The 144,179-nt window shown below is 38.5% G+C and overlaps 3 protein-coding genes and 1 pseudogene across 3 annotated transcripts; 2 read left to right on the top strand and 2 right to left on the bottom strand.

The window, feature by feature from the left end:
* The first annotated feature begins 19,218 nt into the window (after nt 1–19,218).
* LOC119799892 (olfactory receptor 4N5) lies at nt 19,219–20,145 on the top strand. Its single transcript, XM_038309724.1, has one exon. It carries the CDS (start codon nt 19,219–19,221, stop codon nt 20,143–20,145), a length of 927 nt encoding a protein of 308 aa, XP_038165652.1.
* A 28,659-nt stretch (nt 20,146–48,804) lies between these two features.
* LOC119799893 lies at nt 48,805–70,094 on the bottom strand (annotated as a pseudogene).
* Nucleotides 70,095–86,966: 16,872 nt separating this feature from the next.
* Nucleotides 86,967–87,893, top strand: LOC119800379 (olfactory receptor 1509). Its single transcript, XM_038310546.1, has one exon. The coding sequence runs from the start codon at nt 86,967–86,969 to the stop codon at nt 87,891–87,893; it is 927 nt and encodes a 308-aa protein (XP_038166474.1).
* A 3,737-nt stretch (nt 87,894–91,630) lies between these two features.
* LOC119800440 (olfactory receptor 4E1) lies at nt 91,631–92,578 on the bottom strand. Its single transcript, XM_038310622.1, has one exon. It carries the CDS (start codon nt 92,576–92,578, stop codon nt 91,631–91,633), a length of 948 nt encoding a protein of 315 aa, XP_038166550.1.
* Between the last annotated feature and the right edge of the window lie 51,601 nt (nt 92,579–144,179).

Here is a 144,179-nt window from a genome sequence, read left to right on the forward strand (position 1 = left end):
CAGCTCAAGGCCCCTAAATAATTCAACAAATTTTAGAAAAAACCTTTACCCAACCTAAGGAAGGATATTCCTATGAAGGTACAGAAGCATACAGAACACCAAATAGACTAGATAAAAAAAAATCCCCACACCATATAATCAAAACACAAAGCATACAGAATAAAGGAAGAATATTAACAGCTGCAAGGGAAAATGGTTAAGTAACATATAAAATGAAATCTAATCATAATTACACCTGACTTCTCAGTGGAAGTATGAAAGCCAGAATGTCTTATATAGATGTGCTGCAAATACTAAGAGACCATAGATGCAAGCCCAGATTACTGTACTTAAGCAAAGCTTCATTTACCATCAATGGAAAAACAAGATATTCGAGGACAAAAACAGATTTAACTACTTAGCCACAAACCCCAGCCTTACAGAAAATACTAGAAGGAAAAAACAACCCAAGGAAGCCAGCAACACCCATAATAACCACAGGCATCTGACAAACCTCCACCAACACAACTCAAAGAAGGAAGCACACAAGCTCTACCACCAAAAAATAACCCAGAGTTAACGACCATGCTGTTCATTAATATCACTTAATATCAATAGACTCAATTCACCTATAAAAAGGCACAGGTTAAGAGAATGAATATGAAAACAGGATCCAACATTCTGCTGTTTACAGGAAACACACCTCAATCTCAAAGACAGACATTACCTAAGAGTAAAGGGTTGGGAAAAGGTTTTCCAATCAAATGGACCTAAGAAACAAGTGGGTGTGGTTATACTAATAACTAACAAAAATGATTTCAAACTAAAATCAATCAGAAGAGATGGAGATGGACACTTTATACTCATAAGAGGAAAAATTCATAAGGAGAAAGTCCCAATCCTGAATATCTACACCCCTAATTTAAAAGCACCCACATATGTAAAGGAAACGTTACTAGAACTCAAAACATACATAATATTCCACACTCCAATAATAGGAGATTTCAACTCTCCTCTCTCACCAATGGACAGGTCAACCAGACAGGAACTTAACAGAGAAATAAGAGAACTATCAGATGTAATGAACCAAATGGATCTAACAGACATCTATAGAACATTACAGCCAAACAAAAAGAATATGCCTTCTTCTCAGCATCTCATGGAATGTTCTCAAAATTGATCACATAATTGGTAACAAAGCAAACTCCACAAATACAAAAATTTGTAGTAACCACCTGTGTACTATCAGATAACCATGGAATAGACTTAGAATTCAACAACAATTCTAACCCCAGAAAGCCTACAAACTCTTGGAAACTGAAGAGTCAACTACTGAACTACCCCTAGTTCAAGGAATAAAGAAAGAAAGAAATTAAAGTCTGTCTTGAATTCAACGAAAATAAAGACACAACATGCCCAAACCTATGGGACACTATGAAAGCAGTGCTATGAGGAAAGTTCATAGCACTAAATGAAAATAAAGAAAACATAAACAAATATGAAATAAAGAAAATATGTCATTAGGGAGGGAGGAGTGAGCTGTGTCTCGCTGCCCGGCTCCTGGCCGCCAAGCTAGCATAGCCCTGAAAATAACCACACCAAAATCTGCATTAATTAAATCACTGTATGGCCCATTATTCTAGCCTCTTAATGACTAACTCTCACATCTTGATTAACCCATTTCTAACAATCTGTATGTCACCACAAGGTCGTGGCTTACCAGCATGATTCCTACCAGTGTCAGTCTTGGGAAGGGAAACAAAATTTCCTGATTCATGGAAATGCCTGCTGGATGCTATGGGCCTGTAGGCTGAAGATGGATGCCCCGACAGTAGAAAAGAACATTGCGTGACTTTACAGGCAGCGAGATTGCTCTGTCATTTCTAGAGTTTAAAAGTTACTTATTTCTTGTTTACTTAGGTAATATTATATCCTCGGGTCTTAGATGGAGTTGAAGAATGGATAGTAATAGTTTTCTTTAGTAATTATAAAAATGGATAGTCCTGCTCCTGCATTAAGGTGAATCACCCACAGGGGTTAGTGTCTGCCGGCCAGGCAGGCCGGAATGTCCCCTCAAGGGAGGACAGGGCACCTTCAGCCTTTGCTTCAGAGTATTCTGTGTTTCACTCGACCCTGACCTCCCCCCATGGCCGCCCTTTTGTCTGCGGGGTCCTCGAACTACCAGGCATCCCTGTTTCTGTGCTGAGGAGTTCCATTCAGACAGGGTCCTTGGACTACTAGCCATACCTGTTTCTGTTCTGAGGAGTTCCTTCCAGAAGGGGCTGAGGACTTCCATCCAGACGGGAATAGTTCCTGCACCTGCACTGAAGAGATCCACCCAGAGAGTCAGTCACAGAAAAGATTGGACCAAAACACCAAGACTCTCCTGGCTGCATTTGAAGGAAGAGATGGACAGGTGCCAATGCAAGAATTCCTCCAACAACCTGAAAGGAAACATGACATCACCAGAATCCAGGGATCAGGAAACAAGAAGAATTGAACATCATACTTCAGAAGAAATAGAAGAAATCAACTTTAAACAGAACTTTATGAAAATAATCGAGGAGCTTAAACAGGAGATGAAAAACTGCCATAAAGAAATGGCAATGACAAAGAAAAAGGTAGAGGAAATGAATAAATCTCTCAAAGATAACAAAGAAAAACAAGAAAAAGCAATCAAACAGGTAAGGGAAACAGTTCAAGACTTGAAAAATGAAATGGAGGTAATGAAGAAAGTACAAATCAAGAGAAGGCTGGATATGGAAATCTGGGTAAATGAACAGGAACTACAGAGACAAGTATAACAAACACAATACAAGAGATAGGGAAAGAATCTCAGACACAGAAGATACTATAGAGGAAATAAACTCACTGATTAAAGAGCAGAACAAATCCAATAAATTCTTAACACAAACATACAGAAAATCTGGGACACCATGAAAGACCAACCTAAGAATAATAGGGGTAGAAGAAGGTGAATATTTACAGCTCAAAGGCCCAGAAAATATGTCAGCAAAATTATAGAAGAAAACTTTCCCAACCTAAAGAAGGATATTCCTATGAAGGTACAAGAAACATACAGAACACCAAATAGACTGGATGAAAAAAAGCATCCCCTCGCCATATAATAATCAAAACACAAAACATACAGAATAAAGAACAAATATTAAGATATGCAAGGGAAAAAGATAGAGTAACATATAAAGGGAAACCTATTATAATTACACCAGACTTCTCAATAGAAACCATGAAAGCCAGAAGGTCTTGGATAGATTTGCTGCAGACACTAAGAGACCATGGATGCAAGTCCAGACTACTATACCCAGCAAATCTTGAATTCACCATTGATGGAGAAAACAAGATATTACAGGGGAAAAAAACAGATTTAAGCAATACTTAGCCACAAACCCAGCCTTACAGAAAATACTAGAAGGAAAATCCCAAACCAAGGAAGCCAACAACACCCATAATAACACAAGCATCTGAAAAACCTCCACCAGCACAAATCAAAGAAAGGAAACGCACAAACACTACCACCAGAAAAAATAACTGGAGTTAACAAACACTGGTCATTAATATCACTTAATATCAATGGACTCAATTCACCTATAAAAAGGCACAGGTTAAGAGAATGGATATGAAATCAGGATCCAACAATTTGCTGCTTACAAGAAACAAACCTCAACCTCAAAGACAAACACTACCTCAGAGTAAATGATTGGGGAAAGGTATTCCAATCAAATGGACCAAAGAAACAAGTGGGTCTGGCTATACTAATATCTAGCAAAATTGACTTCTAACTAAAATCAGTCAGAGGAAATGGAGGACACTTTATTGTAATAACAGGAACAATTCATCAGGATAAACTCTCAATCCTGAATATCTATGCCCTAATATAACAGCACCCACATATATAAAAGAAACATCACTAGAATGCAAAGCATACATCAAACTCCACACTCTAATAGTGGGTGATTTCAATGCTCCTCTCCCACCAATGGACAGGTCAACCAGACAGAAGCTTAACAGAGAAATAGGAGAACTAACAGATGTAATGAACCAAATGGACCTAACAGACATCAATAGAACATTACAGCCAAACAGAAAAGAATATGCCTTCTTCTCAGCATCTCATGGAATCTTCTCAATAATTGATCACATAATTGGTAACAAAGCAAACATCCATAGATACAAATAAATTATAGTAACTACCTGTATACTATCAGATAATCATGGAATAAAGTTAAAATTCCACAACAATTCTAATCCCAGAAAGCCTATAAACTCATGGAAACTTAACAGTCAACTACTTAACCACCCCTGGGTCAAGTAAGAAATAAAGAAAGAAATTAAGGTCTATCTTGAATTCAACAAAAATAAAGACACAACATGCCCAAACCTATGGGACACTATGAAAGCAGTGCTAAGAGGAAAGTTCATAGCACTAAGTGCCCACATAAAGAAAATGGAGAAACCACACATTAGAGACTTCACAGCACAGCAGAAAGCTCTAGAACAAAGTTGCAGATTCACACAGGAGGAGTAGAAGACTGGAAATAATCAAACTGAGGGCTGAAATCAACAAAACAGAAACACAGAAAACAACCCAAAGAATCATTGACACAAAAAGCTGGTTCCTGGAGAAAAATCAACAAGATTGATAAACCCCTATCGAAACTAATCAAAAGGCAAAGAGAGAACACACAAATTAACAAGATCAGAAATGAAAAGGGGGACATAACCACATACACAGAGGAAATTCAGAGAATCATTAGATCTTACTACAAAAGCCTGTATGCCACAAAATTGGAAAATCTGAAAGAAATGGACACTTTTTTTTAGATAAATACTATATTCCAAAATTAAGTCAAGACCGGGTGAGCAGTTTAAATAGACCTGTAAGTTGCGAGGAAATAGAAGCTGTCATCAAGAACATCTATACCAAAAAATGCCCTTGACCTGATGGAGGATTCTCATTGGCTAATAAACAAAATGCCTTTGCTCTTTGATAGGGCAGGATTTAGATAGGTGGAGTAGACAGAACAGGAAGAAGGAAGTGAGGTTGATGGCTCAGTCAAATTGCCCTGCCTCTCCTCTCTGAGACAGTCGCCATGAAGCCAGCCACCAGGTCAGACATGCTGAATATTTCCTGGTAAGACACTATTCATGATGTTACATAGATTATTAGATATGGGTTAAAGCAAGAGATGTGAGAATTAGCTAATAAGAGGCTGGAACTAATGGGCCAGGCAGTGTTTAAAAGAATACAATTTGTGTGATGTTATTTCAATGCGGGCATAAGCTAGCCAGGCGGCCAGGATCTGGGTGGCAGGAATGCAGCCCATTGCTCCACACTACAGAATGGCACCCAACATGGATAACTGAATCCACAGAAAGCCTGAAAAGGCTTGGGAAAGAATAAAGCATGTTTTCTCGGTAGCAGCAATTTCTCAGGTTTGGCTCTGCTTGCTAGAGACTAGCAAGCACTCTCATCTAAGAGAGGCTTCCTGACTCAGCTTTAGACCCTGCAGCTCTTTTAAGAGGTCCTGCCACAAAACACTTAAATGGTGTTGATGAAAAGCCGACTGCATGCTTTTCGATTTTCAGCTGTAGCAGGAAAAAATTGCACTGTTTTAAAATGCCAGCTTTCTGGACAGTCCTGCCAGGGCAAACTCTGACTCTATCAAGCAGGCAGTCCTGACGATGGAGCTTTTGATTGTTGTTTAACACTGTTGCAGCTTGCTTGCTGGCAGGGACATTGAACCGCCACAGAGTTGTGGTGAATAACATGGCTACAGCCCGTACCTCAGCCACAAGGCTGGAATCGCAGACAGCTAAGTAATGGGCTGGATCTAGCTGTCAAAGCCATGGCTTTAATCCTACTTATATTGCTTGGTAAATTAAAGACTCGTGTGGTCAGAAAAAGAGAGATATACAATAAAGAAAGATTCAAAGTAGAAGAAAATGTCTAAAAGGTTTACTATGTGTTAAAAATATATGCAGGCTAAAGGTTAAAGTTCTTAAAAGTAAAAAAGATAAAAAGGAAGTAGCTAGGGTGTGGTGGTACACACCTTTAATCCCAATGCCTGGGAGGCAGAGACAGACAGATCTCTGTGAGTTCAAAGTGTTGTAGCACACACCTTTAATCCCAGGCTGAGACAATAGGTCTCTGTGAGTTAAAGGACAGCCTTGTATAAAGAGTTATTCCAGGATAAAGATATACAGAGAACCTGTCTCAAAAAATAAAAGTAAAAAAAATGAAATAGAGGTTAAAATAAAGTCGTATAAGATGGAAAATACACAGAGAATCTTGACACTGTATACTATTATGCTCTCTTTGAATTGTTTGAATGCTGAGTAAGAAGCAACAGCTGCTAAAAGATATTTGTTTATAAATGCTGCTGAACTAATGCAAGATAGATATTTTGAAAATACCTTGACTTCAGAATTTGGATCTAAGGATATGATACTTTGGAAAAGAGATTCTTCTTTTGTTTTTACAGAAAATGAGACCCTGTGGATTGTTTCTATCCCAATATGGTATGATAGACCACTCCCTCCTGAAAGGTTGCTGTGAACACCCTCAAAAAATTACTTCACTCAACTGCCGACTGAGATGAACCTAGCACACAGGTTACACCATGAAAGATCTGATTAACAGAGCCCTCATTCAGCAGGAAGCAGTTTGGAGAGAAATAACTACGTCCATATTCCCAAATATTGTTTATAAAGGTTCTTTTACATTTAAAGGGGGATATGATATAGATATGAATAATTTGCATTGATATGGATTTTGCTTTAGTGATTTAAATTTAAGGTCAATTTTGCTATATGTATATGTATTTCTGATACTGATTAAGGTATTGTGATTGTATAGTTCATTTAAAATGTAATGTATAATTAGGAAATATAGATTGTTAATAGATAATCATTGATAATAGTTAAGCTTGTAGTCATGTTAGTTATATTTTCTAGATATATAGAGATACATTTCAGTTAGACAGGCATTCCTAATAACTTTCAAAGACTACAGAATATGGCATTTAATGTTTTAATAACTTAGGGCTTTTCATGACAATGAGACACGTCTTCTCCTGGCAGCACCAGCTACTTCAAGAGGAAGAAGGACATCGAAGAGGCTCCTTATGGAGTTTGATAGCCATTTGGGCAAGAAACTGCTCTTGCCTGGACTATTGCATAAACTAGACATAGAGAACCCTCAGAGAGAGGACTGCTGAACTTGCCTAAAAGTGAGATGATCTTTCGAGGTTCCTGATTCATGAAAGAGTCTGCGAGATGTTCTGCAGGACACAGCAGATAATGACTGAACTGTCTTTGAAATTTCCTGCTTCATGGAAAAGTCTGCTGGATACTATGGGCCTGAAGGCTGAAGATGGATGCCCCAACATTACAAGAGAACTTTGGGTGACTGTCCAGGCAGCAAGATGTCTCTGCGATTTCTAGAGTTTTGTAAATTGCTTACTTCTCATTTACTTAGGTAATATTATATCCTTCTGGAATCTTTGAAGAAGTTGAAGAATAGACAGATAATTATATATAGATAGTTGTTTTCCTTAGTTATGATAAAAGATGAAGTAGATATAAATATGGTAACTAATTCTTGCTTGATAACTGTTTTGTTATATGTAATTTTACTATGTTAAAATTAAAGCCTTCTTTTTTGATTAAACAGAAAAAGGGGAAATGATGGAGGATTCTCATTGGCTAATAAACAAACTGCCTTGGCTCTTTGATAGGGTAGGATTTAGATAGGTGGAGTAGACAGAACAGGAAGAAGGAAGTGAGATAGATGGCTCAGTCAAAGTGCCCCGCCTCTCCTCTCTGGGACAGTCGCCATGAAGCCAGCCACCAGGTCAGAGATGCTGAAACTTTCCCAGTAGGACACCACTCGTGATGTTACTTAGATTATTAGATATGGGTTAAAGCAAGAGATGTGAGAATTAGCTAATAAGAGGCTGGAACTAATGGGCCAGGCAGTGTTTAAATGAATACTATTTGTGGTTGTTATTTCGCGTGTAAAACTAGCTATGTGGGATCTTGGCAGGACAAAAAGCAGGTCTGCCCGCTGCTGCTCACTACGTGGACCAGATGGTTTCAATGCAGAAATGTACCAGAACTTCCAAGAAAAGTTAATACCTATACTCCTTAATGTGTTTCACAAAATAGAAACAGAAGAGTCATTGCCTAACTTCTTTAATGAAGCTACAGTCACCCTAATACCAAAACCACTTAAAGACTTAACCAAGAAAGACAATTACAGACCAATCTCACTCATGAATATCAATGCAAAAATTCTTAATAAAATACTGGCAAACCGAATCCAAGAATACATCCAAAAATTTATGCATTATGATCAAGTAGGCTTCATCCCAGAGAGGCAGGGCTGGTTCAACATACAAAAATCTATTAATGTAATCTACCATATAAATAAACTGAAGGAAAAAACATGATCATCTCATTAGATGCTGAAAAAACATTTGACAAAATTCAACACCCTTTTATGATAAAGGTCTTGGAGAGATTAGGGATACAAGGTTCATTCCTAAATATAATAAAAGCAATAAACAGCAAGCTGACAGCTAACATTAAATTAAACTGAGAGAAACTCAAAGCAATCCCACTTAAATCAGGAACAAGACAAGGCTGTCCACTGTCTCTATACCTCTTCAATATAGTGCTTGAAGTTCTAGCAATCGCAATAAGACAACATAAGGAGATCAAGGGGATTTGAATTGAAAAGGAAGAAGCAAACTTTTGTTATGTGCAGATGATATGATAGTGTATATCAGTGACCACAAAAACTCTACCAAAGAACTCCTACAGCTGATAAACACCTTTAGTAATGTGGCAGTATACAAGTTCTACTCCAAAATATCAGTAGCTAGCCTATAAACAAAGAAAAAACAACCATAGAGGGAAATCAGAGAAACATCACCTTTCATGATAGCCACAAATAGCATGAAGTATCTTTGGGTAACTATAACCAAGGAAGTGAAAGATTTATTTGACAAGAACTTTAAGTCTTTGAAGAAAGAAATTGAAGAGGACACCAGAAAATGGAAGGATCTCACATGCTTTTGGATTGGGAGTATCAACATAATAAAAATGGCAATTCTACCAAAAGCAATCTGTAGATTCAATGCAATCCCATCAAAATCCCAACAAAATTCTTCACAGACCTTGAGAGAACAATAATCAACTTGATATGAAAAAACAAAAAAACCGGGGATAGCCATAACAAACTTATACGATAAAAGTACTTCCAGATGCATTACCATCCCTGACTTCAAGCTCTATTACAGAACCACAGTAATGAAAACTGCTTGGTAATGGCACAAAACAGAGATGTTAACCAATGGAATCGAATTGAAGACCCAGATATTAATCCACAAACCTATGAACACCTGATTTTTGACAAAGGAGCTAAAAGTATACAATGGAAGAAAGAAAGCATCTTCAACAAATGGTGCTGGCGTAACTGGATGTCAACCTGTAGAAGAATGAAAGTAGATCCATATCTATCACCATGCACAAACTCAAGTCCAAAGGGATTAAAGACCTCAATATTAATCTGACCACACTGAACCTGATAGAAGAGAAAGGGGGAAGTAGTCTACAACACATAGGCACAGGAGACAACGTCCTATGTATAACCCCATTAGCACATACGGTAAGAGCAGCATTGAATAAATGGGAAATCCTGAAACAGAGATGCTTCTGTAATTCAAAGGACATTCTCATTAAGACAAAAAGGCAACCTACTGAATGGGAGAAAATCTTCACCAACCCCGCTTCAAACAAAGGTCTGATCTCCAAAGTGTATAAAGAACTCAAGAAACTAGACAGTAAAATTCTGAATAGCCCAATTAAAAATGGGGTACTGTATTGAATGGAGAATTCTCAACAGAAGACATTCAAATGGCCAAAAGATACTTAAGGTCTTGTTCAACTTCCTTAGAGATCAGGGAATTGCAAATCAAAAGAAATTTGAGACATCATCTTAGACCTGTCAGAATGGCTAAAATTAAAAACACCAATGATAATCTATGGTGGAGAGGATATGGAGTAAGGAGAACACTTATCCATTGATGGTGGAAATGCAAACTTGTGCAACCACTTTGGAAATCATTATGGTAGTTCCTCAGGAAATGGGGAGTCAACCTAACTCAGGATCCAGCTATTCCACTCTTGGGAATATACACAAGAGATGACCAATCATACTACAAAAGCATTTGTTCAACTATGTTCATAGTGGCACTATTTGTAATAGCCAGAACCTGGAAACAACCTAGGTGCCCATCTATGGAAGAATGGATAAAGAAGGTGTGGCACAAATACACATTAGAGTTCTACTCAGTAGTAAAAAAAAATCAATGACATCTTGATATTGCATAGAAATGGATGAAAATAGAAAACACTATCCTCATTGAGATAACCCAGGCCCAAAAATATGAATTCAGTATATACTCATTCATTAGTGAATTCTAGACCTAAACAAAGGACATCGAGCCTATAGTTCATGATCCTAGAATAGCTGAATAATAAGATGAACCCAAAGAAATCATACATTTATCCTCCTGAAAATTGGAATTAGACAAGATTGTTGGGCAAAAGTTGGGAGTACAGGGGTAGATGTGGGGTAGGAGGAAGGGTAGATGGGGAGAGAGAGAGGAGAAGGGGAGGATTGTGGAAGTGGGATGGTTGAGATGGAGGAAGGGTGGATATGGGAGCAGGAAAGAAGATATCTTAACTAAGGAAGCCATTTTAGAATTGGCAAGAGATGTGGCTCTATAGGGGTTCCCAGGTGTCCAATGAAATGTCCCCAGCTAGGTCCTTGGGCAGCAGAGGAGAGGGTGCCTGAACTAGCCTTCTGCCATAGCCACACTGATGAATATCTTGCATATAACCATAGAACCTTCATCCGGCAATGGATTGAGGTAGAGACAGAGACCCACATTAGAGCACTGGACTGAGCTCCCAAGGTCCAGATGAAGAGCAGAAGGAGAAAAAACATGAGCAAAGAAGTCAGGACCATGGGGGGGTGTCCAACTACTGAGATGGTGTGACTTATCTAATGGGAGCTCACCAAGGGCAGCTGGACTGGGACTGAACGAGCATGTGATCAAAACAGACTCTGAATGTGGCTAACAATGGGGGCTGACTGAGAAGCCAATGATAATGACACTGGGTTTTGATTCTACTGCATGTACTGGCTTTTTGGAAGCCTGGTATGCTTGGATGCACACCTTCCTAGATCTGGATGGAAGGGGAGATTGGATTTCCCACAGGGCAGGGCACCCTGATTTTTCTTAGGACTGGAGATAGAGGGGCATGAGGAGGAATGGGAAGGAAATGGGAGGAGGTGGAAATTTTTAATAAACTATTAAATAAAAATATTTAAATCTATTAATAAAGTTGTTGTTTTATCACAATTACTATATTATTAATTTGGCATTGTGTTTTATGTTTTCAGTGGTTTGTGCTTTAATAACTACAGCTTTGTTTTATTTCTTTCCACAGTCTCTATGCCATGTTCATTATTCCTTTTAGCCTGAAAGAATGCTTTAGTATTTTCTTGAGTTTTGAATGGTTGGATATAAATTTTTAAGCTGCTTATATTATGGCAAGATTTTCTTTCTTTTGCAATTATGGCAGATAATTACACTGGTTAGTTGGGGTTAGAAATTCTGTTTTCAGATGTATAATGCATTGCTCTGGGATCTTCTGTATTGCAGTGCAGCTTCTTTTGGGATATCAACTGTTGTTCTGATAGGTTACCCCTTATATGTGACTTGTGCTTTTTCAATCGCAGCTTTTGATACATTTTCTTTGTTATGTATAGATAGAGTTTTAACTGTAATACACACAAGGATTCTCTTTTCTGATCTTATTTTGGTGTTTTGTGTGACTATGGTATTTCTATGAGTGGGGCTTTTCTTATTTTTGAGATGGTTTCTTCTATGATCTTGAAAATCTGGCCTTTGTTATTGATTGTGTATTCTTCTCCCCTTTTTATGCCTGTAATTCAAAACTTTAATTTTTTCAACATATTCCACTTTTCTGTGTGTTCTTTTTTTTGTTTAATTTTCATGTCGCTTGCTTATTTGTTCTAGATCCCCTATTTTATATTGAGTTCTACTATTGTATCTTCAACTTTACTCATTCCATTTATAAGATTTTCTTTTGAGGTTTCTACTTGAACCACTGGGATTTTCCATTCTATCTTCGTTTCAAATCGAGTCCTATTCAAGGTCTATATTTCCTGAATGGATTCTCTTCTCAGATCTTGGCTTCTCTTCAGTATTTCTATAAGCCATGTTTCCTTGGGCATCACTCAGACATTAATTCCTCAGATTTTTCTTCTTAATTCCATTAAGATATTTGTGTTTCATTTAAACTCCTTGAATTCCTTGATGAAATTTATGATTAGCACAGGTAATTGCTGTAATCATCATGGAAGCTGTGAACACAGGATGGGGTCAAAATATGAAAACTATTTGGTCCACAGATACAGAGTTTCACAACCCATAGCAGAAATTGTAGACCCAGATTTGTAACAGTGTCTAATCCAAGGTAAAGCTCATATGGATGAAGGGCATCCCATAAACTGTGATGTTAAAGGCTGTGAAACAAACAGGTAACTCAAGCTGTCTGGACAAATGCAGTTGGACTTTCTTTGGCCCACTAGCTTCCAAATAATGACTCAAAGACTTTTTATTACTCATGAATCTTTGGCCTTAGCTTAGACTTGCTCACAAACAGCTCTCATAACTTAAATTGACTCATTTATATGCTAATCTATGTTCTCCACATTGCTCATTACCTGTCCTCCATACGATACATCTGACTTCTCAATATCCTGCTGGTGAATTTGTCAACTCTCAGATTATTCCCAGAATTCCCTTCTCTTCCCAGAAGTCCCACCTATTTTCTCCTGCCTAATTATTGGTTAATCTCTTTTCCACTCTGAAGCATCGCTTTTTGTATTAATTCTTTATCTTTTTCATATTGAATAAATATTTGTTTAGGTTAGTTATACATGGAAAAATGTTTTAGATATTTTCAGTCATTTTCTTCTTCTTTTTTTGAATTCTCTGTTCAGATCCAGCCCACTTTTGAAGAGTCATTTCTTTCTTGACTCTCTGTTCTTCGAGATCTTTATGTGCTCTGGATATAAATCCTCTGGCAGATATGTAGCCAGCAAAGATTCTCTCTTCTTGTGTGGGTTGTGGGATTACTCTGCACTCTATTGCAGCTATATTGACATATATTAGTTTCATGCAATTCAACTTGCAAATTTTGGTAATTTCAGTGTTTCTGGTTTCATATTATGGTCTTTTATTTATTTTGAATTAGTTTTGATAAATGTAATACATGTATATCGAATTTCATTTTCCCACATGTTGGAAACCAAGTTTTACTGTATCATTTGTTGAAGAATCTGTCTTTTCTTCAGTATACACATTTGGAATCTGTCTTTAATATCAGATTGCTGTCATTATGCTTCCTCATGTTTGGAGTTTAATTTTTTTCTATTAGTCTTCTTTGAACTCTTTAAATTACTTGATGAAGTTTATGTGAATTTAAAAAAATCTTTTTTCTGGGATTCATCTGGGTAGTTTTTGTAGAAATTTTCTATTGGTTTGCTAAATTCAGGGAGAAATATAATTTACATTTCATATTGTTTGTATTTTTGTAATGAAAACTGAGCATGTAGACTTTTTGTTAGTTTTATGTCTGATAGAGGTACATCTTGCTGGGATAGACACCATAGGAACAACAGACTGGGCTGGGCTTGAAGGTTGTACATGGCATGGGTGTAGTAAAGTCATGCAGACTTAGTGGACTTGGGTAGAAGAAAGGATGTATGTCTTGATCCAAGCCTGAATATTAGGGGTTATATAGATATGGCTGACCAGACAAAAACAGATGTGAAAACCATGCTAGATCTTGGGCTTCAGATGGGTAGACAGATGAAGTTAGACTGAATCTGGAAGATGAATGTAAGGCACAAGGGATGGAAATATTTGTGTATGGAGATCTGGGATCATGGGATGTGTATTCTGGCCAAAGCCTGGAGGTTGAGAGTAGTATGCATATGACTGAACAGAATAGGTTTGGACACTAGATGTTTTACCTGAGTGATATCTGAGAATTAGGGTAGGGCATGGAGTGTGAAAGCAGGTAGATCAGTCTTTGGGCAATTTAGTGTTGATGCTAGAATGATGTTTTATGAGTAGTCCTGGTTCAGTTTGGGTTAGGCAAGATTTTGAAGCTCAGAAAGATGACTTGTGTAGCAAATAGGATTCTCACAGTCAATCTTTAGGAGTCTGGGAAATGTGATCAGAGCCTTTTCTCAGGCACTGGGCTCTGGTGGAGACCTGGTCTTCTGGTAAGCCTAGGGTTGGAGCTGCTGCAATAGCTCAGAGATTAAGACCACTGCCTGTTCTTCCAGAGAACCCGAGTTTAATTCTCAGCAACCACATGGTGTCTTACAACCATTTATAATAAAAAATTTGGCGCCCTCTTGTGGCATGCAGTCACACATGCGGGTAAGAGACTGTTTAATAAATAAATAAATGATAAATAAATAATAAATAATAAATAAATAAATAAATAAATAAATAAATGAAGTTTCAAATTATACATGACACAGGATTTCTCTCTCTCTTCACACAATATAGGTATATTCTAGTATACATATTATTGACTAAATATTAATTGATTAACTTCATCAAAAACATGAAGAGATTGTTATTACATATGTAGATATTTTGGTTGTTTTCCCTTGTGAACTTAAGTGCCAGACCATTGTAGTTTTCTGTGATAATTGGAAAATTTAAAATCTTATCAAGAACAGTGAGGTTTTAGATGCCATCTTCTTTTATTATCTTATATTTAAAATGTACCTGAGGCTGTTGTACTTGTTTGAGTTGTTGTTCTATTAATTCCCTTTTGTATTAAATAGGTGCTAATAAAATCCCCAGGCACATTTTGTTTTGCATCATAAATGTAGAGAGAAAATTTCACAATTTAAATATTTACCAACATGAGAAAACATATTTAAAGAAAACTTTTACATGGTCAGTTGACTTTTTCCAATGGATGGAAAAGAATAGCTACTTGATTGAAAATATTGGACTCCTAATAAGGTGAAAGTTTTTTTGTAATTCTTTATATTTAAAATAATTGTATGGGAATAAGAAATAGATATTATTATATTTTTCTGAAACTACTTTTGCTTTGAAATTCATAACAGCAGACAAAAAACTGCTGAAACATAATAAGAATGAGCAGTAAATTCTACTGTTTACTACTTCTTATCCTCTCAATAAATAATACTGCCACTTCTGATGTCTAGAATTAAAGAGACTAATATTTTATTATAAAAAAGAAAATAACAATATCTTTTGTATCCCCAAACTTAACTTTAATTTGACTATACTACAAATGACTGATCTTCCCTAATACTGAGCCGAAATAAACTGAATAAAGTAATTGGCATCAAATTGTATCAGAAAACATAGGTAAAGAGTCTTACAACGAACTTCCCTGATTTCATAGGTTTGCAAACACCCTTTTCCCTGCTTATGTGAATTGTTCTTTGTTTTATACATGATCCTAACATAGAGCAATATAAGGATCAAATGTGAAGAGCTGAAATTAAGAAAGAGTGATTTAGTTGAATAATCACATATTTGTATAAATCTGCTTGAGATCCTGAAGTCAACACCAGGGCCATATCAGAACCCCACTAATATACCTATTCATCATATACTATAATTTAACTAATCATGGAATTTTTTCTTGGGTCACTTTAGACACTAACTGCTAATCATTCTATTTTATTTTAATGCTCTTTAATTTTTTGAGAAAAGCAGATAGATTCATTCTTCTCCATAGATGCAATTGCATACATTAAAAAAATCAGGTCTTGCCAGGTGTTGGTTGTACACATCTTTAATTCTAGCACTTGTGAGGCAGAGACAGTATCTCTTACTTCAAGGTCATCCTAGTCTATAAAGTGAGTTCCAGGACAGCCAGCATTACACAGAGAAAACCTGTCTCAAAAAATCATGTTTTTTTCTAAAATTCACAGTGTCTGAATTACACATAAAACATGTTATTTAGCAAGTATAATAACTAAAGCTGTATTTTTTGAACAAATACCAACATTTGTTCCAAATGAGTGAGAAAGAGGAAAAATATGGAAGAGAATGGAGAGTAATTTGTGAGTAATTTGGATGAAAATATTTCAAAGTGGCAAAATTTTGGAAGAAAAGGCTCAGTATTGATAAATGAGAGAAATAGCTAATAATAAAAAACTATCCAAATAGACACCTTAGAATTATGTACTGTGCCTACTGTTCTTTGTAATGGGTAAAGTGATACAGACATAACTTAAAGAAGAATTTGTAGAGGCAGGCAGATCTCTGAGTTCGAGGTCAGCCTGGTCTACAAGACCCCAGGACAGGCTCTAGAAACTACAGGGAAACCCTGTCTCAAAAAGCCAAAAAAGAAGAAGAAAAGAAGAAGAAGAAGAAGAAGAAGAAGAAGAAGAAGAAGAAGAAGAAGAAGAAGAAGAAGAAGAAAGAAGAAAGAAGAAATTTGTGTGTGTATTTTTAATTATGTATTTTTGAGAGTGTAATTTAATTACATAATTTTTCCCTTCATTTTCCTTCTTCCAAACCCTCTTTACTCTTTTTTTCAACTTTATAGCCTCTTTTATCACTAATTTTTTGATCATAATTAGCCAGTAAATGTAGAGAACAAAGCAAAAATGCTAATTAAAAATATGGAAAAGTGAGAGTATTAGAAAGAAATGATAGGCAGAAAAACTGAAGAAATACATTGCAAGGAAAATAAATAATAAATCCAAAAACACATGTAAAAGAGTTTAAGAAGTAAAGGCAGATTGTCAGGAATCAAATAGAGAAAGAAGGAATGTCAGAAAAAGTCATAAAGATGATCGAGAGTGAGATAGAATGCTACAATCTAAATTTTGTTTCAAAATCCTTAGCTTCAGAAACATGTATACTGCTTCCTAACAGTGCCTATGGAATGAACTCTGAATATCGGGGAAGATTTTGTTGCTTTTGCACATGTATTTTCAGTGCCAATTGTTTTGGCTTTTGTCAGTTGAAACAAGCAAATTTAGAAACTGCAAAGAATTAAGGATTCTGTCTTAGCCTACAATAACAATCCCTCATCATTTCAACTGACTGGACTAAAACACTTGTTCCTTTGCAGTACAGTTTTTTCCAGACTTCTCCTATTTAAACTTAGTTTGTATAGAAAAGTGTCCACTTGTTACACCTCTATTCTCAATTACTGGGGTCAGCCCAATTTGAGAGTTACTGAAACAAACACAGACATGGAAGGAGAGAACAGAGGAGCTTGGTTAAAGATGTTAAACTACATAGGATTTCATATGATAAGCAGAAGGGATCAAGGTGGACCCAGAGAAAAACAAAGAAGGAGGGAGATCCCCCCCCTTAGGTAATTTAAGTCTTCACATTCTGAATCCAGGGAGGAGTTAGGTATCGGTGTTGTGATGTCACAGTGTAGAAGTAGGAAAGATGACCTTGAACTTATTTTTCTGAGAGAATTTTACAGGCAGAGTGTGGTGTAAAAATGATGGTCAACAGGTGTATAAATAAATGAAAGACAAAAAGCTCTTTGATGAATTCAAAGAGAATCAAAGATTTTTCCTCTTTCAGTTTGTTTACACTTACTATGTAAGTAATTGTACACTTCTCAGTATGTGTTGGTGTGTCCAAATATGTGCCTGTGCATCTTACAAACTTGTTCCATAGCATCTGGATGCTATTTGTTCATGTTATTAATCACCTATAAGTTTATATATAATGTAGTAATATAAAATGTTGTCAACATTTCTCATGAATTCTCTTTAGGAATTTATCAGTCTGACTTTTCCCTTTTCTCTCTTCTCTTGCTAATATGGAAAGATTATTGATAATTTATGCAAATCAAACAAAAATCTATTTTCTTTGAAATTACACCTCAAAATTAAATAGCAACATGTCAACATAATCAGCATTTGATAAGAATTCACACTTTTATTTTGTTTTGTTTTTTTGTTTTTCGAGACAGAGTTTCTCTGTAGCTTTGGAGCCTGTCCTGGAACTAGCTCTTGTAGACCAGGCTGGTCTCGAACTAACAGAGATCTGCCTGCCTCTGCCTCCCGAGTGCTGGGATTAAAGGCGTGCGCCACCGCCGCCCGGCTGAATTCACACTTTTAGTGTACTATTTGTTGATCATAGTATATTTAATAATTGTACACATTTCTGGAGAATTTTCATCATATTAAAGATCACATGTATATATTATAAACCTCTTTTTCAGCTGTCACCCTAATCAATGCCTAATCAGTTTACTGCCTCTATAGATGTTTCATTTTAGAGGGTTTACTTGAGTTCATTTTGTGACAATCTTCCTTCAAACACAGACTATTTTAGGTGACTTATATTTTAATACTTATCAACAATTCATTGCTTTTTATTCCAAAATTGCTTACATTTGTAATTGTAGTGTAGTGTGCAGAGGACTGCATCCCACTGCCCAGCTAGCTTAACCCCTGAAATAACCACATGGAAATTGTATTAATTAAATCACTGGCCCATTATAACTAGCCTCTTCTTGGCTAACTCTCACATCTTGATTTAACCCATGTTTAATAATCTGTATGTCACCACAAGGTAGGTAGATTTTAAACAAGATCCTGAAAACATGGTTGGAAGTTAAAATGAGAAACAAAACAAGCATGTAACTGGAACCAGCAATTACATAATTCAGAAATGAAATAAGAACCGAAAAGGAAGCACATCATAGAAACTGAAGTAGAGAAGCAATTTTAAATACAGTTTTCTCTGTGATGATACAAAGGAGGGTCAAAATTCAAGCATATTCTAGCAAAAGATTGAGTCACCACCAACAGAATAAATAAGATAACAAAAAGAATGATCAAAATAGCTGTGAAATGCAGACTATATTCATGTTTGCACAAATTATGTACATGAATAGAATGAAATTAAAATGAACCTATAGAAGAACCAAGTCTTAGTGGGGATTAGAACAAACTGGCTAATGGGGTTGCTTTTACCCATGGTGCACTGGTTTCAAGTAGATTTAAGCAGTGAAACTGAAGGAAAGGCACGTGTAACACATGATATGTTTTATCCTATAGATTAGGAAGTGATGGAGACCAAGAACAGCTCAGTAGTAACAGAATTCATCCTCCTGGGACTGACTCAGTCTCAAGACACTCAACTCCTTGTCTTTGCACTCATTTCAGTTTTCTACCTTATAATTCTTCCTGGAAATTTCCTTATCATTTTCACCATTAGATCGGACCCTGGACTCACAGCTCCACTTTACTTCTTTCTGGGTAACTTGGCCTTTTTGGATGCCTCCTACTCTTTCATTGTAGCTCCCAGGATGCTTGTGGATTTCTTCTGTGAGAAAAAAGTCATTTCTTACAAAAGCTGCATCACTCAGCTCTTTTTCTTGCACTTCCTTGGAGCAGGAGAAATGTTCCTTCTTGTTGTGATGGCTTTTGATCGTTACATCGCCATATGCCGTCCTCTGTACTACTCCACTCTCATGAACCCTAGAGTCTGTAATGCATTATTGTTGGCTTTGTGGCTTGGGGGTTTTGCTCATTCCATTGTACAAGTGGCTCTTATCCTGAACTTGCCCTTTTGTGGCCCAAACCAGCTGGATAACTTTTTCTGTGATGTTCCACAGGTCATTAAGCTAGCCTGCACTGATACCTTTGCAGTGGAGCTCCTGATGGTCTCCAACAGTGGTCTGCTTACCCTCTTGTGCTTCTTGGGACTTTTGGCCTCCTATGCTGTCATCCTCTACCATGTCAAAGGACAATCTTCTGAAGGAAAGAGGAAAGCTGTCTCTACATGTACTACCCACATTATAATTGTGTTTCTCATGTTTGGACCTGCCATTTTTATCTACACCCGCCCCTTCCAGGCTCTCAAAGCTGACAAAGTTGTTTCTCTCTTCCACACAGTCATCTTTCCTTTGATGAATCCTGTGATCTATACTCTTCGCAACCAGGAAGTGAAAACATCTATGAGGAAGTTGTTAAATCAGTATGTTGTTTGGTGACTAGATAAACGAAAGAGGAAACAAAAAAGTCAGAAATATTGTTTAAATAGTTTAAACCATGTATTTATGCATGCATCAAATCAGTTCTTTAGCAAATACTGTTATGTACTTCTAGTTTTGTGATACTATTCTAAGCACATGGATAACACAGGTACAGTTCTAGGTCTCCAGTGAAGTATTTAGGGAAAACAAACCAAATCATAAAACAAGGTAAGCATCATGGAAAGCACAGGAACTCAGATTTGAAAATTTAGGCACATTTGCAACACAGAAATGGATTAGAATAGTTACATCTAAGTTAAGAGAAGTAGCAGATGCACAAGAATAAAGTATTTTAGATTTTAAAATATTTTAGATGACTTTAATTACCAAAATCTTAAAATAATACAATTGAAATATGTAAAGATTATTTAATTTTTGTTTGATTTTCAACAAATACTGCATAAAAGTCTATATATGAGTGATAAAATATAATTAAATGGAATGTTGCCTGCTATGTGATTTTTCCTTAGTTTTACTAGTTAGATAGAAGTGGAGTAATTATAATTTACCAGAATATATCATAAAACAGCTTATGTATCTTAAACCTTCACTTTTATTTCGACTAGACTGATCTTGTAGTAATAAGTTTTTTTCTATTGCTTGATTAATTTCATTGGTATTTTTCTAACAATTGTATTGAATATCAATACAATTTTGAGCAGTAGAGATATCTTAGCAATAATGATTCTTCCAGTTTATGAACTAAGGGTATTATTCCCTTTATCTAACATGTGAATTCCATATTAAAACTCAGATTACTGGGCTTGCTAGTATGTGCCTTTACTTGTGGAGAAATATTGCCAGCTAGTTGATCATCATTTTTTATTTGTGTCATAAATCTCATTGCAACGTTTTGTCAATTTGCAGATATTTAATTCTAGTATAAGGAACAGTTATTCAAAAAGAATAGTAATTCCTGAGAGAAAGCATAAATTTACATCATCATGTATAGTTTCTTTATAAATATAGTTCAGAGTTTAAAAATATCATGTAGAGGTTCTTTAAAGATGTGTGTATATATACACACATACACACACACACACACACACACACACACACACACATGTAACATGTTTGCACCCTACAAATGATACTATATTGTCAATTGAACAGACTCAGTTGGAGCCCAGGTGGTAGAGTGCTTTCCTGATATACACAATACCCTGTAATTAATCTCTATTATCACAAAAGCTACAATAAAACAAAATAAAAATTTAAATATATAAGACTAAGAGTGAGAAATGTTAGCATCTTTGCATTTTAGAAATAAATATTAAACATATTTGCTATATATTTAAACCCTCAATTCCTTATGTTTTTTCAAGAAAGTCAAAAACTACGATACAGTTGCCAATGAGATGAAACAAAAAACAAGTGCATTTTCAAGGTGCATTATTAGAATATTCCTGTAATTTAGGGGCATGTGAGAGAGAAACTGAACCAGGAGAATTCCACAGAATTTGTAGCCAGTGGGGCTACATAGCAAGACCCAGTCTTAAAACATGAATTACCAAATAACCATCTTAAATAATTATTCTATGTTCAAAGTTTACTTATTTAACTACATTGGTGAACCACAAAGCCACAGCGTCATGGTCTAAGCTGTCTGCTTAAAAGTGTCTTGCAATAGATTTTATTTATTTTATTATGTCTATTGTGTGTACATATGGAGGTCAGAGAGCAGCTCTCAGGAGTTGTTCTCTCTTCTACCAAGTGGGTCCTGGGGATCCATCTCAAGTGGTACAATTTGGTGACAAATGCCTTTACCCATTGAGCCACCCCAAGGCTGTCTCAACATTGTTGAATATTTGTCAAGTTATGCATAAAATTTGAAATTACAGATTTTGGATTCATTGATTCCAAATATTTATTACTTTTTTCATGACTACTTCCCCTTTCCATCAATTTTTACATACTTTTCATTTAGCATAATGCGTTTGGCATTAACAGTTTCACCCATATACATCCTGGCACTTTATTCATACCCATTACCTTACCACATGCCCTATCTTTCTTTATTATTGAAAATTTCATATCAAGTCATGTATTTTGGTCACTGTTACCTCACACTCAACTCCTCACAGATCCTCCCTAACTTTCTACTTACCCAACTCCATGCCGTTTCTTTCTCTTTCCTTAGAAAACAAACAAGTAAACAAAATACTCCAAATAAACCAGAATTTTTATTTATTTTTTTTTCAGGGGGAAAATGTTTTATTTTTTCCCTCAATATTATTAAAAATTTCCATCTCCTCCCCTCCTCCTCCCCCTTCCTCCCCTCCCTTCCACCCATACCCCCACTCCCTCCCTCTCCAGGCCAGAGAGCCATCAGGGTTCCCTTCCCTATGTTAAGTCTAAGGTCCTCCCAACTCCCTCCAGGATTTTTTAAAAGGGAAAAAGATTTCAATAATCAAATATTTATTATATATCACTTCCCACTTCACTGCAAAAGATATATTTTCTTTCTCTGTATTAAAAAATGATTGTCTATGAATTTTTATAGCCCTTGCTAAGAGTAAGTATGATATATTTTTTATATTGATTTTACTTGGATAAACATTTATTACAACTCTTCAGATATATTAGCCAAAATAAGTAAATTTGAATTTCATTAAACCTCTCATCTCTGACATGTTAATTTAATGATGCAATCACTTTCTTAAGAGCTTCACAGGCAATGTGATTTCTTGGAAATTCACATGAGTTCATGGATTTGTGACCTATACAAACCCTTTCTTTGAATCCAAGAAAAATTAACAAGCTCTTTTAATAATCTCCAGTGGGCAAGTGTATTATATTTTTCTCATTCCATTTGTCAGATGTATATAACAGGTCTACTGGTTTTTATGAGTTAATTTTTCATACACTGTTCATTTTGGTTGCTCTTTCCTTTCTGGCCCTTTATTTACATCCTTCACCCTCTTCTTTTCTATGCCTTTCACCTCCAGATTATCACTATATACTTTCAATTTATATACGTTCTGCTATTTTGGTCTCATTATGAATTACTGTGATATTCCACTTCTAATGAACTGGTTTCCACTGGTAATTGAAATTAAGCACACAAAACAAAATTTTGAGACTACAACCCACACATAATGAAGAACGGGTGATGTTTATTTTTCTGTGCCAAGTTGTGTCCCTCAGTGTATTCTCCAGAGTTATTCACTCAGTGTATTCCAGAGTCACTCAGTGTATTCCAGAGTCATTATTGTTTTCCACAGTCACTCTGTGTATTCCAGATTCACTCAGTGTATTCCACAGTCACTCACTGTATTCCAGAGTCACTCAGTGTATTCCACAGTCACTCACTGTATTCCAGAGTCACTCACTGTATTCCACAGTCACTCACTGTATTCCAGAGTCACTCACTGTATTCCAGAGTCACTCAGTGTATTCCAGAGTCACTCGGTGTATTCCAGAGTCACTCAGTGTTTTCCAGAGTCACTCAGTGTACTCCACAGTCACTCAGTGTTTTCTAGGGTCACTCAGTGTATTACAGAGTCACTCAGTGTATTCCACAGCACTCAGTGTATTCCGCAGTCACTCAGTGTATTCCACAGTCACTCAGTGTATTCGAGAGTCACTCAGTGTATTCCATAGTCACTCAGTGTATTCAAGAGTCACTCAGTGTATTCCAGATTCACTCAGTGTATTCCAGAGTCACCCAGTGTATTCCAGAGTCACTCAGTGTTTCCCAGAATCACTCAGTATATTCCAGAGTCACTCAGTGTATTCCAGATTCACTCAGTGTATTCCACAGTCCCTCAGTGTATTCCACAGTCACTCAGTGTATTCCAGAGTCACTCACTGTATTCCCAGAGTGTAACATGAGGGGTCAGGCCTGCTTGTTTGGGTTTCTGTCCTGCCCAGTACCCCACAGCCGGCAAGCCCCAAAGAAATAACACAGAGATCTCTTTAAGTTACAAATCTGATTGGCCCATTAGCTCTAACCTCTCATTGGCTAACTCTCCCATCTTAATTAAACCATTTTTTGATCTATGCTAGCCATGTGGCTCAGTATGTTTTTTGAGTGGGGCAGATCACATCCTGCTGCTTCAGTCATCTGGGCAGGAGTGGAAGGAATCAACTTCCTCCTTCCCAGAGTTCTCCTGTTCTCATTACATCATTTCTACTTCTAGTCTGGTTTTCCCACCTTTACCTCCTATCTAGCTAATCAGCATTTTATTTAAAACATGATTGACAGATTACAGACAATTCTCCTGCACCAACTCAGTGTATTCCAGAGTCACTGAGTGTATTCCAGAGTCACTCAGTGAATTCCAGAGTCACTCAGTGTATTCTGGAGTCACTCAGTGAATTCCACAGTCACTCAGTGTATTCCACAGTCACTCAGTGTATTCCAGAGTCACTCAGTGTATTCCACAGTCACTCAGTGTATTCCAGATTCACTCAGTGTATTCCACAGTCACTCAGTGTATTCCAGAGTCACTCAGTATATTCCAGAGTCACTCAGTGTATTCCACAGTCACTAAGTGTATTCCACAGTCACTTAGTGAATTCCAGATTCACTCAGTGTATTTCAGATTCACTCAGTATATTCCAGATTCACTCAGTGTATTCCAGAGTCACCCAGTATATTTCAGAGTCACTCAGTGTATTCCACAGTCACTCAGTGAATTCCAGATTCACTCAGTGTATTCCACAGTCACTCAGTGTATTCCCAGAGTTACTCAGTGTATTCGCAGTGTTATGTCACTCAGTGTATTTTCTAGTTTTATCCATTTTCCCTGCAAATTTCATAGTTTCATTTTCTTTATATATTAGTAATATCCCATTGTATATGTGAACTACATTTACATTTATTAATCCATGTATATATAGATTTATTCTCTTTCATAGTTATAATAAATAAAACTTCTTTGAATGTAAATGTGCAAATATCTCCATAGCAGGATTTATTATTTCCAGGAGTAATGCAATTTTGTCACATGATATTTCTTTTTCTGTGCTTGGAGAACCATCCACAATTATTTTCAAAGAGGCTGTTTTTTTCAGCAGCAGTGAATATAAATTCCCCATACCTAATGCATGTCAGCACTTACTGTCATTCATTTCTCATGAAATGGCTACTCTGATCAGGCTGAGACAAACTCTTAAAGTACTGTTTCTCTTAAATGTCTAAGGATGTTTAACTTTCTTGTGTTTACTACCTATTTTTATTTTTGAGAACTTTAAATTCAGTTTACTGTCAAAGTTTAGTTGGGTTATTTGTTTTCTTAATGTTTAGTTTTCAGTTCTTTGTATATTCTAGATGCTATTTCTCTGTTGAATGTATATGCATATGGCAAAGCTTTCCTCATTTCCTGTGGGTTGCCTGTTAACTATATTGACATCTTCCATGGTAGAACATTCTTGTGTAATGAGATCATACTTTTTGATTGCTGGTCTTTACTGTGCTGCTGTAGTCCAATCAAAAAGCCCTTGACTGTGCTTGTAAGTTCAAACATACTGTATTTTTGTCTCTAGTAGTTTCTGTTTAACAGCTTTCATATTGAGGTACTTGATCTATCTGGAGTTAAATTCCGTGCATAGTGAGGGATAAGAATCTGTTCATTTTTCTGCATGTATTTAGCCAGATTTCCAGCACCATTTGTTAAAGAGGTGGACTCTTCTCCAGTGTACATTTCTGGGCAATATATCAAAAGTAGGTAGTTGTAGTTGTGTGTACTTATATCTGCAGTCTCCTTTTCATTGACCAACTGTGTGTTTTTTTTCCTAGATAGTGCCATGTTTTTTATTACTGTGTGTCTGTAGTACAATCTGAAATTATTTATACAAAAGGAACAAAGAGAGGTTGCGATAAGCAGGACAAGGTCAAAGACTCTCAAAACAGCCAGGCGGTGGTGGCACATGCCTTTAATCCCAGCACTGGGTAGGCAGAGGTAGGCAGATCTCCATGAGTTTGAGGCCAGCCTGGTCTACAAGAGCTAGTTCCAGGATAGGCTCTATAGCAACACAGAGAAACCCTGTCTCGAAAAATCTTTTAAAAAGTCATTTATTCAGGAATATATAATGTTAATTGTGGGAAACCTTAGTTACAAGAGGTTAACTTTATAAATAAAATGGATTTTTATTAATTTGAAAAGTCATTTTGAGATCATTTGTTCATAATGGGTAGAAGCATGCAAAAAGTCTCCAGTGAAGTTGGATAACCAAAGAAGAATATGAATCAATGTTACAAAATTGAAATTATAGAAAATTTTGAACACTTCATATCCAATAGACATTTATTAAGTTATACCATGACCTGATATAAGAATAAGTATTGTTGAATGTTGAAATGCATTCAAGTCATATAAGATTTTTACATAGATGTGTAATCAAGCCTAATTTATCTATCTATCATCTATTTATTTATTTATTTTTATTACTTAAAAAATACCAATCCAAGATCCCATTTCCTCCCCTCCTCTCCCTCCCCTTCCACTCCCTTCATGTACCCTCTTCCCCATCCCTTCCAATCTTAAGAGAGGGCAAGGCACCCTACCCTGTGGAAAGTCCAAGGCCTTCTCCACTACACCTGGGTTGATCAAGGCATACATCCAAAGAGAATAGGATCCCAAAGAGCCAATACATGCAGTAGAGACAAATCCCAGTGCCCTTGTCATTGGCCATACAGTCTGCCCCAACTGTCAACCACATTCAGAGGGAATAGTTTGATCTCACAAACATTTATTCCCAGTTCAGTTGGAGGTGGTAAGCTCCCATTAGCTTAGGCACAATGTCTCAGTGGATGAACCCTTCATGGTTTTGACCTCCTTGCTCATAATCTCACTCCTTTCACTCTTCAACAGTTCCTTGGGAGCTAAATCCAGTGTCCAATGTGGGTCTCTGCCTTTGTTTCCATCTGTTCTTGGACAAAGCTTTTATGGTGATATTTATGATAATCATCAATTTTACTACAGGGCAAGGCCAGTTAAGGCATTTGCTTCTCTATTGCTTAGGGTCTTAGCTGGGGTCATCCTTGTAGATTCCTGGGAATTTTTCTAGAGCCAGGTTTCTGGCTAACCCTAAAAAGGCTCCCTCAATCAATATATCTCTTTCCTTGCTCTCATAACTCTCCTTCCCCCATCCTATTTATTCAAACTTTCCCCAACCCTCCCCATCTCCCTTCCTCTTTCCTTTTTCCCCTTCCCTCTACCTCTAGATCCCATGCTCCCAATTTTTGTCAGGTGATCTTGTCTGCTTCAAATTTCCAGGTGGACCTATATAGGTTTTTCTTTTATTTCACCTTATTAGTTAGCTTCTCTAGGATCCTGAATTATATACTTAATGTCCTTTATTTATGGCTAGAATCTACTTATGAGTGAGTACATACCATACTCATTATTTTGGGTGTGGGTTACCTCACTCAGAATAGTGTTTTCTAGTTCCATCCATTTGTAGACAAAATTCAAGATCTCATTATTTTTTTTCCACTGAGTAGTACTCTAATATGTAGATTGCCACACTTTCTTTATTCATTCTTCAGTTTATGGGCATCTAGGTTGTTTCTCTAGAAGCCAAGACACACTCGCTTACATATTCAGAGTCTCATAAAAGTATTAAACTGAAAGCTATACTATATACACACACACAAACAGAGGACTTGGCACAGACCTATGTAGGCCCTGTAATTTCCTTCTTCCATGTCTAAGAGTTCAAATTCATATGAGCTTTTCTCAGTTGTGTTAGAGGTCTTTGTCCTCTTTGTGGTCTATGAACAGAGCAGAATATCATTAGAAGTTATTTTATTAGTACTTCTAAAAAAAAGTCAGCGGTATTTTGTTTTACACCAGGTCCCTGCATTCTTTGGTCTCTGGATATTGGTCATCTGAAAAGTGTCTTGTTCCATCTTATACAGTAGGCCTTAAGTCAAATCCGAAATTTGTTGATTACTTCTACAAGGCTTATGCCCCAGTGTCCTTGCATATTTTTCAAACAACAACAACAAAAAGATTGTAGATCATGGTTTTGTGGCTAGTTTGCCATTTGCCTTTATCGTTTGGAAGTCTTCAGAGTACCTTTGCATTTCATAGACACTAGGACATGGGGGCAAATGTTCTCTATAGGTACCAGCTCTACTACATCATGCCTAATAAGTTGAGTGGGTATTATCTTCAGCAATGACGTCTTGAAGTCAGTTTGTGGAGAACAACCTGTTGTTTTGGCAATAGTTTGTGTTTGAGGAAATTTTTATGAGAGCCTGTCTTTATTTTTCATGTCAGAAACAAAAAACCCAGATATACAACTCCATAAAGAGGTCAAATGATAAGTGTACAATTAAATAGCAGTCGATAATAAAGGTAGGATAATACTGATTCAATCATATCATAAAGAAACTAAGTAAAGAGCAATTCACAAAGACACAGACAGCAACTCTAAGAATGGGACCAAGAGGCAAAGATACTGCCAGTATCAATTGGAGAGAGAGATGGGTAGGTGCCATTGCAAGAATACATTCAACAACCTAAAAAACAACATGGTAACACCAGAAACCAGTGGCCGTACAAGAGGAAAATTGGATCATCCTTACCCAGAAGAAGCAGAAGAAGATGATTTTAGATATAACTTTATGAGGATGATGGAGACCTTTAAAAAGGAAATGGAAATTTCCCTTAAAGAAATGGAAGGAATGTCAAAAAATTGTAATAAATCAATAAATCTCTCAAAGAAAACAAAGAAAAAACAATCAAACAGATGAAGCAAACAGTTCAAGATTGAAGACTACAATAGAGGCAATAAAGAAAAAACAAACCAAGAAAATTATGAGAGTGAAAAATCTGGGTAAACATATGGGAACTAGAGAGACAAGCATAGCCAACAGAATACACAAAATTGAAGAGAGAAACTTTGGCGTTGAAGATACTATAGAGGAAATAGGTTTGTTGGTCGAAAGACACATTACATCCAAAAAAGTTCTTAAGACAAAACATACAGGAAATCTGGGGCACCATGTAAAGACCAAACCTTAAAATTATAGGTATAGGAGAAGAGAACAAATCCAGCTCAAGTGCATAGAAAATATATTCCAGAGAATTATCAAAGAAAATTGTCCCAGCCTAAGGAAGGATATTCTTATGAAAGTACAAAAAGTTTATAGAACACCAAAATAGACTGGACTAAAAAAACATCTCCTTATCATGTAATAATCAAAATGCAAAACACACAGAAAAAAGAATATTAAGAGCTGCAAAGGAAAAAGACCAAGTAACAAATAAAGGCAGACCTATCAGAATTACACCATATTTTTCAATGGAAACCATGAAAGCCAGAAGGTCCTGGATAGATGTGTTGCAGACACATAAGAAACCACAGACTGCTATAGCCAGAAAAGCTTTCTTTCACCATCAATGGAGAAAACAAGATATTCCATGACAAAACCAGATTTAAACAATACATATGCACATACCGAGCCATGAAGAAAGTACTAAAAGGAAAACTCCAACAGAAGGACACTAACTACACCCACCAAAACACAGGCAACTTATAACTTCACACCAGCAAACCCCAAAGAAGGGAAACACACAAACACTACCACTGAAAAAATAACAGGAATTAACAATCACTGATCATTAATATCTCTTAAAATCAATCTTAAACCCAATTCACCTATAAAAAGACACAGGCTAAGAGAATGAATAAGAAATCAGGATTCACCCTTCTGCTGTATACAAGAAACACACCTCAACCCTAAAGACAAGACATTACCTCAGAGTAAAGGGTTGGGAAAAGGTTTTCTAATCAAATGGACTTAAGAAACATGTGTGTGTGTGGCTATCCTAATATCTAACAATATAGACTTCAAACTAAAACCAATCAGAAGATGTCAGCAGAGACTGCTCATTAATTTCCCAGCCAACCAGACCCAAAATGATCACTCAAAAACTAACTATATTAATTACAACACTGCTTGGCCTATTAGCTCATGCATATTTCTAGCTAACTCTTACATCTTAAATCAACCCAATTCTATTAATCTGTGTAGCACCATGAGGTCACAGACTACTGGCAAGATTCCAGCATCTGTCTTCTTTGGTAACTACATGGCAGCTCTCTGACTCCTCCTTCTTTTTCCCAACATTCAGTTTAGTTTTTCTGCCTAGCTCCATTCTGCCCCGTCATAGGCCCAAGCAGCTTCTTTATTCATTAACCAATAAAAGCAACATATATACAGAAGGACTTCCCCCAACAAGAAGAGATGGAAAAGGATACTTTATGTTCATCACAGGAACAATCTATCAAGATGAAGTTTCCATCCTGAACATCTATGCTGCAAATACATGAGCATCCATACATGTAAAGGAAACATTGCTAAAGCTTAAATCACACATCAAACACAGTAATAGTAGAAGACTTCAACAATCCAGTATCCCTGATGGACCTGTCAACCAGACAGAAACTTAACAGAGAAATAAGAGAATTAACACATATCTTGACTCAAATGGACTTAGCAGACATCTACAGAACATTCTATCAAAACACAAAAAATTGTACCTTCTTCTCAGCACCTTATGGAACCTTCTCTAAAATTGACCACATAGTAAGAAAGAAAATCTCAACAGATACAAAAATTGGAGTAACCCCCTGTATCTTATCAGATCACCATGCTTTAAACTTAGAATTTAACAACACTAATTGCAGAAAATCTACAATCTCATGAAACATATATAAATTCCCCTGGGAAGGGGAAATAAACAAAATCTCCTTACAAAACTGGAAATATAGGGGTGGGGAGAGAAGAGTAGAAAGGGAAGAGGAGGGGAGAAAGGGAGTGGGAGGAGAGCTTAAGGAACAGGATAGTCAAGATGGGGAAAAGACAGAAACAGAGATAGAGAACAAGGAGTTATCTTGATTGAAGGAGCTATTATGGGGCTAGCAAGAAAGCTGGCATGAGAGAAATTTCCAGGAATCCACAAGGATGGCCCCAGCTAAGACCTTAAGCAATGGTGGAGAGGATTCCCAAACTGGCCTTGCCTGGTAGTCAGATTGATGACTATCTTAAATGTTACCATAGAACCTTCATCCAGCAACTGATGGAAACAGAGGCAGAGACCCACAGCAGAGCACTGGGCTGAGCTCCCAAAGTCCAGTTGAAGAGTGGGAGGAATGAGAATATGAGTAAAGAGGTCAAGACAGTGCTTGGGACACCTACTGAAACTGCTTATCTGAGCTAATGGGAGCTCACCTACTCCAGTCAGACAGGAAAGGAGCCAGCATAGGACCACACTAGACCCTCTGGATGTGGGTGACAGCTGTATGGCAGGAAGACTGCAGGGCCACTGGCAGTGGCACCAAGATTTATCCCTAATGTTTGTACTAGCTTTTTGAAATCTTTTCTGTTTGAATGGATACCTTGCTCAGCCTATATATAGTAGGGAGGACCTTGGTCCTTTCTCAAAGCAGTGTGCTTTACCATCTCTTAGGAGTGGATGTGGGTGGGGTACAGAGGCAGGAGGAAGGAATTGAATGGAGGTGAAGGAGTGGGAACTGAAAATAGTATATAAAATGAAAAAATAGCTTTATTTTAAAAAATACATAAGAAAGAAACTAGATAGGCTGAAATAAATAAATTAGGCCAGAAAAATAGAATATATAAGATTTTATTTTGATTGTAATAAACTGTGGAATTAGAAACTAACAATAAGTAAAAAGAGCATGTTAGTAACCAACTGAAAGGGGAAATTTGTAGAAAAATGCTAGGCAAGTGGGCTATGAAATAGTCACATATTCTGTTTTTACTATTATAACCTTTACATATATATATACATATATGTATAATGAAATCTGAGCAAGTTACTGCATGTGAAATTAACATAAGAGATAGTTAAACCTAAGCTATTAAATAATATTTCTAAACTAGTATTAACTACCTTATTTGAAAATAAAATCTCTCTCAAGAAATCTATTAATCAATAGAAACAAAAGTGTTAGTTGAGAAAAGTTTAATGCCTTTGTGGATGGCCATGTCATCAGTTAGGAAGTCCTGTCACATTAGGATTTTTCTGGTGATATTTTTTTACTGTAATAGGATATGATCTATTTTTCACTCACAACTAAAATACCAAAAAAAATCAACTGATATGTACATCATAATCAAGTAAAAATCAAGACTACAGAATATGTATCCTAAGTACTAATCATCAGATAAAAACATTTTTTAAAACCAGTAATTTTTTAATGCTTTTTTTGTTTTTTTCTTCATTCAGGAGAAAATTTGACAAGTTACCATTACAATGACTTCTCTACTATGATAAACTATAGAATTCTGACACAAAAGAGATCCATCTGTTTTTTTCTATTTTCTTTTTTTATTTATTTATACATAAAAATTTCCACATCCTCCTCTCCTCCCATTTCCTTCCCACTCCCTCCACTACTTCCCCCCTGTATCTAGTACTAAGAGGATTCAGGGTACCCTGCCCTGTGGGAAGGCCAAGGACCTCCTCCCTCCATCCAGGTATAGGAAGGTGTGCATCCAAACAGACTAGGCTCCCAAAAAGCCACTACACGCAGTAGAATAAAACCCCAGTGCCATTATCATTGGCTTCTCAGTCCACCCTCATTGTCAGCCACATTCAGTGAGTCCGGTTTGATCACATGCTCATTCAGTCCCTGTCCAACTGCCCTTGGTGAGCTTTCATCAGATCAGACCCACTGTCTCAGCCAGTAGACCAACCCCTCATGCTCCAGACTTCCTTGCTCATGTTCTCCCTTCTTCTGCTCTTCATCTGGACTTGGGTGCTCAGTCCAATGCTCCAATATGGGTCTCTACCTCTATCTCCATCCACCACCAGATGAAGCTTCTATGGTGATATGCAAGATGTTCGTCAGTATGGCTATGGGAGAAGGAGAGTTCAGGCACACTCTCCTCTGCTGCCAAGGACCTAGCTGGGGATGTCTCCTTAGAAACCTGGGAAACCCTCTAGAGCCAAGATTCTTGCCAACCCTAAAATGGCTCCATTAATTTAGATATCTTCTTCCTTGCTGCCATATCGACCCTTCCTCCATCTCAACTTTCCCATTCCCCCAAGCATTCCCAACACTCCCCTTTTTCATTCTCTCTCCCCATCTTCCCTCCCCCTACCCCACCCCACCCCCGTGCTCCCAAATTTTGCCTGGTGCTCTTGTCTACTTCAATTATCCAGGAGGATAAATATATATTATTCTTTGGGTTTGCCTTCTTATTTAGCTACTCTAGGATCACAAATTATAGGCTCAATATCCTTTGTTTATGGCTAGAATCCACTTATGAGTGAGTACATACCATATTCATTTTTTTGGGTCTGGATTATCTCACTCAGTAAAGTGTTTTCATTCTTCTACAGGTTGATATCCAGTTATGCCAGCACTATTCGTTAAAGATGCTTCCTTACTTCCATTGTATACTTTTAGCTCCTTTGTCAAAAATCAGTAGTTCATAGGTTTGTGGGTTAATATCTGGGTCTTCGATTCAATATAGTGCTTGAAGTTCTAGCAATAGCAATAAGAAGGCATAAGTAGATCAAGGGGATTCAAATTGAAAAGAAAGAAGTCAAACTTTCATTATTTGCAGATGATATGATAGTGTACATAAGTCACTCCAAAAACTTTACCAGAGAACTCCTACAGCTGATAAACACATTTAGTAATGTGGCAGGATATAAGATCCACTCCAAAAAATCAGTTGCACTCCTATACACAAAGCATAAGAAAGCAGAGAGGGAAATCAGAGAAGCATCACCTTTCACGATAGCCACAAATAGCATAAAACAGCTTGGGATAACTCTAACCAAAGAAGTGAAAGATCTATTTGACAAGAACTTTAAGGCTTGGAAGAAAGAAATTGAAGAGGATACCAGAAAATGGAAGGATTTTCCTTGCTCTTGCTTTGGGAGGATCAATATAGTAAAAATGTCAATTCTACCAAAAGCAATCTATAGATTCAATGCAATCCCTATCAAAATCCCAACAAAATTCTTCACAGACCTTGAGAGAACAATAACCAACTTTATATGGAGAAACAAAAAACCCAGGATAGCGAAAACAATCCTATACAATAAAGGAACTTCTGGAGGCATTACCATACCTGACTTCAAACTCTATTACAGAGCTACAGCAATGAAAACAGCTTGATATTGGCATAAAAAAGAGATGTTGACCAATGGAATCAAATAGAAGACCCAGATTTTAACCCACAAACCTATGAACACCTGATTTTGGACAAAGGAGCTAAAAGTATACAATGGAAAAAGAAAGCAAAGCATCTTTAACAAATGGTGCGGGCATAACTGGATTTCAACATGTAGAAGAATGAAAATAGATCCATATCTATCACCATGCACAAAATTCAAGTCCAAACGGATTAAAGACCTCAGTATCAATCTGAACACACTGAGCCTGATAGAAGAGAAAGTGGGAAGTACTCTGCAACATATGGGCACAGGAGACCACTTCCTACATATAACCCCTGTAGCACAGACATTAAGGGCAGCATTGAATAAATGGGACCTCCTGAAAATGAGAAGCTTTTGTAAAGCAAAGGTTACTGTCACTAAGACAAAAAGGCAACCTACTGACTGGGAGAAGATCTTCACCAACCCCACAACAGGCAAAGGTCTGATTTCCAAAATATATAAAGAACTCAAGAAACTAGACTTTAAAACACAATTAAAAAAATGGGGCACTGAGCTGACCAAAGTATTCTCAACAGAGGAAGTTCAAATGGCCAAAAGACACTTAAGATCATGTTCAACCTCCTTAGCTATCAGGGAAATGCAAATCAAAACAACTTTGCAATACCATCTTACACCTGTCAGAATGGCTAGAATCAAAAACACCAATGATCGCCTTTGCTGGAGATGATGTGGAGTAAGGGAAACACTCATCCATTGCTGGTGGGAATGCAAACTTGTGCAATCACTTTGGAAATCAGTGAGGCAGTATCTCAGAAAATTTGGGATCAACCTACTCCAGGATCTAGCAATACCACTCTTCAGAATATACCCAAGAGATGCTCTATCATAATACAAAAACATTTGTTCAACTATGTTCATAGCAGCATTATTTGTAATAGCCAGAACCTGGAAATAATCTGGATGCCCCTCAATGGAAGAATGGTTAAAGAAAGTGTGGAATATATATACATTAGAGTACTACTCTGTGGAAAAAAAAACAATGGCATCTTAAATTTTGTATGCAAATGGATGGAAATAGAAAACACCATCCTGAGTGAGGTAACCCAGATCCAAAAAGATGAATATATGTACTCACTCATAAGTGGATTCTAGCCATAAATAAAGGACATTGAGCCTATAATTTTTGATCCTAGAAAAGATAAATAAGGTGAACCAAAAGAAAAACATAGTTATCCTCCTGGATATTGGAAGTAGACAAGATTGCCACACACAAATTGGAAACTTGTGGGTGGGTTGGAATGGGTGTAAAAGGAGATGGGAAGAAAAAAGTGAGAAGGGGATGATGGGAGAGCTTGGGGGAATGGGACAGTTGGGATGGAGAAAGAGTGGATATGGGAGCAGGGAAGTATATATCTTAATTAAGGGAGCCATTTTAGGGTTAGCAAGAGACTTGACTCTAGAGGGGTTTCCAGGTGTCCAGGGAGATGTCCCCAGCTAGTTCCTTTGGCAGCTGAGGAGAGGGAGCCTGAAATGTCCCTATCCTATAGCCATACTGATGAATATCTTACATATCACCATAGAACCTTCATCTGGTGATGGATGGATCTAGAGACAGAGACCCACATTGGAGCACTGGACTGAGCTCCCAAGGTCCAAATGAGGAGCAGAAGGAGGGAGAACATGAGCAAGGAGGTCAGGACCATGACGGGTGTACCCACCCACTGAGACGGTGGGGCTGATCTAATGGGAACTCACCAAGGCCAGCTGGACTGGGGCTGATGGTACATATGATCTAACCAGACTCCGTAAACATGGCGGACAAGGAGGGCTGACTGAGAAGCCAAGGACAATGTCACTGGGTTTTGATCCTACAGCATGTAGTGGCTTTGTGAGAGCCTAGTCTGTTTGGATGCTCACCGTCCTAGACCTGGATGGAGGGAGGGGAGGACCTTGCAACAATCCTTTCACTCTAACAATGCTTTGAAGTGTTTGAAGATTGTGCTTTTTTTTGAGAGAAACAAATGTGGGTTTCACAACAAAACTTGTAAGGAGCTAAATATATTTTCAAAAGAAACTGCTTATCTTTCAAAGTACAGCATTTGGAAAGAAATGCAATATTCCTTTCACTTCTAACAATGCTTTGAAGTGTTTGAAGAATGTGACTCTCTGTTGAGAGAAAAGAATGTGCGTTTCACAAGAAAACTTCTAAGAAGTTAAATACAGTATCAAAAGAAAGTGCTTCTTATTAAAAGTACAGAATTTAGAAAGAAATGCAACTCTCCTCTCACTTCTAACAATGCTTGGAAGTATTTGAAGGAAGTGCTTCACTTTTGAGAGAAACACATATGTGTTTCACAAGAAAGCTTCTAAGAAGCTAAATACACTTTCAAAAGAAAGGGCTTATCTTTCCAACTGCAGCATTTAGAAAGAAATGCAACACTCCTTTCACTTTCCACAGTGGTTTGAAGTGTTTGAGCAAAGTGCTTCTCTTTTCAGAGAAATGCACATGACCTATGTGACTTCTTGCTTATATATTTTTTTAAGATTTTCTAGATCTAGATATCAAATCATGAATACTTTGGGCTGGGATTGTTTAGGCACCTTATTCATAATGGCCAACAGTTTGCTAAGCACAAGCTGTAATCGACGAGATGAATCACTGTGTTCAAATTCTAGTGTCAGTTCATGCTGAAGCTGTGATACTCAAGTGGAAAAGACTAAGAGGAATCTAGAATGGCTAAAGCCATGTGATTGATACAAGAAGGCAATAGAGAGCTAGATAAAAAAGAAATAACTTTTGAATCCCCAGGGGGACCTGTGTGTATCTTGCTAAGAACTTTGATGAAGCACAAATTGTGGGCCTCAATAGCACCATTCCTGACTCAGAAGATTCTGTTTGTTTTTGTTTGGTTGGTTTTTCAAGACAGGGTTTCTCTGTAGCTTCGGAGCCTGCCCTGGAACTAGCTCTAGTAGACCAGACTGGCCTCGAACTCACAGAGATCCCCCTGCCTCTGCCTCCTGAGTGCTGGGATTAAAGGCATGTGCCACCACCGCCCTATGACTCAGAAGATTCTGATAGAGGCCGGAAGAAAATGGCTGTGTGTTCATCAAGTTCACAGGTGATACTGATGCTCCTGATCAGAGGCTTCACTTTCAAATTCACTTTTATTGAACAAAACAATATGCTAAAAAATGGGATTTCCTCCTAAAGCACTCTCATTCATTCAGATTCCCTGGATATTTGAATGCCTGATGGATGATTCAGGAAAACCATACAGTTAACTCTACCTAAAGCACACAGTCAGAGCTCCTCAAGGCTTTTATGACTTAGATCTTTCACATTTGGGAAAGGAATTCCTACTGTTATGACAGCACGGGCTTTATCATCTGTGAAATCCAGACCCTTGCTCACTTTGCCATGACAAACCACTATGAGAAGGGCTCTATGTTAAGCAATAGGAATTAAATATTTCAAAAAACATACTCAAAATTCTAAGAAATTGCTTATTTTTGTCATAAGTACTTTCAGTAAATTTAAAGTAACCTTGAATTGATTTATGAGACGCAGTTTTTAAAACTCATTATCTTAAAGTAAATAAGGAAACAAAATTAGATAAAAATGGTAGCAAATCAATTTATAAACCATGTGTTTTTAAAGATACTTAAAGCCAGTTGTGGTGGTGCCTATCTTTAATCTCAGCACTCGGGACACAGAGGCAGGCAGATCTCTGTGAACATGTGGCCCGCCAGATCTACAAAACACAAAGCAAGTTCCAGGACAACCAGGGTTGTTACACTGAGAAACCACGTCTAGAAAAAACAAAATAAAATAAAAGTAAAAAGTTACTTATGCTCAGAAGCAGGAGCAAATTAACGGAATAAGCATTAAATAGAGGAACTGAAATCCAATCATTACTTTTACCAGCATGAATGTAGGTCCCTCTTCATAGCAATCCTCCTGTAGCAGCCTCTGGAATGCTGTGTCTGGAGTTTTGGCATGTTTCTGGTTTGTTCTGAGACAGTACTCAGTACATAAGCCATACTGGTCTTGAACTCTCATTCCCCTATCCCTTTCTTCCCCAAGAACTGAGATTCTCATTCTCTCATACTTGGTTATAATCTTGTCTTTAAGAATGTATTGACATTTGTTGTTCTTGCAGAGAACTCAGGCTGTTTCTAACCTGCACATGGTACCTAAAGCTGCCTAGAACCACTGTTCCAGAGGACTTGGTGCCTTCTTCTGACCTCCTTGGGCAATGTACACATGTGATATACACACATATATTCAGGCCCATATGAATAAGATTATAAAATATATCTTTAAAAATGTATTAACGATATGTTACTGTACCTTCGTTGTTGCACTGCTCCTAAATTACTGTTATGAGCACTCATCAAACTCTCAAATGTGGAAACAGAGTGCTCAGTTACTTTGTGTTGTTTGAGACAGGATCTGAATGCAGGCCAGCTTGCATGTACCACCTTCCTTCCCCGACTTCTTCTGAGTGCTGAGATGACAAACACCACACTACTCCTGGTGTTTTATGAACCTAAGTTTAATTCTCGAGGCAGAGCTAGGTGAATCTCTGTGAGCTTAAGGCCAGCCTGGTCTACATAGTGAGACCCTGTTTCAAACAACACGAACAAAACAAAGCTAAAATAAACAACAAAAATCCCTTTAAGCTTATGTTATTTGGTAAGCTATAAACACCAACTACATTACCTGTGTAAAACCTACAGACCTTACTTGGTCATTGAAGAAGATATTTATGCCTACCCTGCCTCCTTTCCTGCACAAAATATTTCAGGTAGTAGAAGGTAAAAAGTGGTTTAATATATGAATATATATGTTCTTTTTAATTAACCTACTTTTTATTTACCTAAGATTATAAAACATAATTTTTCCAAGTACAATTCACTTAAAAAGACAATATAAAATGACATTTTAACAGCACCAAATTCTACTTGCTTTACAGTTTAAAAAGCCTTTTCACTGACCATAAAATTATTTCCTATTACCTTTTTCTCCTTTGAATTTGATGGCATCATAGTACACCTGCAGCAATTCATCAAAATCAGTTTTTTTCTCCTTTTTGGGTTCTGCAAAGACTGTCTTCACTGACTCCAAACTATGCCATAAGCCAGTGGAAACCCAACATTCTCTTAACTTCTCTAATAGCTAAAAGGAGATGGAGAAAATTTATTCTGGAGTCTAGCCAAACAAAGACTTTTATTTGTAAATTACAAATACTAGAATAAAAAATCAAATTTTAACCTGTATCATAATGAACACATATTCTAATAATGTATTGTTAGATTAAAAATAAGAGACAGTAAAAAGTCCTACCTTAAAACAATCTTAAAAACATGGATAAGAGAAGAATACAATAATATGTATGCATCAAAGCAAGATGAACACTTGCAAATACATCAAAAGCTTGAATATATGTCATTTTAATAATCTAAACATAGAGTTAGGCATTATTTTCAATATGGTAGAAAATTAAATACAGCAAATGAAAACAAGCAAAAATGAATACAGAACTAATAAATGAAAAGGACAACAGTCAGTTGTAGAGGCAATACTTCAAAGTGAATTGTTTTAACTATGTTTGAATGTCATGAGCTCTACTGTACTGTGGAATAGTTATCACAATGTAACTAGGTACCAAGAAACCAATTGAAACTCTCAATCAAACAAAACCTCATTTATTTTCTTAAGATAATTTATTGTTCTTAGAAACAAAATTTAAAAGAACATAAACAAAATTTTCTATTACTGCTGTTTACTCAATGGTTAGGGTTGATCAATAACATTATATTATGTTAAGAATCATAGGACTGTCATTACTGAAAGTATTTTTTGTTTGAAATGCCTCATGAATTGGTTGCTAGAATTGATTTTTAATATGCACTGTTTTTTTTGAAGTAAAAGTCTTGTGTTAGGAGTTAGTACAAAAACCTTGAAAAATTCAGAATAACAGTATATAGGGAGGGGCCAAAATGGGTCTTTAATTGGAGGGATTTTCTATCCTTCCTTTTTCCAGAATTCTCCTAGTCTGATTGTCAAGCCTATACTTCCCTCCTGGCTACTGGCCAATCAGCATTTTATTGAACCAATATTAGTGACAAATCTTTACAGTGCACAAGAGCATTATCCTACAGCAAAAAGTATTACCATCTTCCTTATCAGTTCTTTGGACTTAAGGTTATAAACAGAATTAAACTGAAAGACTGGGAAAAGATACTCCTAATAAGTGGTAAGTATTCACACAATCCACACTGAACTAAACGGGCAAGTCAAAAACTATCACAGAGACAAAAGAAAGACATTCTGTAAGGATAACAGTCCAGTTTGCCAACAACATGCAGCTAGTACACATTTATACAAGACTACTTAAGAACACCCAAGTATTTCAAGTGAAAATTGGCAGAACACACAACAACATTGTAATAGTAGGAGATTGAAATACCCAAGCTTCAACAAATCAATAAGATATTCAGACAGAAGATCAATAAAGAAATAGAAAATCTTAACAACCCCACAATCTGGAAATCTTAAGAGGCATACGTAGAACATCCTACAGAACAGTAGCAGAATGCTAATTCTTCTGAAATGTATATATCCATTATGTGTTAGATCACAAAAAAATCTTCATCAATTTGACAAGAATCAGAAAGATGGCTCTGCAGATAAAGGCACTTGCCCCTGGGCCTGATGACTTGGATTCCATCCCTAGGATCCACATGGCAGAGGGAAAGAACTGGTTGCTCAAAGTTATCCTTGGACCTTCACTCAGTCACAAACGAGCACACACACACATACACACACACAAACACAAACATGCACACACGCACATACACACAAAATTAACAAGACTGAAAAAGAATCACATCTTTTCCAATCACAACAGAATGAGACTAGAATTCAATAGAAAACTAAGGACTTTAGAAAGATGTAGAAATTAAACAATATACTTCTGATCAGTGACCATGAGTTAAAAGAAGAAATTAAAAAGTAAGTTATGAATTATATTGAAGTCAACAAAAATGAAATACAACATACCAAAAGTAAGGAGCACAACAAAAATGTGTTAAGGAAGAAGTGTGTAGGTGAAGCAACTGCTTACATTAAAGAGAAAAACAGTTCTGAAATCTCAGGACTGGGTGGTTGAGGTAGGAGGATAGCAAGTTTGATGTTTGCCTAGGCTACAAGTGAGACTATCTCAGCAATTTGAATAGTGCTCTACTCAGTCCCTCACTTACCTAGCATGCCCAAAGCTCTATGTTTGATACACTGCACTACAGAGCAAAGTTAGTAAAAGAAAACAAAGGTTAGAACAAAAATAAAAGAGAGGAAAATGCTGAGTAACTGAACAAAATGAGAGTTGGTTTATAAAAAAGATCACCAATACTGATGAACTGACTAGGGGAAAAAGATACATAAGAAATATTTTAAAAACGTATAAGCAAATAAGAATCCAAAAGGATGAATTACAAAACTAAACATGCTAAGTAAAAGAGTAAATAATAGTTCATGTAAAGCTGAAAACAAAGTCCTATTTAAGAAAAAACTACTGGGGCATCCAGAAGCCACCCATGTACCCACCCTGGGCAGCAGGTACCACTAACATGAGGTAGGAAAGACAAAGAACAGGGTGGGGAGAACCTGGGTCTTCTAAAAAGAGCAGCCAGTGCTCCTAACTGCTGAGCCATCTCTCTAGCCCCAAAACCTATCTTCTTATTATCACTGAGAATTTAAGCCACTAGCAAATCTGCCAGAATTAGCTCCCAATGATACCTAGACTTTAAACATTTCTCATCAGCTCTGCTGCTACCATGTTCCTAAGTCACCAATCACCTGCCACCCTGCTTCACTCGATTTTGTTAAAATGTTGCCTTATTCTTCCTACGTTTTCTGAAGTCCCCATTTTTGCCTACAAAGCATCCAGTACAGTCTGTTAAAAACTAAGGCTAGGGATGGGCATGTGGCTCAGTTGGCAGGATGCTTGTCGCACATGCACAAAGCCATGGATTCTATCTCCAGCAAAACATAAAACAAAACCAGTGGTGTACACGTGTAATACTAAGGAGGGAGAGACACAGAAAGATCTGAAGCTCATCCTTAGCTACACAACAGTTCATAGCCAGCCTGGGATATACAAGACTTCAAACAACACCGAAGCTTAAGTCAATGCCTCCAAAGTCTTCCTATTGCACTTAGAATCTAATCCAAAACGTTATTGCACTGTGGTCTTCCCTGGCACCTTCTCTGCCCTCCAGTCCTCTATTCATCTCACACACTGCTACAGGCACACCAGCCTTTCCTACTACAAGGTTTTCCACCTGAATATCCCCGCAGCTATCAAAACTGTTCACTTCCTTCCATCCCTCCTTGACTTTTATTCAACATCACTTTCTCAAACAAACTTTCCTAAATCATCCTGTCAGAATTATAAGCCATCTCTTATATCCCCAGAATTCTTTATTTCCCTTTCTCAAACTGTATCAGACCCCTTGAGCTGCTATAACAAAATGCCACAGACTAAGTGACTGAACAACAGAAATGGATTTTTCACAGTCCTAGAGAAGGAAAAGGAAGGGTTCTCTTTCTGTCATGTAGATGGCCTCCGTTACTCTATGTCCTCACATGGCCTTTTGCCTGTGCCTATGCAGAAGAGAGCAACAGGCTCTCTAGTGCCTTTTGGTCCAAAGACACCAATGCTATGAGACCAGGTCCCATCCTCAAGGTCTTTGTATAACCTTACGTACATCCTTAGAGGTTTGTTCCATCTTCAAATGTAACCAGACTGGGGGTTAGAGCTGCCACATAGGCTTGATAGCACACACACATCAAGTAATAACATTATCTAACATATCCGTATCTTTTTATACCCAGTTTAACTTCAACTTCTCATCCCTGGAAATGTAAGGAAGGCAATTAACTTTTTTTTAATGTTTAGTTCTCTGGTGATTGTCTAATACTAGAATATATGACATGTAGAAAATGCTCAATAAATACAATAATTATGTTACATGAACTTAATAATCAACAAAGTTCAAACCAATGTCCAATCAAGGAAGATAAAGAAAGGTAATAACAAAAACAAAACAAACAAAAATCCCATAACTACAAAACCTGGGGCTGAAGTCTTCTACAAAAGATTATTCAGTGATAGTAAGATGACAAGAGATGGAGGGGAGAAGTGATACATTAGAGGACATGAACGCAGGCTGGGGGATTGCTGGTGAGGTCCATTAGGCTTCCCCTCCCTCCTCTTTACTCCATCCCCCTTTTCCCAGCTTCTTCTCACCCAGCCCTTAGCTCTCCTTCTTCTTTTCAATTTTGCTAAACAAATACTTAGGTCTACAGCTTTCCTGGTCTTACTGCAGGTGACCCTCAAGGGGCATGCCATGAGGTGAATTTTCTACCAAGTGCTTCTACCATGAGGCCTTGCCACAGGCCTAAGAGCAATCTGGAAGAGTGGCCACAGACTAAAACCTCTGAAAGCATGAGCTGTTCCCTCTGTAAAATACTTCCTCTCAGGTATTTTATCACAATGATAGAAAGCTAACACAAGCACCAATAATTATCATGAATACAATGAATCCAACTATATAGTATAAAGTCATAGAGAATGAATACATAAACTATATAACCTAGGGCTCAGTATGATGGTGCATGCCTTTAATCCAACATTCAGAAGGAAGAGACAGGCAGCTCTCTGTGGGTTCAAAGTCCTGGGTTTTTTTTAAAGAAGCTAAAAGAAAAAAACCCTAACTATATGCTCCATAGAAGAGAATTACCTTCCCTTAAAGGACATATAAAGATAACGAAGGCATGCAAAAATATCCCCTCCTTCCAAGGCTCAGGGATCATTGCAGAAGATGGGGCAGAAAGAATGCAAGCACCAGATACAGTGGATGAATACAGGGAAACAGTATCCTCTAGACACACAGGGCAGCTATACATATGAACTGAAGTTGTTTGTCTTTGCTGAGAACATAAACCTATATATAGAAAACTCTAATACCACTAATAAAACAAAAACCCTAAAAAGTAAGTTAAAAAATTAAAGTTGTAGGATATAAAATCAACATGCAGAAATCTGCAGTATGGGCTGAAAGGGATGTAGAAGCAGAGTTTGCCTGCCTAACATGTGCAAAGTCCTGGGTTCTATTCTACACAATGAAAAGAAAAACATCTGTGTGGTTTCCATATGCTAACAATGATCTATAAAACCGAAAGGAAGAAAACAATAAAGAAACTTTTTACTGACCAGACAACTTATAGATTTAAAAGGAAAAAGCTGCATCCACTAAGGACTTAATAATCAAAATATATTCCCAATACAACAAAATAAAGGTGGAAAGAGGGAAGAAGGGGGAAGGAAAGGAAATGAGAGGGGAAAATTTAAAATGAGGGGAATAAAAATGAGTTTAAGAAAGAAAGGGAAAAAGAGGAGAAACTAAATCAAGCAACAATTGGAGGCCACCAAGAGAGACCCAGATGGGATACACAACCTTCAGAGAAGGAAACTGGGGAGATGGGAGATGAGGGTCATGGGATCAAATCTTGGTCTCTAGCAGGCTCAGAAAACAGAATGGGGACTGGGCGGGCATACAACTAGGACTTCTGTCTAGCAGGTGGGATGTTGTAAAAGTATCAGTGAAGTTCCCAGCAACCTGGGTGAGAAGTGCTGGGAACAAAGGTTCAAAGCCCTCAGGCCACCCCTTAAGGAAACTATTTTAATTAGTTACCAAAATGTGGTTTGTGTTCACCAACTATTTTCCAGTGACCACAGGAAAGAAACACAATTATGCCAATGATTGTGGTTAGGTAGCAGATAAGTTGAACAACTACATAAGCCTAACCTCTAATTGCACAACCACCTCACCACAACCCTAAGGTCTTAACACCAGAAAGAGTTCTACTTAACACAGAAGCGGTGTTCTACCTACAGAAATGTCAAACATCTAAATAATAATAATAAAACCTGGGTGTAGCAATTTAGTTTGTCTTTTAGATTAGCTTAAAAATGGCAAACATTAAACTAGTAGCATTGTAAATTTCCCATCATAAAAACTTAATGCTAATAGTTGGGCAGTGGTAGCCTTTAATTCCAGTCAATTGGGAGGCAGAAGGAAAGGCAGGCTATCTCTGTGAGTTCTAAGCCAGCCTGGTCTACAGAGCTCTCTAAAGTTACAGACAAACCTGACTCAAAAAAAAACCCACTAAAACAAAAAACCCTTAAAAGTAACATATATAAAAACTCTTAATAGAGACTAAACAGAAAACTTCATTTTATTCTTTACTTAACATTCAATGGTGAATGAGAAGATGTTCCTCAAGGAAAATGGATCACACAACTTAGTTATAATATATAAAGGATTTTTTACGAATTATAGGCTCGATGTCCTTTATTTATGGCTAGAAAAAATGGGGCACTGAACTGAACAGAGAATTCTCAGCAGACGAAGTTCGAATGGCCAAAAGACACTTAAGGGCATGCTCAACCTCCTTAGCAATCAGGGAAATGCAAATCAAAACAACATTGAGATACCATCTTACACCTGTCAGAATGGCTAAAATCAAAAACACCAATGATAGCCTTTGCTGGAGAGGATGTGGAGTAAGGGGTACACTCATCCATTGCTGGTGGGAATGAAAACTTGTGCAACCACTTTGGAAAGCAGTGTGGAGGTTTCTCAGGAAATTTGGGATCAACCTATCCCAGGACCCAGCAATTCCACTATTGGGAATCTACCCAAGAGATGCCCAATCATACAACAAAAGCATATGCTCATCTATGTTCATAGCAGCATTATTTGTAATAGCCAGATCCTGGAAACAACCTAGATGCCCTTCAGTGGAAGAATGGTTGAAGAAACTGTGGAATATATACATGCTAGAATACTACTCAGCGGTAAAAAACAATGACATCTTGAATTTTGCATGCAAATGGATGCAAATAGAAAACACCAACCTTCACCTGGCATTGGATGGAGAAAATGACAGAGCCCCACATAGGAGCACCGGACTGAGATCCCAAGGTCCCGATGAGGAGCAAAAGGAGGGAGATCATGAGCAAGAAAGTCAGGACCGTGAGGAGTGAGTTTACCCATTGAAACGGTGGGACAGATCTAACGGGAGACCACCAAGTCCAGTTGGAATGGGACTGATGGAACAGGCGACCAAACCGGACTCTTTGAATGTGGCTGATGGTGGAGGAGGACTGAGAAACCAAGGACAACAGCGATTGGCTTGAACTCTGCATCATGGACGGGCTCACTGTGAGCCTTGTCAGTTTGGTTGCTCACCTTCCTGGCCTTAGGGGGAGCTGGGAGGACCTTGGACTTAACATAGTGAAGGGAACCTTGATGGCTCTTTGTCTTGGAGAGGGGTGGAGTGGGGGTATGGGTGGAAGGGAGGGAGGGAAGGGGAAGGAGATGGAAATCTTTAATAAAAAAAAAAGGAAAAAAACAATAGTGGACATATAACATTTTAAATGTTCTGTTACATAAATCTTATTTATATTTAATAGGTTTCTTTCATAAAAAAATATAAAGGAATATCAAAGTCTGCAACAGAGAGAAAAAGATCCAAGCTTCTTCTGGCATGAGACAACGTCTTTTCAAAGTTAATCGATGGGATCTTGCTATCTATTCAGCCCATGAGCGTGATCGCTCAGTGACTTCTAAGGCAGGGCACTACCAAGTTAAACAACACAGTCAAAATCGAATTGATCTTGGGGGAAGCATGGCATTCTTCACAAAACTTTTGATTTCTAGTAATTTCAGCAGGCTCTAAAAGCAACATGGAAGAGGCTCAGAATAATCCTCGGATCTTAACCCTTACACAAGTTATCAAGTTTAAATTACAGGAACAAGGATTTGCCATTGAAAGGCCTACTTCCAAAGCTTTAGAGGTCTTTCTGTGTTTCTTTTATGAAAACCTGCAAACTCCTTTCCAGTAGTCTCCTTTTCACACAAGCTAAGCTAAACTGTAGCTATAAGAAACTTTCTCTGGGGGAGTGGGGGGGTGGGGATGGAGGAAGGGCAGATATAGGAGCAGGGAAGAAGATACCTACATTATGGGATCCATTTTAGGATTGGCAAGAGACTTGGCTCTAGAGGGGATCCCAGGTGTCCACGGAGATGTCCCCAGCTAGGTCCTTGGACAGCAGAGGAGAGGGTGCCAGAACTGTCCTTGCCCCACTATCACACTGATGACTATCTCGAATATCACCATAGAATCTTTGTCCGGCGACAGACAGAGACCCTCATCAGAGGAACAGACTGAGCTCCCAAGGTCCAGTTGAAAGGCAGAAAGAGGGTGAAGACGAGCAAAGAAGTCAGGACCGCCAGGGGTTGGTCCACCAACTGAGGCAGTGTACCTGTTCTAATGGGAGCTCACCAAATCCAGCTGGACCCGGTCTGAATAAGCATGTGATCAAACCAGACTCTCTGATTGTGGGTGACAATAGGGGCTGATGGAGAAGCCATTGATAAAGGCACTGGGACTTGTTTTTATGGCACGTTCTGGCTTTTTGGGACCCTAGTCTATATGGAAGCACAGCTCCCTAGGCCTGGATGTAAGGAGGAGGGCCTTGGACTTCCCACAGGGCAGGATTCCCTGCCCTCTCTCAATCAGGGTGGGAGAGAGAGAAGGGGGTGTGGGGGAGCAGGGAGGATTAGGAGGAGGGAAGGAAGTGTAAATAATTGAATGGAAAAATAAAAAAAAAATAAAAATATATAACTTTCTCTGGGCTGGAGATACGGCTGTGCAGGTGAAGACACCTGTCGCATGGGCCTGGTGAGCTGAGTCTGATCTCCAGGACTCATGGAGGCATGGAAGGAGAGAAAAGATACCACAGAGTTATCCCTTGACCTCCACATGCATACTGTGGCACATGTATTCTTGCATTCATTTCATGCACATAAACAAGCAAATAATAAGTAATTTATAAAATATAAAGCATTTTCCATGACTTTGCTGATACTGTCTCCTTAGTCTAGAAAGCTATCCAATCTACTCTGCAAGATGCCTGCAAGATGCTTAGATTCATAAAGCATAGCTTTGGGTAAGTCTGTGAAGGTATTTACAGAGTCATAACAAAAGTAGAAGACACGCCCTAAATATGGGTCATACCATCTGGGTGCCCAGATGGATAGCAAAAAGAAGGAAGCCAGCCATGCCAATGCTAACATTTCCTCTTTGCTCCCTAAAATAGCTTCCCTCTGTTGTGACTTCTTCTGTTTCTCTACTCCAAAACAGTGCAGATGGCAACTATTGACTGAATCCTCTAAAACCATGAGCACAAATAAATCCTTCCTCCTCTTAGTTTCCCTTAGGTATAGCTCATGATGATGAAAAACTAACCAACATGTCCCCACATCCACAAGTGGAAACCCTCTGACTCTTCCTTACTATGCCAGACAAGGCAAATACACCGAGAGTCAAAAATTCTTACTTAATGAAGTTATAACACACATCTCATAGGGGCTTGTGGTTTTTCTTCCTTATATTATTGTTGACCAAAGTATCCAGCTCATCCCCAGCAAACCTAAGCTGAACCTCTGTTACACTGTAGCTTGCTGACTCCTGAGCACATTCTTCAATGTTATGAGCTTCATCTAAAATGACAACTTGCTGTTTCAGCTTTATATCCATCTGTAAGATAAAATACTTTTTTATTTAAAAAATTGACAAAATGAATTTAACAGCAGTAGGCAAAAGATTTCGTTTAAAAATTCACAATATAGGCCAATACTATGTGTGCAATTTACATTAAAAAACTAATATTCAAGCCTTAAAACAACTTCGGAGCACTAATATCTACCAGACACCAGTTCTGTACCATAAAGCTCACATTTTCATTCTAAGAACACTTGGTAACCAACTTCTCAATGAACATGTGCCTATCAGTTGAGCATAGATGAAGGTACAAGCTACACAGATGGTATACAATTATACAATAAAGAAGCATTCAGTACAATTTTAACACTGATGACCAAACATTTTTGTGTGTGTGTGTGTAGTGCTGTGGCTAAGCACAGGGCTTCATGCTTGCCATGCAAGCCCTCTAACAAATGAGCTGCATCCCTATCCCTGAAGAGAAAAACTTGTGAAGGGAAACAAGAAGGCAGATTCCATGATTCCCAAAAACTAACAAGAAGTGGTGCAGTCCGACCCACGACATGTACTTTATTTTGAAGACTGCTCTTCTCTGGCTGATGCTGATAAGTCCACTAATCTGCAGATCAAGTGATATCATGTTTCTCACTGGGTAAAACACAACTCAGAACCAGGCTCATCAGGTAAAGTATTCTGATCCTCTGTGGTCAGAAATTGGCTCAGATTCAGGAATAGACATGCCATCCAGGCTGAGCTGAACAGAGTGACTGGGGGGAATGCATGCAAGCTCAAGCCCTTTCCTCCAGCTTAGCTAACTGCTTGCAGTTGTCCTCTGTCCCACAAGAAAAGGACTTCCTAAGAACAAAGCCACCATAATGAAAAGAAAGCCATCTCTTTCTTCTTAAGCTCTTCAAGTTAGGTTTGTATAACTTGGAATAGAAAATCTTGAGCAATAAAACAAGGAAATATTATTGGAGCGCCATCTGTAATATCTTTTAATGTTTTCCTCAGAAACATATGCTCTAGAGACAGCAGGAATGTTGATTTGAGTATTCCATTGCTGCAATAGGTCATGGCCCCATAAATTTACTGCAGTATTAGCTACATATGGCCTTAATTTTCCTATTTGTCCTTCTGTCCCTATGCATTCAACCCATCTCATGCTTTGCCTTACTCGAGATAGGGTTCCAATTCCCAAGAACTGAACATTTATGTCCTGTAGAGGCCAATACGGATGCCAAGATTCTGGAGTAATGATACTTACATCCGCTCCTGTGTCCAGCAGGCCAGTAATGAAAATGCCGTTTACACACACTCTTAACTTTGGTCTTTGATCACTTATAGAAGTTTGCCAAAATACACGTAATTCATCTTTCAGGCCGTTTTTGCTTTTAACAGCAGGCATGGGGCTTTCTAATTGTTCTGACAAGGCATGTTCTCTGTAGTAATGGGAAATGACTGGACCACATTCTCCATGGTTGCTTGCGAGAGGCCCCCCCATTGAGTTTCCCGCTTGCAATGGATTTCCTTGTCTATCTCTTGACAATCTGCATTCATTGGTCCGATACCTACCTTTTCCACATCTCCCACATAAACCTGAAGGCTGAGGCCTCCTATTCCTGTTATTCCTGGAAGAGGCGTTATTATTTCTGGAAATCCTTTGTCTTCAATTCCGTTTCATATGTCCCATTCTGCCACGATTAAAACATTTGGTATTTTGATGTCTTCTTTTACCATTGGCAATTGCTTCTTCCACCCATGCCTCCATGCCATAGTAAAACTATTCAACATTCATTGTATGCAAGACCGATTCATCCAAAGGTGCTGATCTGATCTTTAGAGGCATCAAAACCCTTTTGCACTCCACATTGGCATTCTCATAAGCCAAGGACTCAATTATTACCTGCCTTGCTTCTGGGTCAGATATCCCTCTTTGTACAGCTTTAGTTAGTCTATGTAAAAAGTCAACAAATGGTTCTCTCGGACCCTGTTTAACTCTGATATATGATTCCGTTCTCTGTCCTGGGTCTTGAACCCTGTACCAAGCCTTTAAGGGTGCGGTAGTACATATGGATAAGGTGTGTTCATCATAATTAGCTTGTTCTAGAGAATCAGAATAAAGTCCTTCACCCAGAATTTGATCTAGGGTAATGTCAACTCCCTTCGATCTTTCCTGTTGTTCTAAAAGTCTAGCCTCTTGTCTGAACAAACACTTCCAGTTTAATTGAGATCTGCTTTCTAGAACCGCCTATACCAAATGAATCCAGTCACTTGGTATGGGTCTCGTACTGATTGACCACAATTTTAGCATCTCCTTAACAAAGGAGCTATGTATGCCAAAATTCATAACAGCCTGTTTAATTTCTTTCATATCATTCATATGGATGGGTTCCCATGTATATTCCTTGGTGACCTTAGGGTTTTTAGAACCAGTCACTTTCTCTGTTGTTATTACCGGGAAGACAGGCAAGGTCTTGTGAAAATTATTCCGGAGGGTTCTATTCACTGATGGGGTTAAGATTGTCTCTTTTACCATTTGCTCCTGTTCATCAGAGTCTATAATTTCCTCAATCTTTTCAAATCTGTTTACCATTGCCTTCTGCAATGCCTGAATCTCTTGTCCAGTATTATGTTCCAAGGCCGTCATAGAGGATTCAAAGATATGAAGTTTGTCCAACACCAATAATATCTCATCCTTAGACAGAATTTTCATGTCATGAATTGTGCCATCTTGTATTGAAATTCTGTCCAGTAATCTTTCATAGACCTTTGATAAAGTCTTGTTAATACATTCAACGGTTAAAATCTTCTCAGATAATGTTTCAGTTCCTACAGACAGGGACTGCAATTTATGATTCAAATCAGCAGTTCCTGCCTCCATATTCTGCACCTTTTTCTCAAATGATAAAGCCATCTCAGAGAAAGATCTATTATTCCTTTCTTTGAGAACTTCAAACCGTTTACAAATCTCCTGCATATTTTTCTCAATTGACAAAGCCATCTCCGAGGAGGATCTATTATTCCTTTCCTCAAGAACTTCAAACCATTTACAAATCTCCTGCATGTTTTTCTCAATTGACAAAGCCATCTCCAAGGAGGATCTATTAGTCCTTTCCTTGAGAACTTCAAACTTCTCCTCGAGAACTTCAAACTGTTTATTGATGTGATGGAAGTTGTTTCCCAAAACAGTCGTGCCCTTCTTTAATTTTTTAACTTCTGCCTGTATGGACTGTATCACTTTTCTATTGTCCAACCTCGTTGTAATGAAAAAAATAAAAATAAAGAAGATACCAAGCCCTGTAGATATCCAACCAAAGGAAGGAAGAAGGAAAAGAATGTCATTAAAAATACAAAATTCTGCCGGGCGGCGGTGGTGCACGCCTTTAATCCCAGCACTCGGGAGGCAGAGGCAGGCTGATCTCTGTGAGTTCGAGACCAGCCTGGTCTACAAGAGCTAGTTCCAGGACAGGCTCCAAAGCCACAGAGAAACCCTGTCTCGAAAAACCAAAAAAAAAAAAAAAAAATACAAAATTCTGGGCCAGTAAGATGACTTATTGGGTAAAAATGTCTAAGATAAGCACAACACACACAAACATAAATAATTAGATATAAGATAAAATTTAAAAATATACAAAATGAAGCATTAATATAATTAATCTTAATCAATAAAAGCCAAGAGCTAGATATCGGTATAAAGCCTGGAAGATCAGAGAACCAAGAGCAGCTGCCAGTTTTTAGATGGAGGAATGAGACCGATAAGAAGCAACTGGCAGCTGATCCTGGTTCTCTGATCTCCCAGGTTTTACCCAATATCTGGGTCCAGGTTTTTATCGATAAGATTGATTAGACTAATGCTTCAGCAATATTCAGGGACTAGAGAAATAACCCAAGAGTTAAGAATACATACGGCTTTTACAGAGGACCCAAGTTTGTTTCCCAGCACCCACATCAGGAGGCTTACAACTGGGAACTTCAGCTCCGGGGGATACAACACTCTCTTCTTCCCTGGGCACCTGCACTTATGTACATATTACCAAATAGGCATGTAGGCACATACAAAATTAAAAAATAAAAACAAATTAGTTCATGTGGGGTTTGGTGGCATACACCACTAGTCCCAGCACTTGGGGGGCAGAGGTGGAAAGATCTCTGATTCAAGGTCACACTGTTCTATGTACTAAATTACAGGTCAGCCAATGCCCAGTGAAACCCTTTCTTAAAAACAAACAAACAAAAAAAACACCAGTCATGAGAGTGTATGCCTTTAATCCTAGCACTTGAAAGGCAGAAGCAGGTGGATCTCTGAGAGTTTGAAGCCAGCATCGGTTACAGAGAGTCTCAAGACAGCCAAGAACACATAGAGCAAATCTGTTTCAAAGATAGATAGATAGATAGATAGATAGATAGATAGATAGATAGATAGATGATAGATAGATGGATAGATAGATGATAGATAGATAGATAGATAGATAGATAGATAGATAGATAGATAGATAGATAGATAGAAAAAGAGTTTTAAGCCGGGCAGTGGTGGCGTGCATACCTTTATTCCCAGCACTCGGGAGGTAGAGGCAGGTGGCTTTCTGTGAGTTTGAGGCCAGCCTGGTCTACAAGAGCTAGTTTCAGAATAGGCTTCAAAGCTACAAAGAAACCCTGTCTTGAAAAACCAAAAATAAAAATAAAAAATAAAAGAGATTAAATATAAAAACAAAACTATGAAAACCAAATATGCTGTAAATTTAAAGGAAAGGACCTGGAAAGATTCTCAAGTGTCTATGGTGTTTATCTGCAGGAAGGCAAAGCAGAACAGAAGCACTAAGGAGAACATCTTGTTTTTACTCTGCTTACACTGATAGACTTTTTTTAAAGAACAGTTATTACTTATCATTTCTTTTAAAAACTGAGTTTAAGCCAACCATGGGAGTGTATACCTATAACAATCACTCAGAAGGCTGGAGCAGGAAAGTCAAGAGCTCAAAGGTAGCTCAGGATGCATAGCAAGATGTTGTTTAGAAAAAAAGACAGCCACAATTTTTTCTTTTAAATAAACATCAAATCTAGGTCCAGAGATGGCTCAGCAGTTAAAGGCATTTGTTGTGCAAGGCTGGCAACCTCAGCTTAATTCCAGAACCTAGAGAAAAGTAGGTGGGGGGGTACAACTGACCTCACAAAGTTGTCCTCTAGGGCCTGGAGAGATGGATCCTGCAGAGGACCATGGTTCAATCTCTAGTGCCCACAGGGTAGCTCACACTCACCTGTAACTCCAGTCCTGGGGAATCTGACACTCTCTTCTGGCTTCTGTGGGTACCAGGCACATGTAGTGTATAGTCACATGCAGACAAAGCACCCATACACATAAAACACATGCACTGTGACCATGTCTCTCTGATTCACAGACTGACTACTAAAGATCAGCTGATTCATTCTTGTTCTCTTCTATTTTATTCTATATAGGGTATCACAAGACTGGCAGCGTCAAACTAACTATGGAGTCCCCTGGTTGGCCTTGAATTCACAATCCTACTGCCTGGGCTTCCTGAATGGCTAAATTATAGACCTAAGCCACTTCTAGCTAAAGGTATTTTAATTTCAGGCATATTAAATAATAAAATCTATTTTCTTTTACATATTTTAAGCATCAGTTAATAACAAAAATTTCCCCTTCTTTTTCTTTCCCTTGTCCTCATTCATAATCCATGAATCTATATTTTAAAACTAAATTTTGTAATCATAATTTCACCATTTACCTAACCATGGTCAAATTTAATATCTTTTAAAATTATGTGTATGTGTGTATGTATGTTCACCACAGGTGTGTGGGTGCCCTGAAAGATTAGAAGGAACCTTGAATCCCCTAAAACTGGAGTGACTGTCAATTGTGAGCCACCAACATAGGAGCTAGAAACTGAACCTGGGTCCTCTGCAAATGTAGCAAGTGCTCTGAACCTCTAAACAATCTCTCCAGCCCCTTATCCAGTATCTTGGGCTTCACTTTTCTCAACTATCAAATTAACATCTGCTCTATTTTCTTCACAGTGCTGAGACTAACATCAAATGAAAGAAAACAAATTATTTGGTACAAGTAGAGACTCCAAAAAGCTATTAGCATATTATTATAATTCCTTGAGAAATAGGCTCCTGTATATAAGCTTCAGGCAAAGGTTTTAAAATTCTGTTCCCATATTAGGTTCCGACTAGTTATAATATTATCTAACAACCTGTCCCTCTGGTTGCTACAGAAGTCAAAAGTTGTTCCTAATTTTTTATTTATATTACTTATCAACTTACTTCCTAACTCTTGAAATTCATTGCTTGGTATCTTCCTTGAGTATGCTAATACACAAAAGTTAAAACAAAATGTATTTAGTTCTAGTATTACAATACTATTATACCCTTTACGTATAAGGATCTGACCAAAAGTCATAAGCTAAAAATAATAGTTAATTCTTTAACTTAAGCCTTTTTAAAAATTCATTTATTCCACAAATATGTGAGCACCAAGTACAGGCTCTGTGCTAGATGCTTGCAGGCATAAAAATGTGAAAAACAGGCAGTGTACTTGCTCTCGTAAGCAACCTGCCAATGAGACAAACATGGCAGGATAAACATGCACGTGATGGTAAGCTTTTGAAAACACTGTAAAGAAAGCAGACAGGATGCTGAGTGAGAAACTATCTTGAAGCTATACTTACAAAGTACTGCATAGAAATGAACTGCCTGTCACTCCAACTCTGGAGGAATGGAACCATTCAACCCAGCCTCTCTACTCAACAGCCTTGTGAGATGAGCAAGTTCCTTAATCCTGTACCTCAGTTTTCTCTTGTAGGATTAGGGGAACAAACTTCCCTGTAAGAATGATATAACTAAGTCAAATGCTTTTGCTTCATTTTGAAACTAATCACAAAGAAAAATTAATATTTGACAATAAAAATTCACTCACATGAATCTATATTTTCCAAGTAAATTAGCATTCCTAAACTACTTAAAGAAGTGTCCTAGCACACAATAAACATCATCATATAAATAAGCATCACCATATATATGTAGGTACAATATAGTTAACTAGTCATTTTAAATAAAAGTAAATAAATTGAGAAAATGACTCTAAAAAAACTTTTAAAGAAAACTGATCATTTTCTCATGAGATCCCAAAAGACACTTTTAAGCAGAAACAGAAAGACAGAGACATAGGGAAGAAGGGAAGAAAGATAGGGTCCAAAGGTAAAGGAAAAAGAAAGGGGTGGGGGTGGGGGAAGAAGCCCAAGGCTCCTGAGCAGCAGCTTCTGACAAAGGTCAACAGTGCACTCTGCTGGAACTAAGTCTTTCCTACATGCTGTACAAAAAACTGCTCCTGCTTGCTACATTGAGTCAAATAGAATTGGTATTATTAATGTATTTAATGCTATTATTTCTTTAATACATAAACACTAGAATAAGAATAAAACATATCTATAGTAATACCTTACTAGTTATAAAGGTTTACTTAAAAACATAAATCAATTCCTAAGAAAATGATTAAGAATTCTGGAACAAAGCAGTATTAAATTATTATTATTATTATATTATATTCCCTAAAACCCAATGCTTCTCTTGATAAAATTCTGATCATGCGAAGACTGATGATTCACTAGATTTCTAATATGTGAATTATTATAAGAAAAGGACTCTAAAAGCCAGGTGTGATGGTACACACCTGTAATACCAGTACTCAGAAGCCGGAGGCAGGGAGAAGTTCAAGGTTACGTAAGAATCTGAAGACCAGCCTGAGACACAAGAGACCTATCTCAAACAAACAAAACAAAAGGACAATTAAAAAGAAAAGAATAGGAACTGTAGAGATGGACCAGCAATCAAAAGTACTGGATCTTCCAGAGGATCCAAGTTAGATTCCCAGCAACCATATGGCAGCTCACAGGTGACTGTAATTTCGGTTTCAAGGGACCAGGTGGCACCCTTTTCTCACTCTTATGGGCATTGCACACATGTAGTGCACAAACATAAATGCAGACAAAATACTCATATGCATGAAAGAATTAAAAACAACAACAAAAGCAAGTTGGAACCATTCCCACTCTTAGGAGTTCTTTCTCACTGTTCTTTAAAACCTACATCCAGGGCTGGAGCTGGCTCAGAGGTTAAGAGCACTGGCTGATCTTCCAGAGGACCTGAGTCCAGTTCCCAGTACCCATGGGGCAGTTTACAACCACCTATAACTCCAATTCTAGGGGATCTTACACCCCCTTGTATATTTTACAGGTACCAGTACAAATGTGCACACACAGAAAGACAGTGCACATACATGCATGCACAAGCACAAGTCTTTAAAAATAAACCTATGATTAGTCTGCTTTAAGAAAAGGTCAATCTACAACGTTCAGAAAGTAAACCAGATTTGGGTAACAGACTGTAATTTTAAAAACAAAAGGTGCTGGGTGGTGGTGGTGCATGCATTTAATCCCAGCACTTGGGAGGCAGAGGCAGGTGGATCTCTGTGAGCTCGAGGCCAATCTCGTCTACAAAAGTGAGAACTACCAAATGATGATGATGATGATGATGATGATGATGATGATGATAAAACCAAATAATAAGAAGAGGAGGAGAAGAAAGAGAAGGAGGAGAAAAAGGAAGAGGAGGAAGAAGAGGAGGAGGAACAGGAGGAAGAAGAGGAAGGAGGAGGAGAAGGAGGAGTAAGAGGAGGAGGAGAAGGAGGAGGAGGAGGAGGAGGAGGAGGAGGAGGAGGAGGAGGAGGAGGAGGAGGAGAAGGAGAAGGAGGAGGAGAAGGAGAAGGAGAAGAAGAAGAAGAAGAAGAAGAAGAAGAAGAAGAAGAAGAAGAAGAAGAAGAAGAAGAAGAAGAAGAAGAAGAAGAAGAAGAAGAAGAAGAAGAAGAAGAAGAAGAAGAAGAAGAAGAAATAAAACAGCTGAAGAGACAGCTCAGTGATTAAGAGCCCTGGCTACTCTTCCCAGGACCCACATGGCTGCTCACAATCATGTGGTGATACACACATTAATGGAGATGGGTTAAATTAAGATGTAAGAGTTAACAAATAAGAAGCTAGAGCTAATGGACCAAGCAGTGATGTAAATAATATGGTTTCTGTGTGATTATTTCAGGGCTGAGCAGCTGAGAACCAACAAACAGCCCTCCTCACACTGGTTATGCTTACTTAGTACATGTTAGGCTAATTTTCTAAACTACATTATTGTTCTTTGGTATAGTTCTTAGTGTTTTTTAAGTTTTATTTATTTAAGCACTAGGTGTATTAGCATTTTGTCTGCATATATGCATATGTACCACATGCATGCGATGCCTGTAGAGGCCAGAAGATAGATTCCCCTGAACTGGAGGTTACACAAGGTTGTGAGTGTGGGTGCTAGGATTCAAACCCAAGTCTGCAGGAGCCATCTCTCTGGCTCCTTATCTTCTATTCTCCACAGCCTAGGAGCTTTCAAGTTCACCAAAGAGGTTACATTGTTAAGGCACATAATTTAAAAAGAAGTTAGATATCTCCAAAATATTTGAAGAAATACAGAAGAGTGGGGAAAATGAGAGGGACAACTCTTAGAAATCAGTAAAAAGACAAACCTATAAAAACTGGCAATCACTACAGGTAATATTCATAAGATATGCAATAAACATGCAAACTGTTCATCAGTTATGACAATCAATTAAAACTCCAGGCTGGGAGTGGGGGTGGCCCTAGGTTCAATCCATAGCACTGTAAACAAGATAAAATAAAACATCAGTGAGAATACCAAACATGCAAGAATGGTTCAAATTTAAACCAACTGGAAACATCAGGAGATAAAAGAGTTGAAAACCTCAACTCACAAGCACACCCCTAATGTTGTGAGTTTTGTTCCACACCATCTCAATAAAGCTAATAGGGCATGAATTACATGAATTTCTTGCTCCCTGTTGCATAACAAGTTATGTTTATTCTGTGTCTACTGAAGCTATTAACTATGCAATATTACTATCTGAAAAAAAAGAGAAACTTAATTTTCAAATGCCTTATTTTAAAAATAGCTCATGCTAAAAAAAATCTAACAATAATGCTTTTAAGAAGAAAAAAAATGGCATCAACAAATTTGTTCAGTAAAGAGTTACTACAGACTTTTGACCTGAAAAGAATTCAGTATCCACACAAAGTATAATGAAGTAAGGCATGCCTGCATTATTGAGGGAGGCTAGAGTTAGGAGCACAAAATGGAAAACTGTTGGCATTGTCTACCACAGCTGATGTACAAGCTATTACCATCCCATTCCTAAGTATGTATACAATAAAAACTATCTATTTGCTTCATACAAACAAGAAAGTCTCTGTCTTATTAAACAAAAGTGGAAACAACTCAATTATCTGGCAAAAATAGAATAGACGACTATATCCTGATATATATTTATTTCCTTTTTATTATATTTGTATTATATATTTATATATTATATATTTTAACATAGGGAAATAATACACAGAAGAAAAAGAATAAAAGCAATAGATTCTCAACAATACAATGCCAAGTAAAAGACAGATATAAGACCACATATATAATTCCACTTCTATAAAGAAGCAAAGTTCATCAACTGTGACAGAAAACAACACAGAGAAAAAACAAAAAGGGATGGGGATTAACCCAGCAAAATACCTCAGTAATTAAAGTGAGAACACAAATGAAAAAGCTCAAAAGGTTTTGAGTAGTCAATGTTATGGTAAAATTATTCCATTAGGGGCACAGTGTTCAGTTCAAAGCACATTCCTTGGCATACGTGAAGCTTGAAGTTCTATCACCATCACCAAAACTAAATAAATACAATTTAAAGGATTTCAGAGACGTTCAATGCATAAATGCACGTATGCCCAAGACACGTGACCTGAGATAGACCCACATGGTGGAAGGAGAGAACTGACACCAGCGAGCTGTGCTCTGGCAACCACCCGAGTGCTGTGGCACACACACCCGCTCGTGTGCGCTCTCTCTCTCTCTCTCTCTCTCTCTCTCTCTCTCTCTCTCTCTCTCTCTCTCTCTCTCTCTCTCTCTCTCTCTCTCTCTCTCCTTCCCTCCCTCCCCTGTACCCCACACAAGATAAATGTAATTAAATAAAAAATTCCAGGGGACTGAAACTCCAGTCCCAGTCCCAGGGCCTTTGAGGCCATCAGGCACATACAAGGAACACAGACACACATTTCAGACAATGTAGTAATAACTAAGGAAGGAGCCAATTCAGATTGCAACCCACACAAGCAGAATACAGTTTACCTTAGCAAGTTGATGAGGTGCCATTTCTCTCCGGCGGTTTGCTTGGACTATGGAAATAAAGTGAAGTGCCCATGTCCGTGTCATTGTAAGGAAAACTCTTTGAATGTCATGCACAACCACATGACGATGGCACCTCAGGCTTTTTATTCAAGCCCCATCCACTCGTTTTCCTAGTGGAAAAAAACCTCTGTTTACAGTATAACTAATAAAGAGCACTTTTCCTTTCAGTCAGAGTAAGCAACAACCTCAGTTCAACAAGGACTGGAAGTTTCCCAGGTTATAAGATTAAATTAAGACACACAATCTACCAGAACCTTATCTACAGTGTCGAGTCAGGACAGAAGAGAAAAGCAAGTCCTGCAATGTTTTCAGAAATGTTATCAATGTAAAAACTATAAAAACATAATAATGAAGATTAATAATGTAATTAAAAGTACCAGTCTTGTATTTATTTACATTCAGATTTATTTTAAAATCAAGCAAAAGTATTGAAATAAAGATGAAAAGTATATGTTTCATTACTGCTATTTCCCTAAATGAAGAGTTTGAAATTTCTGTATCCTAAATAATAAAGATACAGATTGTCACTGTCCACGTTATTCTTATTTTTTATTTCTTTTTCAGTTTTTCTGAGACAGGGTATTTCCACAAAGCCCTGGCTGTTGTGGAACTCACTAAAGAGAGCAGGCTGACCTTAAACTCACAGAGATCTACTTGCCTCTGCCCCGAGTGCTGGGATTAAAGATGTGAGCCACCACATCCAGTTTCACATCATACTTCTACTTCAAACATAAATATTCAGGTGTGGCAAGGTGGCCCACACCTTTAGTCCCAGTACTCAGGAGGCAGAGGCAGGTGGATCTTTGGGTTTGAGGCCAGCCTGGTCTACAAGAGTTGCAGGACAGCCAGGTTTACACAGGGAAACTCTTGTCTCAAAAACAAACAAACAAAAAAATCAAATCAAATAGAAACATTCTATCATCTACACATTCTGATAAAAGTATCAAGGTACATTTTAAGACAATATTCAAATTCAATTAAAAGGTAATTAAGATACCTAAATATAATATTTTAAATTACAATACAGGGGCTGGAGAGCTTAGCAGTTAACCAGTTCAGTTCCCAGGACCCTCAGAGCTGCTCACAATCATCTGCCACTCCAATTCCAGATGGTCCAATGTTTTCTTCTTGGCTGCTCAGGCACCAGGCATGCATATGGTGCACAGACAATCTACTTACCAAATAAATAAAAATAAACACATTTTAAGAAAATTACAGTGTCTACATTGTGTGCCCACATGACATACATAACTCGTATACTTTAAACAAGCTAACATTAACAAGTATGGTTATGCATACCTGTAATCCCAGCATTCAGAAGGCTGAGATAGGAGAACCTTAAGCTAAAAGTCAGCCCAGACTATAGCAAAACCCTGCATCAGGGAAAAAAAAGGCAAACATAAAGACACACTATATACATGTATAAAAAAATCTTAGAATGAAACCTATTATGTATAACTAACATATGCTAATTAAAAAAGAAAAAGAAACCTGAAGTGGTGGTGTATACCTTTGATCCCAGCATTCAGGAGGCAGAGGCAGGTGGATCTCCATGAGTTCAAGACAAGTTCAAACAAGTTCCTGGATAGCCAGGGCTACACAGAGAAACCCTGTCTCAAGGAAATAAACAAAAAAAGTAAAAGAAACTGAATGTTTTAACTATACTAATGACACTGTTTACACACTTGTAACACATTGACATTTCCCAGGTAACTGTCATTAAATTTCAATTATTAACTAGAAATGTCAATTTCCCCCAAAGAATGTCACCAATAATAACCAAAATGGACAGTCAAAAGATCATAGAGCCAGGTGGTGGTGGCACACACCTTTAATCCCAGCACTCGGAAGGCAGAGGCAGGTGGATCTCTGAGTTCGAGGCCAGCCTGATCTGCAAGAGGTAGTTCCAGGACAGGCTCCAAAGTTACAGAGAAACCCTGTCTTGTAAAACCAAAAAAAAAAAAAAATCATAGAAAGTACTTTTTGTTAGCAGTCTTTATTGATGCTTATTTCACTGCTTGTCTGTGGTGATTTGGGGAAGCGGACACACACACCACGCCGTGTGAGAACAGAGGCCAATCTGCAGGAGTCAGCTTTCTCCCTCCACCCTGTGGTGCCAGCGATGGGACTCAGGTCATCAGGCCCAGTAGTGAGCATGGAGCACAGAGCAATCCTGCCCACTCCTTGTTACTGAATTCTATCAGTGACACCAACATTTCTTTTTTATTAACTTATGTGTGCATATGTGTGTACATGCTACAGTGTGAGTGAGGAGGTCAAAAGACAACCTACAGGAATTGGTTCTCTCTTTCTACCAGATGGCTTCTAGGAATTGAAATCAGGTCCCAAGCTTAGAGGTCAGACTTTTACACTGAACCATCTTGTCGGCCCAGACACTTCCTTTAATAATGCATCCATACCTATACACACACCTGTGATTAACTTCACATTTTTCTAATTCTTTAGATCAGACTTATTTATTTATATACCTGAAAAATATTCAATATTGTATTTCAGATTTGTGATTAAGGTTACAAAGTCCTAGATGGGTGGTGGTGGAGCATGCCTTTTTTTTTGGGGGGGGGGTTACAAAAGCCGTTTTATAAAGCCATTTTAAAACAAAACAAACCAAAAGGTTTATAAAAGAAAAAGATACAGAAAATAACTTGCTTCATATGTCCCCCAAAAGAGAAAAAAATAAAGGGAACAATGACAACATGCTCAACAATAAGAATGGCACACGCATTTAATCCCAGAATTTGGGAAGCAGAGGCAGGCAATCTTTGTGGGTTCAAGGCCAGCCTGGTCTACAAGCTAGTTCCAGGGTAGACAGGGTTGTTACACAGAGAAACCCTGTCTTGAAAATAAAAAAAAAAAAAATCAAAAAATGGAACGGAAAGATGGCTCAAAGTCAAGAGCGCTTCCTGCTCTCTCAGAGAACCCAAGTTTAGTTTACAGAATAAACACAGGCAGTCTACAACCCTGTCACTCTAGTTCTGGGTCCTCTAACTCTGTGAGCAGCTCATACAAACTCATACATAAATAATAGAAAATGAAGCAGGGCAGTGGTGGCACACACCTTTAATCCCAGCACTCGGGAAGCAGAGGCAGGTGGATTTCTGTGAGTTCGAGACCAGCCTGATCTACAAAAGCTAGGTCCAGGACAGGCTTCAAAGCTACAAGGAAACCTTGTCTTGAAACCCCCTCCCCAAAAAAATTGAAAATGAAAATAAACCTTTAAAAATTATTTTTTTCATCAAACATCAATAGCAATTTTGTGTTTACCCAGATGATGTCATACTTTAATAAAATAACAATCATATAGAAGCTCTTATGAGCAAAAACATGGAACACTTATAAATAGACTTTTACCTCAAAACCTAGTTTTTACAAACTGAAGCATTAATTCAGGATTACCTGTAGGAATTTACAAAACCATGTAAGTCTGGGACTCACCATTGGAAAAGGGTGCGATGGGAATCAGCACCCCAACATCTTTTGTTATATGGGTATATACGTTTTTATTTATTTTCTGGAAGTTCTGGGTACTGAACCCTGGACCTTGCACATGCTAGGGAAGAGTTATATCACTGAGGTACACCCTAGCATAGGACTCGAGTTTGGATTTGTAAGATGGATTCTTGCAGTATTCCAGGCTTCCTTAACAGTTCTGACTCTCTCACCTCAGTTTCCTGAGTGAATTCCTAGGGATGCAGGAGAACATGCCGAATCAGAGCCAAATTTATTTATTTTATTTTATTTTTTTGGTTTTTCGAGACAAATTTATTTTTTGAGACAAAGTCTCACTGTGTAGCTCTGATAAGAATTAAGGTAATGGAACATGACAGAAATTCATACAATCATTATTACAATGAGCTTCTATTTATCTGGTATTCAAACATGTGAGCAGCAAGTATCTTTTATTTACTTATTTATTTAGAGCTAGGGTCTTGCTACATAGCCCAGGCTGGCCTTTAACTCACTGTACTCCTCTTCAACCTCACAAGTACTAGGCTTACTGGCATGGACCACCACTATACCAGTTTTATGCGTTTTTTTTTTTATTCACATAGTCTATATTTTAATGTTTTAAGTCAGATAAACAAATATATTCAAGGATATATTCAAGCAATTAGTATTCATATCAACATCATCAGAACTCCATGTCCTATTTCTTAGATACAAATTATCATCTTGCTATTTTCATAGTAACTCTACATACCTAAAATGTTCACATATACCCTGTATGATCAAGTAAAAGGACTAAATTGTGTTAATATTATTTAAGAATTAATTTTGATGTATTCGACTTCTTTTGGAAGACTTAAAATGTTTTATTTTTGAAGGAGGTTGCTATGTAGACTTGGCTGGCCTTGAATCTGCAGTAACCTTCTTGCCTCTGGCACCTGAATGCTGGAATTATATATGTGCACCACCATTTCTGGCACAGGAGATGCATCTTGAAGAAATGTCTTGACAGAAATTATTTAAATCACTTAGAACAATATTTGAACCAGTCTGGTTACAGTGTACCATATTACCTGGGGCTGGCCTGACTGTTGGGCAGGTGAAGGCACACTCACCACTCAGCCTGATGACCTGAGTTCAATACACCAGACCTGTATGGAGGAAGGAGAAAAGTGGTTCCTGCAACTTGTCCTCTGACGTCCATACTGTAGCACATGTGCCCACACAATAAGCACACACAAAATAAACATACTAGTTTTTATAAGAACTACTTGCCAGTAAGAGATTGTTGCCATGCTAACTCAGAACAAAGTAAGGCTAAGCTTTTTCCACTTCCTGTGGGACTCTCCAACAAACAGTGCTGCCCACTGTCTAGTCCTCTAACAATGTGTGTACAAAGAAATCAGTTTTTAAAAAGAAAACAATAAAGGATGACTTCATCAGCTCTCTCTCCATAGAAGAGGAACACGACAGAATAGCACAGAAGACTAAGGAGGCACTCCAGGAGACAGAGACAGCGTGAGGAAGAACTAGATTTTGCTAAATCTAGATTCGCTCCTTTACTTCTCCCTAACAACCTGCTGATTTTACCAGGGCATTAAATAAGCAGCTTATATTTAATCATACAAGCACAAATTATTTCTATAAAGCTGTAATATGTGCTGGAGAGGTGGCTCAGCATTTACGGGCAGTTGTTGCTAATTCAAAGAGACTGTGAGCAAGCTAAATACCACCAGCAGGAACATGGACAGATTATGATAGTCATACAATAAAATGCCAGGCTGCAATTAAAATGATTTAACAACCAATAAGGACATATCTTAAATATAATATTACAACAAAAACAATACCAGACAAACAGTTCTTAGGGATCCAGCTCAGCAGAAAGACAGCATGAAGAATCTCTGTCATTTCTGTGCAGTGACATAATACTTTAATACTTTTTAAGGGAAAGGGAATTTATATTCTATGGACAATTCCAGGTTATAACCCATCAGAGCAAAGATGTCAGAGTGTCAAGGGCTTGAAGTAACTAGCTGTATCCATAGTCAAGAGCAGAGAATGAACACACATATTCATTTTTTTGTTCTGAGGTTTGTTTTTCCGTCCTTCACAGTTAAGAACCCTCTGCCTAAGGAATGGTGCTGCACACAGTGGGCTGGGTCTTCTCACATCAGTTAAGACAATCCCCCACAGGGCCTGGAGAGATGGCAGAACACTTGGGTTCAATTTTTAGCACACAGCATGGAAGCTCATAACCATACGTAATTCCATATCCAGAGTATCCAATACCATTTTCTGGCCACCTCAAATACCAGACATGCACATGGTACACATATATACATGCAGGCAAATGACTTATATACACATACACACACACACACACACACACACACACACACACACACACACACCAGACAGTATCTCACAGAAATGCCCACAAACCCAAGGCAGAAAATTCTTGATTGAGATTCTTTCCCTGGGTAATTCTAGGTTGTGAAATTGATGATTAAGGCTAACTATCACAATATATATAGCACAAATTCTAACCGGTATTAATAATAAAAGCCCAGAGTCAGATATAGGTTTTAATGTCAGAGATCAGAGAAGCAGAGCAGCAACAACTAGAGAGTTCTTTTACCTCTACCAATGCTGACCAAAGGGGCGATCCTTGTGCACAGACTGCATCTCCCGATGCTCGTCTCCACCAAATCTCAGACTTCACTGAGCTCCTGTCTCCTTCCGCCTTATACTCCTCTCCACCCAGCCACATGGCAGACGCAGAGAAATGACTCCTGCGAGTTTTCCTCCAACCTCCACACATACATCATAGCACTGGTGTACAAATCAAACACACACACACACACAAACACACACACACACTCACACTCACACACCCTAAGGAGCGAAACACAAAATAAACAGGTATTGAACTTTTGTAAAAAGTTTTTAAACAATGTACTAGTAAGACCGTAAACTACTCAAGAACTAAAAGATAATACCTCCAAAGAAGAAAAAGTAGGAAGGAAAGTTATAAGCCTTCAAAAACTCTTGAAGAATGCTGACTCTTTAAACAATGTTCAGCAGAGACTCTGACAAAGACTAGTAAAACGGTGGTATTCAGGAGATGCGGCTGTCCTTCCACTGAAGGGGACTGTGACTGTCCATGCCTAGGCCAGTCTCTGTGGCAAACTTTTAATAAGATGCTCTACATCTTTTCTGGTGGCAGCATACATGCTAGGCAAACACACTACTTACACTACACACCTCCCTCCTTACATACATTTTGATAAGTAAATAAAAGCACATCTTGAATGAGTAGAGCGACTATTCAGTGAGGTACCTGACAAGTGTAGAAAAGGCCAGCAGTATACAGAAGGAAAGGGAGACAAATCGAACCCCAGCCGGTGTGGCAGGTCATCAGCTGCAGCAACTGCTCAGCTTCTTCTTCAGTTGGTCTGAAAGGAGAAACACAGTGAGAGTTTACACTTATTGATTTATCTACTTTTAGTTCATGAAGGAAGACACCATTGCACATGAAATAAATAAAATCATTAAAAAGAAGAATTATAAGAGAGAGCATGCACAGTCCGAGTCAAGGACATGAGGTCCACCCTCCTCTTAAAAGCAAAACAAAACAAAACAAAACAAACCGAAAAACATGTCCTGTCGATTCTGAAACAGAGAGGTCTTCACCTGACCTGGACTGGTTGTGGGTCACTCACAGATCTCTCAGAGGTGTCTTCTCAAACTGGTAAAATCACAGGGTCCTTTACACTGTGATTAAAGTCTGATAAAATACTCTCATTCCTCCAATATCTATTTGTAAACAGAAATTAGATCAAATATTCCTTAAGGACAGTTGACCTTAGCACCTTCAATCTTGACATAGCTAGTAAAATTAAAAGCTGGAGCCTCTTAATAAAAGGCCTTTGGCTCACTTCTCTGCAATTAGAAATAGGAAGAAAAAGATAAAATGGTAAAATATTGGGTTGAGTACTTGAGTCCAGCAATCCCTATCAAGGCACAGTACAGACATAAGAGTGTGCTGTCTTTCACAACATGTTCTTCCTTCAGCCCCGAGTACACATACACAGTGGGCTCCATCTCCACCTTAGCTTCTTCTACAATGTGGGTGCTCCTGACTGTAGGAAGAATGCCCATCAACTCCAGGAGAAGCTGTCTCCTCATCTGCCAAAGGACAGAATCGCTGGGCTCCTTTTTTCTGTAAGTGTGAATTGAGAAAAGAAGAGGGAGAGCACGGAGCATTTATCACATTAAAAGGAAGCTGAAGAGAGTTCATCACGTGAGCACTTGCAGTTGAACTCACATGAGGAGCCTGTCATACTGCAGTCCCATTTAAACAAGAAAACGCAAAATCCACACATCCACTGATCCCATGCTGCACGGCTGCAGGGGAAAAGCTAAACTAACGCAGAGTTGTGACTAGTGTTTAAATAGTAATTTTATATGAGTACAGCAGTCCACTCTGGAGGCAGAGACAGGAGAGCTGCTGCACCCAGGCTAGTCTACATGGCAAACTCCAGTACAGCCAGGGCTATAGAACAGAAACTTGTTTAAAATATGCAAGGGGCATCAGGGTTCCCTTCACTATGTTAAGTCCAAGGTCCTCCCAACTCCCCCTAAGTCCAGGAAGGTGAGCAACCAAACTGACAAGGCTCACAGCCCGTCCATGCTGTAGAGATCGCCGTTGTCCTTGGTTTCTCAGACCTCCTCCACCGTCAGCCACATTCAGAGAGTCTGGTTTGGTCGCCTGTTCCATCAGTCCCATTCCAACTGGAATTGGTGGTCTCCCGTTAGATCTGTCCCACCGTCTCAATGGGGTATGGGTGGAAGGGAGGGGAGGGAAGGGGGAGGAGGAGAGGAGGAGATGGAAATTTTTAATAAAAAAATGAGAAAAAAAGAAAACTAATTTAGAAAAAAATATAGGCTCTTCACAAGTTTTTCATGCAAGGATTCCAAATTTTATGTGTTTTGAATCATTTGACATGAGAAGCTTGCAAACTCCACTTAAAAGACATTACTAAACTTTACTTCTTATATATCATATTATAAAATACATTGATTAAAATGTATATTAAAATACATTATTCCTTTTTTCTCCAGTCAAAAAAAAATATGCAAGGGGGAGGAGGCTGGAGAGATGGCTCAAGTGTGAAGAGCACCTGCTGCTCTTGCTGAGGCCCCAGGTTCAGTCCCCACTTCCACATGGGGAGCTCCACCACATGAGGCAGTGCAGCAACAACACTTGGTGTCTGGAGACCTGAGAGCCTCTGCTCTAGCTCACCATTAATTATATACTGCACGCTGTTTTAGTGAACTGCTCTGAACCCCAAGTTCCTTCCTAACAAGGAAGTAAATATCAGTACTGTGTACCTTTAAAGATAACATAATTAAGAGCTTATAAATCTATAACCACCGCCCCAACCTCTTCAGAGCAGACTTCACATCCTGGTTTCTCAGGGTGTAGATGAGGGGGTTCAGTAATGGAGTGATAACAGTGTAGAACACAGCAATGGCTCCATCCAAGGGGCTCTTGGAGCCTGCCCTAAGGTAGATGAAGATGCAGGGGACATAGTAGACTATGACCACGGTGAGAATGGGAGCCACACGTGGAGAAGGCATGGCACCTCCCATCAACAGTGCATATCTTCAGGATGGCATGAACTATGTTGGCGTAGGACAGCAGGATCAGCATAAAGCAACTGGTGGCCACTACCCCAATGTCCACAAAGGTCACAAGTTCATTGACTGTTGTGTCAGTACAGGCCAGTCTCAACACTGCAGGAATGTCACAGATGAAATAATCTATCTGGTTGGGCCCACAGTAGGACAATCAGAAGGTCAGGCAGGCTAGAATAGATCCATGGATGGAGCCAGCTACCCAATCTCCAGCCACTAAGATGGTGCATAACTTTCCATTCATGAGCACAGGGTAGCGAAGAGGTTGGCATATTGCCAGGTACCTGTCATAGGCCATCAAAGTGTAGAGGAAGCATTGAGTACTGCCTAGGAAGTGGAAAAAATCCAGTTGCGCTACACAGCCACCAAATGGGATAGCCTTGCTGGCAGGAGTGAAATTTAAAATAAGCTGAGGAACAATGACTGAGGAGAGCCACATGTCCAGGAATGAGAGCATACCTAGAAGAATGTACATAGGACAGGCATGCAGCTTGGGGTCAGCCCACAGAGTGAGCAGAATGAGAAGGTTTCCCAGCTTTGTCAGGATGTAAATGAGGAAGAAGACCAGGAAAAGGAAGGTTCTTAGGTTTGGGGGGGTGAGCCAAGCCGAGGAGAATGAAATCTGTCACCGCAGTTTCTAGCGACATGTTTCTGTTTCTTCTCATGTCTTACCTGCTAAGATAAATCATGAAGTTAGACAAGGGAGTACAATAGGGGACGGAGGTAAGGCAATGTTTTGTTTGATGATTATTGGCTAACAGTTAGGAGAGAAATGCATCTGTGTAAAATTGTTTTGAAAAGAAAGAAATTCTCCAGAGGCTGGCTCTTTTGGTAGATGTATGGAACCTCCTGCTCAGTGAAAGGCACCAAGAAAGAGTATTGTGTAGATCAAGGAAAAGGAGAACCCCTGAGCCATAGAATGGACCAATAAATCCAACCAGAAAGTGTTTTAATGAGGAGAGGCTAAGGCAAACATAGAGCATAGTGGAACTAATGTCCCCAGTCACATGCACTCTCCCTCAATCTCACTGTAATGCTTCTTTTTGTCTTTGGCTAAGAACCACATATCCTCACCACAGTGTGAAAAATTTGCAATGCCTTGCTCTTCTTCACGACCGCATCAGTTCTCACCTAGTGTTTGGTCACTACGTGAGACTCTGAAGGCTCTCCTGAAGTGTGCTCTGACACCTGCTTTGTCAATTAACCTTTCCTCTGTAGACCAGGCTAGCCTTGAACTCACAGAGATCCGCCTGCCTCTGCCTCCTAGGTGCTGGGATTAATGGTGTGCACCACCACTGCTTAGTTCATTAGTCAGTAGTGGGTTAAAAGTGATAATTTACTTTGCTGTTGGATCCCTATAACTCTTTCAGGTCATGGTCAGTCTTTGTTATAAATATGGATCTAGTTTTGTTACAACAAATTCTAGACATCACTTATCCTCTTTATTGTTGCAGGATATCATTTAGTTTTATTGATTGAATTATTTGTCCATTGGTTTAGATTGAATTTTGTAAAATACAGAAATACGAAGGAATTTTTATTGTTTGTTATAAATGCATTGACCAACACTTGGTTGTTAGAAAACTTGTGCATGTATAAACACACAGGCTTCCTTTGTCATCCTTCAACTCCTCTTAAAGAGCGTGAAAGATTTCAAGTGCCTGAATCAACCAGATGGGAAGGAAGCTAGAGCAGTGTTTTCATATCTGCTTCCTGTTTGCCAAGAAGCATCCACTACGTGTTTCTACTGTAAAGATTCTCCCAGAACACAAGGCTAAGCAGACACAGACTGGACTGTAAGGCAGATAGACATCTAATACCAGTGTGCTCCCACTTAAACCTAGGGTATTTTCTGGCACCCAATGTGGATAGCTGAATCCACAGAAAGCTTGAGAAAGTTTGGGAAAGAATAGAGTAAAGCATGTTTTCTTGGTAGCAGCAATTTCTCAGGTCTGACTCTGCTTGCTAGAGGCAAGAAAGTGCTCTCATCTAAGAGAGGCTTCCTGACTCAGCTTTAGTTGCAAAACCCTGCAGCTCTTTTAAGAGGTCCTGCCACAAAATACTTAAACGATGTTGATGAAAAGCTGAATGCATGCTTTTTGGTTTTTAGCCTCAGCAGAAAAAAGTTGTGCTGTTTTGAAATGCCGGCTTTCTGGGCTGTCCTGCCAGGGCAAACTCTGACTCTTTTAAGCAGGCAGTCCTGACTACGGAGCTTTTGATTTGTTATTTAACACTGTTGCAGCTTCCTTTCTGGCAAGGACCTTGAAACACTATAGAGTTGTGGCAATAAAAATGGCTACAGCTGGTACCTCTGCCATGAGGCTAGAAAGCTAAGGAATGGGCTTGATCTAGCCGCCAAAGTCACGGCTTTAGTCCTACCGATATTGTTTGTTAAATTAAAGACTCATGTGGTCAAGCCGGGCAGTGGTGGCGCACGCCTTTAATCCCAGCACTCGGGAGGCAGAGGCAGGCTGATCTCTGTGAGTTCGAGACCAGCCTGGTCTACAAGAGCTAGTTCCAGGACAGGCTCTAAAGCCACAGAGAAACCCTGTCTCAAAAAACAAAAAAAAAAAAAAAAAAAAAAAAGACTCATGTGGTCACAAAAAGAGAGATATACAGTAAAATAAAGATGCAAAGACAAAGAAAACTTCTAAATGGCTTAGAGTGTGTTAAAAATATATGCAGGCTAAAGGTTAAAGTTCTTAAAAGTAAAAAAGAAAAAAAGGAAGTAGTTGGATGTGGTAGTAAACACCTTTAATCCCAACACTTGGGAGGCAGAGGTAGATTGACCTCTGTGACTTCAAGGTGTGGTAGCACACACCTTTAATCCGAATGCCTGGGAGGCAGAGACAGACAGATTTCTGAGTTCAAGGACAGCCTGGTCAATGGAGTTATTCCAGGACAAAGATATACAGAGAACCTGTCTCAAAAAATAAAAGTAAAAATAAACAAAACAGAGGTTAAAATAAAGCCGCATAAAGATGGAAAATACACAGAGAATTTGATACTGTATGCTATTATGCTCTCTTTGAATTGTTTGAATGCTAAAAAGATATTTGTTTATAAATGCTGCTGAACTAATCCAAGATAGATATTTTGAAAGTATCTTGACTTCAGAATTTGGATCTAAGGATATACTTTGGAAAAGAGATTCTTCTTTTGTTTTTACAGAGGATGAGACCCTGTGGATTGCTTCTATTCCAATATGGTATGATAGACCACGACCTCCTGAAAGGTTGCTGTGAATACCCTCAAAAAATTACTTTTCTCAACTGCCGACTGAGAGGAGCCTAGCACACAGGTTACACCATGAAAGATCTGATTAACAGTGCCCCCATTCAGCAGGAAGCAGTTTGGAGAGAAATAACTGTGCCCATACTCCCAAATATTGTTTATAAATGTTCTTTTACATTTAAAGGGGGATATGATATAGATATGAATAATTTGCATTGATATGGATTTTGCTTTAGTGATTTAAATTTAAGGTCAATTTTGTTATATCTGATCTTGATTAAGGTATTGTGATTTTGTAGTTCATTTTAAAAATGTAATGTATAATTAGGAAATATAGGTTGTTAATGAATAATCATCGATAACAGTCAAGCTTGTAGTCATGTTAGCTTTTCTAGATATATAGAGATATAGTTAAGTTAAATAGGCATTCCTAATAACTTTCAAAGACTACAGAATATGGCATTTAAATGTTTTAATAACTTAGGACTATTCATGACAGTGAGACATGTCTGCTCCTGGCAGCACCAATCTACTTCAAGAGGAAGATGGGCATCGAAGAGGCTCCTTATGGAGTTTGATAGCCATTTGGGCAAGAAACTGCTCTTGCCTAGACTGTTGCATAAACTGGACACAGAGAACCTGCAGAGAGAGGACAGCTGAACTTGCCTAAAGGTGAGATGGTCTTTTGGGGTTCCTGATTTATAAAAGAGTCTGCGAGACATTCTGCAGGACACAGCAGAAAGTGACTGAACTGTCTTTGAAATTTCCTGCTTCATGGAAATGTCTGCTGGAAACTATGGGCCTGTAGGCCAAAGATGGATGCCCCAATGGTACAGAGGAACTTTGGGTGGCTGTCCAGGCAGTGAGATGTCTCTGTGATTTCTAGAGTTTTGTAAGTTGCTTACTTCTCATTTACTTAGGTAATATTATATCCTTCTGGGGTCTTTGATGGAGTTAAAGAATAGATAGATAGTTATAGTTGTTTTCCTTTGTTATGATAAAAGATAAAATATATATAAATATTGTAACTGTAATTCTTACTTGGTAACTAGTTTGTTATATGTAATTTTGCTATGTTAAAGTTAAAGCCTTCTTATTTTTTGTTTAAACAGAAAAGGGGGAAATGATGCGGGAGGTCTTCTGTTTGAGTTGATTTCATTGGTTAATAAAGAAAATGCCTAGCTCATTTGATAGGCCAGCCCTTAGGTGGGTGGAGTAGACAGAACAGAATGCTGGAAAGAAGGGAAGTTAGTAAGTCACCATGCCTCTCCTCACTTAGACAGATGCAATTGAGCCAGCCGCCAGGTCAGACATGCTGAATCTTTCCCGGTAAGACACCACTCGTGGTGTTACACAGATTATTAGATATGGGTTAGTCAAGATGTTAGTAAGAGGCTGAAACTAATGGGTCAGGCAGTGTTTAAATGAATACAGTTTGTGTGTTGTTATTTTGGGGCATAAACTAGCTAGGCCATTGGGAGCTGGGCAGTAGGAACGCAGCCCGCAGCTCATAACTACAATTTTCATGATGTGCTTTATGAAACTTCAAATTTCCATATTAAATTAGAACTGCTACAGTGGAGTAACAATTTGGAGCTGTCTCCTAAGTCAAGTCGCACTTATATGGTGAGCAGTCTCTCCGACTGGTCTGCATTGCCATTCTGTTCTTTCAAGGTCACACTTATATGGTGAGCAGTCTCCCCGACTGGTCTGCATGGCCATTCTGTTCTTTACGTTATTGCACTCAAGTACATTTGATTTATTCCAGCTTCCCTGTGGAAGAAGCTCTCCTGAACACTCAGATACTGGGTGCCCTGCCTGGTAGAGCCTAGGAAACTGGTGTAGGGCACACCTGGTGGGGCTAAGGGTAGTCTCTGTTCCAAGACCGGCATGTAAAGAATGCAGCTTTAAAGACGGGTAGTTCAAACCTGGGGTATGGTCTCCAGGAGCTAAAGAAGAACATACTGTGGATTTTCAGACATGGATTTTTAGAGTAAAAGAGCAGTGTTTTGCCAAAGATTTAGGCCTGATAATGCGAGTAGAACAGTCCAGAGCAGCTTACAGGAAGCAAAGACAGACTACCTAGTATCCCCCTGCACTGCCTCTCCCATTCTTTAGCTTTCAGTGTCATGTTGCTTGAGATCTTCTTGTTTTTAGCTGTTGAAACTTTAAAAAAAGTTGCAAACGATTTGGTTATATCAACCCTGGCTTGATTAAGTAACTAAGATATTGTGAAAATATCCAAATATTAGGCTGTATCTGATAACGATAAAGTTATAAAATGGTCAGAATCTAATCAAAGCACGTAAAAGCACTAGAAGGTTAAAATTCAGTATAAAAGCATTTCAAAGAAGATTCCAGTGACATCAGAGACTAAATGATGCATCTTTGAAAAGCAACTGTAGTATCACTTTCAGGGGAAGGCAGTGAGGACCGATGAGCAGGTGCCATTGAGAAGGTAAGAATGTGAGAGGGGGGCATTACAGGGGCCTCTGGCATCTTGGAACCCCAGGATGAGCTACATTGTATGCATCTTGAGCCCACGTTGGGCTTCTCTTATATGAGTGTGTTTCCTGGAGAGGTTCAAAGCATACAAAACACATCCCCAGCAAATTGAAACGTTGGGTTTCTACAGTGACCTTTGGGATCTGGGGTGCTAGGAAGCAGGTGTGATATACTGGAGATGGGTAGGGAAACTGGCCAAAGGACCCTATCTATGTTGGGAGAATATCCAGTTCAAACTTGTTTCTGGCAAGGGTGTTTACCTTCTTCGCCTTTTGTTCAGTTAGATGTCCTGGTAAGGACAGGCAGCTCAGAGGGAATATACGCCATGGAGAGAGACCATCCTGACCACATTTTATGGGTGCCACAAAGTAGATTTTTGTCTTTTGCCAAAGGTTAAGTGAAAGAGCTTACTTAGGAAAGGAACTTAGCACCTATCACTGGAGTCAAAGATGCTTCCAGCCTGTCCTTGTTTCTGCATAACGAACACCACCTCCTCTTGACCTTCCCCCTGTCATTGCCATCCTAATAAAAAGAGAAAATTAGAAAGGTATTAAGATCTTTTAAAGCCCCATTTTCAATTTTATAGAAATTGAACTTATCCTAGTAGATGTGGAAAGTTCCAGAAAGAAATGGAAAGAAGGGACTAACGTTTAGACAACACAAACACTCTCCAAGCTGCTGGCTAGTTGTGTCCTCTTTAATGGATTGCTTCTCCACACTGAGTTCCCTCCTAGACTCACCTGTGTAGAGTTGCAGAATTGGTTGGCTGTCTCTGAGTGGATTTGTCCTGCAGACAGAGAGATGTTTTTCAGAGGCTGAGTCTAGCCTGTGGTACAGGGCTCCTCTCTCTAGTTTAAAAAAGATTTAGCATTCTTTGAAGAGTTTGCCCTAGGCAAATGTCTCTCAGGGCTCTTTGATGCAACTTCTATATCTCGTCATATTTTGCATCAGTTTTCATTGTGTTTCTAGCTCCCATTAAAAGGGGGGAAAACAGAAGCACTGTCTAGAGATTTGAAGCAGAATTCTTCCAATATTCAGAGGGTCACAGTCTGCCAGAGCCTCTATGAATAAATGGATGAAAATGGATAACAGCTGCCAGAAGGGGCTTTAAGCAGCACACTGAACAAGGTGACAGGTTATACAGGGACAGAGTCAGCATTCACAACTGCACCCATGAAGGACCATCCAGAGGTGTGACCAGCATCTGAAACCTCGCCTGTTTTCTTTATTTTCTTTATTTCAGTCTTCAAGTCTTGAACTGTTTCCTTCAACCATTTGATTGTTTTTTCTTTGTTTTCTTGGGTTTCTTTGAGGGATTTATTAATTTGTTCCAATTTTTTGTATGTCTTCTTAATTTCTTAAGGCAGTTTTCATTTCCTCTTTAAAGGTCTCCATTATTTTCATAAAGTTACATTTAAGGTCGTTTTCTTCTGCTTCTTCTGGGTTAGGATGATCAAGTCTTCCTGTTTTGTGTCTGCTGGGTTCTGGTGTTACCATGTTGCTTTTTGGTTGTTGGAGGAATTCTTGTGTCGGTGCCTACCCATCTCTTCTTTCAAATGAGGCCAGCAGTGTCTTTGTGTCTTGGTCCAATCCTTGCTGTGGCTGTCTGAGTGTTTGGGAGTTTTTCTTGTTTTGCTCTGTACTGTCAATGTCTGTCTCAGAAAGTCTCTGAGGTCTCTATCTCTATAAACCTGCTCTCTTGGTCTTCTCTTCTGGTTTGCTCTCTTGGTGCTCTCACTTAATACCCTCTGTGTTGTAGCAAACTCTTGGTCCCTTTAAGTCCACTCAATTTGGAGTAAACTGTTTCATAGTTCCACCCAGGTTTCAAGAGGTTAGGTGGGATTGGGGCTGAGGTGTGGCTAGTAGTTTGGATTTCTGCTGAGTGGGGATAAGTTTGGTTTTGGGGGGAGGCTAGCCACAGGAAACTCCCTTCTGGCTGCCTAGAAAAGTCAAGGGAGTTGAGGGAGGGGACAGGGTTTTTGTCTCACAGGGGAGGTCCTAGAGAGTAGGGCATCCTGCCATGTGTCTGTTCACTCACCCTCAGTATTAGAGCATGCTGTATTTCAAAGTTAAGGTTGCAATCTCCATTTCTCTTATTCTGCCATTCCCTGTAACCTTGCACCTCCTCCCAAGTAGCCCCTGCTAATTCCTGTCAGACTGGGCTCTGACAGAAATGTATAAAATTCTGAAAGAATTAATGAAAACATTTAAAGTAGATTAGAGCAAAAAAAAAAAACCAAGATTTTAATTGGATGATTCTTAGCATTCAGTTTACTAACCTTATTGTTACAACTCACAATGCAATTTTTTTTTACTATACTAATGAAACCATAAAATCAAATCTAAGCTTTGAACATTTTCAACATCTCAAAAAAGAAACACACGCTGTCTAACAGGCTACTTCATTTCTCTATCCTTTTGGCCCCTGGAAACCATTTACAGATTTGCCTGTTTTGGATATTTTATATACATGGAGTTCTACAAAACATCTTCCAATTCAAGAGTGCTGTTCTACCTGCTCACAACCTTATATCCCTGGTGTGCAGTACAATGCTTCCATGTCCACACAAGCTGATGTCATGGAAACTGTAAAGGCTTTGGAACACTTCCTTATTTAGAGGCTAGTGGGTTTATGGTCCATTTATTAAATTGCTAAATGAGTGATACTAATAACATGAAATGTATTGAGTCATGAAACTTTTAATAATGCACCTGGGCATTCATTGATGGCAAGTTCAACTAGAGCCATTCAATGATCACTTCAAGATCTTGTGTTTGATGGATAAAAACCCCAGTTTGCAAGCCTGAGATATGCCCAGTTCAGAATTCTGTGTTCTGAGATTTCATATCTTAGATGTCTAAAGTGAAAGAGAACTGAATCATTAATGGAACAATGGAATAGATGGTTTCTGTTGTCAGTTTGGGAAAATTTATTTTAAACAGGTAAGATTGGTAGATCTTATATGTAAAGATGTACTAATTGCTTATTGCTTTGTGCTTTATGGAGAGTTTAACAGAGCCACTGGATTGATTGATTACAAGTCTTTCTATCTTTTTCCTACTTCATCTTAGAAAGAATTTGTTGTTATTTATTTAAAATGGATGTTGATAAGGGCTTAAAGGAGATAAAGTCATCTTCTAGGGACTGATCTCTTGTGAGGGTGAACAGAGTGGCGGTATTTCTATCCTTCCCTACATCACCATTTTTAAGGCTATTGCAAGCATTGCAATAAAGGTAATGCTGTTAGTCAGAGTTCTCCAGAGAGACAGAGACAGAGAGACATGCACACACTTCACACTTCATACACACACACACACACACAGAGAGAAAGAGAAAAAGAGAGAGAGAGAGAGAGAGAGAGAGAGAGAGAGAGAGAGAGAGAGAGAGAGGAGAGAGAACCCAAGATGGAAACTTTCCTTCTGCCTAGAAACTCAGTCTTGTATGGCTTTCTGACGAGAGGCTAAGGCCTGTCCACATAGTTAAGGACTAATGCTTCTCCAGAGCTTACTGATGTAAGTTTTAATCATGCATAAATATATCATCACAGCAATAGCTAGCTCACTAACCAGATATCTAGGTTCCATGGCACAGCCAAATTGATTCATAATGCTGTCATAGTAATTAAAGTGTTAATTTTTCCTACTTTCTTAATGAGAATAAAGTGAAGCAACTTGCCCGAGTATATCCTTTAAATAAATCAATTCACAAAAGGTCTTCACTTGGTGTTTATAAAGTCATGTGGACAACAGAAGAACCTAAGATTAGCTAGACTTGATTTGACACAGATTCCTTAACAACTCACATTTTCCTAGAACAAAATTTTAAACTTAATGATAGTATCAAGTATGTCATATATTTATATTACCTAGAATAAACAGTTTTCTTGTTTTCTAAAATGTGCAGAATGTCTTACCTTTGAGTGACAAATCTGGAAGTATTAATGTAGTTCTAGTGGTGGTCATGCTTAGTCACTGCTTGAAGTGATACTGTAAAAGTGAGGTTTAATGCTCCTTTTCTTGGCCAGAAAAAAGAAAAAAGCATTTGAAAGGATAACTCAAAATTTTTAGAGTAGGAAAAATCTTTAAAAATAACCCTTAGGACCAATATTGCAATGATATAATTATTCACACAGAAGACCAGTTACCTAAATCAGGGTGAGTTATTTATTTAAAATATTTTACTGTTTGTGTTTTACTTCTTGTAGGAATTATGAGAGAAGTGAAAGAAAGAACATAATACCACTATAAGAATCAGCCAGATCATTCTGGACAGCTGGAGAGCATTGGTACGTGTCAGCGCTCTTCATTAATGCTCCTTGCCATCCCTGTGTGGGTCTGAACCTGACTATACTGTGACGGCACTGAACAGGATTCTTTTCCAGGTATTTATTTGATACATTGTACGTATGTGATTTAGAAGCTTAACAGGAGTACTTTTAACTTAAATTTATTTTAATCCCCTTTCTTTATTCACAATCTATCATTTTTTAATGTGCTGCTTTATATAAAGGTGTCAGAATACAAATGTGCTCACATCCATGCACACATGTGCATGCCTTTACACACACACACACACACACACACACACTTCACTTTCCCTCTATACGTTAATGTACACACAAACACACATACACATACATGCACACTCTTCACTTTCCATACATGCATGAATATACACACACCACACACACACAGACACACCATCCACACACACACACACACACAGATTATCCTAGACTTTTCAAGATACTTGAGGCTATGGTTGGTTGCCTTTTCTATTCTGCTGTAGCACTTGCTTCTCTTTCTTCTGGTTCCTGAAAGACTCAGCAGACTGTGGGACTTAGGGTAGAGAGGGATCAACACCCTCTCTTCCCTTTGCTTCTTCCTGTTTGAATCTCTAGCACAGTTCCTAGAAAAGAGTAATGGAATGAATGTTGAGCTTGACAAAAGCTTCCAAAGAGGAAACCTGCTTACTACCATGTGGTCACCTGGTTTTTGCTTGTTTGTCCCATCCCCAGAGGAAAACGCTCCTCTGTGCTCTGATGGGCAGCTCAAAAACCAGCTTTGGGATGTTCCAGAGAAGATGCAGAGTACTACCTGAGCTTGGTGGCTGCCCGGGTCTTTCTTTGGACCTCACCAGGACTGCACCCATACATGTGGGATGTGAAATCAAGGCATGTCTCTGTGTGCAGAGTGGGAGGCAGTCCTGTCTTTCTCTGAGTGCAATTTTCTTTCTCAGAGGCTTGGTTCAACTGTGTTGGTTGGCCACCAGGCAGGTGATCTCATTGTACGGTAAAAAGTAGAGTCTTAAAAATAAAATGTGATGTAGCTTATTTTAAATACAAAAAAAAAAGAAAGAAAAAGAAAAAAAGAATAAGTGCAATCTGGTAAAATGGCCAAGAATAAATTTAACGTAGTTGTCTGCAGCAAACTGCCAAACAGGGAGACTATGTCTGGTGGGCGATGGGATGGAGTTTTAATCCTGACATGAAGAAATCAGGCCAAAACTTTCCTGAAACCTACTGCACTCTATTTTACTAGGAATGGGAAGCTGTTAAAAGCTTAAGGTGTCTCTGTGAGTACTTCCATGACTCTTTTTACCTCCTGACATTCTATTGTGTAGGACATTTTCTCACACTGGATTCATTCAAGCAAGGTCTTGGCAGCCCAGCATTTTATAGATACACCTGAAGGCTACTGTGATGGACACGGAGGCTTCTCTTTGCCAAAGGAGCCCCGTGTAAATGTGTCTTCACCGAGGTGGCCCTGCAATGTTCAAATAGAAACATACAGCAGAGGACAGGCAAACACAGTTTGGGTTTCTCTGATACAATGACAGACACCAGTAGGCGTAAATTGGGTGGGAGTGTGGAAGCAAAGAGTTAATCCCCGGCAGTGCAGTAACCTCTACAGAGGAGTCGTCAACAAAAGGGGAAAGTTGAGCAGGTGAGCTGGCAGCTGGCTTCCACTACCTCACTATGCATATCTTGGCACATTCCCCATGCCCAGTGGGGAATGTGGGGGTTCTGCCCCTCTACTTCTCCTGCTCCATTATAGAATACAGGTCTACTGTTGTGCAGGCCATCGTGTTCCACAAAGTCTGGTCTTGTCACTGGTTTTTTTTTTTTGTAATATTAATTTTTTCCTAGGTAAGAAATATTTAATGAGTTTTTTGGTGACAGGTTACTTTTTTGCATGGACAGAAAAACGAATTATTTTCATTTCTTGAAATGGTGTGTGGTTAGAGCCTATTGTTCCTTAGATAAGGCCACTGCGTGCTTTCCTGCTTACTTCTCATTTAGTGTGTTTTAAGCAGCATGGCACTGTTTTTTTAGCATGCAGGTTTTGAAAAGTTTGATCCCTCCTCCTCAGACTACAGTGCTAAGATTACAGGTGTGTCAACATCTGGACAATAATTTTCTTTATTTAAAAGGCCTATTACTAAGTCAGTAAAGGAGGAATTCTTTCCTTCCACCTTCCCTCTTTCTTTTTCCATTTTTGCTGACATAGGAACTTGTGTATGTTAAGAGAATACTTGACCTCAGGGCTACACTGCAACCTTAAACAGGCATTTTTTTTAAGAAAAAAAAAAGTTTCTTTTCATTTATTCTTTGTATCTTTCACGTCATGCATCTTGATTCCATTCATTTCGTCGTTCCTTTATATCTGCCCTCTGCCTTTGCAAACCCTCCCCTAAATAAAATAAAATTTAAGAAAAAAAGAAAAGAAAAATAGGAAAAACATCAGTCTTTTCATGGAAGCTGTAGTGTGACACAGTGGGTCATGAAGTAAACCCTTTTTTCCATATATTTTTACTTGCAAGTGTTTATTAAAAAGAGTCATGGATCTGGTTCAAGGTCCCTGGTCTCTGCCACACTATCAATGCTGTGCCCTCACTGGGAGTCCTCTTGGATATTCTGTTGTGATGTGTTGTGGAAATCCTGCAGCTTTGAGTCTGCAGGACCCACCCCTTCATGTGCTTCAGCAGATCACATTTGGGGTGGATGTTACCTTGGTTCTGGGCCTGGGTAGTTGCAGAGTTGTTCAGCCACCAGCTCTCCCCTGTCCTCACCACCAGGGTGAGCTCGCCTGTATTGTCTTGACAAGTTTACCCCTTGCAGTGATAAGCAAGAGGTAAGGCTAGTTCTTCTGCTTTCATGCCCTCAGGTTTGGCTATCCAACACCTACACACACCTTCAGGTCCAACTCTACTGTGCTGCCCAGGCAAGGTGCAAGACCCATTTTGTCTAGTGCTGTGGCTGGTAAGGGGAAGGGTTGGCTTTCTCGCCAACCACGGGTGATAGGGACAATGGGGTGGGTTGGGGCACATCTTTCCTTTGCTCTCACCACCACCTGGCAGATGGGGCTGCTCTCTCTCTCTCTCTCTCTCTCTCTCTCTCTCTCTCTCTCTCTCTCTCTCTCTCTCTCTCTCTCTCTCTCTCTCTCTCTGTGGTGTGTGTGTATGGTGTGTGTGTGGTGTGGTGTGTGTGTGTGGGTGGGTGAGTGGTGTGTGGGTGGTGTGGGTGTGGTCAGTTTTCCCATTCTCACACCCTCAGAGCCAGCTCACCAGTGCCTCTGCAAAGGGCCAGCCCTATTGTGTTGCCCAGGGTAGCTGCAGGGCCTGCTTTCTGAGTATTGCCCCTGTCTGTTGCAGGGGTAAAGGGGGCATCTCTCTCCTGCCCACAAAGAGGCTTTTTTGTTTGTTTTTGAGACAGGGTTTCTCTGTGAAATAGTTTTAGTTGTCTTAGAACTCACTCTCTAGACCAGACTGGTCTCCAACTCATAGAGATCCACCTGTCTCTGCCTCCCAAGTGCTGGGATTAAAAGCGTGCACCACCACTGCCCAAATGATGAGGCATTTCTTAACATTTTTTTACTCAATAATTTGAATTTACTACTTCTTATTTCACATCCTTATTTTTCAAGGTACTAAGTCTAAGTGTTCCTGTGTTGGAAAGTTCTCATAGGTTGATAATATAATTTAGAGGTAGAGTGCTTGCCTAGCTGCATAGGTTAAGGAGGTTCAGTTGCCAGTATCATTAAAAAAAAAAAAACTCAAACCAAGTCAAAATGGCCATGTGGCTTTGTGTTTTAGTGATGACAGAGATGATGGCCAGCACAAGCAAATTTCTTTATGAAAGATACAATTGTAGCTACATATTTTTGCACTTGCCTGTAACTCCAGTTCTTATGGGACTGACATGGGAAGGCTGTAGATTCAAGGCTACCCTGGGCTACAAAAGGAGTTCTAGACCAGACTGAGCAGTATAGGGAGACTGTTTCGCAAAGCAAGACAAACAATGATGCAATCATGTCATAATTCCTTAGACACAGACAAGGCAACTCTATGAAGTCATTGTGTTTTGTATACTTCTCTCCATACATTTTTTTAACATTCTATTTTTAAAACATGACCAGTATGTAAATACTTTTAGAATATAACATAAGAATTAATAAAATTCTTCCTATTCTTTTCAATGCCATGCTTATAGAAGCAAACAATATTAAAATTAATGCATATTCTTCAGCATCTACTATTTTAGAAATACATGCAAATAGAAATAAATAATATATATGTTTGCATTTAAAAAATACATACATGTACATATATGCATACATGAATGTCTCTTAATTCCTTCCTTTGTCCCTTCCTTCCTTCTTTCCTTCTTTCTTTCCTTCCTTCTTTCCTTCCTTCCTTCCTTTCTTCCCCTCTCCTATTTCTCAAGATTCATAATATGTTCATAATAGATTCTTTTCACTTAATATGCTATTGACTTTTCTTTGAAATTAGTTGTTTGTGATTGTGACTTTACATTGGAATCACCAAGGAGAGATGAGTTAATTGTTTGAGGTGAGCCTGGACATTAAAATTTATAAAAATAATTTAAGTAGCTCTGATCTGTAGCCATGTTGAAAATCACTGCCTTAGGTTACTACGCATAAACAAATTCATTAATGGTTCCACTCTATTGCACATTGTGTCTGTACTAAAAATTATTTATTATAGGGATCATCAGTTAAGAGCTGCTCTTCCATAGGACCAGAGTTCAATTCCTAGCACCCACATGGCCACTCCCAATTGTCAGTAACTTCAGTTCCAGGAGATCTGACATTCTTTGCTGGTCACCACCAACACAGGCACAGGCATACATTCAGGCAAAACATTCATACCCCTAAAATAATAATATAAAACTCAAGACACTTTAGAAACATCATTTATTTCTGTATTGATAACTATTGTTTGTTTCAAATACCCTGTTTTGCTAAAAAGTATCCCTTTTAAAATTAATTTTACATCTTGGTCACAGTTTCCTTCCCTTTTTTCCTCCCAGACCCTCCCCCACATCCCTCTGTTCCCACCCCCGAGTCCACTCTGTTTCTGTTCAGGAAAGGGCAGGTCTCTTATGGGTATCAACAAATCATGGCATATCAAGTTGCAGTAAGACTAAGCAGCTCTCCATGTATTAAGGCTGGGCAAGGCATTCCAGTATGAGGAGTAGGATTCCAAAAGCCAGTGAGAGTCAGAGACAGCCCCTGCTCCCACTGTTAGGAGTCCCACAGGGGGAGCAAGCTATTCAACTGTCACATACATGAAGAGACCATACGTTGTCCCTTGAAGGCCCCCTGGTTGTGGGCTCACTCTTTGTGAGCCCTTATGAGACTAGGTGAGTTGATTCTGTGTGTTTTCTTGTGATGCCCTTGGCCCCTCTTGCTCCTACCAAACAAATATTTCAATAAACATGTATCTTTAGTTACTAATTGCCAGTTTCCTTAGTCCCATGAAATACAGTCTTAAAAAAAAGAAAAGAAAGAAGAAAGAAATGCAGTCTTGAAAATGGGATTCTTTGTTCTAGAAGAATAGACATTAAAATTCTCATTGGTATTGCCAACTTATCTCCCACAAAAGGTTTTAAGAATATTGACTTTGGGTACCACCATGTAAAGAATAACCAGGTTTTCTTGCTTTTATCGATGTGACAAAAACAAATGTATTTGGCTTTAGTCTTTAACTTCCACTGAAGTTGAGCGACTTTCACTTAGACGTACTTACTTCTCATTTGTGATTCCTTTCCTGTGATCTTTGTGTTTATATTCTTTGCTCATTTTCAACTTGATCCCTTGTCTTTTACTATCAAATTTTAAGGTTTTTTAAATAAGAGAATAGTCTCCTCTTCTGTCATATGTGTTCTCTCATTTTCCCATCTTCTCTTTGTCTTTTGCTAGCTTATATAGCAGTACCATCTACCAAGATGTTGAGGGAATTTTCTGTCGAGCGCCACCCCTCTGTGCTGTCTCAACAGTTGTCATCCTCATTCCTGGGCTGGATGCAAGTCTAGTCATGCTTCACTGCATTCATTCAGACTCCCCCACCCAATCACATGACTGTTAGGTTGCTTCAAATAGTGCTAGGCTAAATATCCCCCACCTTTAGCTTTTCCTGCAGTTTGGACACTGTAAGAGATTACCTTACCATAAGTGAAATATTTGGATCAAAGTTTCATTTCTTTGGTGATTTGGGCTGATTATCCTATAGTTTATGGTTGTCTAACCAGTGGGAACAATTAGGAGCAATGTGATAGTATTTGTACGTAATATTTCCTGACAGAAAAGTCATAATATAGAATCTAAAGAATCATAATTGTGGCGAATTATTGTGAGGGAATGATTGGATTCACAATGTCTAAGAAGTTATTTTAGTACAAATAAAATGGTTTTGGAAACCTACAGTGTACAAGGCATCTGAAAAGTGCTGTAAGCGGTAAATCATGTGGTTATTACTTTCTAAAAAATTAGTTTTGTACAATCTAATTATGTTATTTTCCCCCTTCATTTTCCTCCTTCCATTCCCTTCCATATACCATCCCTGCTCCCTCTCAAATTCATGGCCTCATTTTCTTTAATTATTATCATATATATAATATATATATATATACTATTTATATACAAATATATACATGTATAAGTATGTAAATGCAACCTGCTCAGCCTATTGAATGTTAAGTGTTACTTGTGTATATAGTTTCAGGGTTAACCACTTATTACCAGATAACCAAATTGGGGGCTCAGCCCTGGGGATGACAATCCACTCTCAGTGTTCCTTAGTTGCCTGTAGTTCTTTGTTTAGGGCTGGGTCCTGTAAGCCCCCTTCCTTGTTAGTTAGTCTATTGGTATTGTACTTTTCAGGTCTTGTTTAGGTAGCCATATTGAAGTGTCATGGGTGAAGCTTCCCTGTAATTTCTAGGTGACACTATCTTCTAACAGGTTTTTCTGGTCCTCTGGTCCTTACAATCTTTCTATTACTTCTGTACTTTTAAAGAAAAGTTTAGCTAATGAGAATAAAACCAAATTTCCTACTTTCAGTATAATAAAATAATTATGAAAGAGACACAGGCTTTTATTTAATCGGGAGAGTTTTCCTAAAGTCAGTGCTTTGGAATACTAAAAAAGAAACCAAGTAAAAAATGAATAGTATTTTAATGGTCATAAATGGACCTCATATTGGACAAAATAAAAGACTGTTAAGTTTTTGAAGGTCACTTATCTTAATAGCAAAAGTCAAATAATGAGTAATTTTAGTTGGAGTTTTACAATTTTAGAATTCTAATCTGATACTATTGGCGGATTATTCTAAATAATAATAATATTTACCTGAAAATAGCCATGTAAATAAAAGTAAGGATTTTGGATAACATACCTATTCATGCTAAGCCTCACAAGAAAACAGTCATTTCAATCATTTTATTCCTATGTTACTCAGGATAATTCACCCCACCCAGATCCTCTGGAACACTCATTAGATGGGCGCTCTAAACCAAACAAGAGTGACTGAGTTTGTCTTCCTGGGCCTCACTGACAGCTGGGTGTTGGAGATTCTGTTTTTCATACCATTTACAGTCACTTACATACTAACTCTCCTGGGGAACATTGTCATTGTTGTTACCATAGTCTTTAGCCCACGTCTCCACACTCCCATGTACTTCTTTCTGAGCAATCTGTCCTTCATTGATATCTGCCACTCATCTGTCACTGTGCCCAAGATGCTGGAGGGGTTGCTTTTGGAGAGGAAGAGCATTTCCTTCGACAACTGCATTGCACAGCTTTTCTTCCTACATCTGTTTGCTTGTGCTGAGATTTTTCTGCTGACAATCATGGCATATGACCGTTATGTGGCTATATGCATTCCTTTGCGCTACCCCGATGTGATGAACATGAAGGTCTGTGTACAGCTTGTCTTTGCACTGTGGGCAGGGGGCACAGTTCATTCGCTTGTGCAGACCGTCCTGACTATTCGTCTCCCCTACTGTGGCCCGAACATTATCGACAGCTACTTCTGTGATGTGCCTCCTGTCATCAAGCTGGCCTGCACAGATAAGTACCTCACAGGGATTCTGATCGTGTCCAACAGTGGAACCATCTCCCTCACCTGCTTCCTAGCCTTGGTCACTTCCTACACTGTGATCCTGTTTTCTCTTCGAAAACAGTCAGCCGAAGGTCGTCGGAAAGCCCTGTCCACATGTTCCTCCCACTTCATGGTGGTTGCCCTGTTCTTTGGGCCATGTATCTTCCTCTACACTCGCCCAGACTCCAGCTTTTCTATTGACAAGGTGGTCTCTGTCTTCTACACAGTGGTCACCCCTTTGTTGAATCCTCTCATTTACACCTTGAGGAATGAGGAGGTGAAAAATGCAATGAAACAACTCAGGCAGAGACAAATTTGCTCGTGAAATCATGTGTGCGGGGAGCATTGTGATGACAGCAACAGTTGTGCCTGCACCCTTATTATTTATTTATTTATTTGTTTGTTTATTTGTTTATTATTTGTTTTTTGAAACAATGCTTCTCAGTCACTTTGGAGCCTGTCCTGGAACTAGCTCTTGTATACCGTGTTGGCCTCGAACTCACAGAGCTCCACCTGCCTCTGCCTTTTGAGTACTGAACCCTTAATGTGGAAGTAACAAGTAGTTCTTAAACACTGAGACATCTCTACAGTCCTGAAAATTTATTTTCCTAACAAAACACCCAGATTAAGAGTTAAACATTTTGATAAAATTTTATTTATTTATTTATTTATTTATTTATTTATTTATTTATTGTGGTTGATCCTGTCACACTGGACTTTGTCTACCTCAAAGTTGCAAAGATTTTTGGTTGCTTTACCTTACAAATTGTATAGTTTTATCATTACATTCTAGGTATATGATCTCTTTGGTGTTTTGCTTTTGTAGGAAGTAAGTTTTAAGATTAATTTTATTCATCCACTGACTTGATTTGGCACAATTTGAGATGACTATTCTATTATTAAATTACTTATGTTGAAAATGACTTTCAAGTGTGGATTTGTAGTTCTTTACTTTGCTATATTGGCTTACAAGCCTATACTTACAAATGAGCACACTGTTTTGGCTATTTTAGTTTTCTAGTGGGCTTAAAGAGATAACATGTGAGTCTTACCTCATTGTTATTGCTCAAAATTGTTATGTATTTTCATGGGCGTAGTGGGAAAAGTCTGTCTACAGAGGGGAATGCTGGAATTTAGACTGGGTTACATCACATCCATATGCAACATGGGAGAGAGCTAAACTGACCAATGTTCAATCTCAGTATATTAACATGAATGAGCCTATTACTTACTTATATTTTATTTTATATTTATTACTTTTGTTCATTGTTTATATCTTTCATATCATACGTCTCTACCCCGTTTATTTTCTGTACCTTCATATCTACCCTTGAAACATCCCCCAAATAAAATAAAATTTAATAGAAGAATAGAATATTACTCATATATCTATCTTTTATTTTTCTTATCAATCCAGTTGTTCATGAAGATCTGTTTTGATTCCCTTTTCTAGGTATTGTGAGTTGAGCCTTGATGAACACGGATATGCTAGAGTACAATATAAAGTCTTTTGAGTACACACCTAAGAGTTGTAGAGAAGAATCATTTGTAAATCCCATTTCTAGTTATTTTGGAAAGATTTATTTATTTTTACATAAGTAAAAATATACTTATGTATATTTTATATGTAAAAGTATGTATATCTACCATGAGTGCTGGGAGCTTGTGGAGGCCAGAAGAGATTGTTGGATCCCTTTGAGCTGGAATTGCAGATAGTCCTGAGCTACCATGTACATGCTGCTAACTGAATCCGGTCTTCCACAAGAGTAATAAATGTTCTTGAAAAGGAGAAGAAAGAAATTCTCAGAGGGAAATGCAACTGGGAAAGATACCAGGAGGATCAACCCCATCTGTTTTGAAGACGTGGAATGCGAATGGCCTCTAGAAATTAGGAAAGGAACCTGAGCTTTCAGAAAACATGACATCCTGCTGACATCGGCTGCTAGGCCAGGGTGGTGTGTGTTGAATGTCTGAACCATAGAACAGCAAAGCAATGTTTAAGGTGTAGAGAGCACTAGGTTGTAGGAGTTGGTTATAGCACCAGTACAAACATTAATGCCGGCACTTACCATAAGAACACAAACAACATTCTGGGTAACATTTCCAGTAACGTTTTAAAGTTTGTTTGGGAAAAGTCAACCAATAAAAACAGTTAAGGGGGGAGCTTATTTTTGAACAATTTCAGAGTCTGACTTCTTGAACTTGTTGATCTATTATAGAATAGACTCAATGATGCATTTGAGATATAAGAACAGAAGTTTGAGGCACATATGAAGGATTTTGCTTATTTTGAAAGGAATTTAGAATCCAGTTCTATTAACTGACATTCCTTTAACTTGTAGAAATGATGCCCAAGTGTTTTCTGCAGAATTAGAGAACAGACAGTGTGGTGCATCATGTATGTGATGCATAGGTTCATCACAGATGTACATGGTGCAGAGTGAAGGGCTGAGCAAATGCAACAAAAAAGCAAAATAAAAATGATTGAAATGATAGGGCAAAGATGCTGTCTGTTGGGGCTGGAGAGATGGCTCAGCGGTTAAGAGCATTGCCTGCTCTTCCAAAGGTCCTGAGTTCAATTCCCAGCAACCACATGGTGGCTCACAACCATCTGTAATGAGGCCTGGTACCCTCTTCAGGCATGCACGTAGACAGAATATTGTATACATAATAAATAAATAAATAAATAAAAAAAGATGCTGTCTGTTTAAGTCAACCAGAAGCTTTCCAAAAAGTATTAAAGTGTGAAAACTTTTACTCTCTAGTGGATGAAAATGTACAAAATATTGTCCATCTGTTAATCCTCTTATAAAACTCAAGTCAGAAGTTTTGTGTAAAATGCAGTGATGAAAAAAAGTCTAGATATCACTTCTGAACTCATGTTTAAGGATTTCGAAAATAATAATTCAAATTATACCTTACATTGCATACATTTATATTCACTGATATTCAGAGGCACTGGTATCTATTATGTAGAAAGAAGTCTCTAATTTGTATCCATGGTGGTTATAACTTCTTGGAACTTGGTTATAGCTGTCTTTCCCATCAGAGATCTTTGTGCCTGCCATTACTCTCCCTGGAAGTGTTTGCTGCTTCTCTTTCCCATGGTTGTTTCCTTTTCATGTTTCACACCTAAACTAAAATATGACTTCCTCAAAGAGGTTTCTCTGGACTGCACAGTTTAGGGTCCCCCTCCCCTGCATGGTCATGCTGCTCTAATCTTTGACAGCATTTGTTGTGTCTATAACTATATTTAGTTGCTCAGAATTTGCTTTTTGTTTGTACCAGACTGTAGGAGTATCTATATAATAGTTCTACTTGTAACTATAAATCCAGCACAAAATTTGGAGCTCAGAAAGTATTTGTAAAATATGAAACAATAAAATATTTCCGTTTTATTACCTGGATGGCAGATTTGGATGAACTCTCAAGAGGTTTAGTAACCTCAGTGGTTCACAGTCTTTCTCTTTGTCACTGGTCATGCTCAAATATCCTCTGTTTCATTTACCTGAATTGCGAAAGTCATTTAGGCAAACACCAGAATGAATACGTAGATGAGGGCAGTCCAGAAATCTGAAGTGTTGTTTAGATTGCTGGTTAATTGAAAAGGAGGAGCAGCAATATGAGATAATGAATTCAAGTTGGTATTTTCTCCCAGTTCTTGGAGCAATAGTGGGTTGATGGATTTGATTTGTAATCAGTCTTGTGACCTTTTTTGTGAAATAGGGAACTAAACCCAGGGCCTGCTATGAGCATTCTGTCCTAAGCTACATTTGGGCCCTCTGAGTCCTGCCTTTGTGACTTTGTAGCAAGGTGGCTTTCAGCATGCTATTTGCTCAGTGTGAGCTTTTGTCCTTTTGTAGTTAGACTAACATGTAGTCTACTCTGTTGAGGGAGTTAAGTGAGCATGCAGTGCCTGTGACAATTTCTAGAAAGTGGAAGATGTTACCAATCACAGCTGTTACTGTGATTGTTAGATATGGGGCCAGAAGAAAATGTTACAGGTCGTTGTCTGGTAAATACAACATAAAGCTGTTTCTTTGATTTGGTTCACCAAGAATCCTAAGGGTTTAGTATTTTCACTTTTATTTCTTTCTTCCTGATTACCTTGTTCAAGGCGTTCTTCATGTCCTCATTCCTAAGGGTGTAGATTATAGGGTTCAGCAGAGGAGTCACAGCTGTGAAAAACACAGACACAACCTTGTCTTCTGGAAGGCTGGTCGATGGGCGTGAGTAGATGAAGATACAGTGTCCCAGGAACAGTGTGACCACGGTGAGGTGGGCTGCACAGGTAGACAGTGCTCTCCTCTTGCCGTCAGAGATCTGTTGCCTCAGACTCACAAGAATGACTGCGTAGGACACTACAAGAACCACAAAACATACCACAGAGATCAGCCCACTGTTGGAGACAATGAGAATCTCAATGATGTGGGTGTCAGTGCAAGCAAGTTTGATCACCTGAGGTACATCACAGAAGAAGTTGTCAATCTCATCAGGACCACAATATGGCAGATTGATGGTGAGTGAGGTGAGAGAGATGGAGTGGATGGTCCCCCCTGTCCACAGGGCCCCTGCTAGTAGCATACACACCTTCCAGTTCATTATAGTCATATACTGCAAGGGTTTACAAATGGCCACATACCGATCATAGGCCATGACAGTAAGCAGGAAGATCTCTGTGCAAGCAAAGAGGTGGAGGAAGAACATCTGCACCACACAGGCGTCAAAAGGGATGAGCTTTTCTTCTGAGAAGGTGTCTCTCAGCATCTTTGGTACAGTGACAGTGGAGTGGCAGACATCAATAAAGGACAGATTGCTGAGGAAGAAATACATGGGTGTATGGAGCCGGCGGTCGTATATGATGGTTATGACAATGAGAATGTTACCAACCAGTGTCAGGACATAGAAAATGAGGAACATGAAAAACACAGCCATCTGTACCTTTGGATTTACAGATAAGCCTCTAAGCCGAAAAGACATCACTGAAGTTTGGTTGATGGTCTTTTCCATTCTTTAAACTCTCTGAAAATTTAAAGAAAAACATGTGAAACAAGTGTAACAAGTGTAACAATTAACATTTGCGTCAACCATTTGGTCACTTAATTTTTTGGTCATTTATGACTTTATCTAGAACTTGTGGGTCAAGTATCTTCTGTTTATTTTCTGTTTCCTCCCTCTCTCCACAGTGCTGAGAATTTGATGGCAGCTCACATACATTATGTGGTTCTTTACCTCTGAGCTATGCACCCTGTCTGTTTCTTAAAAAGAAACCGTCTTTCAGCTTCTTCACTAGATGCTAAACCCATGTTAAACCCACATTATGGAATAATGCAGTCGTGAACCTCGATTAACTAGGAAATTAAAAACCACCCTGAAGAAGGGTGAAGAGCTCAAACAAGGTGTTTCTCTATTACTGTAGCAATTTATCAGTGTTTAGATTTCCAGTATTAGAGACAGAGTCTCAAATAGCCTAGGCTTGCTATGCAGCTCAGGATGTCCTTGAACTTTTGGTCCTTCTGCCTCCAGTTCCCTAGTGCTAAATTTGCTGGTGTGTGCCACCACAGCCCAGATTACGGGTTAAGGTTCTCCATACTCTACACTTGGCTTTTGGATACGCTTTCTGTTGTTGTTCCACTGATTGCACTTTTCACTAGCCCAGACCACTTCTCTCCTGGTGGCTTTTCCTGGGTGAGGAGAGCTTAATTTCCATGATGTCAGTTTCAGGAGGCTGCAACTGTTCACCATGCCACTGGACAATTGTTAATCTGTCTGTGATGTTCGTTGACGATTTCTTTAGAGAAGGGTGCACAAAACCCTAGAACCTGCCCTTAACCTGGAGGTCCATGCTTAGCAACATCTGTGTTGCTAGGCAACATCTCCAGCTCCTCAGATTCTCATTTTGCTGCCTGACTTACTGTTCTACAAGTAAATTCCAAGATGTTTTATTTTTAGTTCATATTAGCTTTCCTCTGATCCATGTATCACTGATATTTTAAAAGATTTTATGTGTATGTATGTATATATCTATCTTTTATACCTGTCTATCATCTATCTATCTATCTATCTATCTATCTATCTATCTATCTATATCTATCATCTATCTATCTATCATCTATCTATCTATCTTCTATTTATCTATCTATCTATCATCTATCTATCTATCTATCTATCTATCTATCATCTCTCTCTCTTTCTCTCTCTATCTACCCTCTATCTATCTATTACATGTGCATGGTGTTTTGCCAGCACATGTTTATGTGTATCCCGTTACAAGCCTGGTAGCCCTGGAAGACACAGTGGGCTTCGGATTCTTATGATACTGGAGTTACAGGTGGTTTGAGCTGCCATGTGGGTACTAGCAAGAGAACTACTTGGGTTCTCTGCAAGAGCAGCTAGTGCTCTTATTTGCTGAAACCACCCCACTTCTATTTTTATAACAATTGCATGTTCTATATAAGAGTCACTGGATTTTAGTTCTTGAAGGGAGCTGAGAATTTGCATTTTTTTTAAATGTTGCAAATGTCAAAAATGAGGCCCACAGAGGAAAGCACTAGGCTCAGGGTTACACAGAATTGGAGCCACAGCTAGGTCTAGAGTTCAGGTCTCCTACCAGGCTTCATCCACTTTTCTATCACTCTGAATTTCTGTGGTGGGGAAGTTTAGCAGAGGTGTCTTTATGACCTCTTTCCTCTCCTAGGTGTCCTGAGTCAGCTTGGGGTGTGATCTTTACAGAGTCCTGTTTCTCAGGCTTGCCCCCTCATGTCATCTTTGCCACAGCTTTCTAGTGGTGGGTCACCCTGGTAACCTGTCTGTCTTTGTCCCCCACGTCCCCTCATCCTGTGCTGTCTGCCTTATAACTTTCTTTAGGATCAGACACTACTGGATAAACGAGTCTTCCCCATACTGCTTATGGGAAACTTCACCTCTGATCTCAGCAATTTCTAATATTCCCTGTCATTCATCAAGCCAGCCTTATGAAAATAATGGCCACTTCTTCTGTTCATGTCAAAATAAAAACTGGCAGTACTGCCAAATTGCGGCACTGACAAAACAGAGCTGTGGCAAAGAAGATACATTTTGAACAGAATTCTTTCTATTAATACCTAAGAAAACTCAACCAGACCAGTGTTTTGTTAGTATTTACAGGATCATCTTTACATAACTATGGATCAATTTTGCAGTTTGTCATTTTTTCTTAGATCATGTATTTCACAGTTTTTATTATAGAAAACTATTTCAGTTGTTTTGTTAATGACTTACAACTATTTTTATTGTTTTAAAATTGAAATGTGAAGCACCAGGGTTGATTTTAAATTAATCATGTGAAACTTGTTCTGAAGCTAAGAGTTCTGCTTCCTCCTCATAAGATGGGATATACACACTGTAACTAACCCTTTCCTCCTGTCAGCATTTTCCTTCTGCTTCTGTGAACTCACAGGAAAACTACTTTGGAAAACGTAATGTCCAATGACATCAAATAACTGGTGTCAAAAGTATGGGCTGGAAAGATGGATCAACACTTAAGATCACTTGTGATTCTTGAGAGCAGAACTGGAAGTGGACCCCAGTGCCTCTAACTTCAATTCCAGGAAATCTGATACCTCCTTCTGACCTCCAAGTTCACCAGCGGTACCCACATGCTACATACATATGAATACATATATGCACACAAAACACACAAAAGTTAACCTAATAAATTTAAAAATACATGTGCACAAAAATATACATTTCAGGAAAATGTAGGAGATTATGAGTAAGGGCAAAATATAATTAACATGAAATATTTGTAAAACTCACCTGAGTGCTTTCTGATGCTCCCAGTCCCTTCTTCTGCCCTGTAGCTTGAGTATAATGTCCTTCCAGGAGAAGGAAGGCCTCATTTGTAGTTGGATAGTCAGAAATCCTTGAATCTTCTAAGTTCCCTGGAGATTCTTCTGGTCATAAGTCACAGCAGAAAGATATTATTTGTGGATTTCTGCTAAAACCCTACTTTTATATCTATCTATTGTCCTTTTTCCACTATGCAAATAATTCTGCAGTAAGAGTTCCTAGGACGGTGTTCAGGTGACAGATGATGTCGTGTAAGAGCAGTATGTGTTGTGGTTTTCAGAACTAATGATGAGTAGGGATTGAGCTATGAGCAGTCAGCTTCACAGTTGTACCACCTTATCAGGACAATTTAAAAAGCACATATCACCAGTTCAGCCAGAACACCAGTGTGGCCCAATCATCTTGTCTGCCTTATTGCACACTTAGGTGTAAGTTTTATCATTAGTTCCAGATGGAATCTTCAACTCTTAGGTCCTGAAGGAGAATCATAAAGGAGGCAAACAGCTGTGGTTGGCAGCTGCCACATTGCTATTGTTCTACCTGAATATCCAGGCTTTATTGCCAAGGAAACATCCTAACAATGACATCAGCTTGCCAAGTTACTAGTTAGGAAAAGTTAATTCTGTGACTGCTGATGTAATAGCCTTGGCATCTGTTGGTAAGAGAGTTTAATGAAATATAGAACTTGAACACCTAAGTTTTGGGGACATATTGTATATAATTAAATTAACCACTAGTAATTAGTGATCCCACATGAAGTGCTGATTAGTAGGGGATGGCTCTACATCTTCTTATTTAGTTCATATAAGAACACAGATATGAGAAGGGTAGTGGATATGAAGTTTGCTCAGCCCTCTGAGAGTGTAAGGGCCTTGTCTGAGAGCTAGACTGTCTAGGTGCAGTTTTAAAAGTCCTAGATTTATAAATTTTGAGAAGTACGTCACAACTTTGATTCTTTGTTTTCTTTTTTCCATAAAACATGAGTAGGGCCAGGAAGTTGGTTCACAGTGGTAAAAGCTTTCTATGTAACCTTGAAAATGTGAATTTTGTTCATGGAACTCACCCAAAGGTGGAAGGAGAGAACCAACTCCAGAAAATTGGAGCACTCTGACTTCCACATGTGTGCATGGACATACACCTACATATCATATATATGCAGAACAATGAAACAAAATTATAAAAGTATAAAATGCAATTTTTAGAACTTTTGAGATATTTGTCAGTCATGTTCCATTTACTGTTACATGTAAATTATTCATTTCATGGAAAAAGTGAAGCAAAACAAAACCTACAGTCCATATTTTTGGCTTCAACTATTTGTTATTTTAGACAATAGCAAATCTCTTGTATAAATTAGAGTCTCTTGCCCTGGTTCTCCTTTTTTAAAGATATATATATATGAGAGTTTGGTGTTTAAATTGATGAAGAAGAAGAAAAGTGGGGAAATGAAGATTGCATTGATTTCTTTTAAAGATTAAAATGTGTTTCTCAAAGACATGACCTTCATTAGTATCTTAGTTAGGAATTCTTTTTTCCGGCTTCTGCATTATTATTTTCATTTTTTATATTATTACTTAAAAAATACCAATCCAAATTCCCACTTCCTCCCCTCCTCCCAGTCCCCTTCCACTCCCTCCACACACCCTCTCATGCACCCCTCCAGTCCTAAGAGAGGGCAATGCACCTCCACTGTGGAAAGTCCAAGGCCCTTCTAGGTTGTGCAATGTATACATCCAAAGAGAATAGGATCCCAAGAAGACAGTACATACAGTAGAGACAAATACCAGTGCCACTGTCAGTGGCCCCTCAGTCTGTTCCAACTGTCAACATTCAGAGGGACTTGTTTGTTCCCATGCTCATTCACTCCCAGTCCATTTGGAGTTGGTGAGCTACTATTAGCTCGGGCAAACTGTCTCAGTGAGTGAACCCCTCATGTTCTTGACTTACTTACTCATACTCTCACTCCTTCCACTCTTATACTCTATCTTGGGAGCTCAGTCCAGTGCTCTGACGTGGGTCTTTGCTTCCGTTTCCATCTGTGCTTGGACGAAGGTTCTATGGTGATATTTAAGATAATTATCTGTCTGACTACAGGGCAAGGCCAGTTCAGGTACCATGTCCTCTTGCTTGAGACTTAGCTGGAGTCAGCCTTGTGGATTCCTGGGAATTTTTCTAGAGCCAGGTTTCTTGCTAACCCCATAATGTCTCCCTCAATCAGGATATCTCTTTACTTGCTCTCATATCTGTCCTTCCTCCATCTCAACTATCCCATTCCCTCAAGTTCTTCTCAACAGTCCCCTTTGTCCCCTTCCTTCTACCCCCATGCCCATGCTCCCAAATTTTGTCAGGGATGGTAATGCCTCCAGCAGTTCCTTTATTGCACAGGATTGTTTTGGTTATCCTGGGTTTTTGTTTTTCGATAGGAAGTTGATTATTGTTCTCTCAAGGTCTGTGAAGAATTTTGTTGGGATTTTGATGGGATTAAACTGTATCTATAGATTGCTTTTGGTAGAACTGCCATTTTTACTATGTTGATCCTTCTTATCCAAGAGCATGGGAGAACCTTCCATTTTTTGGTGTCTTCTTCAATTTCTTTCTTCAAAGACTTAAAGTTCTTGCCAAGCTGGTCTTTCAGTTTCGTGGTTAGTGTTACCCCAAGATATATTATGTTATTTGTAGCTATTGTGAAAGGTGATATTTCTCTGATTTCCCTCTCAGCTTCTCTATCCTTTTTGTGTAGAAGGGCTACTGATTTTTTGAGTTGATCTTGTATCCTGTCACATCACTGAAGGTATTTATCAGCTGTAGGAGTTCTCTGGTAGAGTTTTTGTGGTCACTTATGTACTCTATCATATCATCTGCAAATAATGAAAGTTTGACTTTTCCTTTTCCAATTTGAATCCTGTTGGTCTCCTTATGTTGTCTTATTGCTATTGCTAGAACTTCAAGAACTATGTTGAAGAGGTATGGAGAGGGTGGACAGCCTTGTCTTCTTCCTGATTTTAGTGGAATCACTTTGAGTTTCTATCCATTTAATTTGATGTTAGCTGTTTGCTTGCTGTATATTGCTTTTATTATATCTAGATATGATTTTTGTATCTCCAATCTCTCCAAGACCTTTATCATGAAGGGGTGTTGAATTTTGTCAAATGCCTTTTTAGCATCTCATGAAATTATCATATGCTTTTTCTTTCAGTTTATCTATATGATAGATTACATTAATAGATTTTCATATGTTGAACCAACCCTGCATCTCGGGGATGAAGCCTACTTGATCATGTTTTTTTTTTTTTTTTTTTTTTTTTTTTTTTTTTTTTTTTTTTTTTTTTTTATTTTTATGTGTTCTTAGATTTGGTTCACCAGTATTTTATTGAGAATTTTTGCATCCATGTTCATGAGTGAGATTGGTCTGTAATTCTCTTTCTTGGTTTTGTGTGGTTTTAGTATTAGGATAACTGTAGCCTCATAAAAAGAGTTTGGCCGTGATCCTTCTGTTTTTGTTATGTGGAACATTTAGATGAATCTTTTTTCATGTTAAACATTTTTTTTAATTGATCCCTGCCTCTTCCCTCCCTCTTCAATCCTCCCCCAAGGTCCCTACGCTCCCAGTTTACTCAGGAGATCTTGTCTTTTTCTACTTTCTACTTTATATGTAGATGAGATCTATGTAAGTCTCTTTTAGTGTCCTCATTGTTGTCTAAGTTCTCTGGGATTGTGGTTTGTAGGCTTGTTTTCTTTGCTTTATATTTAAAACCACCTATTAGTAAGTAGATGTGATAATTGTCTTTTTGTGTCTGGGTTACCTCACTCAAAATAATGTTTTCTATCTCCATCATTTTTTCTGCAAAATTCAAGATGTTGTTATTTTTTTTCTGCTGTGTAGTACTCAATGGTGTAAATGAACCACATTTTCCTTATCCATTCTTTGGTCAAGGGGCATTTAGGTTTTTTCCAGGTTCTGGCTATGACAAACAAAGCTACTATGAACACAGTTGAGCACATGTTCTTGTGGCATGATTGAACGTCCTTTGGATATATACCCCAAAGTGGTTATTGCTGGGTCTTGAGGAAAGTTGTTTCCTAATTTTTCAGAAATTAACACACTAATATCCAGATGGGTTTTTCCAGCTTGCATTCCCATCAGCAATGCAGGAGTCTTCCCTTTTCCCCACAACCTCTCCAGCATAAATTGTCATTACTGTTTTTGATCTTGGCCATTCTTACAGGTGTAAGATGGAATCTCAGAGTTGTTTTGATTTGCATTTCTCTAATGACTAAGAATGTTGGTCATTTCAGCAATTTTAGATTCCTCTGGTGAGAGTTCTCTGTTTATGTCTGTACTCCATTTTTATTGGATTATTTGTTCTTTTGATGATCAATTTATTGAGTTCTTTGTATATTTTGGAGATTAGACCTCTGTCTGATGTGGGTTATTGAAGATATTTTCCCATTCTATAGGCTGTCGTTTTGTCTAGATGACTGTGTCCTTTGCTTTACAGAAGCTTTTCAGTTTTAGGAGGTCCCATTTGATAATTGTTTCTCTCAGTGTCTGTGCTGCTGGGGTTATATTTAGGAAGTGGTCTTCTGTGCCAATGCATTCAAGTGTACTTCCCACTTTCTCTTCTATAAGGTTCTGTGCGGCTGGCTTTATGTTAAGGTCTTTGATCCATTTTGTACTTGAGTTTTGTGCATGGTGATAGATATGGGTCTATTTTCATTCTTTTACATGTTGATATTCAGTTATGCCAGCACCATTTGTTAAATATGCTTTCTTTTTTACATTTGATATTTTTTTTGATTCCTTGCCAAAAATCAGGTGTTCAAAAACGTGTGGATTGATATCTGGGTCTTCTATTCAGTTCCATTGGTCTTCCTGTCTGTTCTCATGCCAGGTATCAGCTCTTCTTGAAAGTTCTGGTAGAATTCTGTACTAAAGCCATCCAGCCCTGGGCTTTTTTTGGTTGGGAGGTTTTTGATGACAGCTTCTATCTTTTGTGGCTTATAGGTCTATTTAAATTACTCACCTGGTCTTGATTTAATATTGGTATATATCTATCTAAAAATTGTCCATTTCTTTTATATTTTCCAATTTTGCAGGGTACAGGTTTTTATAGTAGGACCTAATGATTCTCTGAATTTCCTCAGTGTCCTTAGTTATGTTCCTGTTTTCATTTCTGATTTTGTTAATTTGGATATTCTCTCTCTGTCTTTTGATTAGTTTGTAGAAGGGTTTGTCTGTCTTGTTGACTTTCTCAAAGAACCAGCTCTTTGTTTCATTGATTCTTTGGATTGTTTTCTCTGTTTCTAGTTTGTTGATTTCAGTGCTCAATTTGATTATTTCCTGTCTTCGACTCCTCCTGGGTAAGTCTGCTTCTTTTTTTTTCTAGAGCTTTCAGGTGTGCTGTTAGGTCGCTAATGTGAACTTTCTCCATTTTCTTTATGTGGGCATTTAGTGCTATGAACTTTTCTCTTAGCACTCCTTTCATAATGTACCATAGGTTTGGACATGTTGTGCCTTTATTTTCATTGAATTCAAGGAAGATTTTAATTTCTTTATTTCTTATTTGACCCAGGGGTGGTTCAGTAGTCGACTGTTCAGTTTCCATGAGTTTGTAGGCTTTCTGGGGGTAGTATTGTTGCTGAATTCTAACTACTACATGGTGATCCGATAAGACACAGTGGGTTACTCCAATTTTTTTTGTATCTCTGGATGTTAGCTTTGTTACTGAGTATGTGATCAATTTTCGAGAAGGTTCCATGAGGAGCTCAGAGGAAGGTATATTCTTTTTTGTTTGGAGGGAATGTTCTACAGATGCCTGTTAAGTCCATTTGGTTTATGACATCTGTTAGTTCTCTTATTTCTCTGTTCAATTTCTGTCTGATTGACCTGTCCATTGGTGAGAGAGGAGTGTTGAAATCTCCTATTAGTGTCTGGGGTTTGATTTTGATTTAAGTTTTAGTAATGTTTCTTTGACATATGTGGGTGCTCTTGTATTAGGGGCATAGATATTCAGGATTGAGACAGAATCTTGATGAATTGTTCCTGTAATGAGTATAAAATGTTTGTCACCATCTCTTCTGGTTGATTTTAGTTTGAAATCAATTTTGTTAGATATTAACATAGCCATACCTGCTTGGTTTTTTTTTTTTTTTTTTTTTTTTTTTTTTTTTGGTCAATTTGATTGGAAAGCCTTTTGCCAACCATTTAATCTGAGGTAGTGTGTCTTTGAGGTTGATGTGCTTCTTTTTTTATTAAATTATATAACATTTTTACAAATTTTTACCTCCTCCCCTCCCCATACTCTCCCTACCCCTCCCTCTCTAGTCCAAGGAGCAGTCAGGGTTATCTGCCCTGCGGGAAGTCCAAGGTCCTCCCCTCTCCATCCAGGTCTAGGAAGGTGAGCATCCAAACAGACTAGGTTCCCACAAAGCCAGTATATGCAGTAGAACCAAAACCCAGTGCCATTGACCTTGGCTTCTCAGTCAGCACCCCCCTTGTCAATCACGTTCAGAGAGTCCGGTTTTATCACATGCTCCTTCAGTCTCAGTTTAGTTGGCCTTGGTGAGCTCCCATTAGATCAGTCCCATTGTCTCAGTGGGTGGGTGAACTCCTCGCGGTCCTGACTTCCTTGCTCATGTTCTCCCTCCTATTGCTCCTCATTTGGACCTTGAGAGCTCAGTCCAGTGCTCCAATGTGGGTCTGTGTCTCTAGCTCCATCCACAGCCAGATGAAGGTTCTATGGTGATATGCAAGATATTCATCAGTGTGGCTATAGTATAGGGCCAGTTCAGGTGCCCCCTCCTCAGCTGCTCAAGGAGCAAGCTGGGGACATCTCCTTGGACACCTGAAAACCCCTCTAGAGTCCAGTCTCTTGCCAACCCTCAAATGGCTCCCTTAATTAAGATTATATACTTCCCTGCTCCCATATCCACTCTTCCTTCATCTCAATTGTCCCATTCCTCTAAGCTCTCCCCAAACTTCCCTTTTCACTTCTCTCTTCCCATCTCCCTTTACCCCCATCCTACCCCCACCCCCAAGCTCTCAATTTTTGCCTGGCAATCTTGTCTACTTCCAATATCCAGGAGGATGACTACATGTTTTTCTTTAGGTTTGCCTTCCTATCTAGTTTCTCGAGGATCATGAATTATAGGCTCAATGTCCTTTATTTATGACAAGAATCCACTAATGAGTGAGTACATATGAGTACATACCATATTCATCTTTTTGGGTCTGGGATACCTCACTCAGGATGGTATTTTCTATTTCCATCCATTTGCATGCAAAATTCAAGATGTCATTGTTTTTTACCACTGAGTAGTACTCTAAAGCATATATGTTCCACACTTTCTTTATCCATTCTTCCATTGTGGGGCATTTAGGTTGTTTCCAGGTTCTGGCTATTACAAATAATGCTGCTATGAACATAGTTGGAAAATGCTTTTATAGTATTATAGGGCATGTCTTGGATATATTCCCAGGAATGGTATTGCTGGGTCCTGGGGTAGGTTGATCCCATACTTCCTGAGAAACCTCCACACTGATTTCCAAAGTGGTTGCACAAGTTTGCATTCCCACCAAAAATGGATGAGTGTTCCCCTTACTCCACATCCTCTCTAGCAAAGGTTATCATTGGTGATTTTGATTTTAGCCATTCTGACAGGTGTAAGATGGTATCTCAAAGTTGTTTTGATTGGCATTTTCCTGATCACTAAGGATGTTGAGCATGACTTTAAGTGTCTTTTGGCCATTTGAACTTCTTCAGTTGAGAATTCTCTGTTCAGATCAGTACCCCATTTTTAATTGGGTTAATTAGCAATTTAAAGTCTAGTTTCTTGAGTTCTTTATATATTTTGGAGATCAGACCTTTGTCTGTCGTGGGGTTGGTGAAGATCTTCTTCAAGTCAGTAGTTTGCCTTTTTGTCTTATTGACAGTGTCCTTTGCTTTACAGAAGTTTCTCAGTTTTTGGAGGTCCCATTTATTCAATGGTGCCCTTATTGTCTATGCTACTGGGGTTCTACGTAGGAAGTGATCTTCTGTGCCCATATGTAGTAGACTATTTCCCACTTTTTCTTCTATCAGGTTCAGTGTGTTCAGATTTATATTGAGATCTTTAATCCATCTGGACTTGAGTTTTGTGCATGGTGATAAATATGGATCTATTTTCATTCTTCTACAGGTTGACATCCAGTTATGCCTGGACCATTTGTTGAAGATGCTTTCTTTCTCCCATTGTGTACTTTTAGCTCCTTTGTCGAAAATCAGGTGTTCATAGGTTTGTGGGTTAATATCTGGGTCTTCTATTCGATTCCATTGGTCGACTTCTCTGTTTTTATGCCAGTACCAATCTGTTTTCATTACTGTAGCTGTCTAATAGAGTTTGAGGTCAAGGATGGTAATGTCTCCAGAAGTTCCTTTATTGTATAAGATTGTTTTGGCTATCCTGGGTTTTTTTGTTTTTCCATATAAAGTTGATTATTGTTCTCTCAAGGTCTGTAAAGAATTTTGTTGGGATTTTAATGGGGATTGAGTTGAATTTATAGATTGCCTTTGGTAGAATTGACATTTTTACTATGTTGATCCTACCCATCCAAGAGCATGGGAGGTCTTTCCATTTTCTGGTATTCTCTTAAATTTCTTTCTTCAATGCCTTAAAGTTCTTGTCAAATATATCTTTCACTTCCTTGGTTAGAGTTACCCCAAGATACTTTATTCTATTTGTGGCTATTGTAAAAGGTGATGTTTCTCTGAATTCCCTCTCTGCTTCTTTATCCTTTATGTGTAGGAGGGCTCCTGATTTTTTTGAGTTGATCTTGTAGCCAGCCACTTCACTGAAGTTATTTATCAGCTGTAGGAGTTCTTTGGTAGAGGATTGGTGGTCACTGATGTACACTATCATATCATCTGCAAATAGTGAAAGTCTGACTTCTTCCTTTCTGATTCAAATCCCCTTGATCTCCAGATGTTATCTCATTGCTATTGCTAGAACTTCAAGAACTATGTTGAAGTGATATGGTGAGAGAGGACAGCCTTGTCTTGTTCCTGAATTTAGTGGAATGGCTTTTAGTTTCTCTCCATTTAATTTGATATTAGCTGTTGGCTTGCTATATATTGCTTTTATTATATTTAGTTATGATTCTTGTATCCCAAAACTCTCCAAAACCTTTATCATAAAGGGAAGTTGAATTTTGTCAAATGCTTTTTCGGCATCTAATGAAATGATCATATGGTTTTTTTCTTTCAGTTTATTTAGATGATGGATTATATTGATAGATTTTCATATGTTGAAGCAGCCCTGCAGCTCAGGGATGAAGCCTACTTGATCGTAATGGATAATTTTTTAATGTATTCTTTGATTCTGTTTGTGAGAATTTTATTGAGAAATTTTGCATCGATGTCCATGAGTGAGATTGGTCTGTAATTCTCTTCTTTGGTTGGGTCTTTGTGTGGTTTTGGTATCAGGGTGACTGTAGCTTCATAAAAAAAGTTTGGCAAGGACTCTTCTGATTTTATTATGTGAAACACAATAAGGAATATAGGTATCAGCTCTTCTTGGAAGTTCTGATAAAATTCTGCATTAAAACCATCAGGTCCTGGGCTTTTTTTGGTTAGAAGGTTTTTTTTATGACAACTTCTATTTCCTCACAACTTATAGGTCTATTTAACTTGTTCACCTGGTCTTAATTTAATTTTGGTAAATGGTACTTATCTAAAAGCAACTCCATTTCTTTTACATTTTCCAACTTTGTGGCATATAAGCTTTTGTAGTAAGACCTAATGATTCTCTGAATTTCCTCAGTTTCTGTTGTTATGTCCCCCTTTTCATTTCTAATCTTGTTAGTTTGCATGTTCTCTCTCTGCCTTTTGATTAGTTTGGATAGGGGTTTGTAAATCTTCTTGACTTTGACAAAGAACCAGCTCTTTGTTTCACTGATTCTTTGTATTGTTTTCTGTGTTTCTATTTTGTTGATTTCAGCCCTCAGTTTGATTATTTCCAATCTTCTACTCTTCCTGGGTGAGTCTGCTTCTTTCTTTTCTAGAACTTCCAGCTGTACTGTTAAGTCTCTAATGTGAGCTTTCTCTGTTTTTTTTAATGTGGGCACTGAGAGTTACTAACTTTCCCTGTAGCACTGCTTTCATAGTATCCCATAGGTGTGAGTATGTTGTGTCTTTTTTTCATTAAATTCAAGGAAGACTTTATTTCTTCCTTTATTTCTTCCCCAACCCAGGGGTTCAGCTTCCAAGAGTTTGTAGGCTTTCTGGGGGTAAAATTATTGTTAAATTCTAACTTTGTACCATGGTGATCCGATAAGACACACGTGGTTACTACAATTTCTTTGTATCTATGGAAGTTTGCTTTGTTACCAAGTATGTGGTCAATTTTCGAGAAGGTTCCATGAGCTGAAGAGAAAAAGGTATATTCTTTCCTCTTTGGGTGGAATGTTCTATAGATGTCTGTTAAGTCCATTTGATTCATTACCTCCATTAATTCTCTTATTTATTTCTCTGTTAGGTTTCTGTCTGATTGGCCTGTCCATTGGTTAGAGAGGAGTGTTGAAGTCTCCTACTATTAGTGTGTGTGTGGTTTGATGGCTGCCTTGAGTTCTAGTAATGTTTCTTTTACATAAGTGGGTGCTTTTATATTAGGGACATAGATATTCAGGATTGAGACTTCCTCCTGATAAATTGTTCCTGTTATGAGTATAAAATATCCCTCTCTATCTCTTCTGATTGATTTTAGTTTGAAGTCAATTTTGTTAGAAATTAGTATGGCCACACCCACTTGTTTCTTAGGTCCATTTGCTTGATAAACCTTTTTCCAACCCTTTACTCTGAGAGGATGTCTTTCTTTGTGGTTGAGGTGTGTTTCTTGTAAACAGCAGAATGTTGGATCCTGTTTTCGTATCCAATCTCTTAGCCTGTGCCTTTTTATAGGTGAATTGAGTCCATTAATATTAAGTGATATTAATGACCACTGGTTTTTATCTCGGGTTACTTATTTATTTATTTATTTTTGGTAGTAGAGTGTGTTTTCCTTCTTTGAGATGTGCAGGTGAAGGGTCACTAGATGTCTGAGTTATTGTGGATATTGTTGGAGTCTTTGGTTTGTGATTTTCCTTCTATTACTTTCTATAAGGCTGGATTTGTGGCTACATATTGTTTAAATTTGTTTTTATCCTGGAATAGTTTGTTTTCTCCATTGATAGTGACCAATAGCTTCGTTGGGTATAGTAGTCTGGTCTTGCATCCATGGTCTCTTAATTTCTGCAGTACATCTCTCCAGGACCCTCTGGCTTTCATGGTTTTCATAGAGAAGTCAGGTGTAAGTCTGATATATTTTCCTTTATATGTTACTTGACCTTTTTTCTTTGCAGCTCTTAAATATTCTTTCTTTATTCTGTATGATTTGTGTTTTGATTATTATATGGTGAGGGGATGTTTTTTTTTTTTTTGATCCAGTCTATTCAGTGTTCTGTATGCTTCTTGAACCTTCATAGGAATATCTATCTTTAGGTTGGGAAATTTTTCTTCTACAATTTTGATGAATATATTTCCTGGGCCTTTGAGCTGTAATTCTTCTCCTTCTTCTAACTCTATTATTTTTAGGTTTAGCCTTTTTATTGTGTCCCAGATTTCCTGAATGTTTTGTGATGAGAATTTGTTGGATTTGCTGTTTTCTTTGATCTGTGCATTTATTTTCTCTATGGTGTCTTCAGAATCTGAGGTTCTTCTATCTCTTGTATTCTGTTGGTTATGCTTGTTTCTGTAGTCTCTGTTCATGTTCCTAGATTTTTCATATCCAGCTGGCCCTCAGTTTGTGTTTTCTTCATTGTCTCCATTTCAGTTTTCAAGTCTTGAACTGCTTTTATTATCTGTTTAATTGTTTTTTCTTGGCTCCCTAGAGTATCATTTACGGATTTACTCATTTCTTCAAACTTTTTGTTATTCTTCTCATCCATTTCTTTCAGGGAGTTTTTCACCTCCTGTTTAAGGGACTTTATCAGTTTCATAAAGCCAATTTTTTTCTACTACATCTTGATTAGGGTGTTCAAGTCCTCCTGCTGTAAGTTTGCTGTGTTCCAGTGTTTTCATGTTGTTTTTCAGATTGTTGGAGGAATTCTTGCATTGGCACCTGCCCATCTCTTCCTCCAAATGCTCCATGATTGATCTTTTGGTACAGGATCAGAGCCCCTAGCTGGCCAGGGACATCGCAGACAAAAGGCCTACCTTGCTGTAGGCAGGCTATTGAAACAAAGGAACTCCAGCCCGGTTGCACTCACCACCCTGCCCCAGCACCCAAATAGGCTGAGCTGGGGAATCTTATGGCCCTGAATAAGGGAGGAAGAAGGGAGGGTTTGCCTGGGTGCAAGCTGGGATGGGATAGGAAGGGAGAAGTAGTAGCTGGGGAGAGTATCCCCTACACAGAATGACCAGGAAGTATAGGGGGTTGAGGAATGTCTGTGCTCCATCTCCCGGGCTGCTGCCATGGGTCAGGAACTCACTCACCCCTCTGATGGATCTTCCGGTATGGGATCACTGCCCCTAGCTGGCCAGGGACCTCATAGACAAAAATGAGGTGTGTTTCTTAAAAACAGCAGAAGGCTGGATCCTCGTATCCATTCTCTTAGCCTGTGTCTCTTTATAGGTGAATTGAGTTCATTGATATTAAGTGATATAAATGACCAGTGGTAGTTAGCTCCAGTTATTTTTCGATGGTAGTGTTTGTGTGTTTCCCTTTTTTGGGTTATGCTGGTGGAGGGTTATCAGATGTCTATGTTATTGTTTGTGTAGTTAGCATCCTTTGGTTGAGTTTTTTCTTCTAGTACTTTCTGTAAGGCTGGGTTTGTGGATATATATTGTTTAAGTCTCTTTTTGTCATGGAATATCTTGTTTTCTCTTTCAACGGTGAATGAAAGCTTTCCTGGGCTTGCATCCATGGTCTCTTAGTGTCTGCAGTACATCTATCTAGGACCTTCTAGCTTTCATGGTTTCCATTGAGAAGTCAGGTGTAATTCTGATAGGTTTACCTTTAAGTGTTACCGAAAGACCCCTGCCACGGACCGTCTCTCTTGGAGACCACCGACCACGGGAGAACAGGGGTGAAGGCTAGGAGAAATCAGGAATCGGCGAGGAAATGACAGACAGACACACTCAATAAGATTGAATATGCTGCTGCAATTTTACTGAATTCATGTTTTCATTATATAGTATTCAAACAAAGAACAAATCAGAAGGTCATGTGTCATCAGTTGGCACAGTATGAGAACTTCTCTTTGTCACATTATCAGGGGCAGGTGTTAGACACAAAACATCCTTGGAAAAAGAAATCTTGTCCTTGGGAACTTAAGCTTCAGACAAGGGGGGCACTCTATGGTGCTTTTCGGACCTTGAGTCTCTAAGATTAGCACTCAGTGTTTCAACTAACTTTGAGTTATGTCTCACGGTTAAAACTTCAAGGCCCTGAGAAAATGAAGAGGCCTGAAATGTCACGATTCCACTCCAAGGCCCCGTGGGAAAGAAGAGGCCTGATATGTCATGATTTTACTTCATAATTTACTCATCTTCTCCTATCATGAGCTCTTTCTGTTTTAGGGTATCCATAAGTTCCCCCAGAAAGCGAGTCAGAGTCCAATATGTCCTCAGTAGTTTGATTATTATCGGTAATGTCTTAAAACATCTTGATCTGCTGGCAAGATAAAAGAACTACACAGAATACAGAAACAAAGAACAGAAAGCTCAATACGGCGCCAGGGCCAGCGAAGGAGAGTTTGCTGATCTGGAATCATGACTGAAGCTGATTTCCAGGGAACCGCCTGGGGCTCAGCTCCTGGGAGCGCAGACCCCCAACCCTTCAGCTTCGTTCCACCTTAGCGGCATTTTTCTGCTACACAGGCGTGACAGCCGTGGGCGTAGCAGACCCCCAGAGTGGGGAGACTCTCATTCAAGTCTTGGGATAACATGACCCACCAGGAACTCATGAGAGACCGTCCTTGCTGCAATCACATGAGTTTTATTGACAGGAACCAGTGTTCTGGGGCCAAGACTCATATCCCACACAGGGGTAGAGGAGTTCAATCCTGAGTAGCTGGGAGAAGGGGTGTTTAGGGGAAGAAACCACAACCCATAGGGCATAGGGAGGGTGTCATTGGAAAATACCAGTGATAATCACAAGGGGGTAACTCCTCATTTCAGGACTATTCTCAAGATTATAATCTAACTTTATGTTCAGCTAGTTCCTGGAACAGAGTCACTGAACCAGCTAACCTAGATTTTTGGCTCTACTCTTCCTGCTAAGGTTTTTGGCTCTAGTCCTTCATTACTTGAAGGTTTTTCCTAGTCCTTCATTACTTGACCTTTTCCCTTTTCAGCTCTTAATATTCTTTCTTTATTATATATGTTTTGATTATTATATGGTGAGGGTTTTTTTGAGCCAATCTATTTGGTATTCTGTAAGCTTCATGTACCTTCATAGGGATATCCTTCTTTAGGTTAGGAAAATTTTCTTCTATAATTTTGTTGACTATATTTTCTGTGCCTTTGAGCTAAAATTCTTCTTCTTCTTCTTCTTCTTCTTCTTCTTCTTCTTCTTCTTCTTCTTCTTCTTCTTCTTCTTCTTCTCCTTCTTCTTCTTCTTCATCACCTTCTTCTTCCCCTATTATTCTTAGGTTTGGTCTTTTCATGGTATCCCAGATTTCCTGAATGTTTTGTGTTAAGAATTTGTTGGATTTGCTGTATTCTTTGACCAATGAGTTTATTTCTTCTATAGTATATTTAGTGCCTGAGATTCTTTCTTCTATCTCTTGTATTCTGTTGGTTATACTTGTCTCTGTAGTTCCTGGTCATTTACCCAGATTTTCCAATTTCCATAGTTCCCTAGGTTTGTATTTTCTTTATTACCTCTATTTCAGTCTTCGAGTCTTGAGCTGTTTCCTTCACCTGTTTGATTGCTTTTTCTTGGTTTTCTTTGGTTTCCTTGAGGGATTTATTAATTTCTTCCAACTTTCTGTTTGTCTTCTCCTCCATTTCTTTAAGGAAGTTTTTCACTTCCTCTTTAAAGATCTCCATCATTTTCATAAAGTTATGATTAAAGTCGTTTGCTTCTACATCTTCTGGGTTAGGATGATCAAATCTTCCTGTTATGTGTCCACTGGGTTATGGTGTTATCATGTTGCTTTTTAGGATGTTGGAGGAATTCTTGCATTGAAGCCTTCCCACCTCTTCTTCTAATGTCACTAAGTATTGGTCTCCATGGAGCTCACAGGGAAGGGTGAGTTGGGGGTGGGGTGGATTGATGGCTAGCAAGCCTGCTTTCGGCTGACTGCTAGGAATGCCAAACAGACCTGGGAGCAGGGGCCCTGGCTTTTCTCCCATGCTGAGGTTTTAGGGAGTGGAAGGTCCAGGGCTACGGGGCCACTGCTAACTCACCTCTAATGTCCACCATGTATTGGTCACCATGGAGCTCACAGGGAAGGGTAAGTTGGAGGTTGGATTGAAAGCTAGCAAGCCAGCTCCCTGCTGGCAGCTAGGAATGCCAAAGGGACCTGGGTGGGGGGCCCTGGCTTTTCTCCCATTTGGAGGTTTTAGGGAGTGGAGGGTGCTGGGGCCACAAGACTACTGCAAACTCACCTCTAATGTCCACCAAGTATTGGTCTCTACAGAGCTCACAGGGAACCTGTTGAGTATTCCTTTAAGTTTATTTCAGCCATTTGAGATTATTCTGTTGAGAATTCTCTGTTTAGATCTGTACCCTGTTTTTCTTTGTATTAGTTATTTGATGTCTAATTTCTTGAGTTCTTTATATATTCTGGAGATCTGATCTCTGTCTGATGTGGGGTTGGTGAAGATCTTTTCACATTCAGTAGGCTGCCATTTTTCTTATTGATTGTTGTTATGCTCAATCAATGGGTCCCCACAAAAGCCAACAAAGGAGACCAAGTCCCATATGTAAAAGCAAAGAGCCATTATTTTAATCAAGTTTGCAAACTCGGTCTCTTGATAAGTCCAATATCGGAATATCCAGAGAGCCCTGAGCTCAATTAGAATTGGGGTTTTATAGTGGTAAAGGTGGGGGTAAGGGGTCTCTGAGGTTCAGGACCCCTGATTCCCTGACATTCATCTAGGGGTGTCCTGGTGAAGTGTTGGCAGGTGTTTCTTTTTACAGTGCTTGGAATGCCAGGAATTTCCTTTGAATGGTCTACTCTTGGGTGGGGGTTGGGTAATCTTGGCCTGCCAAGCATTGTCCCAGAGTAAACTATTGAGACTCTAGACTCCATTTAAATTTATCGATGATAAACCAGGTGATAATGGTTGGAGGAAGTAAAGAACTTCCTTTCTGCACAGACTTAGATTATCATGGCTGGCCTCACAATTGTATCCTTTGTTTTATAGAAAATTCTCAGTTTCAGGAGGTCCCATTTATTTATTGTTTCTCTCAGTGTCTGTGCTACTGATGATAAATTTAGAAAGTTTCTCCTGTGGTTATGCATCGACAGCTACTTCCCACTTTCCTTTCTATCAGGTTCAGCATGGTCAGATTTATATTGAGGTCTTAAATCCATTTAGACTTGAGTTTTGTGGATAAAGAGAGATATAGATCTATTTTCATTATTCTACATGTTGACATCTAGTTATTCCTGTACCATTTGTTAAAGATACTTTTTTCTACTCTATAATTTTAGATTCTTTGTCAAAATCAGGTGTTCATAGGTGTGTAAATTAATATTTGAACCCTAAATTTGATTTCATTAGTCAATATGTCTCTCTTTATGACAATATCAGGCTTTTTTCATTACTATAGCTTGATAATAGAGCTTGATGCCAGGGTTGTTGACACCTCTAGATATTCCTTTATTGTACAGGATTGTATTTGCTATCCTGGGTTTTTTGTTTTTCCATATGAAATTGATTATTGTTCATTCAAGTTCTGTGAAGAATTTTGCTGGGATTTTGATGGAGATTACATTGAATATGTATATTGCTTTTGGTAGGATTGCCCTTTTTATTATGTTGATTCTACATATCTATCCAAGAGCATGGAAGATCTTTCCATTTTCCGCTATCTTTTCCAATTCTTTTCTTCAAAGACTTAGCGTTCTTGTTGAATAAGTCTTTCACTTCTTTAGTTAGTGTTACCCCAAGATATTTATTGTTTTTGTGGCTAGTGTGAAGGGTGATATTTTTCTGATTTCTTTCTCAGCTTCTTTATTATTTGTGTACAGGAGGGCTAGTGATTCTTTTGAGTTGTTCTTGTATCCTGCCACATTATTGAAGGTGTTTATCAGCTGTAGGAGTGGTGTAGGAGGTCCTTCTGTTTATGTGTTACTTTCATTGTTTAATCAATAAAGAAACTGCTTGGCCTGATAGAGCAGAACTTAGGTAGGCAGAGAAGATAGAACTGAATTCTGGGAGGAAGGAAGCAGAGTCACAGAGAGACATGAGAGAGCTGCCATGGAGATTCCAGGTCAGACATGCTAAATCTTTCCCAGTAAGTCACTACCTCATGGTAAACACAGATTAATAAAAATGGGTTAAATCAAAATGTGAGAGTTAGCCAATAGGAGGCTAGAGCTAATGGCCAAGCAGTGATTTAATTAATACAATATCTGTGTGATTATTTTAGGTGTAAGCTAGCAGGGTAGCTGGGACAAAAAAGGGACCTGCTCTCCCTGCAACAGTAGGGGTTCTCTGGTAGGGATTTGGTGTCACTTATATATACTATCATATCATCTGCAAATAATGAAAGTTTGACTTCTTTCTTTTCCATTTGTATTCTCCTGCTTTTTTGTCATCTTTTCATTCTAGCTAGAAGTTCAAATTAGATTGAATAGATATTGAGAGAGTAGGCATCCTTGTCTTGTTCCTGATGTTAGTAGAACCACTTTGAGTTTCTCTTCTTTTAATTTGATGCTGGCTATTGGTTTGCTGTATATTGCTTTTATGATGATTAGATATGTTCCGTATATCTCTGATCTCTCCAAGACTTTTATCATGCAGGGATATTGTATTTTATTGAATGCCTTTTCAGCATCTAATAAGATGTTAATATTTTTTCTTTCAGTTTATTTATATCTTGGATTACATTGATAGATTTTTGTATATTGAACCATCCTTGCATCTTTTTAGAAAAGCCAACTTGACCATTGTGGATGATTTTTTTGTGTATTCTTTGATTCGGTTTGCGGTATTTTATTGAGTACTTTTTTCATCAATGTTCATGTTGAGGTTGGTCTGTAATTCTCTTGCTTGGTTGAGTTTTTGTGTGGTTTTAGTATGAGGCAGGGTAATTGTTGCCTCATAAAAAGATTTGGCACTGTCCCTCTATTTCTATTATGTGGAACACTTTGAGGAATATAGGTATTAGCTCCTCTTGAATGTTCTGGTAGAATTCTGCACTGAAACCTTCCATCCTTAGCCTTTATTTTGGTTGGGAGGCTTTTGATAACTGCTTCTATTTCCTTTCAGGTTATAGGTCTATTTAAATTGTTCACCTGGTCTTGATTTAATTCTTGTATATGGTATCTATCGAGAAAATTGTCCATTTCTTTTATACTTGCCAATTTTGTATAGTACAGGTTTTTTTGTAGTATGACCTAATGATTCTCTGGATTTCCTCAGAGTCTGTTGTTATGTTCCCTTTTCATTTCCAGTTTTGTTAATTTGGATATTCTCTCTCTGCCTTTTGATTAGTATGGATAAATGTTTGTCTACCATATTGATTTTCTTAAAGAACCAGCTATTTGTTTCATTGATTCTTTGTATTTGTATTGTTTTGTTTCTATTTTACTGATTTCACCCCTCAATTTGATTATTTCCTGTCAACTACTCCTCCTAATTGAGTCTGCTTTTTGGTTTTGGTCTAAAGTTTTCAGGTGTGCTGTTATTAGTGTGAGCTTTCCCCATTTTCTTTATGTAGGCATTTAGTGCTATGAACTTTTGTATTAGAACTGCTTTCATTGTGTCCCATAGGTAGACACTAAGATAAAAGTTGTGCCTACATTTTTGCTGAATTTTACAGAGTCTTTAATTTCCTTCTTTATTTCTTCCTTCACTCAGGAATGATTCAATGATTCATTTGAGCACTGTTCAATTTCTATGAGTTTTAAGGCTTTCTGAAATTATTGTTGTTGTTAAATTCTAACTTTAAACCATGGTGATCTGATAAAATACAGAAGTTTATTCCATTTTTTTGTATCTGTTGAGGTTTGCTTTGTTACCAAGTATGTGGTCAGTTTTAGAGAGGATTTCATGAGGTGCTTAAAAGAAGGGATAGTCTCTTGATTTTGTATGAAATGTTCTGTATTTGTCTGTTAAGTCATGGCATCTGTTATTTCTCTTATTTTTCTGTTAAGTTTCTGTCTGGTTGATCTGTCCATTGGGGAGAGTAACATGTTGAGTCTCCCACTATTAATGTGTGGGTTTTGATGTGCAATTTAGGCTTTAATAATTTTTTAGTATTTTTTTACATATGTGGGTGCTCTTGTATTTGGGGAATAGATGTTCAGGATTGAGACTTTGTCTTGATAGATGGCTCCTGTTATGAGTATAAAGTGTCCTTTTTCCATCTCTTCTGAATAACTTTAGTTTGAAGTCTATTTTATTACATATTAGGATAGCTACACCAGCTTGTTTCTTAGGTCCATTTGATTTGAGTATCTTTTCCCAACACTTTACTATGAGATAACGTCTGTCTTTGAGGTTTAGGTATCTTTCTTGTGTACAGCAGAAGGCTGGATCCTGCTTTCATATCCCTTCCATTAGCCTGTGTCTTTTTATAGGTGTATTGGTCCATTGATATTAAGAGATATTAATGGCCAATGATTGTTGAAACCTGTTACTTTTGGTGGTAGTGTTTGTATGTTTTCCCTTCTTTGTGGTTTGCTGAAGGGAGATTATCTGTTGCCTGTGTTTATGTGCATGCAGTTAGTTTCTTTGGGTTGAAGTTTTTCTCTTAGTACTTTATGTAGGGGTGGATTTGTGGATATTTATTGTTTAAATCTGGTTTTGTCATGAAATATCTACTTTCTCCATCAATGGTGATTGAAACTTTGCTGGGAATAGTAGTCTGGGCTTGCATCTGTCTTCTCTTTGTGTCTGTAGCACACCTGTCCAGGACCTTCTGGATTTCATGATTTCCATTGAAAATTTGGGTGTAATTCTTACTGGTGTGCCTTTATACATTACTTGGCCTTTTTTCTGTGTAACTTTTAATGTTCTTTATTTATTTTATACATTTTGCATCTTGATTATTATATGGTGAGGGGACTTTATTTTTTGTCAGGTCTGTTTATGTAAGCTTCTTGTACCTGCATAGGGATATCGTTTAGGTTGGGAGTTTTCTTTTATGATTTTGTTGTATTTTCTGTGCCTTTGAGCTGGAGTTCTTCTCATTCTTCTATCCCTATTATTCTTAGGTTTGGATGTTTCATGGTGTCCCAGATTTCCTAGATGTTTTTTGTTAAGAATTTGTTGAATTAAATATTTTCTTTACTGATCCATATATTTCTTCTATAGTATCTTCAACACCTGAGATTCTCTCTTCTACCTTTTGTATTCTTATGGTTATGCTTTCACCTTTAGTTCCTGCCCATTTATCCATATTTTTCATTTCCAGAATTCTCTTGGTTTGTGTTTTCTTTATTGCCTGTATTTCAGTTTTCAATTCTTGAACTGTTTGTTTCACCTGTTTGGTTTTTTTTTTTGGGGGGGGAGTTCTTTAAGAGATTTATTTATTTAGTTTAATTTTTGGTTGTCTTTTTCTCTGTTTCTTAAAGGAAAATTTTCATTTCCTGTTTTAAGTTCTCCATCATCCTTACAAAATTATAATTAAAATTGTTTTCTTCTGGCTCTTCTGGGTTATGATGTCCAAGTCTTCCTGTTGTATGACCACTGGGTTTTTGTGTTACCATGTTGTTTTTTAGGGTTTTGAATGAATTCTTGCATTGTTGCCTATCCATCTCTTCCTCAGCTTATGCTGGCAATGTCTTTGCCTCTTGGTCTAATCCTTGAAGTTGTTGTCTGTGTCTTTGGAAGCTGTTCTTGGTCTGCCCTGTACTCTCACTGTCTATGTCTTAGGGACCTACTGAGGTCTCTCTTGGTCTGCTATCTTGGTCTACTTTCTTGGTATGTTCTTTTGGTCTATTCTCTTGGTTTGCTTTGTGCAGTCACAGACTGTGCTTCAGAGTTCCTTTGAAGTCACAGGGCATAGGAGAGTTTGGCTAAATATTGAACTTGTGGCTTACATGGTCCAATTGAAGGGGTGAGGGTGTTGGAGAAACCTACCTGCAGGAAGCTTTCCTGTTGGATGACTAGAGAAGTTGAGGCAGGTAGGAGAGGGGCCTGGGGTTTTGCTCCATTACCGAGGGCTTAGAGAGTGGGGTGTCCCACTTGGTAGGTAATCACTCACCTCTTGGTCCTCTCTGTGCAGCTGAAGCCTGTGCTTCAGAGTTGTTCTGTGTTTTCAGGGATTAGGAATGTTTGAGGGGGGATGGCACAAGTAGCTTAAAGGGGCAAAATATTTTTTAATCATATTCTTTCTCTTCTCCCAAGTCCTCCCAGAAACAAATGTCAACACAAAACAACACACACACACACACACACACACACACACAAATGGAGTCCATTTTGTGTTGGCTAACTACTATTAGCCACCAGACCTGCTCTGGAATATGGTTGATATACCTAGTGATGCTCTATTGGAGTAAAATAAAATCTTAGTTAGAGTTTCTATTGCTACAAATAGTAGTATTGGTATTAACTGTTCTTTGAAATTCTGGTAGTATTCTGCACTGAAACTATCTGGCCCCAGGCTTTTTGTTTGTCTAGGAGACATTTGATACCTGCTTCTATTTCCTTTGTTGATTATAGGTGTATTTAAATTGATTATCTGGTCTTGATTTAATTTTGATATGTGGAACCTATCAAGAAAGATGCCCATTTCTTTTTTACATTTTTCAATTTTGTGTAGTACAGGTTTTTGAAGTATGGTCTAACAATTCTCTGGATTTCCTCAGTTTCTGTTTTTGTGCCCCCTTTGCATTTATGATTTTGTTAATTTGGGTATTCTTTCTCTGCCTTTTTATTACTTGTCAAAAGGTTTTGTCTATCTTGTTAATTTTCTCAAGGAACAAACTTTTTGTTTTATGATTCATTGTATTTCTCTATTTGTTTCTATTTTTTGATTTCAGCCCTGATTTTGATCATTTCCTACTATCTACTTCTTAGGTGCATTTGATTTGAAAGTCTTTTCCCAACCCTTTACTCTGAATTAATGTCTGTCTTTGAAGTTGAGATACATTACTTTTATGAAGTTGGAGAATGAGTCCTGTTTTCACAACCATTCTTGTAACCTGTGTATTTTTATAGGCAAATTGAATCCATTGATAATACAAAATATTAATGACCATTGATTGTTAATTTCTGTTATTATTTGGAGGTAGCTTGTGTGTCTTTCCCTTGTTTAGAATTTGATGACATGGGATTATGTATTGCCTGTGCTTTCATGGGTGCAGCTAATTTCATTGGGTTGGCGTTTTCCCTCTAGTGCTTCCTTTGGTGCTGGGTTTGTGGATAGGTATTTTTAAATCTGGTCTTGTCATGGAATATCTTTTTTTCCTCCATCTATAGTGATTGAAAGTTTTGCTGGGTATAAGTAGTCTGGCTTTGCATCTATGGTCTCTTAGTTTTTGCATAATGTCCTGAAGGGCCTTCAGGATTTCAGGTCTCCATTGAGAAGTCAGTGTTTTACTGATGGATAAGTCTTTATATGTTATTGGGAATTTTTCCTTTTCAGCTCTTGGTACACTTTCTTTTTTTCACTGTTTAATTTCATTTTGTTTTTAATCATAAAAGGAGTATTTCTGTAACTCACAATGTGAATCAAGTTCCCAAACACTTTAGGTATGAAATATTCTTCATCAATTTGCTATTCAAATTGAAATTTTCAAAAGTAGCATGGTTTTTAAAAGTTGTTGTATAGTAATTGTTTTATTGAATTCATTTCACAATGTTGATTCAATACACATATAAATACAGATATTTTCCAGAGCAATGACAACATTAAAATGTACTTCCTTAAGAGTTAATGAGGAGGACATGAGTCTAGACCTCCAAGGGAATAGTCAGGAGCCAGAGACCTCTGCAGGTCTGGGTGTGAGTCTGAGACCACCAAGGGAGTAGGCCTGAGCCAGGACATTTGCAATCTGGGTGCACCAAAGTCTGGGGCCTCCAAGGAAGTAGACTGGAGCTAGAGACCTTTGAGGGACCAAGCCCAAGTCAGGAGCCTCTGTAGGAGCAGACCCAGAGCAGGGAAATTTACAGAAACAGGAATGAGCCAGTGACCTAGGCTGAAGCAGGTCTGAAACAGCAAACTCCACAGGAGCAGGTATAAGGGAGCAACTCCTGAGGGAGTTGGTCAGAACCAGAGACCTCTGCAGGTCTGGGTGTGAGTCTGGGATCTCTGAGGAAGTGGGCCTGAGCCAGGATCTCTGTGGTTCAGGGTGTGAGTCTGGGACCTTTGAGGGAGTAGGCCTGAGCCAGGATCTCTGTGGGCCCAAACATGAGTCAGGGACAAGGAAGGAGGCAGGAACCAGAGACCTCTGTGGGTCTGGACATGAGTCAGGGACCTACAAGGAAGTAGGCAGGAACCAGAGACCTCTGTGGGTCTGGACATGAGTCATGGACCTACAAGGAAGTAGGCAGGAACCAGAGACCTCTGTGGGTCTGGACATGAGTTGGATCTATGAGGAAGAAGGCAGGAACCAGAGACCTCTGTGGGTCTGGGGTGTGAATCTGGACCTGCCAAAGGAGTAGGCCTGACCCAGTTCCTCTGCCAGAGCAGGCCCAGGGCAGCAACCTCAGCAGCAAGAGCCCCAAGTAAACATTCTCTCTGTGAGCAGGCCCAAACAATCCCTGGTATTGCAGCTCAAACCCTGGGAGCTCCAAGTGATCTCCCAGAGCATGGATTAACCAACGAGGTGACTGGAACCATGACCCTGACTGCACCATGGGGAGCAATCATCTGAGCCTAGGATCCACTGACACCTGGAAGATTAATTACCAAAGTCACAGACATCCCCAATTATACCAATCAAAGGAAAAAATGGGTAGACAAGGTAAGAACACACACAACATCACAAAAAGCAACATGACACCAGTAAAAACTAGTGACCCTACAGCAGTAAGACTTGAGCAACCAAATATAGATGAAGCAGAAGAAAATGGCCTAAAAATTAACTTTAAAAGAATGTTTGAGGCCCTTAAAGAGGAAATAAAAGAATTCCCTCAAAGAAATGGCAGAAAAGACAAACAAAAATTGGAAGACATCAACAAATTCCTCTAAGAAAACCAAGAAAAAGAAATCAAACATATGAAAGAAACCACTCAGGACTTCAAAGTTGAAATAAAGACAACAAAGAAAATAGAAGCCTGATGTGGTGATGGAGGAGAGTTATCTGTCTATGTTTCTTTCATTGGTTAATTAATAAAGAAAACTGCCTTGGCCCTTTAAGAGACAGAAAATTAGGTAGATGGAGTAGACAGAACAGAATTGTGGGAACAAGGAAGTAGAGTTGGGGAGACGCTTCAGGCAGTCTCCACAGGGAGTCTCCATGCTGCTGCTCTCCGAGATGGACACAGGTTAAGATCTCTCCTGGTAAGCCACACCTCGTGGTGCTACCCAGATTACTAAATATGGGTTAAAGAAAGATGTGAGAATTAGCCAATAAGAGGCTACAGATAATGGGCCAGGCAGTGTTTTAAAAGAATACAGTTTCTGTGTAATTATTTCGGGTGTAAAGCTAGCCAGCGGCCGGGTGGCGGGACGCAACCCCAGCCGCTTCACATTACAGATTGGCGCTCCAACGTGGTGACTAAATCCACTTAAAAACCTTGCCCACTTGGGATCGGAAAGAAAGTACTCTGAGATCATGCCAATGGCTCACTGCTCCCTGCCTGCACCTGGGCAGATGGCTGAATCAGGCTTAAGCAAGCGGGACAGCATTTGCGGATTCCTGCCGCCATAGAGAGAGAGATGTTTTCAGACTGCACGGTGCTCTGCGCGTCAGATTCGGCTGTGACTTGGATTAAGAGAGTTTCTGTGCTGCACGCTCAGTATCAAAATTAAACTGCTGAGTGCAGCTCCAATGTGGACTGCTGTGTACCTGGAACTTTGTGCAGCTCAGGGGCACCAAATGACTGAGGCAGTAGCAGCTCTGGCTCTGCTCCGCCATGCTAAACTGTGCTGACCTCAGGCAGGTCTATCGTAATTACCATAATAACAGTGCAGTTAAGGTTTAGACTTGGCTGTAAACAGGCGGTACCATATTACCTCTACCTGGCACAACTTAAGTTTTTAAAAAGTGGTTAACCTTTTAAGAAGTGCTCCTGGATATTAAAAAATTACAGATTCACAATAGGACAGATTCAGACATATAAATGTACGTAGGCTTGAGAGAAGAAAAAAATATAAAAAATAAATTTAATGCCTTAAAAAAAAAAGGTTAAAGTCTTTAAAGAGACAGAATAAAGTAAAGTGATAGAGTGAAAATAAGCCACGTAAAAATGGAAAATTCACAGAGAGTCTGGATTGTGTATTTTGTTGTGTTTTCTTTGAAATTTTTGACTGTAAAGGAGCCAAGTGCAGAGAGACATTTCATTATATGGGCTGCCAGTCTAGACCAGAATGGACATTTTAATGGTATGACTTCAGGATTTGGATCTAAGAACATGATGCTTTGGAAAAGAGTTTCTTCTTTTGTTTTCACAGAGGACGAGACTCTGTGGATTGCTTCTATCCCAATATGGTATGATAGACCACGCCCTCCTGAAAGGTTGCTATGAACATCTTCAAAAAATTACTTCACTCAACTGCCAACTGAGAGGAACCTAGCAGACAGGTTATACCATGAAAGACCTAAATAACAATGCCCCCATTCAGCAGGAAGCAGTTTGGAGAGAAATAACTGCGCCCATTTTCCCAAATATTGTTTATAAATGTTCTTTTACATTTAAAGGGAGAGATGATATAGATATGAATAATTTGCATTGGTATGGATTTTAAGGTCAATTTGTTATATGTATATGTATTTCTGATCTTGATTAAGCTATTGTGATTGTGTAGTTCATTTTAAAATGTAATGTATAATTAGGAAATATAGGTTGTTAATGGATAATCATTGATAATAGTTAAGCTTGTAGTCATGTTATTAGATTTTCTAGATATGTAGAGATATATTTCAGTTAGATAGACATTCTTCATATCTTTCAAAGACTGCAGAATATGGCATTTAATGTTTTAATAACTTAGGGTTTTTCATGACAATGAGACACGTCTGCTCCTGGCAGCACCAATCTACTTCGAAAGGAAGATGGGCATCGAAGAGGCTACTTATGGAGTTTGTTAGCCATTTGGGCAAGAAACTGCTCTTGGCTGGACTGTTCCATAAACTGGACACAAAAAACCCGCAGAGAGAGGACTGCTGAACTTGCCTAAAGGTGAGATGGTCTTTCGGGGTTCCTGATTCATGAAAGAGTCTGCGAGACGTTCTGCTGGACACAGCAGAAAGTGACTGAACTGTCTTTGGAATTTCCTGCTTCATGAAAAAGTCTGCTGGACACTATGGGCCTGAAGGCTGAAGATGGATGCCCCAACGGTACAGAGGAACTTTGGGTGACCGTCTTGGCAGCGAGTTATCTCTGTCATTTCTAGAGTTTGAAAGTTACAAATGACTTGTTTACTTAGGTAATATTATATCCTTCTGGAGTCTTTGATGGAGTTGAAGAATAAATAGATAGTTATAGCTTTCCTTAGTTATGATAAAAGATAAAATAGATTTAAATATTGTAACTGTAATACTTGCTTGATAACTGTTCTGTTATATGTAATTTTGCTATGTTAAAGTTGAAGCCTTTCTGTTTTGTTTAAACAGAAAAAGGGGAAATGATGGAGGAGAGTTATCTGTCTATGTTTCTTTCATTGGTTAATTAATAAAGAAAACTGCCTTGGCCCTTTAAGAGACAGAAAATTAGGTAGGTGGAGTAGACAGAACAGAATTGTGGGAACAAGGAAGTAGAGTTGGGGAGACGTTTCAGGCAGTCTCCATAGGGAGTCTCCATGCTGCTGCTCTCCGAGATGGACGCAGGTTAAGATCTCTCCTGGTAAGCCACACCTTGTGGTGCTACCCAGATTACTAAATATGGGTTAAAGAAAGATGTGAGAATTAGCCAATAAGAGGCTACAGATAATGGGCCAGGCAGTGTTTTAAAAGAATACAGTTTCTGTGTAATTATTTCGGGTGTAAAGCTAGCCGGCGGCCGGGTGGTGGGACGCAGCCCCGCCGCTTCACACTACAATGTGGGATTCCCCTCTATATGCTGTGAATACCATTGGTTAATAAAGGACTGCTTTGAACCTTTAGCAGGGTAGAACTTAGATAGGTGGGGAAAACTAAACTGAATGCTGGTAGAAAGGAAGCAGAGTCAAAGAGAAGGCATGTAGCCCCACCATAGACAGATGCTGGAACTTTATCTGGTAAGCCACAGCCACACTGCAATATACAGATTAATAGAAATGGGTTAATTTTTTTGAGATTTGAATCTTTTTTGTGACACACAGTATATAGTTTTATTATGGTGACTGCTAACCAAAGTGAATATAAAATGAATTCAAATTTCAGAGTGCTATTCACATTAACTTGAATTTCTTTCTTTCTTTTATATTTTTAAATTATATATTATTTTTATTACTTTATATACAATTCCAACCAAAATTTCCACTTCCTCCCCTCCTCCCACTTCCCTCCCACTCCTCTCCACACTCTCCCACCTACCCTCCTCCATTCCTAAGAGAGGGCAAGGTACCCTGCCCTGTGGGAAGTCCAAGGCCCTCCCCACTACATTCAGAAGATATGCATCCAAATAGAATAGGATCCCCCCCAAAAAAACAGTACATGCAGTAGAGGCAAATCCCCGTGCCATTATCATTGGCTTCTTAGTTTGCCCCAATTGTCACCCACATTCAGAGAGTCCATTTGATCACATGCTCATTCAGTCCCAGTCCAGCTGGCTTTGGTGGGCTCCCATTAGCTCAGGCACACTGTCTCAGTGGGTGGACCAACCCCTCATGGTCCTGGCTTCCTTGGCTCATCTTCTCTCTCCTTCTGCTCTTCAGCTGGACCTTGGGAGCTCAGTCCAGTGCTCCAATGTGGGTCTCTGTCTCTATCTCCATCTGTCACCAGACTAAGGTTCTATGGTGATATTCAAGATAGTCATCAGTCTGACTACAAGACGAGGCTAGTTCAGACACCCTCTCCTCTACTGCCCAGGGTCCTAGCTGGGGTCATCCTAGTGGACACCTGGGAACCCCTCCAGAGTGAAGCTCCTTGCCAACCCCAAAATGGCTTCCTTAATTAAGATGTCTCCTTCCCTGCTCCAATATACATCCTTCCTCCATCTCAACCATCCCACTCCCCAAGCTCTCCCCAACCCTCCTCTTCTCCTCTCTCTCTCCCCTCTCCCCTTTCCCCCACCCTCTCTCTCTCCCCTCTCCCCTTCCCCCCACCCCTTCTCTTTCCCCTCTCCCCTTCCCCCCACCCCCATGTTCCCAACTTTTGCCTGGTGATCTTGTCTTCTTCCAATTTCCAGGAGGATCTATGTTTTTCTTTGGGTTCACCTTATTACTTAGCTTCTCTAGAATCACAAATTATAGTCTCAATGTCTTTTGTTTATGGCTAGAATTTATTAATGAGTGAGTACATACCATATTCATCTTTTTGGGTCTGGGTTATCTCACTCAAGATAGTGTTTCTACTTCCATCAAAATGTGTTAAATTAATATGTTATAGTTAGTCAATAAGAAGCTAGAGCTAATGAGTCAAGCAGTGATTTAAATAATATGGTTTCTTTGTGATTATTTTTGAGTCTGAGCTCCCAGGTGGCCAGGAAACAAGTGGCCTCCTCGTTACTACAGATTGGCACACACTTGTCCAAATGCATCCACATAAAACCTGAGAGGGCTTGAAAAGGAATTCTAGACACAAAAGTACAGAGTTTAACACAGCTTCTTGCTGTTTGCTGGTGGCTTGCCACAGCTCCTTTAAGAGGGTTTTTTCTGACTCAGCTGTAGCAGAAAAAACCCGCGCCATTTTGAAATGCTGGATTTCTGGGCCATGTAACCAGCATGACCTCTGGCTCTTTCAGAAGTCTGAGCATTTGAATGGGGTTTGTGAGCAATGTGCTATGGCTTGCTTGGTGGCAACATGGACCAGCTGCGTGCCTAGAGATGGGGTATCATTCATGGCTCTTAGAGGCGGTGAACAGCTCCACCATGTTGGACTGGGCAGGGCAAGCAGGCAGTGCCATATTTCCCCTAACAATGATGCATCTTAGGTTTTTAAGAAGCACTTAGCATTTTTAAGATGTACTCCTGGACTGTAAATAATTACAGATGTACAACAAGACAGATTCAGACATAAAAGACATCTAAATGAGATACAGTGTTTAAAAAGTGTACATAGGCTTGAGAGAGAGAAGAAAAAGAGTAAAGAGACAGTAAATATAATATAAAAGAGTAAAGACTGTAATAGATTAAAGGAATAAAGATAAAACAAATATTAAACTTATAGAAAAAGTAAAATAAGCCATGTAAAGATAAAATGTACACAGAGATCTGGATTATGTGTATCATTTTGTTTTCTTTGAATTTTTTGATTGCAGAGAGACATTTGATTCTGGGGACTGCTAAGCTAAACCAACACATATACTTTGAAGTTATTTTGATTTCAAAATACAAAACTAAGGATATGTTACTTTGGAAAAGAGGTTTTTCTTTTGTTTCCACAGAGGATAAGAACCTTTTCGACTAATGTGATGTGATGGAACTAAATTCCTTAAAAGGTTGCCTTCAACACCTCTCAAAAAATTACTTGCTTAATAAACAGCATGAAGCAGTTTGGATAAGAACTATGCCCATATCCCCTAATATTGTCTATAAATGTTTCTCTGCATTTAAAGGAGTATATGCTATAAAGATTTGCATTGGTATGGATCTTGGTTTATTGATACAAGTTTTAGGTCAATTTGGTTATATGTATATTTATGCTCTTGATTTAAAAATATAATATGTAATTAAAAATATAGGTTAATAAATAATCATCTATAAGAGTCAAGTTTATAGTCATGTTAGGTTTTCTAGATATATAGAATATATTTCCAAGTTATATAAAATATATATTTCTAATATATTTCAATTAGATATGTGTTCTTTAAACCTTTCAAAGACCTATGAAATATGGCATTTAAATGTTTTAAGAAGTTAGAACTTTTCATGACAGTGAGACACATCTGCTCCTGGCAGAACCAATTATTTCAAGAGGTAGATGGTCATAAATGAGTCTCCTTATGGAGTTGGTTAGCCATTTGGGCAAGAAACTGTTCTTGCCTGGACTGCTTGATGAACTGGACATGCAGAACCCACAGAGAAATCACTGCTGAACTACTTAAAGGTGACACGGTCCTTTGGGGTTTCTGCTTCATGAAAGAGTCTGCTAGACATTCTGCAGGATACAGAAGAAAGTGACTGACAAACTGCCAATATAGGTGGAACTGTCTGAAATTTCCTGCTTCATGGAAAAGTCTGCCAAATACTATGGGTCTGTAGATTTAGGATGGATGCACTTTGGGTGACTGTTCAGGCAACAAGATGTCTCTGTCATTTCTAGAGTTTTGGAAGTTGCTTACAATGTACTTCCTGTTTACTTAGGTAATATTATATCCTTCTGGAGTCTTTGATGGAGTTGAAGAATTTATAGTAATGATTATAGTTTTCCTTAGTTATGATAAAAGATAAACTAGATGTAAATATTGTAACTGTGATCCTTACTTGAAACCTGTTTTGTTATATTTAATTTTACTATGCTAAGTTAAAACCTCCCTTTTATTTAAACAGAAAAGAGGAGGTGATGTGGAATTCCCCTCTGTGAATACTATTAGTTAATAAAGCACTGATTTGGGCCTATAGCAGGGTAGAACTTAGGTGGGAAACTAAAACTGAATGCAGAGTCAGAGAGAAGCCATGTAGCCCCACTAGAGACAGAAGCTGGAAATTTAGCTGGTAAGCCACAGCCATGTGGTGTTACACAGATTAATGGAGATGGGTTAAATTAATATGTAAGAGTTAGCCAATAAGAAGCTGGAGCTAATGGGCCAGCAGTGATTTAAATAATATGGTTTCTCTGTCATTTTCAGGTTTAAGCTGCCGGGTGACCAGGAAACAAACAGCTTCCTCATTACTACACAGCCGAGAGAATCATAGAAACAGAAATCATGAGAAAATTATCAGGAACTGCAAATGCAAGCGTAAACAGCAAATACAAGAGATAAAAGAGAGAATCTCAAGCACTGAAGATACAATAGAGGAAATAAACTTATCAATCAAAGAAAACATTAATACTAACAAAAGCTTAACACAAAATATCCAGGAAATATGGGACACCATGAAAAGACCAAACCCAAGAATATCAGGTATAGAAGAAGGAGAAGTTCATCTCAATAGCACAGAAAATATTTTTAACAAAACCACAGAAGAAAACTTTCCTAACCTAAAGAAAGATATGCCTATAAAGATACAAGCAGCTTAGAAAAAACCAAGTAGACTGAATTTAAAAAGTCCCCTCACTACATAATAACCAAATCACTAATTATACAGAATAAATAAAGAATATTAAGAGCTGCAAAGGAAAAAGGCCAAGTAAGATATAAATGTAGACCTATCAGAATTACATCTGACTTTTATATGGAAACAATATAAGCCAGAAGGTCATGGTCAGGCATTATGCAGACATTAAGAGTCCACGAATGCCCAGATTACTATACCCAACAAGACTTTCAATCACCATAGAAGGACAAAAAATATATTCCATGACAAAACCTGATTTAACCAATACCTAGCCACAAACCCAGCCCTAAATAAAGTACTAGAAGGAAGATTCCAACCCAAGGAACTTGGCTAAATCAACAAAAACACAGACAATTGATGATCTCACACAACAAATCCCAAAGAAGGGAAAATCACACAAACTAACATCACCACCAACAAAACCTAAATAAACATCAGATAACAATCACTGGTTAATAATATCCCTTAATATAAATGAACTCACCTATAAAATGACACAGGCTAACAGATTTGATATGAAAACTGAATCCATCCTTCTGCTGCATAGAAGAAACACACTTCAACCTCAAAGACAGACATCACCTCAAAGACAGGGTTTGGAAAAAATATTCCAATCAAATGGACCTAAGAAAAAAGCTGGTGTAGTTATCCTAATATCTAACAATATAGACTTCAAATTAAAATTAATCAAAAGAGACAAAGAAGGACATTTCATATTAGTCACAGGAAAAATCCATCAAGAGGAAATCTCAATACTGAACATATATGCCCCAAATACAAGGGCACCCTCATATGTAAAAGAAACACTTCTAAAGCTTAAATCACACATCAAACACCACATGCTAATAATGGGAGACTTCAACACTCCACTATCACCACTGGACAAGTCTGTCAGACTAAGATTTAACAGAGAAATAAGGGAAAAAACAAATGTTATGACTCAAATGTACAAACATAAAAGAATATGCATTCTTCTCAGCACTTCATGGAACATTCTCAAAAACTCACCACATACTAGGTAATAAAACAAACCTTAATAGATATAAAAATTTTGGAATAACCCCATGTATCTTAGTGGATCACCATGGCTTCAATTAGAATTCAACAGTAACACTAATTCCAGAAAGCCAACAAATGCATGGAAATTAAACAATGCTTCTCTGAAGCATCAATTGGTCAAGGAAGAAGTAAAGGGAGAAATTAAAGACTTCCTAAAATTCAATGAAATTGACCACACAACAGAACCAAACTTATGAGACACAATGAAGCCAATGTTAAGAGGAAAGTTTATAGCACTAAATGCCTATATAAAGAAGCTGGAAAAAATCCCACACTAGTGAATTAACAGAACCTTTGAAAACTTTAGAACAGTCATTTTCTTCATCTATCGCCAGGTGGAGGTTCCCTCACGGTCCTGACTTTCTTTCTCATGTTCTCTCTCCTTCTGCTCCTCATCAGGACCTTGGGAGCTCAGTCCAGTGCTCCAATGTGGGGCTCTGTCATTTTCTTCATCTATCGCCAGGTGGAGGTTCTATGGTGATATGCAAGAAATTCATCAGTATGGCTATAGGAACTGGCCTTTTCAGGCTCCCTCTCCTCAGCTGCCCAAGGAACTAACTGGGGGTGTCTCCCTGGAAACCTGGGAACCCCTCTAGTGTCAAGTCTCTTGACAACCCTCAGGTGGCTCCCTAAATTAAGATATATGCTTCCCTGCTCCCATATCCACCCTTCCTGTATCCCAAGCATCCCATTCCTCCGAGCTCCCCCCATTCTCCCCTTCACGCTTTTCTCTCCCCATCTTCCCTTGGCCGCGTCTCACCCAACCCTCAAGCTCCCAATTTTTGCCTGGCCATCGTGTCTACTTCCAATATCCAGGAGAATTACTATATCTTTTTTTGCGAGTTCACCTTCCTATTATCTTCTCAAGGATCCCAAATTATAGACTTGATTTCCTTTAATTATGGCTAGAAACCGATTATGAGTGAGTACATCCCATGTTCATCTTTTTGGGTCTGGGTTACCTCACTCAGAATAGTGTTTTCTATTTCCATCCATTTGCATGCAAAATTCAAGATGTCATTGTTTTTTACCACTGAGTAGTATTATAGCATGTATATATTCCACAGTTTCTTCATCCATTCTTCCACTGAAGGGCATCTAGGTTGGAGCACTAGACTGAGCTCCCAAGGTCCTGATGAGGAGCAGAAGGAGAGAGAACATGAGAAAGAAAGTCAGGAACGTGAGGGGTGTATTCACTCATGGAGACGGTGGGACAGAACTAATGGGAGATCACCAACTCCAGTTGGAATGGAACTGATGGATCATGCAACCAAACCCGTCTCTCTGAATGTGGCCAACAGTGGGGGCTGACTGAGAAGCAAAGGACAGTGGCGCTGGGCTCTGATTCTTCTGCATGGACGGGCTCTGTGGGAGCCTTCTCAGCTTGGTCGATCACCTTCCTGGACCAGGGGGGAGTTGGGAGGACCTTGGTCTTAGCATAGAGTAGGGAACCCTTATGGCTCCTTGGCCTTGAAAGGGAGGGAGGAGAGGTATGGGTGGAGGGGAGGGGAGGGAAGGGGGAGAAGGAGGGGAGGGAAGGGGGAGAAGGAGGGGAGGGAAGGGGGAGGAGGAGGGGAGGGAAGGGGGAGGAGGAGGGGAGGGAAGGGGGAGGAGGAGGGGAGGAGATGGAAATTTTTAAAAATAAAAAAATAAACCATGAAGAAAAAAAGAAAACTTTAGAACAAAAGGAAGCGAACTCACCCAGGAGACCTAGACTGCAGAAAATAATCAAATTGAGAGCTGAAATCAACAAAATAGAAACAAAGAAACAATGAGACAAAGAGTTGGTTCTTCGAGAAAATCAACAAATTGACAAACCTTCATCCAAACTAACCAAAAGGCAGAGAGAGAATATCCAAATTAACAAAATCAGAAGTGAAAAGGAAAACAAAACAAGAGACATAAAGGAAATCCAGAGGATCATCAGGTCATATTTTCAAAATCCTGTACTCCACAAAATTAGAAAACTTAAGGGAAATGGATGACTTTCTGGATAAATATCACTTACCAAAATTAAATCAAGACCAGATAAGCAAACTAAATAGACCTATAACTTTTAAAGAAATAGAAACAGTCATCAAAAGTCTCCCAACCAAAAAAATCCCAGGACAAGATGGTTTCAGCTCAGAATTCTACAATATTTTCAAAGAAGAAACAATACTAGTATTCCTCAAATTGTTTCACACAACAGAAACAGAAGGAACATTGTCAAACTCTTTCTATGAGGCTACAATTACCGTGATACTGAAACCACATAAAGACATTACTAAGAAAGAGAATTACAGACCAATTTCACTCTTGAATATTGATGCAAAAATACTAAATAAAATACTGGCAAATCGAATCCAAGAACACATCAGAACCATCATCCACCATGATCAAGTCGGCTTCATCCCACAGATGCAGGGATGATTCAACATACAAAATTTATAAACGTAATCCACCATATAAAAAACTAAAAAATAAAAATCACATGATCATCTCATTAGACTCTGAAAAAGCTGTCAATAAAATACAATATTCCTTCATGATAAAGGTTTTGGAGAGAGCAGGGATACAAGAAACATACCTACACATAATAAAGGTAATATATAGCAAGCCAACAACCAACATCAAATTAAATGGAGAGAAGCTAACAGCGATCCCACTGTAATTAGGAATAAGACAATGTTGTCCACTCTCTCCATATATATTCAATATATTTCTTGAGGTTCTAGTTAGAGCAATAAGATAACAAAAGGAGATCAAGGGGATACAAATCAGAAAAGAAGAAGTCAAATTTTCACTGTTTGTTCATGTATGATAGATTACATAAGCAACTCCCAAAATTCTACCAATGAACTTCTACAAGTCATAAACATAAAAGATTAACTCAAAAAAATCAATAACCCTCCTTTACACAGATGATAAATGAACTGAGAAAGAAATCAGAGAAACATCCCCCTTCAAAGTAGCATAAAATATCTTGGACTAACTCTAAACAAACAGGTGGAAGACTTGTATGATAAGAACTTTAAAGCTTTGAAGAAAGAAACTGAAGAAGACACCAGAAAATGGAAATATCGCCCATGCTCTTGGGTAGGTAGAATTAACATAGTCAAAATGGCAATCTTACCAAAAGCCATCTACATATTCAATGCAATGCCTATCAAAATCACAGCAAAATTTTTCACAGACCTCAAAGTAATAGTACTCAACATCACATAGAAAAGCAAGAAACCCAGGATAGCCAGAACAATCTTGTAAAATAATGGAACATCTGGAGGCATCACAATTCCTGACTTCAAACTTTACTACAGAGCTACCTTACTTGAAAACAGCCTGGTATTGGTGTCAAGACAGACAGGAGGACCAATGGAACTGAATTGAAGACCCAGATATTAATACACAAATTATGAATACCTGATTTTTGACAATGAAGCAAAAATATAAATTGGAAAAAGAAAGCATATTTAACAAATGGTGCTGGCATAACTGCTATGTAGAAGAATGAAAATGGATCCATATCTATCACCATGCATAGAACTCAAGTCTGAATGGATCAAAGATATAAAGCCAGCCACACTGAAACTAATGGAAGAAAAAGTGGGAAGTACACTTGAACTCATTGGCATAGGAGACCACTTCCTAAATATAGCCCCAGTAGAACAGACACTTCGAGAAACAATAAATGGGACCTCCTGAAACTAAAAAGCTTCTGTAAAGCAAAGGACACAGTCATCTAGACAAAATGGCAGCCTACAGAATGGAAAAAGATCTTCACCAACCCCACATCAGACAGGGTTCTAATCTCCAAAATATACAGAAAACTCAAGAAATTGGTCATCAAAAGAACAAATAATTAGACACAAAATGGAGCACAGGCCTAAACAGTGAACTCTCAACAGAGGAATCTAAAATGTTTGAAAGACACTTAAGAAAATGTTCAACATCCTTACCATCAGAGAAATGCAAATCAAAACAACTCTGAGATTCCATCTTACACCTTTAAAAACAGGAAAGATCAAAAATACTGAAGACAACTTATGTTGGAGAGGTTGTGGGGTAAAGGGAACACTTCCACATTGTTGGTGGAAGTGCAAGCTGGTATAGCCCCTTTGGATATCAGTATGGTGATTTCTCAGAAAATTAGAAAACACCAGTCCTCAAGACCCAGAAATACCAGTTTTGGGTATATATCAAAAGGATGCTCAATCATACCACAAACGACATCCTCTCAACTATGTTCATAGCAGCATTGTTTGTCATAGCCATAACCTGGAAACAACCTAAATGCCCCTTGACTGAAAAATCAATAAGGAAAATGTGGTACATTTACACAATGGAGTACTACACAGCAGAAAAAATAACGACATCTTGAAATTTGCAGGCAAATGGATGGATCTGGACAACATCATATTGATGAAGTAACCCAGACCCAGAGAGATAAATACCATATGTACTCACTTGTAAGTGGCTTTTAGACATAATTCAAAGAAAAGCAGCCTATAATTCACAATTCCAGAGAGCCTAGACAATAAGGACCCTAAGAGAGATATACATGGATCTAATCTACATATGAAATAGAAAAATCCAAGATCTTCTGAGTAAATTGGGAGCATAGGGACCATGGGAGTGGGTTGAAGGAGAGGGAAGAGAAAGGGTGGGAAAGAGAGAAAAATGTACAGCTCAATAAAATCAATAAAAAAAAAGAATTTATGAGGAAAGGGTGACAGGATTTTAGAGTCTATTCCAGGCATTTTAAATTTTCTTTAAAACTCATTATCTCAAGACTGATCGTTTAAACATGGTACTCAAAGTACAGAATACATTGTTCTGTTTTCAGATGGGGAAACGGAAATGGTCAGTTTCATGTAATAAAATCTTCTGGTTGCCCTTGGTTTTTCTGGTTTACCGTCTTGTCAAAAGGCCTATAGTTGTAATAGAAAACATTGCTTTTATCTGCTGGTTCTTATTCTCATTCCTCGTCAGTTATTAAGCCACATTCCCAAACTGGAGCTTAACCCAAATCCTAGGAGGGGTCTGGACTGGCGCCAGAACTGGGTTCTGAACCCAAGCCAGAGCCGCATTCTGAACCTGAGCCAGTTCTCCTACCTAAAGCCAAGAGGGCATCCCTAATCTGAGCCAGAACAAGCTTCAGAACCTGAACTAGAGCCAGAGCCAGAGTGAGAGCCAGATCCCGAACCTGTACCAGAGCCTGAACCAGGGCTGGACCCAAAACAGAGCCTAAGCAAGGGCCTGAAAGCAATCTGAGCCAGAGCTGTGGCCTAATCTAGGACAGCCTGCAGAAATAGAAGGAAATCATTAGTATTCTTTTAATCAGAACAGGATTGGCTAATGGAGGGATAACACTGTTGGATCTATCTTCGATTAGGTCAAAAAAGTGGTCCTTTCTGCTTTATGCAGTTTGCAGAGATGCTATCGGGATTGTAGCCAGGTACCCACTGGTACTTGGCTCTCTGAGCAGGATAACCATTGTCACCGATGTGAGGTCCCCCACATCACTTGGCTTTTCCTCAGGAGAACTTCTGGCCTGGATGTCTGTTCCTCTGGTACTCACCGTAGGCCACCATCAGCATGTGACCATCTAGTATTCTTTATTTGTTGTATATGTTTAGTGTTTTTTTCTGTGACTTTTTAAATTATATATATATATATATATAATTTACATAAATTATATATATATAAATTATATATATATATAAATGTATATCTATATATCCAAATTCCCATTCCCTCCTCTATTCCCTCTAATCCTAAGAGAGGGTAAGGCACTTTGCTTTGTGGACGGTCCAAGGCCCTCCCTACTACATCTAGGCTGAGCAAGGTATACATTCAAAGAGAATACGATTCCCAAAACCAGTACATGCAGTAGAGATAAATCCCAGTGTCACCGCCAGTGGCCCCCCAGTCTGCCCCAGCCATACAACTATCAACTACATTCAGAGGAACAAGTTTGGTCCAGAGCTTGTTCCTTCCCAGTCCATCTATAGTTGGTGAGCTCTCATTAGCTCAGGTAAACTTTTCAGTGGATAAACCCTTCACGGTCTTGACTTCTTTGCTCATATTCTCACTCCTTCCACTGTTCAACTGGACATTGGGAGCTTCCAGTGTTCCAATGTGGGTCTCTGCCTCTGTTTCCACCTGTTGTTGGACGAAGGTTCTATGGTGATATTTAAGATAATCATCTGTCTGAATGCAGTGCAAGGCCAGTTCAGGCACCCTCTCCTCTATTGCATAAAGTCTTAGCTGGAGTCATCCTTGTCGATTTCTGGGAATTTTTTTCTAGGGCCAGGTTTCTTGCTAAACCCATAAACTCCCTCAATCAAGATATCCCTTTCCTTGCTCTCATATCTGTCCTTCCTCCATCTCGACTATCCCATTCCTTCAAGTTCTCCTCAACCCTCGCCTTCTCCCCTCCTCTTCCCCTTCTCCCCTTCCTTCTACCCCCACCCCCATGCTCTCAGTTTTGTTAGGCAATCTTGTCTGTTTTCAATTTCCAGGTGAATCTATGTATGTTTTTCTATGGGTTCACCTTATTACTTAGCTTCTCTAGAATCATGAACTATAGGCTCAATGTCTTTTGTTTATAGCTAGTATCCACTTATGAGTGAATACTTACCATATTCATCTTTTTCAGTCTAGAATACCTCACTCAGGATAATGTTTTCTAATTCCATCCATTTGCATGCAAAATTCAAGATGTCATTGTTTTTTTTTTTAACTCTGAGTAGTACTCTAATGTGTAAATGTGCCATACTTTCTTTATCCATTCTTCGGATGAGGGACATCTAGGTGTTTCCAGGTTCTGGCTATTACATATAATGCTGCTATGAACATAGTTGAACAAATGCTTTTGTAATATGATTGGGCATCTTTTGGGTATATTCCTAAGAGTGGTATTGCTGTTTCCTGAGGTAAGTTGGTTCGCAATTTTCTGAGAAACTGTCATACTGATTTCTAAAGTGATTGTACAAGTTTGCATTCCCACCAGCAAAGGATGAGTGTTTTCCTTACTCCACATCCTCTCCATCATAAGCTATCATTAGTGTTTTTGATCTTAGCCATTCTGACAGGTGTAAGATGGTATCTCAGAGTTGTTTTGATTTTCATTTCCCTGATAGCTAAGTAAGTTGAACATTTCCTTAAGTATCTTTTGGCCATTTGAGATTGTTCTGTTGAGAATTCTCGGTTTAGTTCAGTACCCCATTTTTAACTGGGTTATTAGGAATTTTAATGTCTAATTTCTTGAGCATTTTATATTTTTGAAATCAGTCCTTTGTCTGATGTGGGATTGTTGAAGATCTTTTCCCATTCAGCAGGCTTCCTTTTTGTCTTATTGACTGTGTCCTTTGCTTTACAGGAGCTTCTCAGTTTCAGGATGTACCATTTATTGATTGCTGTTCTTTGTGTCTGTGCTGCTGGGGTTATAATTAGGAAGTGGTCTCTTATGTCCATGTATTGAAGGCTACTTCCTACTTTCTCTTCTTTCTGGTTCAGTGTGGTCAGATTTATATTGAGGTCTTTAATCCATTTGGACTTGAATTTTGTGCATGGAGATAAATATGGATCTATTTTCATTCTTCTACATGTTGACATCCAATTATGCCAGCACCATTTGTTGAAGATGTTTTATTTTTCATTGTATAATTTTAGCTTCCTTGTCAAAAAAAAATCAGATGTTCATCGGTGTTTGAATTAATATCCAGGACTTTAATTCAATTCCATTGGTCAATATCTCTGTTTTTATACCAATACCAAGCTATTTTCATTACTGTAGCTCTGTAATAGAGTTTGATGTCAGGGATGGTAATGCCTCCACTAGTTCCTTTATTGTATAGGATTGTTTTGGCTATCCTTTTTCTCCAAATGAAGTTGATTATTGCTCTTGAAGGTCTGTGAATAATTGTGTTGGGATTTTGATGGGGGATTGCACTGAATCTATAGATTGTTTTTGGTAGAATTGCCATTTTTACTATGTTGATCCTTATCCAAGAACATGGGAGATAATTTCATTTTCTGGGATCTTCTTCAATTTCTTTCTTCAAAGATTTAAATTTCTTGTCATACAGGTCTTTCACTTCCTCAGCTAGTGTTATCCCCAAGATATTTTATGTTATTTGTGGATATTGTGAAAGGTGATTTTTCTTTGATCTTCCTCTCAGCCTCTTTATCATTTGTGTAAAGGAGGGCTAATAAATTTCGAGTTGATTTTGTATCCTGCCACATCACTGAAGAAATTTATCAGCTCTAGGTGATCTCTGGTAGAGTTTTTATGTACACTATCATATCATCTGCAAATAATGAAAGTTTGACTTCTTCCTTTTCAATTTGAATCCCCTTGATCTCCTTTTGTTGTCTTATTGCTATTGCTAAAATTTCAAGAAATATGTTGAAGCAATATGGAGAAAGTGGACATCATTGTTTTGTTCCTAATTTTAGTGGAATGGCTTTGAGTTTCTCTCCATTTAATTTGATGTTAGCTGTTGGCTTGCTGTATATTGCTTTTATTATATTTAGGTATGATCCTTGTATCCCTAATCTCTCCAAGACCTTTATTATGAAGGGGTGTTGGATTTTGTTAAATGCTTTTTTAGCATCTAATGAAATGATTATATGTTTTTTTCAGTTTATTTATATGATGGATTACATTGGTAAATTTTTGTATGTTTAACCTACCCTGCATCTTTGGGATGAGCCTACTTGATCATGATGGATGATTTTTTTTGATGTGTTCTTGGATTTGACTTTCCAAAGTTTATTGAGATTTTTTCATTGATATTCCTGAGTGAGATTGGTCTATAATTCTCTTTGTTGGTTTAGTCTTTGTTTGGTTTTGGTAACAGGGTAACTGTAGCCTCATAAAAAGAGTTTGGCGATGTCCCTTCAGTTTCTATTATGTTGAACACTTTGATGAGTATAGTTATTAGCTCTTCTTGGAAGTTCTTGTAGAATTCTGCACTAAAACCATCTGGCTCCAGGCTTTTTTTTTTTTGGTTGGGAAGATTTCGATGACAGCTTCTATTTCCTTGTAGCTTATATGTCTATTTAAATTCCTCACCAGGTCTTGATTTAATTTTGTTATATGATAACTATCTAAAAATTGTTCATTTCTTTTACATTTTTCAATTTTGCTGAGTACAGATTTTTGTAGTAAGACATAATGATGGAGGAGGGTCATTTGTCTATGTGTTACTTTCATTGCTTAATAAAGAAACTGCCTTGGCCTTTTGATAGGACAAAAAATTAGGTAGGCAGAGTAAACAGAACAGAATACTGGGAAGAAGGGAAGTGAGGCAGTCTCCATGATTCTCCAACCCAAGACAGATGTAGGCTAAGATCCTTCCCAGTGGCTAAGATCCTTCTTGGTAAGCCACCAACTCGTGGTGCTATACACATTAATAGAAATGGGTTAATCAAGATGTGAGAGTTAGCCAGTAAGAAGCTGAAACTAATGGGCCAGGCAGTGTTTTAACGAATACAGTTTCTGTGTAATTATTTCAGGTAAAACTAGATGGGAGGCAGGAAGCAGCCCACTGCTCCCATCTACAACCTAATCATTCTTGAATTTTTCAGTGTCTGTTGCTATGTCCCCCTTTTCATTTCTGATTTTGTTAATTTAGATGTTCTCTCTCTCTGCCTTTTGATTAGTTTGGATAAGGGTTTGTCAATCTTCTTTATTTCTTCAAAGAACCAGCTCTTTGTTTTATTGATTCTTTGTATTGTTTTCTTTGTTTCTATTTTGTTGATCCATTGTTCAATTTGATTATTTCCTGTCTTCTACTCCTCCTGCATAAGTCTGCTTTTATTCTAGGGCTTTCAGATATGCTGTTAAGTCACTAATGTGAGCTCTTTGTAACATGAATGGGGCCTGCTTGTTTCTTGTTCTGTCTCCCCATAGCATGCAAGCCCCAAAGAAAATGATACATAGGTCTCCATAAATTATAAGCTGATTGGCCCATTAGCTCTAGCCTCTTACTGGATAACTCTCATATCTTGATTAACCCATTTTTCTGATCTATTTTAGCCATGTGGCTCAGGACCTTTTTTAGTGGGGCAGATCACATCCTGCTGCTTTGGTGGTCAGGGCAGGAGTAGTAGAAATCAACTTCCTCCTTCCCAGAATTCTCCTGTTCTCATTGCATCATTTCTACTTCCTGTCTGGTCTTCCCACCTATACTTCCTGCCTAGCCAATCAGCGTTTACTTAAAACATGATCGACAGAATACAGACAATTCTGTACCACTTCCCCCTCTTTAAAGAAAAACAAAGGAAAAGATCCATAGTCCATTTTTTGGGAATGTGGGCATAGTATTCCAGGCTACTTCCAGCTGGTTGGGGGCGCTGGTGGTCTTATGGGGACCTAAAGAAAATTTAGAGTTATGATCAAGTCCTGACTGAAGTATCCTGAGAGTCTTGATCATCTCAGGTAGCAGTCTTGAATCTGTTCTGGATGTAGAACTCTGATATCAGGCTACCTGTTCCTACCATAGATTTCTCAGGTGGTCTTCCTTGACCGAACCTGATTTTCCTTAATTCAGAATGAATCCACAGTCTTTCATTTCCTGTGGCAACAAAAGCAAAATCTCTTCTCCAAAGTAACACACCTTTTGACTTCAATTTTGAAGCCAAGGTATTTTCAAAATACTTATGTTGGGTTAATTCTACAGCATTTATAAGCAAATATTTTTTGCAGCTGTTGCTTCTTCCTCAGCATTCAAACAATTCAAAGAGAGCATAATAATATACAGTATCAAGATTCTCTGTGTATTTTTCATTTTACATAGCTTTATTTTAACATCTAGTTCTTTTAATTTTAATTTTACTTTTACTTTTTGAGACAGGTTCTCTGTATATCTTGTCCTGGAATAACTCTGTAGATAAGGCTGTCCTTGAACTCACAGAGATCCATCTGTCTCTCTGACTCCCAAGCAAATCCTACCAGTGTGCACCACCACAACTGGCTATGCTTTCTTTCTTTCTTTCTTTCTTTCTTTCTTTCTTTCTTTCTTTCTTTCTTCCTTTCTTCTTTTTTTTGAGAACTTTAACCTTTAGCCTGTTTATATTTTTTAACATATTGTAAACCATTTAGAGGTTTTCTTCCTCTTTGAATCTCTCTTTACTGTATATGTCTCTTTTTCTGACCACATGGGTCTTTAATTTGCTAAGTAATATGGAGAAGTTTTTTGCCACAACTCTATGTCATTTCAAGGTCCTTGCCAGGAAGCAAGCTGCAACAGTGTATCCATCGGGACCACCTGCTTGAAAGAGTCAGAGTTTTCTCTGGCAGGACAGCCCAGAAAGCCTGCATTTATAAACAGTGCAGCTTTTTTTCTGTTATGGCTGAAAACTGAAATGCTGTACCCTAGTCTTTCCAAAGCTTTCTCAGGCATTGTATGGATGCAGTTATCAATGTGAGCGTCATTCTGTAACATGAGGAGCCTACTTGTTGGGGGTTTCTGTCTCGTCCAGTTCCCCATTGCCGGCAAGCCCCAAAGAAAACCACACATAAGTCTCCATAAATTATAAGCTGATTGGCCCATTAGCTCTAGCCTCTTACTAGCTAACTCTCCCATCTTGATTAACCCATTTTTCTGATCTATTTTAACCATGTGGCTCAGTACCTTTTTCAGTAGGGTAGATCACATCCAGCTGCTTTGGTGATCTGGGCAGGAGTGGGAGGAATCAACTTCTTCCTTCTCAGAATTCTCCAGTTCTCATTGCATCATTTCTACTTCCTGTCTGGTTTTCCTACCTATATTTTCTGCCTAGCTAATCAGTGTTTATTTAAAACATGATTGACAGAATACAGACAATTCTCCTGCACCAGCTCTTCATTTTCTTTATGTTGGTACTTAGTGCTATAAACTTTCCTCTAAGCACTGTTTTCATTCTGTCCCATAGGTTTGGATATGTTGTGCCTTTATTTTTATTGAATTCAAGGAAGATTTAATTTCTTTCTTTCTATCTTTCTTGACCAAGATATGGTTCAATAGTTCACTGTTCAATTTCCATGAGTTTGTAGGCTTCCTGAGAATATTATTCTTGTTAAATTATAACTTTAATCTGGGGTGATCCTATAAGACACAGTGGGTTACTCCAATTTTTTTTTAATCTGTGGAGGTTTGCTTTGTTACTGAGTATGTGATTAATTTTAGAGAAGGTTCCAGGAGATGCTGAGAAGAAGGTATAAACTTATGTGTTTTGGTGAAATGTTCTATAGATGTCTGTTAAGTCTATTTTATTCATGACATCTGTTAGTTCTCTTATTTCTCTGTTACATTTCTGTCTGGTTGACCTGTCCATTGGCAAGAGTGGAGTGTTGAAGTCTCCTATTAGTGGATAGGTTTAATGTGCAAGTTAAGTTTTAGTAATGTTTCTTTTACATATGTGGTACTCTTGCAATAGGGGCATAGATGTTCAATATTGAGATTTCATCTTCACGAATTGTTCCCTTATGAGTACGAAGTGTCATTCTTTATCTCTTCTGACTGAGTTTTGTTTCAAATCAATTCTGTTAGATATTAGGATAGCTACACCCATTTGTTTCTTAGGTCCATTTGATTGGAAAACCTTTTCCCAACCATTTACTCTGAGGTAGTGTCTGGTTTTGATGTTGAGATGTGTTTCTTGTAAACAGCAGAAGGTTGGATCCTGTTTTTGTATCCATTCTCTTAGCCTGTGTCTTTTTATAGATGAAATGAGTCCATTGATATTAAGTGATATTAATGACCAGTAGTTCTTAACTCCGGTTATTTTTTGGTAGTAGTGTTTGTGGGCTTCCCTTCTTTGGGTTATGCTGGTGGAGGGTTATCAGATGTCTGTGCTTTTGTGGATGCAGTTAGCTTCTGTGGGTTTAAGTTTTCCTTCTAGTACTTTTTGTATGGCTGGGTTTGTGGTTATGTATTGTTTAAATCTGTTTTTTTTTTTTTTTTTTTTTTTTGTCATGAAATGTCTTGTTTCTCCATTGATGGTGAATGAAAGCTTTGCTGGGTATAGTAGTCTGGGCTCACCTCTGTGGTCTCTTAATGTCTGCAGCACATATATCCAGGACCTTTTGGCTTTGATGGTTTCCATTGAGAAGTTGTAATTCTGATAGGTTTACCTTTATATGTTACTTGACCATTTTCCTTTGCAGCTCTTAATAGTCTTTCTTTATTCGGCATGTTTTGTGTTTTGATTATTATATGGTGAGTGGATTTTTTTTAATATTTATTTATTTATTTATTTACTATGTATACAATATTCTGTATGTGTGTATGTCTACAGGCCAGAAGAGGGAACCAAATCTCATTACAGATGGTTGTGAGCCACCATGTGGTTGCTGGGAATTGAACTCATGACCTTTGGAAGAGCAGGCAATGCTCTTAACCACTGAGCCATCTCTCCAACCCCAGGTGAGTGGATTTTTTGATACAGTTTTTTTTGCTGTTCTATAAGCTTATTGTACTTTCATAGGGATATCCTTCTTTCCTTCTTTAGGCTGGGAAAGTTTTCTTCTATAATTTTATTGAATATATTTTCTGTGCCTTTGAGCTGGAGTTCTCCTTCTTCTACCCATCCTAGCCTTAGGTTTGGTCGTTTCATGGTATTCCAGATTTCCTGAATGTTTTGTGTTAAGAATTTGTTGGAGTTAATGTTGTATTTGATTAATGAGTCTATTTTTTCTACAGTATCTTAAACACATGAGATTCTTTTTTCTATCTCTTGTTTTTTGTTTTGTTTTGTTTTGTGTTTTCGAGACAGGGTTTCCCTGTAGTTTCTAGAGCCTGTCCTGGAACTAGCTCTTGTAGACCAGGCTGGCCTCGAACTCAGAGATCCACCTGCCTCTACCTCCCGAGTGCTGGGATTAAAGGCGTGCGCCACCACTGCCCGGCTCTTCTATCTCTTGTATTCTGTTGGTTATACTTGTCTCTGTAATTCCTGTTTGTTTATCCAGATTTTCCATATCCAGAATTCCCTTTGTTTGTGTTTTCTTTATTACCTCTATTTTAGTAGTTAAGTCTTGAACTGTTTCCTTCACCTGTTTGATTATTTTTGCTTGGTTTTCCTTGAGGGATTTATTTTTTCCAATTTTTTGTTTGTCTTTTCCCATTTCTTTAAAGGTGTTTTTCATTTCCCTTTAAAAATTCTCCATCATTTTCATAAAATTATATTTAAAGTCATTTTCTTCTACTTCTTCTGGGTTAGAATGATCAAGTCTTCCTGTCATGTGATCACTGGATTCAGTGCTACCATGTTGCTTTCTTTCTTTTTTATTGATTTTTATTGAACTCTACATTTTCCTCTGCTCCCCTCCCTGCCTCTTCCCTCCCCCTTCCAATGCTTCCCCAAGGTCCCCATGCTCCCAATTTACTCAGACCATGTTGCTTTCTAGGTTGTTGGAGGAATTCTTGCTTGGGCGCCTACCCATCTCTTCCTTCAAATGAGCTGGCAGTGTGTTTGCATCTTGGTCCAATCCTTGCTGTAGCTGCCTGAGTATTTGGGAGTTTTTCTTGATCTACTGTATACTGTCAATGTCTGTCTCAGAAAGCCTCTGAGTTCTCTCTTGGTCTTCTCTCCTGATTTGCTCTCATGGTGCTGTCTCTTAATCCCCTCAGTATTGTAACTAGCTTTTAGGCAGGGTGTGGTTAGTAGCTTGGGGGTGTCCAGTGGATCGGTTTGGTTTTTGAGGGAGCCTAGACCTTGGAAACTTGATGCTGGCTGTTGAGGAAAGCCTAGGTAGTTGGGGAAGGGCACCTGGTTTTTTCCCTGCTTTAGAGGTCCTAGAGAGTGGGGTTTCCTGCTGTGTGACTGTTCACTCACGTCTTAAATCCCCTAAGTAGAAGCAAGCTGTGTTTCAGTGTTCCACTGAGATTGCAGAATAGGCTGGTTTCGGGGTCGGGTATATCTAGTAGTTTGGATGGCAGCTGAATGTGTTGGGGGGAGCCTAGCTGCAAGAAACCCCCTGCTTGCTGGCTATAAAAGCCAAGGTAGTTGGGGAATGAGTCCAGGGTTTTGTCCTGCTGGGCAGGTCCTAGAGAGTTGGGCATCCTGCCATGTGGCTGTTCACTAACCTCAGTATTGGAACAAGCTGTGTTTCAGAGTTCCACTGAGATTGTAGTAAATGTTTAGTGTTTTTATCTACTATTTTATATCTAGGGGGTCTTTTGGTTGAGTTTATTTGGTGTTCTGTAAACTCACATCTTCATAGGCATATTCTTCTTTAGGTTTGGAAAGTTTTTCCCTATGATTTTGTTGAATAAATTTTCTGTGCCTTTGAGCACAGAAATTTTTGAGTTGTAATTTTCCCTCTTCTACCCCTATTCTTAGATTTGGTCTTTTCATGATATACCAGAATCCTGGATTTTTTTTGTTAAAAATTTTGTTGGATATAATATTATCTTTGACAGATAAATACATTTTCTCTGTATCTTCAATGCCTAAGATTTTCTCTTCCATCTCTTGTGTTCTGTTGTTTATGCTTGCATTTGTATTCCTATTTGTTCAACCATATTTTCTATTTCCAGAATTTCCTCAATTTATATTTTTTATTGCCTCTATTTTAATTTTCAAGTCCTGAACTGTTTCCTTTACCTGTTTGATATTTTTGTCTTGGGTTTTTAAAAATATTTATTCCATTTTTTTTTTTACTTTCTTTAAGGAAATTTCTCACGTCCTCATTAAGGGCCTCTATCATCTTCATAAAGCTATATAGGCCATTTTCTTCTGCTTTGTGTTGGGGTATTTAGCTCTTGCTGTTGTAGAACCACTGAGTTCTGGTGATGCCACATTCCTCCTGTTGTTGAGTATATTCTTATATTGCCATCTACCCATCTCTTCTACTTGGTGCAAGCAGTACTTATTTGACTAAGGGCTTCTGATGTCTCTTTCCATTTACTTTAGGCAGTGATGTGTCTCTAGGGGTTGTTCTTTCAATTGGTTGAGGCTATGCTTTTATCTCTTGGAGATGCTATAATTTCAGTTGGTTCAGGTTGTGTCTTGTCTCTAGGGGCTGTTGCTCTTGAGGCTGGGTTCAGTCGATTTGGGTGATAGAGTGGGTTTTTAGGTTATA

The sequence above is a fragment of the Arvicola amphibius genome, chromosome 13, assembly GCF_903992535.2.
Source record: "Arvicola amphibius chromosome 13, mArvAmp1.2, whole genome shotgun sequence".
In the NCBI taxonomy this organism is placed as follows: Eukaryota; Metazoa; Chordata; class Mammalia; order Rodentia; family Cricetidae; genus Arvicola; species Arvicola amphibius.

Bases quoted from the DNA above. Each gene is read 5' to 3' on its own strand.
- LOC119800379 (XM_038310546.1), top strand. From the start codon at position 86,967: ATGGGCGCTCTAAACCAAACAAGAGTGACTGAGTTTGTCTTCCTGGGC.
- LOC119799892 (XM_038309724.1), top strand. From the start codon at position 19,219: ATGGAGACCAAGAACAGCTCAGTAGTAACAGAATTCATCCTCCTGGGA.
- LOC119800440 (XM_038310622.1), bottom strand. From the start codon at position 92,578: ATGGAAAAGACCATCAACCAAACTTCAGTGATGTCTTTTCGGCTTAGA.